The 144179-nt window shown below is 37.8% G+C and overlaps 8 protein-coding genes and 1 long non-coding RNA gene across 11 annotated transcripts; 5 read left to right on the top strand and 4 right to left on the bottom strand.

The window, feature by feature from the left end:
* The first annotated feature begins 39777 nt into the window (after nucleotides 1-39777).
* LOC130988618 (UPF0496 protein 1-like) lies at nucleotides 39778-53870 on the top strand. Of its 2 annotated transcripts, XR_009090153.1 has the most exons (3): nucleotides 39778-41106; nucleotides 42808-43041; nucleotides 53414-53870. XR_009090153.1 is itself a non-coding variant. In XM_057912507.1 (2 exons), the coding sequence occupies exons 1-2, from the start codon at nucleotides 39927-39929 to the stop codon at nucleotides 42840-42842; spliced, it is 1215 nt and encodes a 404-aa protein (XP_057768490.1). In that variant the 5' UTR covers nucleotides 39778-39926; the 3' UTR covers nucleotides 42843-43199. The 2 variants fall into 2 exon arrangements, 1 of the variants encoding a protein (XP_057768490.1); XM_057912507.1 differs by lacking the exon at nucleotides 53414-53870 and having other exon boundaries at nucleotides 42808-43199.
* Nucleotides 53871-59474: 5604 nt separating this feature from the next.
* On the top strand, nucleotides 59475-60252 carry LOC130990482 (uncharacterized). The gene is made up of 3 exons (XM_057914712.1): nucleotides 59475-59645; nucleotides 59861-60106; nucleotides 60229-60252. The coding sequence occupies exons 1-3, from the start codon at nucleotides 59475-59477 to the stop codon at nucleotides 60250-60252; spliced, it is 441 nt and encodes a 146-aa protein (XP_057770695.1).
* An 8261-nt stretch (nucleotides 60253-68513) lies between these two features.
* Nucleotides 68514-71648, bottom strand: LOC130990481 (uncharacterized). The gene has a single exon (XM_057914711.1). The coding sequence runs from the start codon at nucleotides 71478-71480 to the stop codon at nucleotides 68514-68516; it is 2967 nt and encodes a 988-aa protein (XP_057770694.1). The 5' UTR covers nucleotides 71481-71648.
* Nucleotides 71649-79843: 8195 nt separating this feature from the next.
* On the top strand, nucleotides 79844-83946 carry LOC130988617 (calcium uniporter protein 2, mitochondrial-like). The gene is made up of 2 exons (XM_057912506.1): nucleotides 79844-82434; nucleotides 83247-83946. Exons 1-2 carry the CDS (start codon nucleotides 81868-81870, stop codon nucleotides 83709-83711), a joined length of 1032 nt encoding a protein of 343 aa, XP_057768489.1. The 5' UTR covers nucleotides 79844-81867; the 3' UTR covers nucleotides 83712-83946.
* Nucleotides 83947-96455: 12509 nt separating this feature from the next.
* Nucleotides 96456-97650, bottom strand: LOC130988616 (uncharacterized). Its single transcript, XR_009090152.1, has 2 exons — nucleotides 97114-97650; nucleotides 96456-96996 (listed from the first exon to the last, which is right to left on the bottom strand). It is a non-coding gene; the product is annotated as an uncharacterized LOC130988616 (long non-coding RNA).
* Nucleotides 97651-100295: 2645 nt separating this feature from the next.
* Nucleotides 100296-107788, top strand: LOC130988615 (probable glycosyltransferase At5g25310). Its single transcript, XM_057912505.1, has 5 exons — nucleotides 100296-100436; nucleotides 100857-101875; nucleotides 101963-102096; nucleotides 103709-104057; nucleotides 106869-107788. The coding sequence occupies exons 2-5, from the start codon at nucleotides 101447-101449 to the stop codon at nucleotides 107556-107558; spliced, it is 1602 nt and encodes a 533-aa protein (XP_057768488.1). The 5' UTR covers nucleotides 100296-100436; nucleotides 100857-101446; the 3' UTR covers nucleotides 107559-107788.
* A 1969-nt stretch (nucleotides 107789-109757) lies between these two features.
* Nucleotides 109758-112157, bottom strand: LOC130988614 (tRNA (guanine-N(7)-)-methyltransferase). 2 transcript variants are annotated; one of them, XM_057912504.1, is made up of 2 exons: nucleotides 111921-112157; nucleotides 109758-110821 (listed from the first exon to the last, which is right to left on the bottom strand). In XM_057912504.1, the coding sequence occupies exon 2, from the start codon at nucleotides 110814-110816 to the stop codon at nucleotides 110049-110051; it is 768 nt and encodes a 255-aa protein (XP_057768487.1). In that variant the 5' UTR covers nucleotides 110817-110821; nucleotides 111921-112157; the 3' UTR covers nucleotides 109758-110048. The 2 variants fall into 2 exon arrangements, with proteins under 2 accessions (XP_057768487.1, XP_057768486.1); XM_057912503.1 differs by having other exon boundaries at nucleotides 109758-110825; nucleotides 111921-112146.
* A 2003-nt stretch (nucleotides 112158-114160) lies between these two features.
* LOC130988613 (elongation of fatty acids protein 3-like) lies at nucleotides 114161-116039 on the bottom strand. The gene has a single exon (XM_057912501.1). The coding sequence runs from the start codon at nucleotides 115920-115922 to the stop codon at nucleotides 115035-115037; it is 888 nt and encodes a 295-aa protein (XP_057768484.1). The 5' UTR covers nucleotides 115923-116039; the 3' UTR covers nucleotides 114161-115034.
* Nucleotides 116040-142813: 26774 nt separating this feature from the next.
* LOC130990479 (uncharacterized) lies at nucleotides 142814-143245 on the top strand. Its single transcript, XM_057914710.1, has one exon. The coding sequence runs from the start codon at nucleotides 142814-142816 to the stop codon at nucleotides 143243-143245; it is 432 nt and encodes a 143-aa protein (XP_057770693.1).
* The last annotated feature ends 934 nt before the right edge of the window (nucleotides 143246-144179 follow it).

Here is a 144179-nt window from a genome sequence, read left to right as displayed (position 1 = left end):
ACGATATAAATGCTTTTTGAACGTTGACAGAAAATTATAAATGGATGAACAATATGAAAACAAATAAAACCGAGGATCCTTCTATAAGAATCAAATAGTTAAAAAGATACTCTCCTTGTTTGTTGTGACAAACTCAACCCAAGGGAAATAGCACTATTACTATACAACCTTTGACTTATACATGCATACAGCATCACATATATATTATTAATACTTCATTTCTTTCATAAAAAAATGTGGTATTTTTGTCACTTTGATGGGTTCATAATAAATGTAGTATTTTTATTTTGGTACACATACTCATATATATTTTCAACCTTATTCAGTACACTCAATCTAGTATAAATATATATATGTTATATATATATACAAAAAGTAATCTAGTATTAAAAAATTGTCTACTCCAAACTATTTTTTAAAATCCGTTCCCTTAAATCACACCACACTTTTGATGGACAAGTGAAGCATAATTTTATAAGAAAATCCATGCAAACTCCTCTGTCTCTAAATTGTAACTGTATGCAATCCACATAATACTGCCAAAGAAAATAAACTGAAAAAATAAAAGAAACCCAAACATAAAAAAATAGCACTATAGGTAACAACGCCATTGCATAGAACAATTGTTCCCTAAACTACTAAACCAGGGAAAGTTAAAAGAAGGGGAAATGATCAAAAGAAACTCCCCAATTTCTAGCTATTTACAATTTGAATAAACAAAAATAATAAATAAAAAGTTACAAAAACGAAACTAAGAGCTAGAGAATAATATCAATCGTTCCAGCAAAGAAGCATAATTACACATCTTCTGACAATGTAGAGTCTTCCTCTCTGTTGCTTGAGAAATCTTCCCAGTTTTCTGCTTGACAAATTTTTCTTTGATTTTGTTTCCATTTTGTAAAAACGTGAAGAAAAATAGGGTTGATTTGGAGGAATGTTGGGTATGGAGAATTTGCAGTTGAAGATGATGAGGAGAAGAGTTTAAGGGGTATTTATAATGGGGAAAATGAGGCTTTGTAGTTTGGGTGTGCCACGTCATCGTTTAACATCAATATTGAATTAAGGCATCAACTTTCAAGATTAAGTGGTCGGCCCTAAAGGATAAAAAGGCATCATGTATCCAAACAAAGAAACTTGCCTTTTTCTTTTGTTTTCATTTGTCTTTAATTAATTTGTTTTTCTTATTTGTTGGGATAATTGGTTTGTGAGGTTAAATCCAATTATTCGGCTCCACAAAGTGATGCGGCTCTTAGCTAAAATTAAACTATATAAGAGAGTTTACACAGAAAAAGTATGCAATTGATTCTTGAGATTAATGAGTTATATACTTATTGCTCTTCAAAACTCGTAGTGCTTTATATATTATGAGTATTTTAGACTTTTTACTTGACATATTCCGTCAAATTTTATGTTTAAAATCGGATATCTGATTTTGGCCTTGATTCAGTTTACGAGTTTTGACCTACTATGACATGTGATTTCCAAAATATATTCATGATTCAAGTTCCCATGAAAATTGAACCATATTCCTCAAAATGTGTCACGTAATTTTACTAGGGCCCACATGTAATAGATTTCATTTTCTTTCAAATAAGCAACAATTTTGATATTAGGCGCCCTAATTTTTTTTTATTAAATGACGATTTTATATAAAGAAAAGAAAAGGAAAAACTAAAAAAAACCCTTGAAAGCACAGAAGGAGCAGACTAAGGGCCGAGCCTTATTAAAACCTTTTCACGGAAAACCCAGTGGGAAAAACCGTGAAAATGAAAAAGAGTACTCGTCTAAACATAAGACGAAAGTAAGGAAGAGCGGAAGGATCAACGAAAAAATCATCTGAATCTCCTAAAGAAAACGTCCCCGATAAACAGAGACAAAAACCAACGGAGTCCGACCAGTAGCGTCCCCGAGCCGAGCGCACCCAAACCCGGAAGGACTCTACCGACACTCCATCCCTCACCAAACCAGGGCAGCACAAGCTCAACTCCATCCACCGCCTCAAAACCCACGCCTCCATCAGCGCAAGAATCAACTGAGCATCAATAGCACCCATCTTAATCCAAACGCCTGCCAAGTGTTCGAAGAAAGACCCAAACCAAGATCTCCCCATACACACGCCAACAAAACCAAGAAAAAGCCGAACCAAACAACCACCCATCAGCCCCAACTACCGTTTCTGACGCAGATGGCTATGCGAAGCCATGTCAAGGCGAACCGCAGCCCTAATCTCCTCAATCTCATGCGGCCACCACCCTTCTGAACGTTGTTGGTTAGCCATTAAATCTGCCGCCTTGTTTCCTTCTCTAAAGATGTGAGAGACCTGCAGCGAGAAAGCATCTAACATCTTTAAAATCCTATTCCACGTCGCCTTAAAACGCCAAGGCACATTCAAAGAACGAGAATTAAGAATGGATATCACGTAGTTGGAATCGGATTCAATCCAAAGCTTGTGCCAACCACGATTGTGAGCAATTTGAATCGCCGAGATAACAGCCAGGAGTTCCGCTTCAAAGGCAAAACCCGAGCCACCTTTGAAGTGAAAACAACCACGCACCACATTCCAGTTATCTCTAAATACCCCACCTGCAGCAATAGTACCTGGAGCTCCCATCGCCGAGCCATCAGTATTCACTTTGATCCATGGCGCCACCGGTGGCCACCAATGCACCTCCACAAACTCCGGAGGAGGAGCACTCCTTGTAGTAACACCCACTGCCCTGAGAATCAGATAATCCGACCAAGAATTCCACATGTAGCCTAATTTAGCAAAGTTATCATCAATCTCTTTGAAAGCAACTTTCACCGTGTGGATGACACGGCTTGCTTCGAACTTTTGATTATCAAAGATACAATTGTTTCTCTGCATCCATATGGCCCAGATGACCGTGATGATACCCGCTTTCCAGAAATTACCGGTGAGGGGACTAAGTTTATACTGCCAAGCTGCCACCAAAAAGCTATGAATATCATTCTCTTGCAACCCTTTCGTGAAATTAAACCACCCAAGAAACGTAGCCCAAATATTCTTCACACGCTCACAGTTCCAGAAAAGGTGATCTTGAGACTCACTTCCTTTTAAGCAAATAAAACAGACATTAGGCGTGATCATACCGTAGCGGATAAGGCGATCATAAGTTGGCATTCTATTATGAAGAAGACGCCAACATATCAAAGAACGTCGAATTGGAATAAAAGATTCCCAAAGCCAAGAACCCCAAGACACCTTCGGAAAATGATGACAATGCTTGTTGAAGGCCAGCGCAGTAGTGACATTCCCTTGCAACGAGGGTTTCCAGAAACGCACATCTCCCTCAGTACCAAGAGGAGTGAGTAAGATATCACACACTATCTCAGGAAAAGCATTAACAAAGGCTTGCGTGAAATGCCAGACCCCATCGTAGAAATAATCAGCCACCGATTGAGAAAGAAACGTAAGCATGAAATGCGGGATTCCGCATTTATTCATGAGATTATACCCAAGCCAGTCGTCATACCAGAACGAAGTATAAGCGCCGTCACCAATATACGAGTACGAATCCGCAACCAAACCATCAATTTCCTCACGTAAGCTCATCCAGATAGAAGAAGCAGCCACCAGAGATTTACTACGCCCAAAGCGATCGAGATATCTATCTCTAATCAAATCATATCCGAACTCGCGCCCACCAACCACCTTCCACGCCATTTTCATGAGATAGCTCTTGTTCATGGACTCGAACGACCTTACCCCGAGACCGCCCTCCTCCTTAATCGAGCAGACCCTCTTCCAACTCACAGAACAGGATGGCGTCTGCTTGATGTTGCCAGTCCATAGGAAATTACGGCAGCACGCATCGAGCTCCTTAATAAGAGCAGTCGGCCATCTATAAACCATCATGGAGTGCGTCAGGGAGCTTTGGATAACCGACCTGATCAGGCAAATCTTCCCAGCCATCGACAAATGTAATCCCTTCCATCTCGCGAACTTGTTGATCACACGATCATGTATCGGTCGAAGATAGGAGGCATGCACACGACCCTTAAAGATAGGAACCCCAAGGTAAGTAATCGGAAAGTTGCCCTGAGAAAATCTCAAAATGCTCCGTATAGCCCTGCACGTCTGAGAAGGAACTTTGCTCGTAAAAAAAATTTGCGACTTATCCGGGCTCACAATTTGATCAGAAATTTGACCATAATATTCCAGAATTTTCTGAATGGTATGAGCGTTCGTGACCGTGGCGTGACAGAAAACCAGAATATCATCCGCATATAAAAGATGAGTGGGAAAATTAATTCCCTGTCTCATTTGCATCGGGGTAAGGGTGCCCGCGCTAACACAATTTGCAAAGAGCCTACCAAGGACATCCTCGGCGATTCCAAAAAGAATCGGAGAAAGAGGATCGCCCTGACGAACACCCCTTGAACACGCAAAATAACCTTTAAGCTGACCATTGTACAGAATAGAAATCCTAGTCGAATGAAGCAGAATTTCAATCCAACTAATGAACTTTGAATCATAGCCAGCAACACGAAGAACGTTAAGCAGGAAATCCCAGCTAAGAGTATCAAAGGCTTTTTTGATGTCAATCTTGCAAGCCATGTTTTGACCACGGCTCGTACGATGCATACAGTTCACGCCTTCCGACCCAATCAGAATACAATCGTGAATTGAACGGCCGCTAATAAAACCAAACTGATGACGGGAAACATAAACAGCAGCAACCTGGCTCAGTCTAGACGCCAACACCTTAGTAATAATCTTGTAAAGAAAGTTGGACAGAACAATCGGTCTCAGATCCGAGACCGAATTGACGACATCTTTCTTAGGTATCAACACCAAGGTATTAGAATTGCAGCCTTGAGGAAGATAAGAATTCTGGAAAAAGGCTTGAACAGCACACCAAATATCCACTTTAATAATCGACCAACAATGCTGAAAGAACTTACCCGAGAAACCATCTGGGCCCGGCGAGCTGTTCGGCTTCATCTGAAAAACCGCAGCAGAAATTTCCTCTTCATCCGGTAAACGAATGAGCAAATTATTATAACGATCTTCGACCATTTCCTCAATAACCGCCTCTACCGCCGCAATATCAGTATTAGCTTGACTGCTAGTCGAAAACAAAGAAGAGAAGAAATCCACGATATGATCCCCAATAACCTTCTGATCGTAATTCATATCTCCATTGATCTCCATGTGAGAAACGATGTGAGGTTTACGACGAAACCTAAGCATCGCATGAAAGAATTTCGTGTTCCTGTCTCCATCTTGAAGCCAAGACACCCGGCTTTTTTGCTGTAAAAGCGAGCTCTGCCTGGAAAGCACAACGTTGATCTTAGCTTGGGCTTCAACTTCTTTATCAAAGAGATCCTCCGTGTAACCATCCCTGGCAATCTGATTTTGAATCTCCAAAAGCTCTTGTTGAGTATTCATGATACAAGAATCAACATTTCCAAAAACATTCCGATTCCACGCGCGAAGAACCTGCCGAAGACGCTTTAATTTATGCATAACTTTAAAAATCGGGCAGCCAATCTCGGTATCCATCTGCCAGGACCCTTCCACTGTATGGAGAAAATCCGGATGTAAGGTCCACATGTTAAGGAACTTAAAGAAACGATGGCGAGGAGGAACATCCACCATGCAATGAAGAACAAGCGGAGAATGATCCGAGGTAATACGTGGCAGAGCTTGAACAAAAACCGAACTCCAGAGATTTGCAAAAGAATCAGCATAAATCGCTCTATCCAGACGAGACTCCACATGGGTAGGCATAAATCTACGACCAGACCACGTGTACTGCAGACCAACCGTAGGCGCCTCAATGAAACCGGTGGCTTCAATGAAATCATAGAACTCCGCACAAGCAGTAGAGTTAGGCATACAGTCACTACTTCTTTCATGGGCGCCTTTCACCGCATTAAAATCGCCAATAAAGACAACATTACCATCAATATGATCCAGAAGATCCAACCACAAGCGCCGTCTGCCAGCATACGTGTTAACGCCATGCACCATCGCGATTTTAAAATTCCACGTCGACCATCTGCAGTTCATGATAACCACCTGCTCGGAGGAGAAAATGACATCATGAGTAACAGAAGGATGAGAAAAAACCCAAATATTCGAACTCATGTTGTTTCTTGAATTTTGAAAACAAGGAATAAGATTCAGAGAACGCCAAAATCTAGAGTAAGTCTTCTTGAGATTCGTCTTAGGCTCAATAATCCCAACAATAACAGGGGAGAAGGAGTCGCAATGCTCCTTTAAAACTCGTTTGGACTCGTCCGTAAGGCCCCGGACATTCCATACGAGGACATTCATCATAAAGACTGAGAATTCGTGTTCGGGTTTTCACCCGATTCCACTTCAGCTGCCCAACTCTTGGCTGCCACATTATTCAGGGCTGTATCATTCTTCGAGCTCCCAGACGTAATAATGAAATCTCTAGGTTTATCTCCTGCTTCCCAAGCTTTGTAAAGTTTATTTTTGATGAAATCTTCAGCCTGTTGATTAGGTTGCTGGTGAGGTTGTTGCTCCACCGACTTCCGGAGACGACTCTTGATACTATCTTCCCCACGAATAATCGGATTCTTTGCCGCTAAATCTTTCGGCGGTCTCCCCCTTTTTTTCACCTGCGCCTCCGCCTCACAATTCCTGAAAGTTTCCACTATCCGCTGAGCTTTGATAGCGCTTTCCATCATCCTTTCCTGTTTCTCACAATTTTTATCCCGATTGACCGAACTTTCGTAAATGACGATCTGTTGTGAATCTGCTTCAGCCCGTGTCTTGCCATCATCCGACTGCCCATGAGACTCCTCTCCCGAATCTATCTCTTCCGTAACCGGCATAGTGATCGCCTGTAAGATATCCGGACCCGACGTCAATCTATCTCCATTGACATCCTCAAAATCAACATTCCGATCAGTTAAAGCAAACGACTGATTGTGGTTCTTTGTTTCCCACGGTGTCTGAATCTGCTCTTCTTCAACAGCAACCTGTTCCAAAACCCCCAACTGATTTAGAATCTGCTCTTCTTCGACAGCCACCTGTTCCAAAACCCCAAACTGATTTTCAGTGATAATCTGCGGTCTGTGAGGTTGGGCAGTCCTATTCTGGTCCCAAGATTTTGGCTTCCAGTTAGGTGCCCTAACCTCCTTGGCAGCTCCCTTATTAATTATTTCCTTGTCTTTACCCAGCGACATATCTTTGGCCTTCCCATTCCTGCTGTCCTCGCTGGATTTGTTCTTCATTTTATTGCAGTTATCAATAGAATGTCCAGTGATCTTACACTTAGAGCAGAAGGCCGGGAGTTGTTCGAATTCAAATTCGACGTGAAAGGAACGTTCTTCCCCGTCAACCAGCAAAGCCTCCGGAAGAGGACGCGAGAGATCAATTTCCAACAAAATTCGAGCATAATGTCCAGCAGCACCACGTGCAGAAGCTCCATCAACTTTAATAGGCGATCCCATCGCCCTTCCAATACCCGTAATAACATCCAGAGTCCAAAATTCTAAGGGCAAATAATAAATGCGCATCCAAACTTCACAAAGTGAGGAAATTTCTTTATAGGGGTCGAAGAATCTTACCCATTCGCGTAACCGCATGGTTCCGAAAGGTAACTCCCAAGAAGTGCTTTTCTGAACGAACGCCTTGTCTTCAGCGGTATTAAATTTAATAGTGTAGAAGCTCTTTCCCATGGGGATGATTTGCCAATCCTTGTCAATATTCCAAGCCACCTGAAGATCACGTTTAAGATCAGTGAGAAGACGCGGCTTCTCTCCTTTCCTCAGTAGAAGACGACCAATTAAAGCATGCTCAATTTGATTTATTTTGGGCAGCAGATGCTCTTTTGGGACCCTAAGCGTGGGTATTTCACCAGAGAAATCCGGTTGCAGTGAAGTGAATCGATGAACAAGCACATCCGGCGTACGTTCAATTTGTCGGGGTCTCCTCAGAAGTGAAGCAAAAGAAGTGGTGCTCGGCCGGTGAAACTCCGTCGCCGAGGCCTTCTTAGTATTGTCTCCCTTGATCAAATCCGAAACGTTAGTATTGGATGTAGTGATTTTATGATCCTGTGAATTTCCAGAAGTTCTACCAGCAAAAGACGTCGGCGTAGATTCCTCAGCCACACCCTTTGAAGATTCAACATCAAATTTCTCTTTGTCGTGACATTCTCCATGGCTATGACGTTGAGTAGAGAAATTATTGGAAACTTGCGGCAGATTCAGCCCTGCCTTATCAACCATTATCGGCTGTTGTTGGTTGATTTGTATCGTTGGCGTCGGTGGATTGATCGGCGACGTTGGCGGCATCGGTTGGTGGACGTTCGACGGCGTGCCGGCAATCTCAGCAAAGAACTGCATATTCCTTAAGCATAGAGAAGCTAACGCCGGGTGGCTGTGGTAACAGTCCGGTCGCCGTTGATTGGGAATCGGAGGTGAAATCCGATAGTCAACTTACACCCGCTGCAGATCACCTGATGCAGATCGGCTATGTAGCCGGAGCCGGAGGATAGTCGCCTGCTGCAGATCGGCTGATGGTGCCTGCAACCGCCGTGCAGCAGCAACAACAACTTATGGTGGAGGTTTCGACAGATCGCCGGGAGTGATGCTCTGCCGTTCCTCGCCCACTCCGGAGCAGCAGCAACGGCGGCTACTCTCTGCGATCTCAGGCAGCAGCCGCAACGTCCGTGAGGGACGGATCGCGCAGGACCTTCGCCGGTCTTCGGCGGTGACGGCAGCACGTGAAGAGATAGGTGTGAAAATACTCTCTCTTAAAGTCGTCTTTTCGCCTCAATAGCAGCGTGAAGTCAAAGTTCAAACAGTACGCATCTGCTTTTTTCGTTGGTGTTTCGTTGGTGAACAGTACGCAGCAGCGTGCTCTCCAATCTCGAAGATGCTCGGAGGTTGATGCTGCGTACTGGCCGGAGGGTGCTGCTGCTTGCTGTCCGGAGGCTGCTGGTGTGTGATGGACGGAGACTGCTGCTGCTTGCTCCGAGGCTCAAAGCTGCGGCGGCGCGAGGTCTCCGGAACAGGAAGCGAGACAGGCGGCAAAGAGAGCAGGGACGTGGTCGGCGACGGGCGGCTGGCTCGCGACGCCGGCGAGCGGCAGCCCGGTGGGAGGGATTCGAGGGAGTGATATCCGGCGTGATATCCTCCTTTTTTGACTTCTCCAGTTCGTCTTCAGCTATCTTTAAAATTGTCCCTAATCTAATCCACTTAAAATTGTGTAATTATTATGTAGACTATCTTAATTCTTATACTCCATACATCTTATTCTCAATTTCTAAGCGTCTTGTTTTTTGTTTTTTGGGAAGGAGAGGTTGTTTCACTTCTATTCTATTGTAAGAAAAAATAAAGTTGTTTGCTTGCCATGTGATTCATTTTTGTTTCAAATACATAGATTAATTAAGTGAGAATCTTTAGGGCTCATTTTTTTTTAACTTTATAGAACATCATTTAATAATCTAATTAATTAACCTCCTCCTAAATGACTATATCCAGAAAATAAAATACTTGAACTGGGACGAAGCGAGTAATTTATATATTTTTTTCTAGGATCCCATGTAGTTCAAATCATATAAGGATGGATATAACCAGTCGAACACTTATATGAAGTGCACAAATGAATACATATTCAGAAATCACTTATGAAGAAGGAAGGACAATCTAAGGGATAAGGGACAGCTTAAATGTACTAGCTTTAATTACAATATTACAAAGAAACTTTAACTTAAAGTTTTGTAGTTGGGGCTGATGGCTTAGTTAATTCTAATCAGATTAATTTGTTTATTTAATCTTGGTTTCCCAATTTAGAGGCAGTGCTTTAATTTACTGACATGTTTAGCTGTTCTGCTAACTTTACATAGTGCAACATTTTCTTTTTTGAAACCTACATAGTGTAACATTATTTATTGGTTTATTGTCTGAAGAAGAAAAATAAATAAAAATAAACTAAAATAAGAGCTTACACATGTCAACTATAATTTTCGAGTGGTCAAATCACCAATTAATATAAGGATTTTTTTCTGCAGTTCACTCGATGTCAATGATATATATACTCTTTGTGCAAATATGCCGTTGATATTTACAGCGGTGTAAAAATGTAGAAATTCCCAGGTAAATGGTGCAATATTTGACCGGGTTGTAAACGACTGTTATATGCCTCTTTCTTATCTGATGTAATTAATTAATTAGTTCAGTTCCTAGCTAGTTTAATTATTATCTTTGTAAATGAAATTTTCTGTTTCTTGTTGGTTTTCCTAATCGTGGCATGAGAAGCATATTTTATGGGCAATATATATAAGCCAGAAGAGCTGATGCTGGGAATTGTTTCGGTACTAAAATTTGGCAATCTTCTTAATTTTAGTTTTAAAAAACCGAGTTTATTTTAATTTAAGATAATTGCCGGTAAATACACTAACTTTGACCAAAATTCATTTTTATCACAAACTTAGAAAAATTCAATAAAATACACGAACTTTAATTGTTGTTCAAATTTAACTCCATTAAATTCTTGAATATTCAAAACAACCCCATTTTCAAAATAAATTGTACAAAAATCCACTTTTAAATTTGTGTGTACAAGAAAACCCACTTTTAATTTTGTGTGATTTTTTTTAATAAATTACCTTGATGAACATATTTTCTTATAATTATAAATCTCACGCTCTCGCCTAAAATGGTATCAGAGCAATTTTTTTAGGAATTATAAATTATTTAATATATTAAGTAATTAACCCCTATGTGGGAGGAGACTCCAAAAAAATTATGGATCCTAAATGCAATGCATACAGTATTCTCCAAGAGATTGTTCATCAAGGTAATTTATTAAAAATTTACACACAAATTTGCAAGAGTGTGCTTTTTTATACACACAAATTTAAAAGTGGCTTTTTGTGCAATTTATTTTGAAAAGGGGGCAGTTTTGAATATTTAAATATTTAATGGAGTTAAATTTGAACAACAATTAAAATTCGAGTATTTTATTGAATTTTTTTAAGTTTGTGTTAAAAATGGATTTTGGTCAAAGTTGATGTATTTTACCAGCAATTATCCCTTTTAATTTAGGGTCACTTTTATTCAAGAATTTGTATATTTTTGCATCAACACCTACTTCAGAGGTATTTTTGTGCTGCACTATAAACATAGAGGTCATATTTGTAGCTTATTATAGAGAGCAATTCTAATACAGTATTTATTTGGGTTAAATCATCTTCATAGAATTCCATTTTAGTACGACTACCAACCTTCGGATAAATGTTCACTGTGGTTCATGTTCTTTTATTCAGTTACACCACACCCTGCAATTATTAGTCATTTTTCCCTACAATTATTAGTCATTCATTAAATTTGCATGTAAAATGTAAATAAATTAATATATATATATATATATATATATATATATATATATATATATATATATATATATAGGGGAAGGCTAAAATAAGAACGCTTCTTAAAATATAAATTAGGAACCATTTTCAGCCCTTAGATCATCAAGATCTACGGTTGATTCATCACCTTGTTGGATAAATTCATGGTCCTAAGTATGACTCCCAAAGGTAGCAAAAAATTATTTTTCGCAATTCATGCCATTATACAGTTTATTCATGCGTGTTATACATAAAATTCATGCATTTTTGCTGGTTCGTAATTCTTAAAATAAGGGTGGTTTATTGAATAATCGCCCCCTATATATATATATGGGAGAGGTTCAAGAAAGAACCATAAATAAAAAAAGAACGGAGAACCATTTTCAGCCATTCGATCATCAAGATCTATGGTGGATGCATCATTTTGTTGGATGAATATAGAACCTGGGTTCGAATCCTGAAGGGGGCATTTTTTTATAATTTTTTTAGTGCATTAATTTTAACAGCGAATGCATTAATTTTTACAGTGAATGCATTAGATTTGATGGTTCTCTCGTTCTCACAAATAATGTAGTTCTCTCTAGAACCACACCCTATATATATATATATATATATATATATATATAGGGTGTGGTTATAATGAGAACCACACTTATCGTGAGAACATAAGAATCATTAAAATCAATGCATCTGCTATATAAATTAATGCATTCGCTATTAAATTTAATGCATCCGAAAATAATAAAAAATTTGCTCCCTTCAGGATTCGAACCCAGGATCTGCATTCATCCACCAAGATGATGCATCCACCGTAGATCTTGATGATCGAATGGCTTAAAATGGTTCTACGTTCTAATTTTATTTAGTGGTTCTTATTTGAACCTCTCCCTATATATATATATATATATATATATATATATATATATATATATATATATATATATATATATATATATAGGGTTGCATTCTACGAAAACACAATATTAGATGAAGAATGGAGTCGCAATTTGGTTCGTCAGATCAATCTTGATCAAAGGCTGAGATTAGAAGTTAATATAATTAAAATTGGTAAGATTCATAATATCCCTTAATTTACTCCTTTCTCTCTCCTCTCTCCTCTCTCTATCTCCCGTCACCCCTCACCTCTCTCCTCTCTCTCTCTCGTCCCCTCTCTCCTCTCTGTCAAGTTCAACACAAGTTCAGAAGTTCAATACCACAAATTCAAAATTTCACAGAATTATACGTATAAGTTCAATAAAATTATTTACAAAATCTGCCGCCCCCTTCCTCTTCTCCGGCGAATGTTCAATGCACGGAGAAGGGGGCGGCGGCCGGAGTTCAGAAGGCGGCGGTGGTGGCTGAACTTGGGGCCTTCGGCGGCGGTGGCTGAACTTGATGGGGTTCGAAGGCGGCAGTGGCTCTGAACTTGAGGGCGGCGGTGGATCTGAACTTGTGGGTTGAACTTGGGGCGTTCGAAGGCGGCGGTGGTGGCTGAACTTGAGGGCGGCGGTGGCTGAACTTGGGCGGCGGTGGCTAAACTTGAGGGCGTTCGAAGAGGCGGCTTCCGATTGCTGAACTTGGGCGGCGGTCGAAGAGGCGGCTTTCGATTGCTGAACTTGGGGGGGCGGTGGCTCTGAACTTGAGGGCGTTCGAAGGCGGCAGTGGTGGTGTGAAGAACATAGATCGGACGGAGGGGGGTGGCGGTCGAAGATGCGGCTTCCGATTGCTGAACTTGAGAGATGACGGAGGGAGGCGGCGGTGGTGGCGTGGATAACAGAGAGATGACGGAGGGAGGTGGCGGCCGAAGAGGCAGCGCCACGCTGAGGTCGGAACGCGTTGGAAGAGACGGCGCCGGCGGCGGTGGGCTTGCCTGCCGCTGCGTGGGTTCAGTGTGTGTGTGTTCTGTGTGAGAGACGAGAGAGACATAGAGGGAAAAAGGGACGGGTGAGAGAGAGATGAGAGATGAGAGAGGAGAGAGGAGAGAGGGAAAAAGTGACGGAAGAGAGAGAGAGGAGAGAGGGATGTGAGTAATTTAAGGGATACTAATATTAGCTTTTAATCTCAGCCCTTGATTAAAATCGATCTAACGAACGAGATTATGACTCTAGACTTTGCAAATATTTATGTTCTTGTTGAACTCTTCCCTATATATATATATATATATATATATATATATATATAGGAATGGGATCATATAGATCCCAATGCTTATAATAGATCCCGAGATCCAAATCTTGACCACACATTTATGACAAGTGGCGCATCAAGATGGTGACACGTGGCAAGGAGCTTCCAAGCATTCCAAGGCAAAATCTAGAGGGGTAAAATTGGAATATAATTTTCGGATTTAATAATTAAAAAAATATATATATATTTTTTAGATTTTCTCAAAATAAATATATTTTAGATGCATATAGTTTCACACAAAGATGCATAAAGTTTTAACATGAAATGCATAACTTTGAACAGAAAAATGCATTTAATTTTTCCAGTTTTGGTATTTTCACCACCCCACCCCATACCACCCCCAAATCCAACCCACACCACCCCCCAACCCTCCCCATTACCACCCCCCAAAAATAGGCATATTTCACATGCATATAAAATCAAACAAAAATGCATAAAGTTTTCACATAAAAATGCATTAAATTTTACAAAAACTGCATTTCATTTTAATAAATCTGGTAGTTTCGCCACCCCACCCCTGCCCCACCCACCCCCAATCCCCTCCACCCCCAATTTTTTTTTTCAAAAACTGATTTTCTGATTGCTGGCCCACCCCCACCCCCTCCCCCCCAATTTTTTTTTTATTTTTTTAAAAACTGATTTTCAAAAAAAAAATTGGGGGGGGTGGGTGGGGGGTGGGTGGGTGGTCAGAAAATCAGTTTTTGAGAAAAAAAAATTGTGGGGGGTGGGGGGTGGGGGTGGGTCAGTGGTCAGAAAATCAGTTTTTTTTAAAAAAAAAAAATTGGGAGGGGGTGGGGGTGGGTGGGGGGTAGGGGTGGGGTTCTGGGGTGGGGTGGGGTTCAGGGGTGTGGGGGGTGGGGTGAAATCTTATGCATTTTTATATGAAACTTTATGCATTTTGATATGAAAGTTCATGCATTCTCGTATGAAACTTTATGCATCTAAAATATACCTATTTTGAGAAAATCTATTTTTTTTATTTCGAAAATTACATTCCAATTTTACCCCTCTCCAGATTTTGCTTTGAAATGCCTTGCCACGTGTCACCATCTTGATGCGCCACATGTCATAAATGTGTGGTCTAGATTTGGATCTACGGATCTATTATAAGCATAGGGATCCACCGGAACCCATATATATAGGGTTGGGTTCCGGTGGATCCCTATGCTTATAATAGATCCGTAGATCCAAATCTAGACCACACATTTATGACATGTGGCGCATCAAGATGGTGACACGTGACAAGGCATTTCAAGGCAAAATCTGGAGAGGGGTAAAATTGGAATGTAATTTTCGAAATTAAAAAAAAAATTAGATTTTCTCAAAATAGGTATATTTTAGATGCATAAAGTTTCATACGAGAATGCATGAACTTTCATATCAAAATGCATAAAGTTTCATATAAAAATGCATAAGATTTCACCCCACCCCAACCCCAACCCCCACACCCCTGAACCCCACCTCACCCCAGAACCCCACCCCCTACCCCCCCACCCCCCCCCCCCAATTTTTTTTTTTTAAAAAAAAAACTGATTTTCTGACCACTGACCCACCCCTACCCCCACCCACCCCCCACAATTTTTTTTTATTTTTTATTTTCTCAAAAACTGATTTTCTGACCACTGACCCCCCCACCCACCCACCCCCCCAATTTTTTTTTCGAAAATCAGTTTTTAAAAAAATAAAAAAAATTTGGGGGGGGGGGGTGGGGGTGTGCCAGCAATCAGAAAATCAGTTTTTGAAAAAAAAAATTTGGGGGTGGGGGGGGGTGGGGGTGGGTGGGGTGGGGGTGGGGTGGCGAAACTACCAGATTTATTAAAATGAAATGCATTTTTTGTATAATTTAATGCATTTTTATGTGAAAACTTTATGCATTTTTGTTTGATTTTATATGCATGTGAAACATGCCTATTTTTGGGGGGTGGTAATGGGGAGGGTTGGGGGGTGGTGTGGGCTGGATTGGGGGGTGGTATGGGGTGGGGTGGTGAAAATACCAAAACTGGAAAAATTAAATGCATTTTTCTGTTCAAAGTTATGCATTTCATGTTAAAACTTTATGCATCTTTGTGTGAAACTATATGCATCTAAAATATATCTATTTTGAGAAAATCTAAAAAAATATATATATATTTTTATTTATTAAATCCGAAAATTACATTCCAATTTTACCCCTCCAGATTTTGCCTTGGAATGCTTGGAAGCTCCTTGCCACGTGTCACCATCTTGATGCGCCACATGTCATAAATGTGTGGTCAAGATTTGGATCTAGGGATCTATTATAAGCATTGGGATCTATATGATCTCATTCCTATATATATATATATATATATATATATATATATATATATATGGTAAGTTTCACAAAGAAATTAAATATTTTGCGAAATTTATAATCGTTCCACATATCAATAATTTTAATTAATAAGTCCATAATTTTGATGAAATTTAATAGGGGAGGACCAGGGTATAAACACTTCTTAACATATAAAATACGAATTAGATAAAATGTATGAATTTTATGTAGAACACGTATGAATTTGTTGTGTAACTGTATGAATTTCGAAAAATAAATTTTTTGTTATTTATGGGATTCGAACTCAAGATCATGAATTCATCCAATAAAGTGATGAATTAATCGTAGATTTTGATAATCGATTTAAAGACTAAAAATGATTCTTATTTTATATTTTGAGAGGTATTTTTATTTTAGCCACCCCTAAGAGGCATTTGCAAAAATGCCCTTTTCTTATAAACACTTGTAAAAATGCCCTTTTTTCTTATAAACACTTGTAAAAATGCCCTTTTTCATAAGTGAAAAAGGGCATTTTTACAAGTGTTTATAAGAAAAGGGCATTTTTGCCTATTAACACCACCGCTAATGCCAAAGACCAAATACCGCACGTGACTTTGAATGTAGGGCAGAGTTTGCGAAGTTTAGACGACAAATTTGTTATCACTTCATAACATGATAAGTAGCACTAAAAAATGCACGTGAATATGTGATTGAGAATGTGAAGGCTTTTTGGTCCAATTAATTCATTGCTGGTGAATTCTGGATTTTATAATATAGTCACTAATTAAACTAATGAAATGTTACATGGTTGCACGGTACATTGCAGACATTTATGATCACGTGACAACCTCGTGAGGGACAAACCCCAACCATCAATTACCTGGAATGTTCCTACTGTCTAATTTGCTCCTAAATCACCATAGTCACTGTTCATAATTACTTATTAATTAACGAATTAGCACTTTAATCACAACATCTTCGTTTTGATTTGATCGAAAGATTGTGATACTGATCACAGACAACCCCGGAGTTTTCAGTTCAATGTATGGAATTAACCTATTCGGATTTGTTGGTAAGATCCTCTTTGGATTTGGTGTCTCTAAATCAAGATTCTTGATTTTATTGTCTATTATATACATCCCGCTTTTCAGCTTTACTTTTTTCTTACAAATAAATTTAATTATCTTGATTATAAATTTCGATCTTTTTCTTAAGAATTCATTTAACTATAGTCGATGCACCACGTGTCTTGATTTGAACCTCATTAGTTGTGGCATTGCTCCCAAAGTTTTATTACCAAATTGCTTAGACCTATTTGGGAAGATCTTTTTATTGTGGTCAATATTATTTAATATATACTCAAGCACCAATACAATGTACGATGCGAACTTGTAGGATGTGATACAAAATGTAAAATATATGGGAAAAGACTCAGATCAATAGATCATAAACATAAACATCCGACCTTTATATAGGCGTGGATTACACTGAGAACACATCTTAAAATAAGAAATAAGAGCAATTTTTAATGTATAAATTTTATATAAAACACGTATGAATTCGCTGTATAAATGTATGAATTGTGAAAAATAAATTTTTGCTACATTTGAGATTCGAACTAAGGACCATAAATCCACCCAACAAAATTATGAATCAACCGTAGATCTTGATGATCTAAGGGCTGAAAATGATTCTTATTTTATATCTTAAGAAGTGTATATATATATATATATATAGGGAAGGGCTACCGTGAAAACACTTTTTAAAATAAAAATAAAAACAATTTTCAATATATGAATTTTATGTAGAACACGTATGAATTCGCTGTACAAATGTATGAATTTCTTCAAATTTGTTGCCTGGATATAAAAACGATAGAATTTGATTATATCTTCGTTAAATTTATGCGCTACACGAGCGCATAAAAAGAGGAAATTTGATCTCAACTCTTGGTGGATTAAATTTGATCTCGAAGATGTTAATCTCTTCATTAACATTATAAAGAATGAAGATTTTACTCAAATTCTTGGTGGATTAAATTTGATCTCGAAGATGTTACTCAACATATATAAAATAGATAGAATTTTTCTAATAAAGAATGAAGATTTTACTTCTCCTCTTCAACCACTAATCTGGCTCTGATACCACTATGCGTGGTATCTAGAATTTCTAATTAGGAATTGATATTATCAGAGTGATAGTATATAATTTGCTTAATTAAACAAACAATATTTATGCAGCACATAAATATGAACCTTGTTTTTTAAAGGCTTTAAGAGGCTTTAAGGCTTTGTTTAGCACCTTTTAATTGAGGAGTATAAATTTTGCTTTTAACGAAATCGTCAAGTTCTGGGTTTTCCGGACCACCTTTAAGATAATTTATAAGATGATTAATGCATTTTATTTTTTCTTTTAATTTTTTAAAATAATCAGCACAATTACTATATAAGATAACATAACAATATTTATACAACAGATAAATATGAACCTTGTTTTTCAAAGGCTTTAAGGCTTTGTTTAGCACCTTTTAATTGAGGAGTATAAATTTTGTTTTTAATGAAATCGTCAAGTTCTGGGTTTTTCATAACACCTTCAAGATAATTTATAAGATTATTAATGCATTTTTTTAAAATAATCAGCACAATTACTATATAAGATAACATAATCATAAGGAGCATAAAATATATAATTACGATCAGAAGGAATTAAACTCATAATATTTCATGACAAAAGAAAGCTTCATAAACTTACATTTGAAGAATTTCTTCAAAACTTCACACAAGCAGGAAATGTTTACAAAGACTAAGAGAGAGAGAATGTTTTCTGATGCCTCTAACATTTGAGGACTTAGCCTATTATATAGCCAAAACACTTTGACAAACAACCACAAAATTCAAAAGCAAAAACTACAAAGTCAAAAAGTAAATAGTAGAATTCCATTATAGGAATGACATCATTGCTTGCGTAATTACGCATTCTTCATGTTATGTTTTACTCGTGTCTGATGTATTCTAACAAAAATTTAGTCGGAGATAAAATTCTCTACTGTTGATGAAGATGGAGTTGATGACAAATTTCCTCCTTTGATCATTTCTGGATTTTTTTTCTTTCAAAGACTTCTTTCCATAAAGAATTAATTGAATCTTTATCCATTGTTTGGAAAAGATCTTTTAGCAATGAATTCTTTGAAGGGGTCTCATAATTCAGACTTCTTTCAATTACTTGAGATGGTTTAATAGAGAGAATACATCTTCTATCAAAAGTTCTTCCTTCTTCAAAAAAATCTTCTTTAAGCCACCATTTAATAAGAATTTTTTTGGCCAAGAACGGCGGAGAGAATTGTAGTTCACTTTTATAGAAGAATTATATTATATTTAATTTATTTTATAATTAACCCAAAATTGGAAGGAGACTCCATTAAAAATTATGGATCCGGACGAGTGTCCGAGATGTATTGTATACAGGAATTCTCTTCAAAATTTGGAGAGAGAGACTACTCGTCTACTAGACGACCTCAACTGGAACAATCGAGCCTTCATAACGAATATTCATCGAGGAGAAGATGGAGAAATCATTCATGATATCATCACGAATATTCATTTCTATCATGAATGCCTTATAGGAATCGCCGAGACCAGAACGGCGATTGAACGAGCAAGAAATAGCGTCCATCAATCACACGACTAATGGAGCAGAAGGACAAGGCTGGAACAACTTATCCAGCTTATCAAAAAATCGAACCAAACTCTTCCGACAACGCCAACTTGCGGGAGATTCAAAGAACGGTGGAATATTATGGCAACAAGCTATATGATCTACCGATGGAGATGAGCCAAATATCACTCAAACAAGAGGAAATCTTAAAACTCTTGCGTGATATCCAAAAAAAGGTGGAAGATATCGAAAGACGTAAACCATGTTCCAAAAAAAATTGGAATACAGGTCCAAAGACGCAACGTATCCGCTACCACTTAATGCAACACCCAAGGAACTGCAGCCGAAGGACATAATTCGAATCGTGAAAGGAAAAAATCATGAATAACCCTGATCGAATCGGATTAGAGGATCTACAAAAGTTAGCAGAATCATTTGCTAACCTAAATATGGTGGATCTAAAGATGAACCAAGGAGGTGAGATGCCCAAAGCAGAGCACCCACAAGAAGAATCGTCCAGGAGAGGCGAGGCTCGTGAAAAATCGAGTCATTATCAACGAACCAGAAGACGCCGCCCAAGATGCAGGACACTCCTGTAGGGAAGGCCACACTTGAACCAACCCACCCATACGGATTGATTCTCAACCTCGATGAAGTCAGCTTTAAAGATTGGGAAGTTCTCATTGATGATTGGGCTTCAACTATGAAAGTCGTGATTGCCACGATAGAATATGATAGAAATGAATTTATCAAAATCTTCGAGGCAAGTTTGGCTGGAATGGTGGTGGACGTCGTTTTCCACCAAATAATTCCTGCAGAATTATCAAAACAAATTAGTATGATGATAAGCAGGGTCGATCCCACAGAGAGCAGGTAAAATCATTCAATTCCCCAAAAATCTATAAAAACGGTGATGCCACCACGCCTTAAATTTAAGAGGATTTAATTAAACTAAAAACGCAGAATTAAATCAAATAAAATACTTTTGAAGATAATCAATAAAAGGGGTAATTCGGCTCAAATAAATCCACACTAATTTAATCTCTGATCCTCGACGCAATAATTAATTAATCCTTATCAACCAATTAGTTATAGGATACCGTGATACGCACTGACATACCCCAATTCCTACTTACTGTGTCGATAGACAGCTAGATACGCTAGTCTTGTCTATTTCCCTTATTAAAATATAACCTAGCTGGATACGCCAGTCTTAGATTTAATATTCTAATAGCATTAAGGTGAAGGAACCCAATTTATACCAATTATCCTAAATACGCTAGTAATAATTAATATACCAATTAATTCCTACTACGAACATGGTAGTTTTGCCACTAATCAGCCATATTCCAACAATTACGGATTGAATGTGCTAATTGACTATAATCCAATTAAACCTAAGTTGATCAGACTTAAATAAAATTGGAATTATCCTTAAACCTAGGAATTAATCGAAATTAATAGGAATCAATTTTAAAACCAATTAGGTCTCACAGATCATTAAATTAGAATTTCATTATTCTCGCCGAATTAAAAATTTAGCTACTCATGCTTAAAATAAAAAAAATCAAAGAAATAAAAGAAAACATAATAATCAAATATGATAAACGAATAATACGCAAATTAAAACTAACAAAAAGCAAGAATTTAAACTTGAAATAAATTAACCACAAATCTTCCAAGCCTTCACGATCCAGCCGCAAATTCTCTCCAAGTCAAAAGCTAAAGAAGTAACAATATATAAAAGAAACTTGCATGCATGAAACTTAATAAAAGTCGTCTGCCAAAAACTAAAACAAAAGAGAAATAAAGTGTATGATCTCAACCTAAACAAGTCAAACTCTAATTATCTCCAGTCTAAAAGTGCGGCTATGGTTATTAAAACAAAAAGATGCTAACCTAATTAAATTCTAACTCTGCGGCCTCTCTAAAGCTAATTAGAGTCCAATATGAATCAAAAACTAGCAAATTAAACCTAAGTGGCCGAACACCCATAATTAACGTGGGTTTCGGCCTTTTCGAAACTAAAGCCCAAAAAAGCTTAATTAAAAGAGTATTAGGCTTAAATAAATTACAAGATAAATATTTCCAAAGCCCAAATCTCTAAATCTCTCCAAAAATTCACCAACTTCTTCGACAATTCTCGACTTTCACAACTTCTTCCATCCATGAGCATCCATCTCCAATTCATCTAAATCCTGCGCCAAAATGTCACAAACCATGTAAAATCATATAAAATCATGGCGAAACACCCACCAAACTAAGTAGCTAAAATACACACATCAAATCCCCTCACACTTAGATCATACTTGTCCTCAAGTATGACATAAGAGAAGAAATTAATGGTGAAATTCAGCCACAAGAAGCAACTCCCTTCCTTGACACGACACTAAAACTCCAAAGCAAAGAACGAATAACGGACACAAAACCAAACGGAAAAGGAACAGAAAAAACGAGGACACTACAACGACAAACTCAACGGAAAACTGCAACCAAAGAATCATCAAACACCAGCAACAAAATCTACTGCCAAATCAAACCATGCAACTCACCATTGATCTTCAACTCTCAAATCAAGAAGAGGAAACATCAAACAGGTGTTTTTATTGTCTATCCAATCCAAATCAAGCAACAACAAATTCCTGTCAAGATTCACTCTTCTCTCAAATATGTATTTGAAAATTCACACTCAAGAAGGAAGATCCAATCGGTCGTGATATGTCGTGGTCACTTAGTAACTCAAAAAGGACTTTTCTCATTGGTTGTAATGGGGCTAAGGACTATCAATGATGTAGGCAAGATCCTAGGGGTCCTAAGCTCAAACATTGAAGATCAAATATCGTGCATATTAAAACCAAATCACATCCAAAAACACTAAGCATACGAGGAACAAACACTAACTCATCCTTGGGCAACAAGATCATCACAATCAACTGCATGCTCAACTAATTCAACTTGGTGCATTTTTTTCTTTCTTTCTTTTTCTTTTCTTCTTTTTCTTTTGTTCTCTTTTTTTTTTTTTCAGCACCTTTTATTCACATATTCAAACCACATACAGAGAATCATTTCACAATTCAGCTCGATACAAAAAAAAAAAAACTTAGCCCAACCATCAACAACAGTCCCTGTTTGGCCAAACAGATCGTCCCTCCACGGTTCAGAACAGTTTTCAGCATGGATTCTGTTTGGGCAGACAGATACAACTTCCTCCAGAATTCAAATAGGATTTAATTAAATTCAAACATGCACAATAGGGTCAAAGAGAGAGTCCAAAACAGGCCTTGGCTAATTATTTTAGTGACTAACAACAAAGAACATGGTCAAGGCTGCAATGGGCTCACTAGGGGTGAATGCATAGGTAGGAAATGAAAAGCAAGCCAAAAGGGCTACCCTAGTGCCTTCTATCATGCATTACCAATGACACACAACATATCATAACCTCATGAATAACAAACCACTCAAGAATAAAATAGTAGAGGATGCTCTACTCTAATAGGCTCAAATCTCACTTGTATGTGGCTTTTTATTCATTGTTGCTCTTATTTGTCATTCCGAATTTCATCCAACAAAACACAGAATTTTCAATCACCAATTCTTAAGTCTCAAGCATCAAATCTCAAGTTCATCACACAATCTAATTTGGCAGCATGTTCATCACTAACATTTCAACAATCCAAAGGCTAACAGTCCACAAACTCAACATAAAACTGACTCAACGAAACAAGAACTCAAAGACGCCCCCCTCACACTTAGATTTTGCTTGCCCTCAAGCAAACAAAATAAAGTATAAGGAAGGGACAACGAAAACACACAACGAAACACAAAACATAAAAAAACAACACAAGAACAAGCAAAAACAAAACAAGAAAATGAAGGAAATCACCGTGTCGAATGGTAGCGCTCATCTCCTGTCGAATGGTGGCGCTCAAGTTCGTGATGCTCTCCTCTAGGGCTGCCACATTCCTGTCGATCTTTTTTTTTTTTTTTAACTGAAACAAAACAAAAATTAAAATTAAGGAAAGGAACTAACAACTAAAAATAAAAAAAAAAACTTAACGAAAACGAGAATTAAAGGAAAGAAGAACAAAGCGAAAAATTAAAAGGGAAAGAAAGTCGGGTTGCCTCCCGATAAGCGCCATTATTTAATGTCGTCGGCTCGACTCTCGAATGCTCAAAAGATGCCCGGAACAAATAGCGAAACAGACTCCACTGGAACTAAAGAAGAGGCATCATAGTACGGTTTCAAACGTTGTCCATTCACGGTGAATGTCTTAGCCGTGTCTAAACTGCGAATCTCAAATGTCCCGTTTGGGCAAACAGACTGGATCACGAACGGACCAACCCATTTGGTCTTCAACTTGCCGGGCATTAAACGCAGCTTCGATTGGAACAAGAGTACCTTTTGCCCGACCTTCAATGTCTTCCGACGCAGATTCTTGTCATGCCACATCTTGGTGCGCTCTTTGTAGCACATGGCTGCATCATATGCTTCAAGACGAAGTTCCTCCAATTCTTGAAGTTGGAATTTTCGTTCCTCCTCACACTTAGGCAAATTCTTATTCACCTCCTTCACGGCCCAATAGGCGCGGTGCTCTAACTCAACCGGCAAGTGGCACATCTTCCCAAAGATTAAACGATATGGTGACATACCAATTGGGGTTTTATAGGCAGTTCGGTACGCCCATAGTGCGTCATCTAGCCTCAAGCTCCAATCCTTTCGAGACGGATTCACCGTTTTCTCCAAAATCTGCTTAACCTCCCGGTTTGAAACTTCAGCTTGCCCATTTGTTTGAGGATGGTAAGGAGTGGCCAATCGATGGTGAACACCATACTTCTTCATCAAGGCTTCGATGGTGCGGTTGCAAAGGTGAGTCCCCTGATCACTAATCACGGCTCGAGGTACTCCATACCTAGTAAATATGTGAGACTTAAAAAACGCAGCAACCACCTTGGCATCATTCGTCTTCGTGGCCTCTGCCTCTACCCATTTCGACACATAGTCAACGGCGAGCAAGATGTAGAGATTTCCGTATGAGCTTGGGAACGGTCCCATGAAATCCATCCCCCACACATCAAATATCTCACAAAAAATCATCGGGACTTGGGGCATCTCATCTCGCTTGGAGATATTTCCGGTCAGTTGACAACGATCACAACTTTTGCAGAATAGATAAGCATCTCTATGCAATGTGGTCCAAAAGAAACCAGAATCAAGTACCTTTCTTGCTGTACGTTTCGGACCAAAATGACCGCCACAAGCTAGAGAATGGCAGTGTACAAGAATTGCTCGTTGCTCTGCTTCAGGAACGCAACGTCGGATGATTTGATCGGCTCCAACCTTCCACAAATAAGGTTCATCCCAAAGATAATATTTGCACTCACTTCGAAGTTTCATCCGTTGTGCCTTTTTGAACAAAGGTGGGAATATTCCAGAAGTCAAGTAATTGACGATATCGGCAAACCAGGGCTCGGGATCACCCTTGACGACGACTGAACATGCTGCTGGCTCGGATAGAAGGCTCTGTTTGGGCAAACAGACAGCCGAACAGGTCTGGATAGCATAAAGATGCTCTTCTGGGAAAGCTTCGTTGATAGGAATCTCATCTTCCTCTTGCTGGACTAAACGACTTAAATGATCAGCCACATGATTCTCTGCTCCCTTCTTGTCCCGAATCTCCCAATCAAACTCCTGCAACAAAAGAATCCATCTAATCAAGCGTGGCTTTGACTCCTTCTTTGATAGTAGAAACTTCAATGCGGCATGGTCCGTGTAGACAATTATTTTCGCCCCCAAAAGATATGAACGGAACTTTTCAAAGGCAAAAATAATCGCCAACATCTCCTTTTCTGTTGTTGCATAGTTGCATTAGGCGGGATTCAATGTCTTTGAAGCATAATAAATTACGTGGCTCTCCTTCCCCATCTTTTGTCCAAGCACCGCACCGACAGCATGGTCACTAGCGTCGCACATGAGCTCAAAAGGAAGGTTCCAGTCAGGTGGTTGCATAATCGGAGCCGTGGTCAACTTGGTTTTCAACAAGTCAAACGCCTGCTTGCAGTCGTCTGTTAGGGCAAACGAAACATCATTCTGCAGCAGATGTGTCAATGGTTGCGCGATCTTTGCGAAATCCTTGATGAATCGTCTGTAGAATCCAGCGTGACCAAGAAAACCTCGAATCTCCTTCACATTTGTAGGATATGGCAGCTTCGCTATCAAATCCACCTTTGCCTTGTCCACTTGAATCCCCTTTTCTGAAACAACATGGCCTAAAACGATGCCCTCCTTGACCATAAAATGACACTTTTCAAAATTCAAGATCAGATTCTTCTCTACACAACGTGTCAAAACCTTATCCAAGTTGTCAAGGCAGCCCTCAAACGATGCTCCATAAACTGTAAAATCGTCCATAAATATCTCGATGCTCTTCTCGATCAAATCAGAAAAAATGCTCATCATACATCTTTGGAAAGTGCCAGGTGCATTGCACAATCCAAAGGGCATCCTCTTGCAAGCATATGTTCCAAACGGGCAGGTGAAGGTAGTCTTCGCTTGATCTTCTTGGTTGACATGAATTTGAAAATAGCCACTATACCCATCCAAGAAGCAAAAGAATGATTGTCCAGCCAGGCGCTCCAACATCTGATCAATGAATGGTAGAGGAAAGTGGTCCTTGCGAGTGGCTGCATTTAACTTCCGGTAATCGATGCACATCCGCCATCCAGTCACAAGACGAATCGGCACCAACTCATTCTTCTCGTTCTCAACCACTTGCAACCCCGACTTCTTTGGAACCATGTGAATCGGGCTCACCCACTTGCTGTCAGAGATAGGATAAATGATTCCTAAAGCGAGAAGCTTTAGAATCTCCTTAAGTACGATCTCCCTCATGTTCGGATTCAACTTCCTCTGTGGATCTCTAACCGGCTTAGCATTCGGCTCCATCAAGATGTAATGTTGACATACGTCAGGACTTATACCAGTGATGTCCGCCAATGTCCACCCAATAGCCTTCTTGTGCCTCTTAAGCACGGTGATCAACTGCTGCTCCTGGCTTGCGGTCAGATCGCTGCTAATGATGACTGGAAGAGTATCGGCATCCCCCAAGTAGACATACTTCAGATTCTGAGGTAGAGGCTTGAGCTCCAGTTCAGGTGGCTTCTAATCGGATCTCAGTGGTCTGTCGTATGGTGTCTGTTTGGGCAAACAGACCTTGCTTCCCGAACTGACCACCTCCGGTTGTGCATAAAGAGACATGATGGCCTCCTTGACCTCTGCATCGTTCATCCCTTGAGCATCAAAATCTGTCCAACTCTTGATCATAGTGAGCTCCAATTTATCCTGCATGAATTCGGTCTCAAGAAATTCTTGGACAAGAGGGTCAATCATATCAATAGAATAAGCATTTTCAGCATCATTAGGAGTTTTCATGGCATCATCCATACTAAAAGTGTATTTCTCCCCATGATAATCCAGACAAATCGTGCCATTACTAACATCTATGATCGACTTTGCAGTTCTTAAGAACGGACGACCTAAAAGGACTCCCGTTGAACCCTTAGATTGCACTCCACTCATCCTCACCACATAAAAATCGGCAGGATAAACAAAATTATTCACACTCACAAGAACATTCTCAAGCAAACCCTCGGGATAAACACAAGACCTATCGGCTAACTGAATGACTACTCTAGTATCTACCAATTCTACACCCGACAATCTATTGTAAACAGTGAGAGGCATAACATTGATAGACGCTCCTAAGTCACACATAGCATGCTCGATCCTAGTATCACCAATGTAAATGGGAAGAGAAAACATACCAGGATCTTTGCATTTGGCGGGCAACTCCTTCTTGAGTGCAGCTGAAACGTTCTCGCCCATCACAATCTTTCCAGTTGCCTTGGACTTTCCAGCTATGAAGTCCTTCACAAATTTCCCAAAAAGAGGAATTTTCAGTGCTTGCAAGAATGGAAGATTCACTTCAAGTTTGCCGAAGATCTTCACAAAATCGATGAGCTCCTCTTCCGGCTTCTTTCTCGCCAACCTTCCTGGAAAGGGGACTGATGTTGCAGCCTTGGGATCATGTAAGCTCAACGGTTTAGAGACCTTGGTCTGCTCCTCTTCGTTGGATTCAAGTTCTGCTCCTTTCCCCTTCTGCACAGCTGTCGGCCCCTTGCTCTGTTTGGCCAAACGGGGATGTTCTGCCTGCTGAACGACTGAATCCTTTGTGCCAACAGAACGCTCGAATTCCTCCACACGAAATTCGACTCCAGAATCTACCCGTGGTCCATCTTGAGAGTTCTGGGGTGTCGGTCCGTCCAACTCTGTACCGCTCCTCAAGGTGATCTTGTTGACATTCTCCTTGGGATTCACATGAACTTGAGATGGCAAAGCTCCATTATTTCCCTTAAGCTGATTCATGGATGTGGCGAGTTGAGACATCTGACGGGATAGTCCTTCGATTTGCACCTTTTGCTCGGCTTGAGATTGTTGAAGTTGTTGCACATTATTTTGCAGGAATTGCTGGTTGCCAATCAAATCTGCCATCATCTCCTCAAGTGACTTGCCTTGCTTCTCGGGAGGATGTTGCTGAGCTTGTGGAGCTTGATACCCCGTCCTTTGATGTGGAGGACGGTAGTTTTGCTGCTGTGGCTGCTGCATCGTTGGTGGTTGCTTCGGCTCAGGATCTCTCCATCGGAAATTGGGATGGTTTCTCCATGGAGCATTGTGATTGTTCGCGTACTGGTCCCGTTTGGGCAAATGGGGCAGTGGCGCGTCACAGCTGTAAAAATTGTGGGAAGAATTGGCATGGGCTTGATACTCTTCCTCATCCCCTGTGCATTGCAAACTCGTGTGGCCTGAATCACCGCATGCTCCACATGGCTTTTATGTCGGTTGTCCAGCAGTTGCAACCTTCTCCACCACAGTACTTAACATTCTCTCCAATTTCCCCATCCTTGCTTCGAACTTTTCCTCAAAATCTGATGAGCTTTCTTGAGCAGTTGGATGCGCGGCTCCTCATATTCCCTCATAGCTTCCACCAAGTGTTGAATTAATCTTTTGGCTTCACTCACCGTGTTTTGGGAAAATCCCCCTCCACTTGCTGAGTTCACCAAATTCTTAGTGTCAACAGTCATCCCTTGGTAGAAATACTGCAACAAGTCACCCTCGGAAAACTTGTGGTTTGGGCAACTATCCACCAATCTCCTAAATCTGGTCCAGTAGGCGCTTAACGATTCATCATACTCCTGCTTTGCACCACTGATATCCTTCTTTAGCGCGTTCGTCTTGGTGGGAGGGAAAAAATGCTCCAGGAATAGCCTTTTCATCTCCGCCCATGTAGTGATAGAATACGGTGGGAGACTCGCGAACCAAGAGTTCGCCTCTGCTGTCATGGTGAAGGGAAAAACAGCTAATCTGAAGTGTTCCTCCGTTACATCAGTGGGGCGCTTCTGTACCTTGCAGATCTTGATGAATTCGCTCAGGAAATTGTATGGATCTTCTCCTTTCTTCCCGTAGTACTTAGGAAGAACATTAAGCAATCCAAGCTTAATTTCTATAGCAGTAGCAGCCGCCGGCATCCGGATCGGAGTTGGGGGGTCATCAGCTTCGTGGCTGGAGAGATCGCACAGTCTCGGATCGTCAGCCATGTCACTCTCAGTACTTGCAACCGAAATTGAGTCGGTTTCTTCTTCAAAGTCTGATTCTGTCTCTGAATCGTGGTCTGTTTGGGCAAACAGAACCTCTTCAGCAGCGACAGAACTGGGTTTCTCCTCGACGAACTGTTCTGGTCAAATGGGAAGGCCAGCCTGCGAATCCAGCAGATCCAGTAGCTTCCTCGCCTTTGCCTCCTTCCTTAGCTTCTTTGCTGTCTTCTCAATTTCACTATCGAAGAGGAGGTTTGGCTTGGACGATCTGCTCATAAACAAAGAAAATAAAAAAAAGAAAAATAGACAAAGGGAAAAGAATTAATTAACACCGCTCCCCGGCAACGACGCCAATTTGGTGGACGTCGTTTTCCACCAAATAATTCCTGCAGAATTATCAAAACAAATTAGTATGATGATAAGCAGGGTCGATCCCACAGAGAGCAGGTAAAATCATTCAATTCCCCAAAAATCTATAAAAACGGTGATGCCACCACGCCTTAAATTTAAGAGGATTTAATTAAACTAAAAACGCAGAATTAAATCAAATAAAATACTTTTGAAGATAATCAATAAAAGGGGTAATTCGGCTCAAATAAATCCACACTAATTTAATCTCTGATCCTCGACGCAATAATTAATTAATCCCTATCAACCAATTAGTTATAGGATACCGTGATACGCACTGACATACCCCAATTCCTACTTACTGTGTCGATAGACAGCTAGATACGCTAGTCTTGTCTATTTCCCTTATTAAAATATAACCTAGCTGGATACGCCAGTCTTAGATTTAATATTCTAATAGCATTAAGGTGAAGGAACCCAATTTATACCAATTATCCTAGATACGCTAGTAATAATTAATATACCAATTAATTCCTACTACGAACATGGTAGTTTTGCCACTAATAAGCCATATTCCAACAATAACGGATTGGAGGTGCTAATTGACTATAATCCAATTAAACCTAAGTTGATCAGACTTAAATAAAATTGGAATTATCCTTAAACATAGGAATTAATCGAAATTAATAGGAATCAATTTTAAAACCAATTAGGTCTCACAGATCATTAAATTAGAATTTCATTATTCTCGCCGAATTAAAAATTTAGCTACTCATGCTTAAAATAAAAACAATCAAAGAAATAAAAGAAAACATAATAATCAAATATGATAAACGAATAATACGCAAATTAAAACTAACAAAAAGCAAGAATTTAAACTTGAAATAAATTAACCACAAATCTTCCAAGCCTTCACGATCCAGCCGCAAATTCTCTCCAAGTCAAAAGCTAAAGAAGTAACAATATATAAAAGAAACTTGCATGCATGAAACTTAATAAAAGTCGTCTGCCAAAAACTAAAACAAAAGAGAAATAAAGTGTATGATCTCAACCTAAACAAGTCAAACTCTAATTATCTCCAGTCTAAAAGTGCGGCTATGGTTATTAAAACAAAAAGATGCTAACCTAATTAAATTCTAACTCTGCGGCCTCTCTAAAGCTAATTAGAGTCCAATATGAATCAAAAACTAGCAAATTAAACCTAAGTGGCCGAACACCCATAATTAACGTGGGTTTCGGCCTTTTCAAAACTAAAGCCCAAAAAAACTTAATTAAAAGAGTATTAGGCTTAAATAAATTACAAGATAAATATTTCCAAAGCCCAAATCTCTAAATCTCTCCAAAAAATCACCAACTTCTTCGACAATTCTCGACTTTCACAACTTTTTCCATCCACGAGCATCCATCTCCAATTCATCTAAATCCTGCGCCAAAATGTCACAAACCATGTAAAATCATATAAAATCATGGCGAAACACCCACCAAACTAAGTAGCTAAAATACACACATCAAATGGCAAAACAATTATGGGATAAAGTATCAACAGAGGCTAAGAATGAGTTGTTCACCAAAGAATCAGCTCTGGAAATCCTTGAAAATGCCGCCCACCAGATTAAAATCCATTTTCTCGGAATGGATTTCTTCGAAGAATCATGAGAAAAGAAGCGCAAAAAATATCGACAAGTACTTTACAATCAAGATTGGTAGTGCTGGAACCAAAAGCTCTTGATGAATTCTTGCGCCTATATGCCCTATATGTCCATATGGGGTTAGTTGATGATCAGACAGTCAGGGACCTCTTTTTCACAAAATTTCCAAGTCCATGGAAGGAAATGCTCATCAACGAGTACGTATCACCAAGGGAATATCCACTTGATAGTGCATCAAGAAGGATGTCATATGTTCACAAGAAGCTGTCCGAATGGTGCTAGAAGGCGGCGGACCAGCGAAATCTCAATAAATCGAGAAGGCTCAATAAAGGATCTCCATTGATGTGCGACAACCTAGACCTTCTAACAGAGATTGGGGCTGGGTTGCTGTATCAACGGAGGAGAAAGAATAAACATAGGTATCAACCCTATGAAAATGAACCAAGAATAAGGCGAAGTCCTTGGAGGCCCCGAACAATGTGGACCAGACAGAAGGCACGTTCCTACAAATTAGGCGAACGGAGCGGACCATCAGGAGCCGGGTTTTATCTCAAAAGTAAACCCCGACAAGAAAAACTTTCAGGTGTACCCAAGCCAAAACAAATGAAAGTTTCAAAGATTGCAACTGCTGGACGTGTGGTGCAAAAGGGCATATTTCTACCAATTGCCCTGACAACGAGAAAAGAGGGATGAAGATATTCGAATCCACACCGGATATCGAAGATGCCATCTACAACCAGGAGCTGATACCCATATATCAGTTCGCATATATATCCTTGGATAAGAGTATGCATGAACAAGAAGAAGTCTTCAGCTCTGAAGATTCAGACATGTCTGATGGATTATCCGAAGACGAGTCAGACTGAGAAAGAGGAAGTTATCCACTTTCAAAAGAAAGATCAGGAAGGATATATCAGTCATTCCCTGATCCCACAACAGAAGATGGTGGATAAAATCAAGAATAAAACCCTCAATATACAATCATATCAGGGGTTCTCAAGAGGAAGGTTGGACCAAGTCATACAAAGCTTGGGTCCATTTAAAAGGAAGCATCATATTTATTTCGGCTCACTAATTACAGTTTAGCTTTTTTTAATGTATATTTTCGGCTCATTTACAGAATTTGTATATACATATATATATATATATATATATATATATATAGGGAAGAGCTAAAATAAGAGCATTTATTAAGATATAAAATAAGAATCATTTTCAGCCCTTAGATCATCAAAATCTACGGTTGATTCGTAATCCTATTGGATGGATTTATGGTCCTGAGTTCGAATCCCAAAGATAGCAAAAATTTATTTTTCACAATTCATACCTTTATACAACGAATTCATACCTTTATATAAAAAATCGCCTCAGGAACGCAGTGGAAATGGGCTATAAGCCGAGAGACTTTGTCATTGATCATGGCAGAAGTGCTAGTATGCAGGTTATGAATAATATTGCCAACGGTAGATGGGCAGATGAAATGGAGTTGCAAGAGCAGCACACAAATATGGATTTTCCTTTTTATTAGTTAGTTAGGTGCTTAGGGTGCTGAAGCCTTTCAGGCTTGGGAGTCGTTTTTCCTTGATCTCTTTTTGAGTCTCAATCTCATAGTCTGCGTCTTTGTGCTTTCATGAGATCCTTTTTCTTTTTCCTTTTATATAAAACCGCATTTTAATATATACAACAAATTCATACGTGTTCTACATAAAATTCATACATTAAAAATTGCTCTTATTTCTTATTTTAAGATGTGCTCTCACGGGAGCCCACCCAGGGGTTTGGTTTAATAGTATCATATCAAATGCTTATTGTTTTCAAAAAAACAAGAACGTATTTTAACGGGCCGATTTATTATTCTTTGAGCTAATACTTAAAATAGCACTGTAATTTTAAGTGTTTTAGAAAAGATGACTATATGTTATGGAATTTAAAAATGAGGACTATAGCTTTAATTTTTACATTTACACTTCTATTTCGGGCCCAAAACCAATTATTTGGACTTTAGGTGATACCTAAAGCCCGTTGCCGACTTGGTCGTGCCATGTCACCTTTTTGGCAATTTTTTTTATTTTTTTGTATTATCGATTTTTTTAGCAAATTTCAACCTAAAATAAAAATAAATAAATCAATCAAAAGAGGATGGACACTATATTGAAATACAAATATTATTTGAATTGGTTTCTTTGTATTATTGTTGACACAATTTAACATAATTGATGTGTTAATGATTAGAGTTTTATAAATTTTAAGTGTAAAAAGTATCTTTAAGAAAGGCGTAATTTCACAAAATAGAAAAAATATACTTTTTTTTTTCATTTTAGGCTGAAATGTGCTAAAAAATTCGATAATACAAAAATAAACTCTTTTTTTTTTGTCAAAAAGGTGATATGGCACAGCGCGCCACCTCAGCAACGAGTTTAGGCGTCACCAAAAGCCCAAATAATTAGTTTTGGGCCCGAAATAAGAGTGTAAATGTAAAAAATAAAAATTATAGTTCTCATTTTCAAATTTCATAACGTATACTTCTCCTTTTGAAAACACTGAAAGTTATGGTATTGTTTTAACAATTAGCTTTTATTCTTTGTATAATATTTTCTTATAAAAATTTATAATTTTAATATTAAATTAATACTATATTATAAATTATTTAAAATAAATTATGGAATGATAAATAGAATAGTTTATATATTTTCTTATATTTTTTGTTACATACTACAAAATAGTTACTATTTTTTAACTTTAAGTTATAAATATACTACAAAAAACAAAAAATAAATATAAAAATTTGGTGGTCTGAGATTTGAGAATTGAGAAAACAATAGGTTTTAGTGGGCTTATACTATTTTATGCCCAATTATATTCTTTGAGGGAATAATATATTGTATATTATTGTAGATGAATAATATTAATTGTACATTTTTGCTTATTATTACATGTTGTATATTCAATATTTTATATTAATTTTATAATTTTGAGGGAGTAATATATTATTAGTTATTATTGTCATTATTGTTATTATCATTTTAGATAAACTTTGTTGTTTTTTTATTATTGCTTATTGCTTATATATATTGATAACAAATACCATCAAATATATTTAATTAGAAATATATTTTTATTTTGTGCATTAATTAATATTTAGTGATAAGGTTGAATTTTCAAGTTAAAAATAAATCAGTGCGCCAAACTTAAATTTTATAATTTAATCCAATGTTATACATTAGTTATTGAGCATCGATTCCAATTTCCTCTTATTCTTATATACAATATACTCCATATAGATTCCTTTTAATTTATATTTTTTTTATATTTTCTTATATATCAGTTTATTGTATGTTATATAATAGTTATCTATAAAAAATTATGGCATTGTAATTTATTAGAAATGTTTTATATTTACCTGATGGGCTAATAAAGTTTTTAAAAGACATATAAAATTATTTTTGAGAATATTTTATATATTTTCTTATATATTATTATTATTATTATTACTATAAATAGTTATAGTTTAGCCTTAAATTATAAATATTTTAAAGAAAGAAAAGACAAAAAAGAAATGATGGGCCGATAAAACAAATAATAGATTTTAGTGGGCTTTTCCTATTTAAGCCCAAATATGTCTTCTTTGTGTAACCAAATATTGCTTTATTATGTGTAAGAATACTTATTGTATCGTATTATATGTTGTATAAGAGCACTCCCAGCAGATCACCTAAATGCATCACTAACTCTAAATTTAGGCTAAAACAATTGAAAATGAGATAAAACATGCATCCAGCAGATCCCCTAAATTGGATGGGGCCCACAAATTTTTTTACACCTACCTAAATTCAATCTTAAATTTACACCCACCCTAAATTTATTTTAAGCTTATAATTAGTAGGGCCCACACATAATTATTGTTTTTATGTAGAAAATAGGAGATCTGGTGTATGCATTTATAAAATCGAGATCCTAAAATTAAATAGGGAAGCTTTAGGGAGGAATATAGGAGCATAATTTTGGGATTTCTGCTGGGAGTGCTCTAATATTGTATGATAGGGTAGAATATTGTATTATAGGGTAGATTCCAATGAGATTGTTATTTTTTGTGAGATCGTGAAACTTATTCAATATATAGTGTTAAATAAGACAATATATTATGTTGAATAATAATATTTAGAAAATTAGTAAATATTTCACTACCTTCAGAATTGGAACTTAGATAAAAAAATTCCTCGTACAGACAAAAAAAAAGGCTATAAGAAAAACTAGTTGCTATATTCTGCTATGTGCTTTTGAAGTTTAATAGATGCTCTGCTGATAATTTAACTTAGATCAGGCCTCAGGGCTAATCATGGTATATTGGTATTCTTCTTTTTTTCGATTGCTTACAAAGTGTTTTTCATATTTTTTCATTTATCAGTAGCTATCTTAGTGAATCTTCCCACGCTGGTGTAGACATGCAGAATCTTATATACATACGCATAGATATATTTTCAAATCCTTTTATCCTGTATTAATTGTTATAGGGGTGAGCATTCGGTTATTCGGTCACCGAACCGAACCGAATAACAAAAACCAAATTAAAACTGAATTATATAATTAATATCCAAATCCGAACCGAACATGCTTAAAACCGAACAAAATCGAACCGAAATATTTCGGTTCGGTTTCGGTTAAAACCAAATAACCGAAATAAATACACAATATATTTTTTAAAGTTTAAATAATTAATTAACATTCAATATACAAGATTCGAAATCCTTAAAAAATAATAATCCAAAATTTCAAAACATCTTAACCAAAGATTAAGAGTATAAATTAAGAGTAATTATTGAAAAGTTTGTTTTTTTAAAATTGACCGAGATTTAGAGTAATTATTGACTATTTTATATAGTAGTAATAATAATCATTTTAATTTTTAAATAATATATATAAATTATTAAATTAATTATTAGTTCGGTTCGGTTTTCGGTTAACCAAATATTTTTTCATAAAAACCATAACCGAACCGAAAAATTGAAAATTTCTAAATTCAAAACCAAATCCGAACCGAAAACCAAATTAACCGAACCGAATTAGTATTTCGGTTAGGTTCGGTTCGAATTTTCGGATTTAACCGGATTTTGCTCACTCCTAGTTATATTGCATATCTACATGAATTTAAACTGTATCTTTATTACTGTTTTGCTGCATATCATTTGTATATTTCTGGTGATCTGTTTATGTTACTCTATATCTTTTAAGTTTTAAGTAAAATTAGAATAATAAAAATAAAATTTTAAAATTAATCGAGCGAGCTTTTTAGCCCGAAAACCACGGGCTTTTTAGCCCTGGGCCCAATCAGCCCGGCGGGCTGATTGGGCAGACTTTTTAGGCTCGGATTTTTTTGGGCCCACATTTTGTACAGCCTTGCCCAGCCCTAAACACGAGCGGGTCGGGCCGGATCAATTTTGTTAGCTCTACATATAATACATTGAATCACACTAACAAATCAATCTAAGATCTCACTACATATAAGCGATCTTATTGGAACGCTCTCATATATACTCCCTCAGTCTCACGAATTTTGACACGTTTGGTTTCGGCACGAGAATTAAGGAGTTGTAGATTAGTGTTTTAACTGTGTAGTTAATAAAGTATAAAAGTGATAAAGTAGGAGAATGTAATAAAAGTGATAAAGTAGGAGAAGGTAATAAAAGTGACAAAGTAGGAGAGAGAATGTAATAATAATTACCTTATTTAAAATATGTCAAAATTCGTAGGACGACCCAGAAGGAAAACGTGTCAAGATTGGAACGGAGGGAGTATATGATATAAAATTGTAGTATAATATATTATGTATTATTGTATAATTATAAATATATTGTATGATATTATATAATATATATTATATAGCAGTATTAGTTATTTTTTTGGGGGAAAATAGCACCAAAATCTTCGTAGTTTCGCCAAATTCGCATTTTTCCCTTGACCTTCAAATGATAGTGATAAAATCCTTAACCGCTGCTCTAATTCTCGTTTTTCCCTTAGTGACGTTTTCCGGCGATTAATTAGATGACGTGTCACCAACGTGACACACTTATACTGAGTAGATTAATTAGAAGCTAAACAACTTCGTTTTGCATCTAACCTAATAGCATCAAAATCCCTGAAGTTTGGTGTGATTCTCGTTTTTTTCTTGACCTTAAAATGACGTTTTCTCGCCGTTTTGCTGAGCTTCTTGTTGAGGATGTTTGGTTTGATTGAGGGAACAAGGCTGTCGTCGGTTGTGTGCCGTCATCTGACTTAGAGGCAGAGTTGAGAGAGATGAGGGAGGCTGGGTCAGCGGCGGCGGTGCCGCTGCTGTCCAGCCAAGGGCGGATGGGAGTGGACTGAGAAGGAGATTCAGAGGGTGTTTCAGTTTGAGGGAGTACAGATGAAGGATGAGGCCAACGCTCCTCGCCGAAGTTACAGCGGTGGCGGCCTCGTGCTTGTGTGTCCGCGGCGGCCGGAGGAGAAGAGAGGAGATGGGGATCTTTAAAGAGAGGAGATAGAGGTTAGCGGGAGAGAGGCGGCCGGCGGTCGGAGGAGAAGAGAGGAGAGAGGGGTTAGCGGGAGAGAGGCGACCAGAGGAGAAGAGAGGAGAGGGGCAGATAATCTCTGAAGAACCCTAATTTCATTTAAAACGACGATGTTTAATGTTCTCACTTAAACACAATCAACGATTCGTCGGAAATTTAATCCTACGTGGATTTCCGACAGCCATGTCAGCATAAGTTTAGGGGCCGATCAATTTTATGGGAAAAATAAGAATCGGGATTAAGTTCAAGGATTTTATCACTACCATTTGAAGGTCAAGGGAAAAGTGCGAATTTAGTGAAACTGAAACTACAAGGATTTTGGTGCTATTCCCCCCCCCCCTTTTTTACAAAAAGTGATTGTTCAATTGGATATAGCAGTATTTGTTGTTGCTGTTGTTGTTGTTGTTATTATTATTATTATTATTATTATTATTATTATTATTATTATTATTATTATTATTATTATTATTATTATTATTATTATTATTATTATTATTATTATTATTATTGTTGTTGCTGTTGTTGTTGTTGTTGTTGTTATTGTTGTTGTTGTTGCATTAATTTTTACACATGGTCAATTGTAAGTTGCGGTGTCAAGAGTACGAAATCGAGGAAAGCTTAAAATTCGATTTACGTACACACAATGTCTTATTTTTATAATTATTTATTTAAAATATTAGTATTTAAGAAGAGCGCTCATCGTGCAACTAACTAGTGGGCGTACTAATAATAAATAAATACCTAAAACTAGGGATGTCAATCGGGCCAGCCCACCGGGTTTTCGGGCTAGCCCTATCGGGTTCCGGGTTAATCGGGTGCGGGCTAATCGGGTTGGAGATTTTTTCGGGTTGTAAATCTTCAACCCTAACCCTAAACTTTCGGGTTTCGGGCTAGCCCATCGGGCTAATCAGGTTAAAGGCGTAAAAATAAAATTATCATTTGTATTTTATTATTCCTAATGATCTAATGTATAATGTATAAAATATACATAAATATTAAAGATATAAATTATATAGCAAAGCATGAAATGCAAAAATATAAGATATTCAAGATTACATAAACAAAATTATAGTAAAATGAGATAGTATAATTTAACATGTATCAATGCACTAGAATCAATCTGGATTATTACTGAATAATTCGTGGATTTGCCATGCATGTCTCATTGACATAAAAAAAAAATTGGTATCACTTTAAAATGAGATACTAATAATTAATTTCTAACTAATGAAATACTCCCTCCGTCCCAATAAAAGTGGCCACATTTTTTTTTGGGTGTCCCATTAAAAGTGGCTACTTTCTAAAAATGGCAAAAATTTACTTTAATTAAGTCAACAATTACTCACTAATTTGGTCAACAATTGTAGGACACTTTCTAAAAATGTCAAAATTACTCACTAATTTGGTCAACAATTGTAGGTCACTTTCTAAAAATTACTCACTAATTTTGGTGGGTCACACTCAATTAAAACATAACAATTCCCTTCTTAATCTCCGTGCCCAAAAAAAGTGGCCACTTTTATTGGGACGGAGGGAGTACTAATAATCAATTTCTACAAAAAATCCGTAATTAATTTCACTTTTTTTAATGAGATTGCACACACACACACACACACACACACATATTCTAACTAATTAATTTCACTTTTTTTAATGAGGCTACATATATATATTTAAGCAAATACCATATATCTAAACATAGCAGAAGTTGTAATTGGATGTATCAATCACAATTCCGTCAGCCCACCGGGCCAGCCCATCGGATTTTTGGGCTAGCCCTATCGGATTCCGGGTTAGTCGGGTGCGGGCTAATCGGGCTAGAGGTTTTTTCGGGTTGCGATTTTTCAACCCTAACCCTCTAATTTTGTCGGGTTATTCGGATCGACCCACAGATTTCGGGCTGCATTGACATCCCTGCCTAAAACATTAGTTTAGTTTAAAGTATTTTTTGTGTGAAAGAAATCGATTTTATCTGTCAAACCAAATTTTTTGAGATAAGACGATGGTTTTGACAAAAACAAGAATCCCAACACTTTTGAAAGGATTCAATAAAAAGTTTGTAGTACAATAATACCAAAATACTTGAAAAACTGATATTTTTTCAACTATACACAAAATAGGATACCAATAAACTTTCTTCTCAAAAAAAAGTAGACAAATAAAGTTCATGTCACAGTCAACTCTTACAATCATTTCCGACATATTTATGGCATTAGATCACCAACAATAAGCCGCTAATTAAAAAATGGGCGCACAAATGAGCCGAACGTTCCGCCGCGCCGGCAGCCTCCGTCCGCCGGCGGCGGCTGAGCCACCTGCTGCAAATCATGACCTCAACTCCTCCAATTCTGCTTCCGCTGACTCCGACCTGAGCTCGTACGAAGCGGCGTGCCGCTCCGACCCCGACCTCCAAAACTTCGACTCGAAGCTCCAGATCCGCACAAGCCGCGCCATCAACTCCATCTCCGTGGGCCTCGACGCCCGCTCCCTCCCCCTCGACTCCCTCCGCGAAGTCACCGAATACCTCCTCGAGATGAACCAGGAGGTCGTCACAATCATCCTCCAAAACAAGCGCGACATTTGGAAAGACGACGAATTCTCCGATCTCGTCGACGACTACTTCGAGAACAGCCTCCTCACCTTGGATTTCTGCACCTCCCTCGATTCGTGCCTCAAACGCGCCGCGCGCATCGAATCGGTCGTCAACGTCGCCCTCCGCAAATTCGACGACGAGCGAGCAAATGCGGGGAGGAATTACTCGAGAACTCTGGCGGAATTGGGGAATTTCAGCGCCGCGGAGGAGCCGTTCACGCAGGAGTTCTTCAAGGTCTTCGCTCGCGTCTACGCGAAGCAGGCGTCGATGCTGGAGAGGCTGCAGGCGAAGAAGCAAAACCTAGACAGAAAATTGGGGAAATTGCAGGCGTGGAGGAAGGTCTCGAATGTGATATTCGTGGTGACATTCGCCGCCGTTCTTGTGTGCTCGGTGGTGGCGGCGGCGGTGAGCGCTCCGCCGGTGGTGACGGCGCTGGCGGCGGCGGCGGCCGTGCCGCTGGGGTCGATGGGGAGATGGCTGAACACGCTGTGGAAGAAGTGCGAGAGGGATCTGAGAGGGCAGAGGGCGATAATCAGCTCGATGGAGATTGGGACGTACATTGTGCTTCAGGATTTGGCAAACATAAAGGCGCTTGTAGAGAGGTTCCAAGTGAGGATGGAGGAGTTGTTGGCGAACGCGGATTTCGCGACGAGGGAGGAGGAGGCGGTGGTGGCGGCGGCGGAGGAGATCAGGAAGAAGTTGGATGAGTTTATGAAAACGGTTCGTGATTTGAGTGATCATGCCAATAAGTGCACTCAAGAAACAAGGATGGCGAGAACTTTGATATTGCGTAGGATTGTCAATCATCCCAACACCTCCAATGAGGAAACCGGTATGTTTTCATGATTTTCAGTTTCATTCATTCATATAGCTTATGTTTGCCTAATTATATGTATGCACATTCATGTAATTCTCTCGTGGAGCTTAATTAATTTAACATGTTGCTTAATTTGGGTAACATTGAAGATGAAGATTACGAAACAGAATTTATGCTCTTCAACTTTTGAATCATAGAGTTAACCAATATCCTTGTTTGCAATTGCTATTGTATTAATCACAATATGCAAGTGTAACATCTTCTTTCTGCTCAAATGTTTTCTAAAGTATACTCATTTTTAAGGAAGCCCAAACACTAGACCACTGTTTCCCGGTGTAAAAGAGAGAGGTCTCGAAATCAATAATCATGCTCTCTTTCTTCAACTAAGAAAAATAAAAATTTGTGTGTGTATGTTGCCTTAATAATAATAGAGTGATAAGAAATAGTATCAAATTTGAATCCACTATAATGCTGAGCCTTAAAAAAAGTTCTCGTAACAAAATCACAAGAAGACCAACGGGAGGCCAATTTTAGGCCCAAAACCAATGTCAAAGCCTTACATTATAGACATAAAGTTGATTAGTAGACCTAATCATGTATGTAATCGAATAGCGAACTTATTAAGACTAGGACTGTCTAAACTGAACCATAATCGAAATACGAGTAAGAGAAAAATTTTGTCCGGGTAAGAGAAAATATTTTCTTGAACAGCTTATTTTCATTTATTTTCTCTTTAATACTCCCTCCGTTCCGGCCAAGACGCTACATTTGCTTTTCGGCACGGGATTTAAGGAGTTGTAGATTAATGTTTTAAGTGTGTAATAATAAAGTGATAAAGTAGGAGAGAGAAAGTAATAAAATGATAGAGTAAGAAAGAGATGGTAATAAAGTGATAAAGTAGGAGAGAGAATGTAATAAAGAAATACTTAATTAGTGTTAATTAAGTGTTTAAAATTCCTTATTTTTGCCAAATATAGAAATGTAGCATCTTCGTTAGGACGACCCAAAAAGGAATATGTAGCATCTTGGGCGGGACGGAGGGAGTATTAGATAATACTTCATCCGTCCCTAAATAACTTCCTATCTTTTTTTTTTTGAATGCTCCTCCAAATATCTTCCTATCCATTTTGGAACACTAATACTCCATGTATTCTCATTTTTCATATTTTCATCACTCTCAATACTGATTATAACATATTTTTTCATCATTTTCAATATTAATTATAACATTTTTTTCACAATTTTTAATACATTCAACAACTATGTCTTAGAACCCGTGTCCCTTCTTTCTAGGAAGATATTTGGAGACGAATTGAATATTATCTTTAGGTAGTGGTGTGAAATATTTTCCAACATTTTCTTATCTTTTCATCTTTAGCAAACATATGATAAAAAATGAGAAAAAGATAATATTTTCTCATCTTTCCTTATTCATCATTTTCCAATGAAAATTTTACAATCAAAGTAAACGCATCGTTATTGGTTCAACATTGATTATTATTTAAAAAAAACGGTTATCGATTAACCAAATTTCTAATACAATTTTATATTATATTGTATATTATATAAGTATTTGTAAAATATCTATTTTTAATAAAATATAATTAAGTATAAAATTATTAAAATAAATAAACAATTCAAATTTTAATTTACCTAAAATATAAAGATTCTAAACCCTAAATTCCTAAATTGAATTCGTGCTACTCACACACACAGGAATCCCCACCTCCCATTTGAACGGCGGCCTTTAAGCCCCGCGCAGCCCCATCTCCGATGTCGCACCCCACCGCCCTAGCTCTAGTCGACGAGAGAAAGCAAAAAGTTTGTCATCACTGCAACAGCTCATCAGCAAGCTCGGAGCAACTCCAGCCATCGCGGATGCGGACCCTGCACCACCGTCTCCGTCCCACAACAGCACCTCCAATAGCTCAACAAACAATGTCACAGTAGGTAACTTCTTGAGTTCAACTATTTAATTTTTAATCATGTTTCTTTGATTTTATGAGGTTTTTTTAATAAGGAGCAAATCACTAAGGGCGAGTTTACTTTGGATGATTGATAAAATGTATGATTGGGTATTTTTATCCTCAAAAGTAGGATTTCTCTAATCTCACCCTTTCAATAAGATAAGAATAAAACAAAATTGACAAAAAATTAACTTTACTATGTTTTAGGGGTGAGCAAAAAATCCGAAACCGAATAACCGAACCGATCCAAACCGAAATTTTAAAATATGGTTCGGTTTTTTCGGTTTTTCGGTTCGGTTCGGTTTTTTTTTTCATAAAATTTCGGTTTTTCGGTTCGGTTCGGTTCGAATTTTTAAAAACCGAACAAAACCGAAAAACCGAATTATATTTATAATATATATATAAATATATATAAATATATATATATAATATTTTAATTATAATTTTATAATATCTAACTTTTAATATTTTAATTTTATAGTTTTTTTTTGGAATTTTCGGTTTTTTTTTCGAAAATTTCGGTTTTTTCGGTTTTTTTTGAAAATTTCGGTTTTCTTCGGATTAATTCGGTTTTTCGGTTCGATTCGGTTTTAATTATAAAAATTTCGGTTAATTCGGTTCGGTTTGTTCGGTTAATTCGGTTCGGTTCGGTTTTTTTTTTTAAACCGAACTAAAATATGGTTTGGTTTGGTTTTAGCAAAAACCGAACCATATAACCGAATGCTCACCCCTACTATGTTTATTTATAAAGACTAATCTTTCAAAGTAAATGCCTCTAAAACCATAATCTATAGATAAATGCTAAAAAAGTTTTCTAATAAGGAGCAAAACAACACACACATTAATTAAGTAAGGCTGTATAAAAAAAGAATTAGAGAAAAAACCTAAAAGAAAACCCTTGAAAGCACAAAAGGAAGCTGACTAAGGACCGAACCTCGTTAAAACTCCTATAGAGAAAACCCGCAAGGGAAAACCTCTCTAGATAAATGCTAAAAAAGTTTACTAGTAAAGAGCAAAACAACAAAACACGTAAATTGTAAATAAAAGCAAAAAAGTTTTTTTTTCGTTACTGGTATAACCCAGTCTGAAACGAAATAACTGTATCAGTTATTGGATAACTGAATTTCAATTCGATACGGGTTCACTTATTAAAATTAGGCAAATTATGGATTCGTCTAATCCAAAATTTTAGTTAGAGTAACTAAACCGATCGATAGATCTACCACTACAAGAAAATGCGGCTGTAACGATCGCAAATTCGGTCGTTAAAATCCAAAAATCGGTAGTTAAATTTAACGACCGATTTTTTATTTTTAACGACCGAATTTCCGGTCGTTAAAAAGATAACAAAAAAAATTATTTATTAATATTTTTCATGGGTTAATTGCATCAAAATACCTGACCTTTTCCCAAAATTTGGTTTTTTGACAAACTTTTTAATTGTAGCAAAAATTTTAGCCACGTTTCAATTTATTGCAATGTCCGTCCCGCGTATATTTTCGGCCAAATCCATGCTGAGTTGGACCTCCGTAAAGCTTAGGTGACATGTCGTGCCGGGTAATGAAACATTGTCGTCTCAAATCCATTGCAATAAATTGAAATGTAGCTAAAATAAATTGGCCGGAAATGAATGGATTTGGCCGGAAATATACGCGGGACGGACATTGCAATAAATTGAAACGTAGCTAAAAATTTTGCTACAATTAAAAAGTTTGTCAAAAAACTAAATTTTGGAAAAATGTCAGGTATTTTGATGCAATTAACCCTTTTTTTTATTAACAACCGAATTATTTATTTTTAACGATCGATTCGATCGTTAAAAATAAATAAAAATAATACTCCCTCCGTCCCTGAAATAAGTTCCTCTTTTTCCATTTTGGGACGTCCCCCAAATAAGTTCCTCTTTCTTTTTTTCTATTTTTGGACAACTACCCCACCACTAATAATACTTTATTTATTCTTACTTTTTACTTTTTCACCACTCTCAATACTAATTATAACACTTTTTCACCTTTTCACCACTCCCAATACTAAGTATAATATATTTTTCTCCACTATCAATACACTTTACCATTTACCTTAAAACTCGTGCCGTCCCCAAAGAGGAACTTATTTTGGGGACGGAGGGAGTAATTTTCTTTTTCGAAAAAATATACTCCATCCGTCTCACAGAATCATGAACAAAGAGAAATGCACGGGTTTTAAGAAATGTTAGTTGATAGTTAAAGTAAGTGGAAAATGGGTTCCACTTTAAAAGGTGTTGTGAGGGTAATGAATTAATTAAGGAAAAATAGTGGTGGGTCATGATGTACTAAAATGGAAAGAATCATGTTTTTGTGAGACACCCCAAAATGGAAAAACGTTCATGTTTTTGTAAGACAGATGGAGTATATTTTTTTAATCTCTGTATCCCACAAATATTTTAGTATTTCTAATATATTTTGACCTTAATTGCATTTCCAGTGGGTCACCCATCTTAGTTGTGCTTTAAGTCAAGCACGTTTAACCTTGAAATTCCTTTCGAGTGGTCACCGGTACAGAACGCTCGTACTATTGATATATTTAGTACCTATTAATAAATTTAAACTCTATTTCAATATACAATATCATTATCATTCATAACCTTATAATATGTCGAGATGATATCTAAGACATGTGGTGCCGGCGAGAGATGATATCTAAGACCTGTTGTGCCGGCGAAAGATTAACGGTAATATACAATCGAAATTAAAATAATAATAAAATAATATTATTGTAATTTTTTTAAAAAAAATGAGTATGAAAAATAACAATCAAATAATAATCGTAATATACAATATTATCGTAATAACTTATTAGATTTGTTAATTTATTATAATTCAATATACAATATCATTCATTTATTAAATAAAATAAATAATTATTTTAAAATAATAAAATATTTGAAAATAAATAAAATATATGACATCAAATAATTTATTATTTTAAAATAATTAAATTATTAAAAATAATTAAATATATATATATAAGGGTTAATTACGCCAAAAACCATGAACTTTGGGCCGATTTCCAAACTTTCCATGAACTTTTTTTTTAATAAAAAATTCCCTGAATTTAAGGACTTGAACAATTTTTCTATGCTTTTTAGAAATCCCCGAATTCAAAGTTGACATGGCACATTTTAAGTTATCGAAAAAATGACGTGGAATTGCCGGACGATTAATAAAACGACGTAATTTACGTGTGATAAAACGATGTCGTTTTGTCATGTGTGTTCTCTCTCTCTCTCTCTCTCCTGGAATTGTCGCCGCCGCCGCAAATCAGAGCTACTGCTGCTTGAAGATGAGGCGCAACTATTGCCGCTGCCTACCGCGAATCGGAGCAGGGGATGAGCCAGAGTTAACCTATTAATTGCTCCGATTTCCTTCGTTTCCTTTGCGACTAAGACGTCTGCTAAAATTGGGGGCAGTGGCGGTGGTTCACCAAGCCCAAAGCCAACGGCCCCTTCACACCTCTTTTCCTTCTCGCCGGCCCCTTCACGCCCTCGTCTCTAACCACCGACGACATCTGCATAGGAATTCAATGGAATCAACAGACGTTTGGTGGCGGAGGCGGTGGTGAGGGAGGCAACGGATCTGCAGGGTTGGTTGGGGGAATAGGAAAACAGCGAATCTTGTGTGGTGGTGGGGGAAGGCAGCGTAGGGGGCGGCGGATCTGGTGTGGTGGTGGGGAAAAGCAGCGGAGAGGGCGGCAGATCTGGTCTGGTAATGCTCCTTCTCGTAAAAACATTTGCAGAGTGTTTTGCCATCGGAGGAGTGAACCGGGCTATTTGAGGATACAGTTGACGCCGTTCTCGGATCCTCCTGGCTCTGGCGGAATTTTTGTTCTGGTACAGCTTCTTCAAGCACCTCGGCGCCTTAGGCGGTGGATCTGCAGGGTGGGTGGGGGCGACTGGCTTTACTCCTCCGATTGGTGGGTAAACTGGGCGACGGATCTGGTGCGGCGGTGGGTGGAAAGAGGTGAAATTAGGGTTTGGCGGGTGGGGGAAAGGGGTTTTTTTTTGTTCTTTTTTTTCCATGTGTCAATTTTCAGTCATAATAGGGGCCATGTCGGTGCCATGTCAACTCGTAATTGCCATGTCAGCTCGGAGCTTCACCGGAGCAAAAAAGCATGGGAAAATTGTTCAATCCCTTAAATTCAGGGAATTTTTGATAAAAAAAAAGTTCATGGCAAATTTGAAAATTGGCTCAAAGTTCATGATTTTTGGCGTAATTAAAAAAAATTAAAAATTGAAAAAATAATATTAATGATCGATTTTTCGATCGATAATAAATAAAATAAATAAAAAATTTTAATAATAAAAATTAAAAAAAAAATTAACGACCGAACAATTAGGTCGTTAAAAAAATTTAATTTTTTTATTAAAAAATTATAAAAAATATTAACGATCGAAAAATCGATCGTTAAAAAATAAATAAAATACAAAAATATATAAAAAAATATTTAACGATTGAAAATTCGGTCGTTAAAAAAATATTAAAATATTAAAAAAATAATTAACGAACGAATTTTCGGTCGTTAAGGCCGCAAAATTAACGACCGAAAAATTTCGGTCGTCAGAAGCGTGTTTTCTTGTAGTGTACTGCCTAAGACCATTTTCAATTATTTACACTAACCTCAAACCCATTTTATCGTATATGTCACTTCTACTCTCAACCGAAAGAGAATATTCTTTTAAATATTATCTTTTCACTTACTTTTTATACTTCTTCAATAATAGCTATATATTTCTTCAAATTATACAATCACGTTTTACTAATTTAATTTTAAAATAAATTTTATACTAAATTATTAATAAATAAATAAATATTAAAATTATACCTATCTATAAATATGACAAGGGAAACAAGAGTCGGGGGAGATAACTATTACTCTCTGCACTCTCTTTCTCTCTATATTAAAGTTATACCTATCTATAAATATAGATAGTTATACCTATCTATAAATATTACTCTCTCTGCATTATCTCTACTACTCTTCTTTCTTCTTTCATTTATCATCTTCACTACAAAAATAGCTGCTTCCGGTTCCGGCTCTGGTCGTATTGGTGGCAAGGGAAAAATACCTGGTGACTACACTGCTACCATTGGAAATAAACCCTGCACCCCTCGTCGTCAACGTGGGGTTGTTATTCGAGATCTCGATGAAACAACCTATATTGGTAGTGAGGATCCTACTTCTCAATTCCAAAGGGTGCCCAATCGCCGTGAACGTAAAGAAATAGAGGAGGCACAAATCTGTGCCGATGCGGAAATGGCGGAGTGCCTTGCTCAACAACAATCCGATGACGAAATTCCATCCACATACCAAACTGAACAAGCCGATGCCGATGCCATCGATTTGGAGGACGAGATGGGACCGCTCCGACCTAGACGATCAACAACGAGCAAGAAGGAACGAGCTACGCGGTCCAACGTCTTCACGGTGTACTTCAAAAAAGTATAAGTGAAAGACCCCGAAACCAACGAAACTGTCACGAAGGCTGTGTGCAACCTTTGTGGCAAAACTTATGTTTTCAACGCGGGGAATGGTTATAGCACCTACAACAAGCATATAAAAAAAGTGCATCCTCCCACCAAAGGCAAAGGTTAACAAATGCAACTCACCTCTACCCTCGGCGAGTAAGGTACGCCCGAAATCTCTCTTTATAAGTTTAACGATATTGTTGTTAGGGAAGTTATGGCTAGATTTGTTAGTACCGAATCTCTTGCTTTTCGATTTGCCGATAGCATGAATTTTGAAATGTCATGAAATTAGCATATAATCCATTAGCTAAAAGAATCCCACGTACAACTATGACTGGAACTATAGTTAAATTAGCTAGAAGATATAAAATACAATTGCGTAATATTTTGACTACTTTACCACATAGAGTTTTTGTGTGCTTCGATATTTGGACATGTGCATTTCAACATAATTCTTACATGGGTATGACTGTTCATTGGGTTGATTTGCAATGGAATTTGAATAAACGTGTTATTGTTTTCAAAAAATCTAACTGTGCTCATACCACCGAAAATATTGCTCTTATTATCTTGAAAATTTTGCAACAATTCAAGATTATTGAAAAAATATTTTCAATTGGTTTTAACAATGCAAGCGCCAATACCGCTAGTGTGCCTTCTTTAATTTGTGCATGTAATCCTTCGCTACAAGGTAAGTATTGTCATGCTCGTTGCATTGCTCATATCTTAAATTTGTGTGTTCAAAATGGCCTTAAGGCTTTGGATAAATCAATAAAACCAATTAGGCAAGCTGTTGAAATGTTACGTGATAAGCAAAAATTACATAGGTTATGGCTAAAATTTTGCAAAGCTCAAACTGGACGTAGCAAGTGCTTTAACATAGACGTGTGCACTAGGTAGAATTCAACATATGAAATGTTGAATTCAACATACGAATTTAAGGATTTATTAGTAAATTTTTTTACAAGTGAAGTGAGCTCTATGATTTTATTACCATCTTATTGGGATGATTGTTATGATCTTGTGCAATTACTTAAAGTTTTTGAGGCCGCTACTAAAGATTTATCGGGTGTCTATTATCCTACTTGCTCACGTGTTCTTGTTCATTGTACAATGATTATGGCTCAATTAAGTCTTTGTAGTAGTAAACAAAAGTTACAAAGATCCGTTACTTTTCTGGTTTTGAAATGGTTAAAAAATTTTAAATATATTCCTAACGTTTTTTTAATTGCAAAATGTTTAGACCCGTCTTTCAAATACGAAGGTGTTTGTGACCTTTTAGAAATTTATTATTTTTTCAAGATATAACCTATAACGAGGGTGTTACTTATGAAGCTTTGGATATGTCAAACTTTATGAATATCAAAAGTAGTCTTTATTGTGATTTACAAATGCTATTTCATGATTTTACTTCACAATATGGTGCAAATATTTTTGGAAATAAACTGTTAGGGGTACCGAATCTTCCTCTTATGGATTTGACACTAGTACTCAAGCGGGTCAAATGCTTTAAAAAAATTTCACCAACAAAGGTCATAGTAGTAGTCAAACATAATTTTCCGAATTAGAAGAATACCTTAGGGAGCCAAGGGCAGGGGGATTGCTTAATGCAGGGCCAAATGACGTGAACGTGTTGAATTGGTGGTCAATTAAGCAAGGTCAATACCCCATCCTTGCAATCATGACGAAAGAGATCTTTTCCGTCCCAGCATCAACTGTGGCGGTCGAGCAAGCTTTTAGCGAAACAGGATATATAAAAAAAATTGAATCACGGTTGAAATCGAAACTGGAACTGCCGGTTCACGGTTCGGAACCGGAACCGTCAAGGTTGAGTCTCGGTTTGGTTTCGGTCCCCGTCTTCGGAACCATGGTTCCAAGGTTCACGGTTCGGTTCCTGGTTCGAACTGAACCGTAATCGTCGGTTCCACGGTTCCGAAGACGGGGACCGGAACCGAACCGAGACTCAACCTTGACGGTTCCGATTCTGAACCGTGAACCGGCAGTTCCGGCTTCGGTTCCAATCGTGATTCAATTTTTTTTATGTATCCCGTTTCGCTAAAAGCTTGCTCGACCGCTACAGTTGATGCTGGGATGAAAAAAATCTCTTTCGTCATGATTGCAAGGATGGGGTATTGGCCTTGCTTAATTGACCACCAATTCAACACGTCCACGTCATTTGGCCCTGCATTAAGCAATTCCCCTGCCTTTGCCTACCTAAGGTATTCTTCTAATTTGAAAAATTGTGTTTGACTACTACTATGACCTTTGTTGGCGAATTTTTTTTGAAGCATTTGACCCGCTTGAGTACTAGTGTCAAATCCATAAGAGAAAGATACGGTACTGCTAACAATTTGTTTTCGAAAAATATTTGCACCATATTTTGAAGTAAAATCTTGAAAAAGCATTTGTAAATCACAATAAAGACTACTTTTGATATTCATAAAGTTTGGCATATCCAAAGCTTCATAAATAACACCCTCGTTATAGGTTATATCTTGAAAAATTTGATAATAAATTTCCAAAAGGCCACAAACACCTTCGTATTTGAAAGACGGGTTTAAACATTTGCAATTAAAAAAACGTTAGGAATATATTTAAAATATTTTAACCATTTCAAAACCAGAAAAGTAACGGATCTTTGTAACTTTTGTTTACTACTACAAAGACTTAATTGAGCCATAATCATTGTACAATGAACAAGAACACGTGAGCAAATAGGATAATAGACACCCGATAATCTTTAGCAGCGGCCTCAAAAACTTTAAGTAATTGCACAAGATCATAACAATCATCCCAATAAGATGGCAATAAAATCATAGAAACTCACTTCACTTATAAAAAAATTTACTAACAAATCCTTAAATTCGTATGTTGAATTCAACATTTCATATGTTGAATTCCACCTAGTGCACACGTCTATGTTAAAGCACTTGCTACGTCCAACTTGAGCCTTACAAAATTTTAGCCATAACCTATGTAATTTTTGTTTATTACGTAACATTTCAACAGCTTGCCTAATTGGTTTTATTGATTTATCCAATGCCTTAAGGCCATCTTGAACACACAAATTTAAGATATGAGCAATGCAACGAGTATGAACACATTGTAGCGAATGATTACATGCACAAATTAAAGAAGGCACACTAGCGGTATTGGCGCTTGCATTGTCAAAACCAATTAAAAATATTTTTTCAGTAATCTTGAATTGTTGCAAAATTTTCAAGATAATAAGAGCAATATTTTCGATGGTATGAGCACAGTTGAATTTTTTGAAAGCAATAACACGTTTGTTCAAATTCCATTGCAAATCGACCCAATGAACAGTCATACCCATGTAAGAATTATGTTGAAATGCACATGTCCAAATATCGGAGCACACAAAAACTCTATGTGGTAAAGTAGTCAAAATATTACGCAATTGTATTTTATATCTTCTAGCTAATTTAACTATGGTTCTAGTCATAGTTGTACGTGAGATTCTTTTAGCTAAGGGATTATATGTTAATTTCATGGCATTTTCAAAATTCATGCTATCACAAAATCTAAAAGCAAGAGATTCGGTACTAACAAATCTAGCCATAACTTCCCTAGCAATAATATCGTTAAACTTATAAAGTGAGATTTCGGGCGTACCTTGCTCGCCGAGGGTAGAGGTGAGTTGCGTTTGTTTACCTTTACCTTTGGTGGGAGGATAAACATTTTTGATATGCTTGTTGTAGGTGCCATAACCATTCCCCGCGTTGAAAACATAAGTTTTGCTACAAATATTGCACACGGCTTTCGTGACGGTTTCACTGGTTTTGGGGTCTTTCACTTGTATTTTTTTTAAGTACACCGTGAAGACGTTGGACCGCGTAGCTCGTTCCTTCTTGCTCGTTGTCGATCGTCTAGGCCGGAGCGGTCCCATCTCGTCCTCCAAATTGATGGCATCGGCATTGGCTTGTTCAGTTTGGTATGTGGATGGAATTTCGTCATCGGATTGTTGTTGAGCAAGGCGCTCTGCCATTTCAGCATCGGCACGGATTTGTGTCTCCTCTATTTCTTCACGTTCACGGCGATTAGGCACCCTTTGGAACTGAGAAGTAGGATCATCACTCCTAATATAGGTTGTTTCGTCGAGATCTCGAATAACAACCCCACATTGACGACGAGGGGCGCAGGGTTAATTTTCAATGGTAGCGTCACCAGATATTTTTCCCTTGCCACCACTACGACAAGAGCCGGAACCGAAAGTAGTCATTTTTGTAGTGATGATGATAAATGAAAGAAGGAAAAAGAGTAGTAGAGAGAATGCAGAGAGAGTATTTGTAGAGAGAAAGAGAATGCAGAGAGTAATATAGAGAGAGTTTTTGTAGAGAGAATTGCAGAGAAAGATATGAAAATTGGTGTGAGGAAAAATGAAGGGAATTAAGGGTGTATTTATAGGAAGAATTTGAGGTGAATTTTGGTTTTAAATTTGAAATTCAAATTCACATATGCAATCTTGCAGACGCTCCCTTAGCCCCTACAATCAATTTGGTCAAATAAAGGCATTAAAAGGCCTGCCAAAGCCTGCAAATGGCATGCAAACAATAAAGCACGCAAAATGAGGCAATTTGTGGTGTAGACGGTTCTACGGTTCTAGGTCACGGTTCTACGGTTCCGCGCGATTCACGGTTCCACGGTTTCGGTTCCGGTTCCGGTTCGGAATCAGGAACCAGCGGTTCTCAAAAATGGAATCGTAATCGAACCGTTTTGAGCCGGTTTCGGTTCTGGTGCCAGAACCGTGCGGTTCGGTCCGGTTCACGGTTTCGGTTCATGGCATAAGCAACCCAGTAGCCTAAATTTACCCTGACTCCATCATTCATGCAGCGCAGGAAAAACAAATCTTGGCCACTCAACTTAGAGAAAGTAGTGGACCGCCCTATCAGGTTATAACACAAAAACAGATGACAAATACGCAACACTGGATCAACAATGTCGGACACAACAGGCCGGGAAGTATCAAAAGGCTTGAGTCAATTCTTTTCGGCACGGTAATTAAGAAAATTTATAATGTACAAAAAATTTATAATGTACAAAAAATAATACTCCCTGCGTCCCGTGAATCTTGAGTCAATTCTTTTCGGCACGAGAATTAAGAAAATAGTATTTAGTGTGTTAAGTGTGGTAGGTGAAAAAGTGAATAAAGGAGAATCTTTTTGCTATATAAGGAAATGACTCAAGATTCGTGAGACGGCCAAAAAAGGAAAGTGACTCAAGATTCGTGGGATGGAAGGAGTAATAAATAAACATATTATTTTAAATATATTTTCGTAATGGATACAAATCTAAAATTTAAAATTGATACGAATCTAAAATATCTTCCTTGTGTTCTTTTTTTAAATTTAAAATTGCTCGTACAAACATTTTTCTATTTTCTAGAAGTAATTTCTTTAAAGATGATTGACACATATCTATATTTATGCAGCGGTGATTTTTTTAGGGTGTATTCACTTTGATGGAAAATGAGAGAAAAAATATATTTTCATCAATTTTCTACCATTTTTAAATATATGAAAAATTTTCTCTGGGAAATATTTTCTTCAGTAACTCATTTTCTCTACAATATTGGATAATATTATTCTAAGGTATGTGTGAAAATATTTTTCGATATTTTCTCATCATTTCATTTTTTATCCATCATTTTTCAATGAAAAATTTATAATTAAAGTAAATGCAAATGCATTCTTAGAGAAAAGTAGGGAAACATATACTCAGTGGGTTTTTCTTTTTCTCCAACGCTCTAGGGTTTCTCTAGGGTTTTCGGCTCCAAAGGTGAATTTCTTCCCGGTTCAACGGGGTAGGTTGAGACTTCTCGTGCTGTTTGTGATCATGGATCAAGATGAGATTCGACGACTTGTGGATAAACTGAAGTTGGAGGAGGAGGCGGACGCGAGTATGGTGAATCTGTCACAAAATTTGTCAGAACGTTTACGGCAAAATACAAAGCTTTGTTTGGTGGGGAAGATATTTGCGGGGCATCAAATTAGTTGGGAGTTGCTGGCGAATCATTTACCAAGCATTCTCCAGGCGCAACAACGTGTGGATATTGAGATAGTGGGGGCGAATATATTCGTTGCTCTATTTGCCTCTGCGTTGGACAAGAAGCATGCGCTACTTGGAGGACCATGGAATCTGTTTCAGGATTTAATGTTGTTTAAGGAGTTGGAGGGTTTTCAGAATCCGGCAGATGTCCGTTTTGTTGAGTTTACGGGATGGGTGCAATGTCATAATCTGCCTATCGCGTGTATGCACCCGGATGTGGTCCGCCGGACAGGTGAACAGATTGGGATTGTTGAAGAGATCGATATGGGAGTGGGGGGCTTGTGCATGGGTCGTTTCGCACGTGTCCGCGTGCGATGGCGGATGGATAATCCTCTTAAAAGATGCGTGCGCATTGTGACGGCCCGACTTATCTAGGGGCCAGCCACGCTGAACTGGGTGTGATTATCAAGGTTATTTAGCGGAAGTAAGTAACTTAACTATTTTGGTAAAAAAAAAACTTGGTTAATTAGCGGAATTAATGAACCTATTCTTTAATCGTTCTGCTCAAAGGAAACCCAACTTAACACGAAGTATGAGGACTCCGGTCAAGTTTAGAGAGTTCGTTATCACGGTGTCTGAGTGCCCAAGAGCAACTCAATTGTTCAGTTGTTTAGGGAAAGCAGTAAACAAGCTCATAATCGCCACGCAGGGCATAACCAACAAAATGAAATGTTTGGTGATCGAGGTTATGGGAAATAAATATCATTGAGAAACCTTGTCGACAGCTCCAGACCACCACCACCACCTAGCCCCCGCTGCGCCCGACTCCATTAACCTGAAATGATTTAAAACTTTGGGCTGAGTACTAATGCACTCAGTGAAGTTAATGCCCCTTTTTCTTTAAACTGGTTTTTAAAGAACTGTGATACTTGGTGAGATGCATGCCTGTAAGAATATATAGCAATACTTGAAAAATAATTACTATAAATTCTGAAATACTTGTGAGCCGTAACTCCTTTAACCTTTGCGCGCCTTTCTGGTTTGGTGTTACCTTTCTTGGTGCTAGGTATGGGAGACCCGGCCGAATCAATCCCATACCTAGACTTCTTACTGGTGTACACTACCCTGGCCCCCGTCGGGGACAGAGCCGATCGTTTGGGGACGACCCCGTTTGTTCTGTGGGGACAACCCCGTTTGTTCTTTGTAACAACCAAACAAAATATTTGCATGCATTCACAATTTAAAACATATTTGCTTGTATAAAAAGAGAGGGCTTACTAACCCAATATACTTTTGCAAATATAACCCACCTGATCTTCGGTATGAAAGAGAGAGGTGATCTTAAGCTGTGGCACCGTCCTGCGGACCAATTCCTACAAGACGAGTTCTTAACTCTTAGAGCATATCATGGATAACAAAAACCATTGTCTGCTTAGGATCTCTAGGTCAACCTATTCCCGGACTTACAACGCAAAATCGAACTAGGGATTATGCATTTTACATACGTTAGCTTATCTTGATGCCTTATCTAGGTTAACTCACTCAATTTCATGAAAAATTTGCACAAAACATATCCCAAACTCGTCATGCACATATACATAATATTTCATGAAACATCCTTTAAAACCAACTTTCAAACTTAGAAAATAATTCAACAACTTGAGCTCTTAAGGGGCTGTTTTGCAACAGACACCAATTCTGCCTCGGATCTCTAAATGAGGCTCCAAAGGACATTCTGGAAACTAGACATTTCAAGGATCATTCTCCAATTTGAATCGAATGAAACGGAGTTCAAACGAGCAAGATATGCCCATTCAAAGATGGGTACTTAACAAGCAAAAATCTGGAAATTTCAGATTTCCAGATTAGAACCAAGTCAATGGGCCTTCTTTAAAAATTCATATCTCCCATTAAAAAAGGCCACTAGGAACTCCAAGGGTCAATCCGAAAACTAGGGAGAAAGTGTAACACTCTCCAGTTGAATTTACCCCAAGAAGATTCATGGTTTAGGAGATATTAACATCCAAAGTTCAGTGCACAAAAAGAGTTCAAGTTCGGTAGATTAAAAGTTTAAATCAGAAAAACCACCTTAGTCTTTACCAAAAATTCTATAAATAAACAAACAAGTTCCTAACATGTAAATGAATATTCAGTAGCAAAATGGGCTTGAGAATCAAAGATTTAGGTTGGCCTTTTCCACCTCAAATTCGTAGGTTTGTAAAAGCTACTAGATGGTACAAAGAATAAGAACTAGATTTCAAGAATTTATACCGGTTGTTTTCCTTACTCAAAAATGGTGAGGCCGATACCAAAAGAAAGATACGGGAGTCTAGAGTGACATATTCAAGTTTCAAAGGTTTTCACCAATTGAAACTTGACTTATGGCCTCCCAAAGATTGTTTACCAGAAATGCATTCCAGACAGGCAGTCATGTTCAAAAATTCATAAATAAAACATACGAGCTCCAAATATTCTGAAATTTTATCATAGTATAGAAAACATATTGAACACGATACACAATTAATTTGGGAATTTTTGGGGACCGTTTGGATGGCTGGAATCGTCTTACAAAACACTGCCGGAGCAGTGTGCTTATGGCAGATTCGCTGCCTTACCTCATGCACGGTTTTTCACCCAATAAACTCTACCAAAATGAACATCTAAAATCATAAATCATATCCTCATATAATATATCACACACATGTGTAAAAATCCATAGCCATAAAGCTTTTTCAGTTGAGAAAATCAAAGAAAAACTCACCCTCGAAGCACAACCTTCACTCTAACTTTACGCCCTAGTTTTTCCACGCTCTCCCTTGCTTTGATACTTCTCTTGGGGCTTCAAGGGCTTCTATGGAGTGTGATAATGGTGGGAGAAAAGTTGTGGGGGTGGGGAAAGGAGGAGGGACGAAAATGGAGGGGGAGTGAGGCTTTAGGCTTTGTAGAGTGAGTTAAAGAGTATAGAGGAAATTGCATCAGCCAAATGACTTAAGTGGAGGGAGGGGGAACGAAAATAAGGCCTAGGGGAGGGTAGGGTGGCTGCCACCAGTGCATGGGTGCATTGGTTGTGAGACTCTTGTACTTCCCATGCATTTTGGTAGTTCCCCATGCATGTAATGATCACCCTTGTCCCCTTTTGAATTTGAAAGGGTGGCTGATGTGTAAGTGGGCTTTGGGGGCTGAAATGGGCTGCATTTGGGCTCTAAAATAGGGCCTTAAAATCGGCCCAAGGCTCTCTAAGAATCGGCCCACCTTCGGCCCTTTATACGGGCCCGTAATCGTTCAAACCCGAACTAAAACAAACGCGTATTCGAAATAAATATGCACTTTGCTTTTCATACTTTGAAATGAAAATATATATATATATATTTATTGAAATCAACAACACACGGAAAAATAAAATAATCATCTTCTTATTTACCGTCTCTTTTTTTTTTTTATTTAGAGAAAACCTAGGCATCAAGACTCATTAAATCATTGCTAGGATAATTATTCTTTTTATCCGGGAATTAGGGATCTATCATATCTTAATAATATCAATAGGATCATGTGAAACCTAGGATCGAAAATCCGGGGTATTACACGCATACTGCCAGATGGAGAGATGGAGGGTGCTATTGTGTTACTCCTTTATGAGAAGCTTCCCAACTTTTGCTTTGCTTGTGGGAAGATCGGACACCTAGTTCATTTTTACGATGATACAAAGGTGGATAAGGGTGGTGAGTTTAAATTTGGAACATGGCTTATGGCTGCTAAACCTCAGGAGACAAGAAGGAAATCGGTTATGAAAAATTTACCACGTAAGGAAGGCCTCAATAAAACTCATTATTCGACTGAAACTAGTGGATCTACGGATCGGCGGATCATAAAACCGACGGATAGTGTTAATTCGAGGCCGATTGATGAGCCTCGACGAGTGGAGGTGAGGCGAGATAAGGAGGATGTGCAGGGGGATTCTTCCTCCGTAAAGCAGGAGTTGGGGGCTGAGAGGAGCAAAAGTGCAGGACAAGGGGAAGGTGAATAGTGATGATTCTGTGGGAGATGGTGGCAAGAGGATGCATAAGGTGGGAGCAGGAGTCTATACGTGTAAAGAGGGAGGGAGAAGTACTGAAGGGAAGTCAGGGGGCTGGAAGAGGAGAGCTAGAGGGGACAATGAGGTGTTTGGAGGGCGAGGAGGGTGTGGGAGGGGTGGAAGAGGGGGTGAGAGACAGTATAGTCGGGAGGGTTTTCAAAGGCTGGGGGTAGCTGAGGTTGAAGATGTGGATGTTAACCCGAGGGTGTTGGAGTCTCTGGGAAGCAAAAGAAAAAGGGGCCCGAGTGATGGCGCGGAGCTTGGGACCCCGTCAATGAAAATTAATCGCGTAGAGGATGGTACTGATAAAATGTTGGCCATAACGGCGGAGGCTGAGAAGCAGCCCCGCCGAGCCCAATGAATTGTCTTGTATGGAACGCACGGGGGTTGGGAAGTTCTCGTGCGGTCCACGAACTTCGGTGTCTTATCACCGAATCTTCCCCAGGTCTTGTTTTCTTGTGTGAAACAAGGCTTGTGAGTTCGAAATGCAAAAATTGGAAAGCGATGTTCGGGTTTGATGGTGTGTTTGTCGTGGATGCACAGGGTAGGAGTGGCGGTTTGATTCTTATGTGGAAGAATCCGGTGGACGTACGAATCTTATCTTATTCTGTGGGACATATAGACTGTATGATTAGCGGTGTGGGGCCAAGTTTTCGCTTCACCGGATTTTATGGGAATCTTGTCACGGAGCAACGTAGTTTTTCGTGGACTCTTCTCAAGAGGCTCAGTGATAATATTAGTTTTGACGGGCTGCCCTGGCTCGTTGCGGGGGATTTTAACGAAATTCTTTTAGACTCTGAAAAATAAGGAGGTCGGGGCAGACCACCAAGGCAGATGCAGGAGTTTCGTGATGCTCTCGTGTATAGTGGCTTGTCCGAGTTGGAACCACCTAATACAGAGTTTATCTGGTGGAATAAGCGAAGGGGTGATATGATTTATGAGAGACTGGATCGTTTTGTCGCTAATAGGGGCTGGAAAGATGTTTTTCCTTGCATGGTTACTAAGGTTTATGATTTTTTGGCTCGGATCATAGGCCAGTAGGCTGCCGGTTTGAGGTAGAAGGGGCCCCGCTTGTGTGTAAAGGGAAGGGTCGTTTTCATTGTGAAGATAAATGGTTTATGAAGCGGGAGTTTGTACCTGACTTCTTATGCGAATGGTCTTATCTCCATTTTGATTCTGATCTCCCAAGTAAACTCTGAAAGTGTGAACTGTTTTTGAAGAAGTGGTCGAAGGAGAAGTTTGGCAATCTCACTAAGCGGATTAAGAAGCTCCGGGAGGATCGAAATAAGCTAGTTCAGAATGTGAATTCAAAAATCTCGGAGGAGCAGATTTTGGAGCTTACAAAAAAGATTGAGCACGCAGTTGAAGAAGAGGCTTGTCATTGGAAGCAACGGGCGCTTGTGAATTGGCTTGCTAATGGGGATAGAAATACGAAGGCGTTTCATGTTCAAGCCTCAAAGCGAAATGTTCGCTATTTTATTTAACACGCCGCAAGTGTAGGGGTGCAATTGTGTATAGCAGTGACAAGGTCGAATCCACAGGGACTAATGGTTATCAATGCCTATTCTTAATTACTTTACTCTATCAGGAAAAACGAATCTTAAAGGTTTGATTTTGGAAAAACAAACTTAAATTAAAATAAAGAAACACTGAAAAGAAATCAAGCTGTGAAAATGAGAAGTAACAGAAGAAAGAGAGAGTTTCCCAAGGCAAAGGTTTCCACAGATTCTCCTAACTAACACGTTTGATTTAATTAATGAGATAATTCCTAAGGCAATCTCAAAGTTAATTCATACCCACTCCCGTGGCATACAAATCGTTGATTACATGCAAGGTTACCATCCCTGGATCACACTTCTAACATGTAACTCCTAAAAGTTCCTAGGATTAAAGCCTTCACAATTATTAACTCCTAGAAATAAATGTGTTCTATGTTCTTAGTTCAGGTAATAATTATCATCTCCCGATCTCAAATTAAAACCTATGATTATGCTAAATTGGTGATCAAGCAATAAAGCAAACAATTATAACAAGAACATAAAAAGGAATAGAAATCTCAATTAATTGAATCAACAGTCAGAAATTCGAATCATGTTTACTCCCTAAACCCTGGGAAAAAGAAATCTAGCCACACATAGACATATGACTAATAATCAAAATCTCAATAAAACTAATGAACATTAAACAATAAAAAACCGTAGTGAAGTCGAGAATCTTCAGTCTTGCTCTTGCTCCGTGTCTCACAGCTCTCAGGAAAAGTTAAAAATGATAAAAAGGTGTCTGGAATAAGCTATTGGGTGGTATGTATATGCCCTAGGTCGTCTAACTCAAAAATACTCCCAAAATCGCGTTTTGAAATAAAATCCGAAAACTTGGGCGAAAAACGGCACCTCGCGCGGCCTGCTCGCGCGGCCACAGGGCTGGACCGCGCGAGCTCGCGCGGCCGCGCCCCCAGACCGCGCGGTCCTCCAGGGAATTCTGCAACGTCGCGCGGCCGTGGCATGCGGCCGTATGCCTGGACCGCGCGACCTCCCGGCGCCCTCCTTGCGTATGGCCGCGTGTCCTCCGACATGCGGACTTCCCGGCGCCCGTTCTTGCTCATCCGATGCCCGATTTTAGCCCCGTTCGTGCCTATGGACTCGTCACTTCGCGTACTTCACTACGCTTCATCCAAAAGTTCACAAATCGAGTCCAAGAACCTGTAAAAACAACACGAGCACGGACGAGTAGTCTATTCCTCAAAAACTTAACAAATCAAACCAAAGGCACTCAATAACTCAATGAAAACACCCAAAAACTATGAATAAACGTGACAAAGGAGATGAAAAATGCATGTAGAACAACCCCCCAAACTTAAACCATTGTCCGTCCTCGGACAAAAACAAAGATGAACCACAGTTGAATCGACAACAGCGCAGAGAAAAGTGGATAACCTTGTGGCTTCAGATTTATCAACAAAAACAACAGCATGCATTTGTGTCTCCTATCATCAAGATATGACACTCATGACAAACTTCAAATTGTGGTCACAATGACTCGCAATCCTCACAAAAAAGATAAAGAATATACGAACTCTCAACTCTCAAGTGTATCAATCAAAAAGGACGTGTATACACTCAGTTCAAGCTAAACATGTACTCATCCATAAGCTTGTCAATCGTCTCACCTCTCCACCACTAAATGTGTGCTCCTATAACCAAGATCAAAAAGGTCTTTATTGAAGGTTGCAATGTAGGCTCTTTGGCAAGGTATGATATGTTTGGCTAAGTGACTCAAAGATGCAAATCAAAGTAACATCATCACCAACCTTATAGCATTCTTGCTCAATTCTATCTCCACCTTTCACAAAACCAAATTTTTTTTCAATATATAATCCACCACAACACAACAATTATTCCCCATGACGTTATGACCTTCTAATGCATCCTATGTACCCATTTTTTCAATTTTTTCACTTTTCTTTTCTCTTTTTTTTTTTTAGACTTGTAGGATACTAGGATTTTTTCCAATCAAAGACAAAGGTCATAAACCATGATCACACACCTCCACAAACCAACTATCCCATAACAATAAACTCCAAGCGCCCACCCACGGCTAAACCAAATAAAATGGATAATAAAAGCTCAAAGGGGCGAAACTAGGATCATATAGAGTAAAAGGACAAGTATGGAATATATGGGCTAGCAAAGATGGCCTTCTATCATATCACAGTTATTAAGCACACTATGTGACCTCGAGGGAGAAACCAAGACAAGTTCAAGTGAGAAACAAGCATGCTTGACCAATCACTCAAGAAACAGAAATAAGACTGTGGAAAATAGTGACAGTCAAGGCTCAAATCTCACAGCTTATATCATTGATTGCGAACACATAGAGACCATGCTTATCATTTATCAATCATGCTCAATCTCAACAATATCAACACAAACACATGCAGTTTCACCAGTTCAAAGCAGAAATCATCATAGGCCAGTCATCCAACTAATCCATGCACATCTCATCTTTTCACCAAGGCATCAACACAGAGTGACAAACAAAAGCAAGACTGACAACTTCTCAATAAAGCAACGACTCAAACCAAAGCAAACAAGACTCGAAACAACTAACACAAACTAAAAAGAAGCAAAGCATAAAGATAGAGTGCCCACACAGCCACATCCCCCCAAACTTATTCTCCACAAGGAAGAATAAGTTCCCAAAGTTCCTCCCATGAATGAAGTTCTCAATCAAGGAGACATTCCCGGATGAGCAGATTTTGCAAGTGAGCTCTTGGTGTGGATTTGGTTCTTATGCTATGATGTGGGGGATGATATTCTTTGGCCTTATTCCTTTGCTCTATATTATTTTAGCTTATGTTTTCACTCACATGCTACATATTTTAAGCATAAGCAACACATGACTTTGGCCTTTGAATTGTTTTGATATGTTGGGTGGTGCCTTGATGTGCCTTGGTTTTATTTTTTCTTGTGTGTAATTTAAGTTTGGGGGATCGTTTCTAATGCAGCGTGTTTGGGTTTTGCAGTATTCCCAGCATGCCACCAAAAGGGAAAGCAACCCAGGCTGCCAAAGGAAAGGGACCGGCCACTGGCTCGTCCTCAAGAAGCAGCCGTGCGGCGCAGCCGGTCTCGGAGTTCTCACCGGCTCACTTCGGTGTTGAACTCCCTGACGATGCCTCTTTCAAGAACTGGGAAAAGCTTATACACATCCCAGTGAAGCCCACTAAGTATATCTGTCCAACTACTTTGGACAAGTTGGGCATCGCGGATGATGTCTGGACCATGGTAGATCGCGTGGGACTTCGGAAGGTCTTCACAGGGAACTGGCTTACTTACAGGATTCTCACGATCGAATTCATGTCGACGTTAAAAATCACTTATGATCGTACCATTCCTACGGAGTGCTCCTTTCGCTTGCTCAACCAGGACTACACGCTTACTTGTAATAATTTCAATGACACTCTGGAAAGTCCGCAGAGCGGGGTTTATGGTGTTGCCGGTTTTCAACCACAGACGTTCTGGGCCGCCATGGTTGACTTGAATCTTGAGGACAACAAGCACTTCGTTACCGGCCGTGCAAAGGCGAAAGCTTTGAGAAATCCGGTCTTCCGCTATCTACAGCGGGTGATGGCGTACAACTACTTTGCCCGGGAAAATGTGGGCAACATGCGATCTGACGAGTTGCTCCATCTCAAGTGTATGCTCAGAGGTGACAAGATTGACCTAGCTCCTCAGCTGCTGGATTAGTTTCACAGTCAACTCACCTCCCCGGCCGCCTCTATTGGCATTGGAGGATTTGTCACCGCCCTTGCTCACGACTTGGAACTTGAGATCGCGGAGACCGCGATTTCTCAAGATATTTTGGTGGATTTCACGGTGTTGAAAGCAGCGGGACACATTGCGGGTGGCCGGAACTTATACTGGGTCTTGAAGCCGAAGCTGTACTTTCCATTGCCCAACCCGCACTTGACCACTGTGCTGAATGTGGCAGATCGCTCGAACTGGCTGCTGAACACCCCGGAGCACCTCAACCTCATAATCCAGCGCGCACCGGCATCACAGGCAGGACGGGCAGCTGCAAGAGACGAGGCTGCAGAGGAGGAAGCAGCTTATGAAGCAGGGGGCGACGTGCCCCAAGAGTCTAAGGCGGGGACTTCATCCTACTTCCCCCACCACCATGCACCTCCGCCGCCGCCCGTTGGATACGATTTCAATGCCATGGAACAGCGGCTCTACGGCCACATGGATGTCGGCTTTGCCACAATGCAGCAACACCTCTACGGCCACATGGATGCAGGTTTCCAAAACCTGCAAACCAACATGTATGGCCAAGTGGACAATCAATTCGCTGCATTTCAGAGGCAGCAACAGGGCTACTTTGATGCCCAATTTGAAGCTGAGCGCGCTGCCCGCCTACGGCAACATGAGGAGTACATGCGCCAACATGAGGCGTATATGAGGACGATGAATGATTGGCAGCGAGCCTTCCCAGGACCGCCACAGGATCCTCAGGACCCGCCGGCCCCTTGAAAAGGAAGTGTAGGGCACGGAGTCGAACTCACCGGGGCTCAAGGGGCCGGCGGGTCCTGAGGATCCTGTGGCGGTCCTGGGAAGGCTCGCTGCCAATCATTCATCGTCCTCATATACGCCTCATGTTGGCGCATGTACTCCTCATGTTGCCGTAGACGGGCAGCGCGCTCAGCTTCAAATTGGGCATCAAAGTAGCCCTGTTGCTGCCTCTGAAATGCAGCGAATTGATTGTCCACGTGGCCATACATGTTGGTTTGCAGGTTTTGGAAACCTGCATCCATGTGGCCGTAGAGGTGTTGCTGCATTGTGGCAAAGCCGGCATCCATGTGGCCGTAGAGCCGCTGCTCCATGGCATTGAAATCGTATCCAACGGGCGGCGGCGGAGGTGCATGGTGGTGGGGGAAGTAGGATGAAGACCCCGCCTCAGACTCTTGGGGCACGTCGCCCCCTGCTTCATAAGCTGCTTTCTCCTCTGCAGCCTCGTCTCTTGCAGCTGCCCGTCCTGCCTGTGATGCCGGTGCGCGCTGGACTATGAGGTTGAGGTGCTCCGGGGTGTTCAGCAGCCAATTCGAGCGATCTGCCACATCCAGCACAGTGGTCAAGTGCGGGTTGGGCAATGGAAAGTACAGCTTCGGCTTCAAGACCTAATATAAGTTCCGGCCACCCGCAATGTGTCCCGCTGCTTTCAACACCTTGAAATCCACCAAAATATCTTGAGAAATCGCGGTCTCCGTGATCTCAAGTTCCAAGTCGTGAGCAAGGGCGATGACAAATCCTCCAATGCCAATGGAGGCGGTCGGGGAGGTGAGTTGACTGTGAAACTGATCCAGCAACTGAGGAGCTAGGTCAATCTTGTCACCTCTGAGCATACACTTGAGATGGAGCAACTCGTCAGATCGCATGTTGCCCATATTTTCCCGGGCAAAGTAGTTGTACGCCATCACCCGCTGTAGATAGCGGAAGACCGGATTTCTCAAAGCTTTCGCCTTTGCACGGCCGGTAACGAAGTGCTTGTTGTCCTTAAGATTCAAGTCAACCATGGCGGCTCAGAACGTCTGCGGTTGAAAACCGGCAACACCATAAACCCCGCTCTGCGGACTTTTCAGAGTGTCATTGATATTATTACAAGTAAGCGTGTAGTCCTGGTTGAGCAAGCGGAAGGAGCACTCCGTAGGAATGGTACGATCATAAATGATTTTTAACGTCGACAGGAATTCGATCGTGAGAATCCTGTAAGTAAGCCAGTTCCCTGTGAAGACCTTCCGAAGTCCCACGCGATCTACCATGGTCCAGACATCATCCGCGATGCCCAACTTGTCCAAAGTAGTTGGACAGATATACTTAGTGGGCTTCACTGGGATGTGTATAAGCTTTTCCCAGTTCTTGAAAGAGGCATCGTCAGGGAGTTCAACACCGAAGTGAGCCGGTGAGAACTCCGAGACCGGCTGCGCCGCACGGCTGCTTCTTGAGGACGAGCATGTGGCCGGTCCCTTTCCTTTGGCAGCCCGAGTTGCTTTCCCTTTTGGTGGCATGCTGGGAATACTGCAAAACCCAAACACGCTGCATTAGAAATGATCCCTCAAACTTAAATTACACACAAGAAAAAATAAAACCAAGGCACATCAAGCCACCACCCAACATATCAAAACAATTCAAAGGCCAAACTCATGTGTTGCTTATGCTTAAAATATGTAGCATGTGAGTGAAAACATAAGCTAAAACAATATAGAGCAAAGGAATAAGGCCAAAGAATATCATCCCCCACATCATAGCATAAGAACCAAATCCACACCAAGAGCTCAAATTGACCAACAATTAAGTTTACCCATGATAAATAAGACATTCCTAAGCATGAATTCGTCCATATACAAGCATAGAATCAAGAGAAAACGAGAAATCCCCAAATTAAGCTCTAGTTTGGAACTAAGAAAATAAATCATGGAATAAAACAAAACAATCGGTCAAAAGCTAGTAAATCATGCCAAGAATTGAAAAACATAAGTAATTGGAGCAAGAATAACATACATTGGATGGATTGGATGTAAGAAATTAAGAGAAAAATATGAATTGGGGTGTTAGTGGGTGAAAAGTGGGTGTTGTGTGTGTAAAAATCGTGAAAAGAGGGAAAAATAAGGGTAAAAACCGAGCTGGGTGGGTCGAGGCGCGGGTCGCAGACGGGTCCGGGTCACGCGGGCGCGTCGCGCAGCCGCATGGATGGACCGCGCGACCTCGCGCGGCCGCGCCCCTGGACCGCGTGAGCCTCTAGAATTTTGTGTCCTCTTCGCGCGGCCGCATGCACCGCGTGAGCCTCCAGAATTTTCTGTCCTCGTCGCGCGGCCGCAAGGCTGGGCCGCACGACCTTGCGCGGGCTCCTCGCGCGGCCGCGCCCCTGGACCGCGTGAGCCTCCAGATTTTGCTGTCCTCGTCGCACGGGTTCGACGCGCGGGCGCACGCCTGGGCCGCGCGGTCTGGGCGTTCTACTCCAAAAAAAAACATGTTTTTTTTTCTCTTTTTTTTTTGTTTATACCTGCAAAAATGCAACAAGCAACACAAACGAATAAAAAGCAAAACGAAACTAAAGTACTAAAACAAAAGAAAAACTCACAAACTTTGGGTTGCCTCCCAATAAGTGCTATTTTAACGTCGATAGCTCGACGCTTCATGACTCAACAATCATGAAGATCAATGACGTCTACCGTGTGGACTTGATCCGGGCTATAGTAAGCATTCACTCGCTGCCCATTCACTCGAAACGGCTCACCTCCTTCTTTGCCTAACTCAATCGTTCCATTAGGAAAAACTTGGGAGATGGTGAACGGTCCCGACCACTTTGACTTCAATTTTCCCGAAAACAGACGAAGACGAGAATTGAATAATAGGACTTGATCTCCCGCGGCAAACTCTCGCTTGAGGATCATCTTGTCATGAAACCTCTTCGTCCTCTCCTTATAAATGCTAGAGTTTTCAAAGGCTTGATGACGAAATTCTTCCAAAGCACTCAAGTGAAGCATCCTCTCTTTTCCAGCCGAATGAAAGTCCAAATTCAACTTCTTCACCGCCCAAAAAGCTTTGTGGGCAAGTGGCACGACTTTCCAAACACCAATTGATATGGAGACATACCTAAAGGAGTTTTGTATGCCGTGCGATACGCCCAAAGAGCGTCATCTAGCAATATCGCCCAATCCTTGCGACCTCCATTCACAGTCTTTTCCAAAACTTGCTTAATCTCACGGTTGGCTAGCTCGGTTTGGCCATTCGCTTGAGGATGATAGACCGTAGTGACACGATGCTTTACTCCGTTCCTCTTCAACAAGTTATCCAACCATCGATTGCAGAAGTGTGATCCCCCATCACTTACTAAGGCTCGCGACGCTCCATACCTTGACAAGATGTATTTTTACAGAATTTCATCACCACCTTTGAATCATTCTTGGCGGTGGGAATGGCCTCGACCCATCTCGACACATACTCTACGGCCAAAAGGATGTATTGGTTCCCATAGAATGAAGGAAACGGACCCATAAAGTCGATCCCCCATACGTCGAATAACTCAACCTCCACCACGCTAGTCAAAGGCATCTCATGTCTTTTAGAAATACCACCCATACGTTGACAACGATCACAATGAGACACGAAAGCGTGGGCATCCTTAAAGATAGAGGGCCAATAAAAACCACTTTGTAGGACTTTGAAAGCGGCTCTATTGGCTCCAAAATGGCCTCCACTCGGTGATGAATGACATTGAGTGAGGATCGGTCCCCACTCCTCTTCCGGCACACAACGACGAATCACCATGTCGGCGCATCGTCGGTAAAGAAACGGTTTCTCCCACATGTAGAACTTCACATCATAAATAGAATTTCTTCTTCTTATAAGTACTCGAATCCTTGGGTGGAGGATATTTGGCGGCCAGGAAATTCACATAGTCGGCATACCATGGTGTAAGCGAGCTCACTTGCAAAATCTGCTCATCCGGGAATGTCTCCTTGATTGGAACTTGAAGTTCCTCTCCTTCCACCGAATTCTCTAGCCGAGAGAGATGATCGGTAACCACATTCTCACAACCACGACGATCCCGAATCTCTATATCGAACTCTTGCAGCAACAGGATCCACCGAATGAGTCGTGGCTTGGCATCCTTTTTATCAAAGAGAAAGCGGATGGCTACGTGATCGGTGTATACAATTGATTTCGTCCCGATCAAGTATGCACGAAACTTATCAAAAGCATACACAACTGCTAGCATCTCCTTCTCGGTCACCGTGTAGTTCGCCTGAGCTTTATCCAAAGTCCGGCTGGCATAATAAATGACACGAAAAATCTTGTCCCTCTTCTGACCCAACGCAGCTCCAATGGCAATATCACTGGCATCACACATCAACTCGAATGGTTGCGTCCAATCCGGCACAATCAAAACAGGAGCTGTGACCAAGGCTTTCTTCAAAGTCTCAAACGCAGCTGTGCACGCATCATCAAAATAGAACTTGACATCTTTCTCCAACAGCTGACTCAGCGGTTTGGCAACCTTTGAGAAGTCCTTGATGAAGCGGCGGTAGAATCCGGCATGACCCAAGAAACTGCGCACAGCTCTATCATTGGTTGGTGGCGGGAGCTTCTCTATGGCAACAATCTTGGCTCGATCAACCTCCAAACCTGCAGCTGAAACTTTGTGGCCAAGAACAATGCCTTCTCGCACCATAAAATGGCACTTCTCCCAATTAAGCACCAAGTTAGTTTCCTCACAACGAGCAAGCACAACAGATAAATTCTCTAGACAATGATCAAAGGAACTACCAAACACAGAGAAATCATCCATGAAAACTTCCATCACACTCTCAATCAGATCATGGAAAATAGTCATCATGCATCTTTGGAACGTAGCAGGAGCATTACACAAACCAAAAGACATGCGACGATAAGCAAAAATCCCATATGGGCAAGTAAAAGCAGTCTTGTCTTGGTCTTCCGGAGCAATCATAATTTGATTGTACCCAGAATAACCATCAAGAAAACAGTAAAACTCATACCCAGCCAATCTATCAAGCATCTGATCAATAAAGGGAAGGGGAAAATGATCTCTCCTAGTAGCAGCATTCAACATGCGATAATCTATGCAGACTCTCCAACCAGTAACCACACGTGTAGCAATCATCTCATCAGACTCACCCTTCACAACAGTCATCCCCCCTTTCTTAGACACCACTTGGGTAGGACTGACCCACTCACTATCAGATATAGCATATATAATCCCAGCATCAAGCAATTTCAACACTTCTTTCCTAACGACTTCTTGCATAATAGGATTCAAGCGCCTTTGAGGTTGCGCTCTAGGCCTAGCATCATCATCAAGCAAAATCCTATGCATGCATACACTTGGGCTAATCCCTTTCAAATCAGAGATCGACCAACCAATAGCAGACTTATGCTTTCTCAACACACGCAACAAAGAATCCAATTCACAAGGAGTAAGAAGAGCTGATACAATTACCGGATACGTCTTACCATCACCTAGGAAGGCGTATCTCAAGTGATCCGGCAACGGCTTCAACTCAAGCTTTGGGGCGGTCCCCTTTTCCTCCTCCATCTTTTTCTTCTCCTCCTCGGTGCGCAGCTCCAGAAATCGTCCTTTCCTATGTGCAATCTCTGCTACACTCTCCAATGCACTACAACACTCAAACAACTCATCAGAAAACAAATGCATATCAAGAGGAAAATCAAAATCAGCAGATAAAAAGAAATGAGAGATGCAAGTCTCAAGAGGGTCGCCGAGACCCTTCCATGAAGATGGTGTGTCATAGGAATCAACTAGGCTCAGCAACTTGCACTCCTCCATGTCAATGTCTTCCTTCTCATCATAAAACTTCAAAGCTCGATATATGGAGAAAGTGTGGCTCTCATCATTCTCTCTCAAAGTGAGCTCCCCATTAGCCACATCTATCAAGGCTCGTCCTGTGGCCAAGAACGGTCTCCCTAGGATCAACAGGATGGTATTGTCCTCCTCAAAATCCAACACCACAAAGTCAGCTGGGAATATGAACTCATTGACCTTCACCAGCATGTCTTCCACTATCCCCCGTGGATACGTCACCGACCTATCTGCCATCTGCAACGCGATCGACGTCGGCTTCATCTCTCCAATAGCCAACCGCTGGAAAATAGATAAGGGCATGAGATTAATGCTTGCCCCCAAATCGCAGAGCGCCTTCCCAAACTGCTGGCCTCCAATGATGCAGGAAATAGTGAAGATGCCTGGATCTTTAAGCTTGGCTGGGAGCTTCTTCTGCAAGATTGCACTGCACTCCTCGTTGAGATTCACCGTCTCAAACTCTCCCAACCTCTTCTTTCTCGAGATGATGTCCTTCAAGAATTTTGCATATTGTGGCATTTCCTGCAACGCCTCCACCAATGGAAGATTGATGTGCAACTTCTTGAAGATCTCCAAAAACTTGGAGAACTGCTGTTTCACCCTCTCTTTCTGATGACGCTGAGGGAACGGCAAAGTCACTGTTGCTGGCGAAGTAGTCTTCTGCTTTTCATTCTTCTTTTTACCAGAAACCTCAACGGTGACCTCCTCAGCTTCTTTCTCATCAACCGGTGACACGATCTCGTCCTCAGGCATCTTGGGTACCTCATAAGTAGTCCCACTCCTCAAATTGATTGCCTTGCAATGCTCCTTGGGATTAACAGTTGTATTGCTCGAAAACTGACCTTGTTGGTGTAGATTTGTAAAAGCATTGGCCAGTTGACCCAATTGGGTCTCGAACATCTTCATCTGGGTCCCCACAGCAACAGCATTGGACTCCAACTTCTCCATCCTCTCGTCGGACTTGTGTTAGTCAAAAAGAGGCAGCAACACTCCATTCAACTATTGTGGCTGCAATAGTCAAAAAGAAAAAAAAGGCTGCAAACTTTTTCCACTTTTGCTGCAATTTATTTTCAAGCTTTGCGGCTAACAGTTCATGATTTCAGCCTATAAATTGAAGGCATTCGCAGCAGCATTGAACCACCCCAAAACCCCAGAACAACACCACCAAGCAGAAGGAAAATTTTGCTAGAGAGAGAGAAAAATCTTATGAGAGAAAACTTCAGTGTGGAAGTTATACACGAGTGATAAAAGTGAGTTGAGAGATAGCCTCTGCGTAGGCAGATACAAAATACAGTGTGGTATTTTTGTTGTACTCCTCCTTTTGAGATTCTCTAATATATTGGTGTGGGTCCGTGGACGTAGGCAGTTTGACCGAACCACGTTAAAAATATCGGTGTCATTTTTCTTCTCGTTTCATATCGGTCGATATCCACAATATTGAGTCACACTTGATCCTGGGCGGAATTAGTTGTGTCTAATTTCCCAACAACAATCCTGGGCGGAATTATTGGCGTCTATAATTCACAACAACTGGTATCAGAGCCACGGTGGTGGCAGATATTTTCTGATGTTTTTTCGCTGTTACTATTCACGTGAATAGTGAAATTTGTCGGCGGTTCCGGTTTGTCGACAAAAGGTGTTCTAAACACGGTGGTTAGCTGAAAAATCAGAAACGATCCAAGGAGTCCAGATCGAGTGGGAGCAATGTCGATAGACGATAAAATTTCCAAAATTGATAAATTCAACGGTGTGAATTTTGAATTTTTGGAAAATGCAAATGGAGGATTACTTGTACCAGAAGGACCTGTATAAGCCCTTGAAGGAAAATCCAGAAGTCAAGGAAGCGGACGGAGCAAGTCAAGGAATGGCAGGCAGAGCTCCAGGATCCACAAGAATTCCAACAAATCAAAGTCTGTTGAATGTTGGAACTGTGGTCAGGTCGGGCACTACAGAACGCAGTGTAAAGTACCTTCAAAGGGAAACGAGAAAAAGACCGAAGCCAATGTTGTGGCTGAAGGAGAAGGACGTGAGACATATTCCAGAGTTGAGGAATAACTTGATCTCCGTCAAGCAATTGTCGAGAGAAGGATGTGATACACACCTCTCAGGTGATTGTTGGAAAATCACTAGGGGCGCAATGATTCTTGCACGTGGCAAGGATACTGGCAGCCTATACACAACGATGAATGCGTGTGTGACAATTGCAGTTGCTGATAGCAAGAAGAATGCAAATTTGTGGCACCAAAGACTTGGGCACATGAGCCAGAAAGGGCTCAAGTATATGCATTCGAAAGGGAAACTACCAGAAGAGGGTGAGTTTCAACACAAGTGGTAGAACTCTGAAGCAAGTAAAGCTTGAGTTAGTCCACACAGATGTTTGGGGCCCAGTAGCAGTTTCATCCGTTGGCGGAAAGTCTTACCTTTGTGACTTTCACCACTCAAAAAAGGTGTGGGTTTACTTCTTGAGACAAAAGTCAGAGGTGTTTGAGGCGTTCAAGAAGTGGAAGGCCATGGTGGAAAATGAAACTGGCTTACGGATAAAGAGATCCGATAATGGCGGAGAATACGAAGATATGGCGTTCAAGAAATTTTGTTACCAGAATGGCATCAAGTTGGAAATGCCAGAGACCCCACAACAAAATAGAGTCGCAGAACGCATGAACCGGACGTTGACAGAAAGAGCTAGGAGCATGAGGATACATGCAGGACTGCCAACACAATTTTGGGCAGAAGCTGTCAACACAACGGCATATCTCGTTAACCATGGGACATCTGTACCATTGGAGTACAGAATACCGGAGGAAGTTTTGAGTGACAAAGAAATTAAACTTTCTCACTTAAAAGTATTTGGCAGGTCATCTCGATCTCAGGTTCCTTGTATCGAAAGTCTTCCTGATAGTGTGGTCAGGCAGCGAGTCCCGTTGCGTGGTAACGGCGGTGCAAGATATACGGAGGTGTACCCCCAGTGAACTCACGATTGAATCCGGTGGTTTCCTTGTATCGAAAGTCTTCCTGATAGTGTGGTCAGGCAGCGAGTCCCGTTGAGTGGTAACGGCGGTGCAAGATGTACGGATTATCGTTCGAGGGAGGACATGATGTGGTCCTTGGTTTGAGGGGATGATTTTGGAGAAGCAAAGTGAATTCTCGGGATGAGAATTTACAGAGACAAGCAAAAAGGTGTTTTGCAGTTGTCTCAGGCCAAATACGTTGATCGAATCTTGCAAAGATTCAACATGAGCAGTGCTAAGCCGGTTAGCTCAGCGTTAGCTAACCATTTCCGCCTATGCAAAGAGCACTCTCAAAAGACAAAGGAGGAAAGAGACTTCATGGCTAAAATTCCTTACGCCTCAGCCGTTGGAAGTCTGATGTATGCCATGGTCTGTACTAGACCAGATATCGCTCATGCAGTGGGAGTTGTGAGCAGAATTATGGCAAATCCTGGAAAGCAGCATTGGGAAGCAGTAAAGTGGATATTGAGATATCTACGTGGATCTACTGATAGATGCTTGTGCTTTCGACGAGGTAATGTAGCACTACAAGGTTTTGTAGATGCAGATTTTGCCGGTGCGGTAGATCGCAGGAGAAGCACTACCGGTTATGTCTTTACAGTTAAGACAGAAAGACTGTTGCGTTGATCAGGGTGTGAAGACAGATTGAAATCAGTCTTCAAGTGGGAGATTGTTAGTCAAAAAGAGGCAGCAACACTCCATTCAACTATTGTGGCTGCAATAGTCAAAAAGAAAAAAAGGCTGCAAACTTTTTCCACTTTTGCTGCAATTTATTTTCAAGCTTTGCGGCTAACAGTTCATGATTTCAGCCTATAAATTGAAGGCATTCGCAGCAGCATTGAACCACCCCAAAACCCCATAACAACACCACCAAGCAGAAGGAAAATTTTGCTAGAGAGAGAGAAAAATCTTGTGAGAGAAAACTTCAGTGTGGAAGTTATACACGAGTGATAAAAGTGAGTTGAGAGATAGCCTCTGCGTAGGCAGATACAAAATACAGTGTGGTATTTTTGTTGTACTCCTCCTTTTGAGATTCTCTAATATATTGGTGTGGGTCCGTGGACGTAGGCAGTTTGGCCGAACCACGTTAAAAATATCGGTGTCATTTTTCTTCTCGTTTCATATCGGTCGATATCCACAATATTGAGTCACACTTGATCCTGGGCGGAATTAGTTGTGTCTAATTTCCCAACAACAATCCTGGGCGGAATTATTGGCGTCTATAATTCCCAACAACTTGGACATGAACTTCATTAGCAACTCCTCAAGATTCGGCTTCTTCTCTTCATTTATCACTCCGTTGGTAACCGAGAAGCCTGGTGGAGGTTGAATTGCATTGTTGGGATTCCCGTATGACAAATTCGGGTGTGAGCGACCTCCTTGCTGATATTGTTGTCCTCTATTGTAGCCACTCTGCTGCCCACGCTGAAAGTTCCCAAAGTTCCTCCCATGAATGAAGTTCCACGATAATCTATGCAGACTCTCCAACCAGTAACCACACATGTAGCAATCATCTCATCAGACTCATCCTCCACAACTGGTTCAGAATTTTCCTTAGACATTGCTGAAATTTTTGAGTTCAGCTCTGCCAGCTGAGTCGATATCAATGCCAAAGGATCTGAGCTGGATGCTGCAGCAACTTTCTTCAGCTGCACCCTCTCGGACGCCATTGGTAGCTGGTTGGTTGCCATACTCTCTATGATCTCCATTGCTTCCGAGCTTTCCTTCTTGAGCAAGGAGCCTCCAGCTGCTGTGTCCATAAACATCCTCGTGCGCTCTCCGCAAGCATTGTAGAACATGACGACTAAAGTCCCTTCATCAAAGCCATGGGACGGGCACTTCCTCAATTTCTCTTGATATCGTTCCCATGTTTCTGCTAATGATTCACCTTCAAATTGTTGAAACTGAACGATATCCATCTTCAGCTTCAAAGTGAGACCAGGAGGGTGAAACTTTCGCAGAAATAGATGTGCCACCTCTTCCCATGCAGGATTGGCACCTAATTGCAGAGTGTGGTACCATGACTTAGCCTTGTCCCGCAGTGAAAAGGGGAATAGGCGAAGGCGAATGATATCATCTGCTACGCCGTTCATCTTTATAGTACTGCACAACTCCAGAAACTGCCTCAAGTGCACGTTGGGATCCTCTACGGCACTACCTCCGTATTGGTTCTGTTGTACCATGGTGATCAGCCCAATCCTTAGCTCGAAATTATTTGCGTTGACTCTAGGCGGCTCCTGGTACTGGTACAATGGAGTAAATGCCTCATCAATAGGCGGCTGTCTCTGCTCAGCAATAGTTTTCTGAGCATCCATCAACGCCTGCAACTGCTCTCTCACGGCACGGACTTCTTCCGCAGTAGCCATGTGATCCAAATTGGCTTTGGTCGTCTGGCTGTTGTTATGGCGGCACGTAGCTTCAATCTCCGGATCAAAATCTACTAAAGGTAAATTTTTAGATCTTGTGTGCATATACCACCTAAACAATCCACCAGTTTCAAATTAGAACCACAAGAAAGAAGTAGATAACGTAAATAAATAACAGAAATAAAAATCCAGAGTAGTATCAAACAATTAACAGAATAGTACTAATAAAAATCAATCCCCGGCAACGGCGCCAAAAACTTGTTCGCTATTTTATTTAACACGCCGCAAGTGTAGGGGTGCAATTGTGTATAGCAGCGACAAGGTCGAATCCACAGGGACTAATGGTTATCAATGCCTATTCTTAATTACTTTACTCTATCTGGAAAAACAAATCTTAAAGGTTTGATTTTGGAGAAACAAACTTAAATTAAAATAAAGAAACACTGAAAAGAAATCAAGCTGTGAAAATGCGAAGTAACAGAAGAAAGAGAGAGTTTCCCAAGGCAAAGGTTTCAACAGATTCTCCTAACTAACACGTTTGATTTAATTAATGAGATAATTCCTAAGGCAATCTCAAAGTTAATTCATACCCACTCCCGTGGCATACAAATCGTTGATTACATGCAAGGTTACCATCCCTGGATCACACTTCTAACATGTAACTCCTAAAAGTTCCTAGGATTAAAGCCTTCACAATTATTAATTCCCTTTAGAATTGAAATAAATGTGTTCTATGGTCTTAGTTCAGGTAATAATTATCATCTCCCGATCTCAAATTGAAATCTATGATTATGCTAAATTGGTGATCAAGCAATAAAGCAAACAATTATAGCAAGAACATAAAAAGGAATAGAAATCTCAATTAATTGAATCAACAGTCAGAAATTCGAATCATGTTTACTCCCTAAACCCTGGGAAAAAAAAATCTAGCCACACATAGACATATGACTAATAATCAAAATCTCAATAAAACTAATGAACATTAAACAATAAAAAACCGTAGTGAAGTCGAGAATCTTCAGTCTTGCTCTTGCTCTGTGTCTCACAGCTCTCAGGAAAAGTTAAAAATGATAAAAAGGTGTCTGGAATAAGCTATTGGGTGGTATGTATATGCCCTAGGTCATCTAACTCAAAAATACTCCTAAAATCGCGTTTTGAAATAAAATCCGAAAACTTGGGCGAAAAACGGCACCTCGCGTGGCCGCATGGCTGGACCGCGCGAGCTCGCGCGGCCGCGCCCCAGACCGCGCGGGCCTCCAGGGAATTCTGCAACGTCGCGCGGTCGTGGCATGCGGCCGCATGCCCGGACCGCGCGACCTCCCGGCACCCTCCTTGCGTACAGCCGCGTGTCCTCCGACACGCGGACTTCCCGGCGCCCGTTCTTGCTCATCCGATGCTCGATTTTAGCCCCGTTCGTGCCTATGGACTCGTCACTTCGCGTACTTCACTACGCTTCATCCAAAACTTCACAAATCGAGTCCAAGAACCAGTAAAAACAACACGAGCACGGACGAGTAGTCTATTCCACAAAAACTTAACAAATCAAACCAAATGCACTCAAGAACTCAATGAAAACACCCAAAAACTATGAATAAACGCGACAAAGGAGATGAAAAATGCATGTAGAACACGAAAGAAGAAGGATACGATAAAGCGGTTTTGAGATGACTATGGAGAGTGGCAGGTAGAAGAAATGGATATGGCTCGAGTGGTCAATAGATATTTTGACAATCTGTTTACTTCTTGTGGACCGTCGACGGAGGATGTTATGCGTGTGGTGAGCTCCATTGAGGAAAGATTGTCAGACGACGATATTGACTTGCTAGAGAGACCGTTTACTGAGGAGGAGGTTAAGCGAGCTATCTTTGACATGCATCCATCTAAAGCGTCGGGGGCGGATGGTTTTAATGCTCGCTTCTTCCAATGGTTTTGGCCTGCTATGGGCAATTTTATAACAAAAGAAGTTCTTGAGGTGCTGAACATGGGTGCGGATTTTGGAGGCTGGAATACAACTTTGATTAGTCTTATACCCAAGAAAGCGAATCCGGAGGTGGTGGCCGACTTCCGGCCAATTAGTATGTGTAACACAGGGTACAAGATTGTTTCTAAAGCTATTGTTAATCGTTTGCGTGGAATTTTGGGTCGGTTGGTGGATCAAAATCAAAGTGCTTTCATTAAGGGTCGGCAAATCACAGACAATATCCTTATTAGTTTTGAATGTCAGCATTGGATTCGTAATCGGAGACAAGGGCGGAATGGTACGGTGGCTCTTAAGCTTGACATGAGCAAAGCTTATGATCGAGTGGAGTGGGATTACTTGGAGGCGGTTCTTCGACAACTGGGTTTTCCTGACAGAATGCAAAGGCTCATTATGCAATGTGTTCGATCAGTCTCCTTTAGCTTCTTGCTTAATAGAAGTGTTTATGGAGAGGTGAAGCCGACGAGAGGTCTTCGACAAGGTGATCCCCTTTCACCTTTTCTTTTTGTTTTTTGTGCGCAGGGTCTCCCTTCCTTATTCCATTTGGCGTCACATAGAGGGCATATTCATGGAGTTCCGATTATTCCAAGGGAGTTGTCCATCACGCATTTGTTCTTTGCAGATGACTCCTTGATATTTTTTAAGGCAGACCGCACAGAGGCTGCTGTTGTGAAGCGGATCCTCCGAGAGTATGAGTTGGCTTCGGGGCAGAGGGTGAATTTTGAGAAGTCTTCGGCATCTTTCAGCCCTAATACGCAGCGCTGGCAACAGGAATCGGTGCTTGAGAGTCTTGGTGTTTAGGAAGGTAACGGTATTCAGAAGTATTTGGGGTTGCCTGTTTTTTCTCTCCGACAAAAAAGACTTCAATTTAGCTACTTGATTGAAAAAAGTGCAAAAAAAAGCTTCTCAGCTGGGGTCAGCGGGAGTTCTCGGGAGGAGGAAGAGAAGTGTTGATCAAAGCGGTCATTCAGGCTATTCTTACTTATGCGATGTAGTGTTTTAAGTTGCCCGATTATATTTGTGATGATATTAATCGTTTGTGTGCGGGATTTTGGTGGGGAGATAAAGATGATAAGCGGAGAATACATTGGAAGCGATGGGATAACTTGTGTCGGCCCAAGGAGTGGGGAGGGATGGGTTTCCGGGATCTGCAGAATTTTAACATAGCTCTTCTTGCTAAACAATTATGGCGTATGATTCGGAACCCAGAATCCCTGGTGTCTAGAGTCTTTAAAGCTCGGTACTATAGAAACATGGATATTATGGATGCGCCGGTTCGGGCGGGGGCATCCTATATTTGGCGGTCTCTTGCTTGGAGTCGGGATCTTGTGGACCGGGGTAAATATTGAAAGGTCGATGATGGCGAAAGGATACAAATTTTTCAAGATTCATGGGTGAAGAATGGTTCTGACAGCAGGCTGATTGGAAAAGAAAGAAGTGATCGGGTGGGGGATCTGAGAGTAGCAAACTTTATAGATGATGATGGAAAGTGGAATAAAGCTCGGCTCGATCAGTTTCTTTGGCCGCTGGATGTTGATCGAGTGCTTATTACGCCTATTGTCGAGCATGGCGAAAGTGATGAGATTGCTTGGCGATTTGAGCCTAAAAGTCAGTTTTCAGTGAAGTCTGCTTATTTACTTGCAATTGGCTTTTATGATCAGCGTTCTTCGACAAGTGTGCGAGAGATGAAATGGTGGAGTAAGCTTGTTTGGCATCTCTCTATTCCGCCAAAGGCGCGAGTCTTCATGTGGCGAGCTCTCTCGAACCTGATTCCGACAGAGCTTAACCTTAAAAGACAGCACGTCCTGGTTGAAGGCAGCTGCGTTAGCTGCAGGCGTGGCTGGGATTCTACTGAGCATAGTTTGCTCTATTGTTCAGCTGTCCGGCAGTCTTGGAATGAGAGTATTTTCTGGTCTCTGTTGCAGAAAGCACGAGGGCTGGAGTTGATGCATGTGGCTTGGGCTATTCGTGACATATTTTCTAAAGAGGAGTATGAGGTGTGGGTGATAATGGTGTGGTAGATATGGGTTGCTAAGTGTAAGTTTAAACATGGGGATGGAGAGGTTCTTAGGGTACCATCGGAACATGAGTGTATGGCTATTTGGGAGGGTTTTCAACGTGCAAAACCAGCCTTTGCGATGAGCACTGTCATGGGGTTGTCCTTGGGTGAGAAGAAGTGGAAGAGACCAAAGCGAGGAGAATACCGAGTGGATGTTGATGTTCTTTTCAATGAAGGGGCTCGAGCTTTCGGAGTTGGGGTGATTGTCAGGAATGAGTTGGGGACGATTTGTGCTGCAATGTCCAAGAGAACTCAACCCACGACGAACTCGATGATAACGGAAGTTATGGCGGTGGTAGCTGGTATAGTGTTTTGCGTGGAGTGTGAATTCAGGCCGATTCGTATTTACACGAATTCGATGTTGGCCGCGAGAGTAATGGCAGATCCAGTAGAGGAGGCGGATTTCTTACCGTTAGATATACGCGAGATCCTTGAGGCTGCTCGTGATAGTATTCTTATTGGTGTGTTCCACACGTATAGATCGGCGAATAAGGCCGCACATTGTTTAGCGCAGTATGCGCGGAAAATAGATAGTTGTTGTCAATGGACGCAGGATTTTCCGCGTTGGCTTAGGGATATTGTACGTCTTGACGTTGAGAAATAAAATCGTACTATTTCCCTTTCAAAAAAAAAATGCATTCTTAGAAAACAAAACAATAATTTGTTTATAAAATTATTTCAATAAAAAAAAAACAGCCTAGGAAGTTCCACGAATTTAGATTAAGAGCAGTTTAATCATGACTATAATATTACAATTTAGGGCCCGTTTGGTTTTCAGTATTGGATTAATCAGGATATAAATTATCCTGATAATTTAGTGTGGATTAATCATGATTTCTAATATCATATGTGTGTTTGATATCATTGGTAATTAATCCCAAAAAGTGTTTGATATCCATTGGAATAAGTTGGATTAACATATCAAATACCTAAATTATCCTCACATATTTTACCAAAAGACATTCGTGTCCTCAAATCTGAAAATAAGATGGAGGCATTGGTATCCTCACAGCATCGTTTAGCGTGAAAAGGGTATCAATTTTCAATTTTAACATCTCGGTATTAAATTTATCCCATGGGGAGGGTGGTATAATTAGTGTGGGTTAATCTCACAAAATAAGCTAGGGTCTTGGGATAAACCTGGAGTTGACCATATTAATAGCACATAATACCAAACACTGCATAAATCCATATTAATTTAACTTATCCTGTTTTTAAACTCATATCAAACGGGCCCTTAGGAATCGAAAGGAACTGAACTGATTTGATTCAAATTTAAGGGCATTATATGAGAAAAATGTAAGAGATGAAAGGAACGGCTCCTAACATTTGGCTGCTAAAAGTTGCTGAAAAATACATTAAATTCAAAACAAACCAAAATAAATTCCAGATTGAAACAGGCTGGAACTGGTGTAGGCTATTTTTCTTGATTTGATAATTATTTGGTGTAGGTTTGAATCCTTCCCTTCCGCCTGCCCGCGAAGTTTGGGCTTTCTTCCTCATACATATATTATGCGGCGACACGTTGCGTCATTTTTTTTTTTTTCATACTAATTATAGTTATCTAACCACGTCAACTCCTAAACTCCACTATTCAACGGACTTTTTTACTTATAATATAATTGTAATTTATTTAGAGAATATTCGTGTTTTCTCATTGTATTGTGTCTTGGGATAAAATTAAATAGTATATTAATTCTGTTATTGTGGTAATTTTTAGTAATTATTTCCCCTCAAGAAAAGAAAAGAAAATATAAATACTAGTAGTATTTTCGTGTTTGGTTGGCGTATTAGTTGGGGCTATAAATAGCGGCGGTCCAACGAGGCCAAGATATCTCCATACCAAACGCATCTACATTCAAACCTAATTGATTTCTCTCTCTCTCTCTCGAATTATTGCTGTTGCATTAGAATTCATTCATCAATGGCGTTCAACAGAATGATGCCTCAGCGCCTCCTCAGTATGTCGAGGATGACGAACCCGGCGATCACAAATTGCCGTACTTCCTTACCGCGCACCGCCGTCAAATCGGCCGCGCTGAGTCATCAGACGTCGCCCACTAATATCGCCCCTGATCCCGGAGATGATGGTATATTCCGGCGATATCTCCACCGCCAATCGGCGGCGACGCCATCGCCCGTCCGGTTCCTTCCGACCGGCGAGAAGCTGCTGGAGAAGCTCCGCGAGATGGACATTACCAGAGACAGGATCAGGCTCGACGGCTTGCGGCGGCCGGAGGCGGCGGAGGAGTCGCGGGAGGAGAGTATGACGGTGATGGACGCGAGGAAGATTCTTAGACTGTCGCAGCTTGAAATGGTGAAGTCGAAATTAAGGCAGATGGAGAAGGATTGTGTATCGTATCCGGAATTTTTGGAGATTTGTGCCAAGGAATGCTTGAGTCCGGAATTAGGGCACGAATTCGCGAAAATACTCGATGAATCTGGGAGTGTGATTGTCCTCGGAAACGTCGTCTTCCTCAGGCCTGAGCAGGTTGGCGCTCTCTCTCTCTCTCCCAATCTCTCTCTAAATTATCAATTTGTGTATATTAATCGAGAAAGGATTATGGTAAATTGTGAATTTATCATAGATCAGCAGTACGGTTATGTCAGAAGTCGAAATATGTTGGTAATTGGATCTGATTTACTCTTTTCATTCTTTACCCTAAGTTTTGATCTGGAGACTACCGAGAACTAATTAGCTCTTTTCGTTGTGTGCTGGTTTTCCATGTCTTCTTCCACAGGAAATCGAAACAATGTTTTCGCACCAAACAAGGTGGTGACTTTTATTAGAGAGTGGATCTCTGATCATGGAAGAAAAAATTCAAAGAGCATCACCCCTCTTGACAAAATAAAATCCCTTGGCTTTCGCCATAACTAAAAAAAATAAAAGAAAAATGGAAAAGAAAAAGGAAAAAATCTTTCGATTGATAAGTTTGGGTGACAGATAATTGAGGGATTGGTTTTTTCATTGCGTGAGAAGTCTTGATTTAAAAAATTTGGTGGAGTGAAGGAAGGGGAATGAAAAGGACTTCCCATTATTGTGGAGGAGTCTTGGTTTTCTATTCTTGAATTATTATTAGTCCTTTTCAAGAAATGAAAACTCTAGAAGACTAAGAGAGGTGAATTGGGTGATGTATATTCCTCAACGTATTTTACAAACAACTTGAAAATTCTTGACAAAAAATAGGGGAGGGAGATATAATGGAGTCTAAGGGACATTATGTTAAATCTTGTGACAAAGCTAAAGTTAAAGAATCATAGTAGTAAAACAAATGTTGTTTGTACAATTGTGTTTTGACACAGGTGGTGAAAGCAATCCAAGGACTAATGCCTCTTCCCCCAAGACCAGACGATCCAAGGATGAAGGAGCTGGAAGAACTGGAGAAACAGAAGGCGGCCATAGACCGGAAAGCAGAGTTCTATGCTCGTCGCGAGCTCTGGGTCGGGTTAGGGTACCTTGTTGTTCAGACAGCGGCCTTCATGAGGCTAACCTTCTGGGAGCTGTCGTGGGATGTGATGGAGCCAATCTGCTTCTATGTGACATCAATTTATTTCATGGGAGGCTATGCTTTCTTCCTGAGAACGTCGAAAGAGCCGTCATTCGAGGGGTTCTTCCAGAGCAGGTTCGAGGCCAAGCAGAAGCGCCTCTTCAAGGCGCTGCGTTTCGATGTGGAGAGGTATGAGGAGCTGAAGAAAGCTTGTCATCCGCAGGCGAGGGAAACCGCTGCTGCTGTTTCGTTTGCCTCTCCAACCACTCATAGAGCTTGATCATCATCTTGTTTCAAATGCAAGAAAAATTAGATCGGATACAGATGTTTAAAATCTAAAATGTGAAAAAGCATAAGAAATTTTGTTCTTTTGTTACTCACCTAGGCCTTTTAACAGATTGTTAAGACGTGTTTTACTGCCGGCGTATGTAACCATGGAGTAGTAGATTACGTTCATTATATTTGTAGGAAATGAACAATTGAAATCAACGATTAACAGAAATATTCTTCTAGCAGAATGTGATTTCAATCTCTAGAGGGACACGATTAGCATTATCTAATTAAGTGGTGTTTTATTTATCAAAAAAAAAAAAATTAAGTGGTGTTTTGAATTGATCTAAAATTATCCGATATTAATTTGTTATAGGGGAGACAAGATTCCTAATTTTGTTATAGGGCAGTTACTGCAAAAAGAAGCTTTAATAATTTATAAGCTCTCCAACAAATCTGTTTACAAAAGTAATCCTCTTATGGTTTATTATTTTTAAAGGGTTAATAACATCAAAATATACGAACTTTAGTCACTTTTCTATTCTGCATATGAACTTTGAAATTTACAATTTTAATCATGAACATTGCAAGTGTTTCAATTTTTCCTTAAAATTGAATTTCAGCATCCGAAAAGCTAACGTGTTATTGTAGATGCCACGCGTATGTAACATGTGTCATTGTAGCTAACGTGGCAATACAAAACGACGTCGTTTGAGAGTGATTGTCTGAAAAAAGTCCTAATTCTTATTCCAAACATCATCTTCCTTTCGGAGGCCAAATTGACCACCACCAGCGCAGCCTGGGCGTTGCAAGTTATCACCATTGATGAGAAATCATTAATCAAGAAGTACCGATACGAAAATTTGCAATTTGAAGGAAGAACTGGAACATTGAAAAGAGGCATAATTCATTTCCAGTCAAGATTGGAACAAGTGCGGTTGCAGTCAAGATTGGAACGAGAAGCTACGATCAGAACCGAAATCAACACCAGCAGCGATGCAACTGATTCCACTCATTTCAATCGTGTGAATCTTTAAAGCACTCACACATAAGGATAATCATCAAAACTATTGCGTAAAAATTTCTGAAATCTTTTATGGAATTTTCCTGCGTAATGGTTCTCGATTAAGGTCATGCGGCGAGTCTAGGCTTCAACGTAGTTGCAAAACTATACATTTTCGAGCATGGACTCCACGAAGAATAAGCTAATTTTGGAAGAAGAAGAAAAAGAAGAAGATAACTTCGGAAAAGGTGAGAGATTGGGGCTTTTGAAATTTAAACCTAATTTCGTCAATTGAGACAAAATGACGACGTTTATCCTTAAAAAAATGACGCCGTTTTATGTGTCGGACGGTAAAATAAGTGGCACACTTCCGGCTGCCACATAGGATCCACATCAGCATCAAATTCAGGGAAATTCAATTTTAAGGAAAAATTGAAACACTTGCAAAGTTCATGATTAAAATTTTAAATTTCAAAGTTCGTGTGCAGAATGGAAAAGTGACTAAAGTTCGTGTATTTTGATGCAATTAACTCATTTTCAAAATATATTCTTCCAATTTTATCCCTTTTAGATTTTTTTTCTCTCTCTAATAATATTCTCTTTCTAGCTTAATAGGTTCATTATTATTCAAACTGCAACTTCTCCTCAATTTCTGGAGTCGGATTCAGGTAACTCTTCTGTCAATCCTAAATATCTCATGTGGTTATGTATAGATCAATTTCTCTTCAGCCGGATCCTTGTGTCGATCACACCACAAATGATGGGGTACATTGGCCGATGCACCACAACTTCGCATATCTGGAAAGCATTTGAGACTTTGTTCCATTCTCAGTCCAAAGCTCTTGCTTTGCAGCTTCGTAATCAACTTCAAGTCATGAAGAAATGTGATTCCACCATTAATGACTACATTTCGATATTCAGAGAAATTTTAGATCAATTGTTCAACATTGGGAAATCGATCTCTGAATTGGATCTTGTATCATATATATTTCAAAGCTTGGGAACAGAGTTTGAGAGTATCAGTGTGCTTCTCTCATCTCGTTGCTATGACCTTGCATGAAGTGCAATTCGCACTTCAAACTCATGAGCTCCATCTTCAAAATCAAGCTGATGTGTCATCTTCTACTGCAAATCTGACCTTTCAATTTCAAGCGAATGCTGCTTACCAGCCATATAGTGGTCAGAATAATCATGGAAATGGTCAAAATCGTGGGCATGGCAGGTATGACAAAGGATCTAGCAACTGTAACATATGAGAATAAAGGTATCCAAATGGCAAGATCATGTGGCATTAAAATGCTACAAACATTTGATGTGAGCTTTGCTGGGGATGGATCCAACAATTACGGATAAGGACGTCGGGGTCGTCCGGTACGATGGGCACTAGCAACCTGAAACACGAACGACGTTAGAGCCCTTTTTGGAGCACCGGTGGGGGTGTCGATGGAAGGGCCTCCGACGCTCAAGTCAATAACAATATTAATAAAAATCGTATTGAATGCAATTGAAAGTAAAGGAAAGAGTAAATCGGGTCGATCTGGTCGACGGAGTTGAAGAGTAATTGAGCAATGAACGAGGGCCGTTGGGTCGTCTCGGTTGATTTGATCACCGGAAAATCTAAGGCTGAGAGCGTGGAGGCAGAATAGTGCGAGCGGGGAGAGAACGTGTTGGAGTGCGAATGACTGTGTGGGTCGAATGACTTAGTTGGTTATTATTTATACCGTGATGGCCTAACGGCTAGGATTTTGCTGCCACGTCTCCTTAAACCCTAGTCGTCCTGATATTCGTGGGATCGTATCACTGACCTTATTTCCTTCCTTCTTCCCCAAGTTGCTGCCCTCTCTAGGGTTTGGGTCGATGGGCCTTAATGACCTAAAGTACCGGGTTGGGCTGAATTAATTGAAATTAATTCAGTTTTTCGGATTGGGCTAGGCGTTTGGGCCGTGAATATTTATTCAAATGGACTATACGAAATTTATCCACTACAAGCTTCACTGGTCCAGAACCTCCATCACATCCCTTTGCTCAACCTCAAGCTCACCTGACCAACATTGAATCTATTCATCATTCTTCCATGAACTATAAATCATTTTCTTAGTGTTCTAACTCATGACTTTCACCATGTTTTTCATGGCCTCGAGAGCTCGAATTTGCTCGCCGGATGTCTCCGCATTTTTCTTGTCTTTTCCTTTGTATTTCTTTGTCGCCTTTGGCCTTGGGGCCTCGTTGAGATACTTGACTCGCTAGCAGTCGTTGTGAAGCGACCATCCGAGCCCTTGGAACGTTTGGCAAAGTGGACATCCTCGCAAATAGACGCGAATTTTTGACATCCGCGAAGCACATTCCACGCATGTGGATATTTGAATACACCAAGCTCGGCAGCATACAATTATTGTGCTTGAAAGGTGATTTGATCATCGCTCATGTCGAAGGCCCGATTCGCCCGGCACTTCTCATAGATGGCCTCTCCTACACCTTCACATCATTTTGGACACGTTGAAAGTACGACTTGATTTGCTTCACGTTGCGTGGAATGGTGTTGGGAGGTCATTTTCTATTGTATTTGGTGATAATAGAGCCCTATTATATGGCACCCTTTTGGTCGGTGCCTTTGACGGAGTCGAGTGTAGTTTCCGCATACGAACAACAAATGAGCGCCGTCTTAGTCGGAGTATAGCCAACTCTTTGTTTGGTGGTCACCGGCATGGTCGCTATCTCCTTCACCTTGTGCTTGGTCGCCGCCGAAAATTGGCGGTTCAAATTAATTCCCTCAAGACCCGCTGTTGGAGCGGCGTTTGATTCTTCAAAAAATAGCAAAAATACTTGGTCGGATGAATTTGCGTTGCGGAGAGGGATTTTGGGGGTGGTTGCTCCACCAATTTTTTCAATTATCATCCATTTTTATTTTTGTTGCACAAAATATATGATAAGAAGAAAAATAAATCTGCAAGAAATAAGATGAAGAAGAAATTCTAGAAAAAAAAGGATGAAGAAGAATGAGAGTTGTGTGTAAAATTGTATGGAAAAAGGGAGGATTTTATAGAAGGGAAAAGTGGGGGGGGGAGGGAATAAAAAGAGTCGGTTCTCTGTCGAAATCCAAAAAAAATGATCGTTTTTCAAAATTTTAAAAGGAGCGGAGCTGGGCACTTGGCGCGGGCTAGGTGGGTGTGGCATTTGAGGGGGGCTCGCGGGCCCGATAGGTACCAGCGTCTGAATCCACCTGATGCTCTTAAAAGTTAAAAACCTAATCACCAACACGTTTATTTTAAATCAGTGACCAAAGAGTACAATTAGAAACGTGTCATGCTTCGCGGGACAGACCGAAAAGGAAACTGTATCATGATTCGTGGGACGGAGGGAGTAGTTTATTAAAATATTCTCTTTAACAAATCATTCTTTGAATATTTCCTCTAGATAAAGGAAAAAAGAAAAAGAAGGCAAAATCCTTATATGAATATTGTTTGTTAAACATGTATAGGTGTTTCCACGAAATTTGTACTTTTATGGTTTTTCTTAATACAATAGCCACTCATTCAAAAAATTATTCTAGGCTATGTGGCATGTCACAACACCTATATCATGGGAGAAAAAAAAATATAAATCAAACGCTATCATAATTATAATTTGGCATGTGAAAAAAAAAAAAACTAAACAAAAAATTGTTAGGTTTGTAATTGTACTAGGGATATCCCCATCTACTCGAAGATGCATGTTTCTTTGATGTTTCCACCTTTTATTTATGTAATTTAAAAAAAAATTGGAATCTGCTCTCGCACCCTATTGGACCGCACCATTATCAATGACCGTACGTGCAATTATTTTATCTGTTTTTGAGATTTAATAAGTAAAGAGAAACGTGAACAATGAACAATTGAACATGACGTAAATCAGACAACACAAAGAAGGGTTCCAAAAATTCTCAAAAAAAAAGAAGGGCTACAAATGTCTTCCACAGTTAATTGCAAGACAAAACAATGTCGTAAATTAGTCACAATTGCAAGAAGAATTCTGAGCTATATATAAACTGGGTCCAAAAAATAAATTGAAGCTATTAACAATCGCAACAAGAGAAGTAGAGATAATTATATGCTTTAATATATAGAAAGAATATGCAGCATGACTAAGCATTTTCTAAATTATTTTAATAAATATATATATATATATATATATATATATATATATATATATTATTCTTAGCAAATGTTTGGTTTGAACAATAAAAAATAATTGATAAAATAATTTAATTTAGTTACATATTTAATTTACATGATTTAATTTGTGATGAATAACTCACACTCTAATCATCTAATTAGATTATTCTAAAATTAGATTAATTATTTAATCATCCTTTAATCTATAATGCAAAATCCAAATATATCATCACAAAAATTATTATTGATTTTGTTTGTCTAATGCTTTTGCATTTTTTTGTAGTTTTTAAAAATAGAACCATGGTTTTTCAATTGTAGCTCTCTCTCTAACCCTTCAATTTATCCTACATCGCAACCACTTAATCCAAATACAAAACTTAATAATTTAAATAATTAAATTTTACTCTATTTTATCTATCTTATCCACCAAACCAAACATAGTCCATCTTTTAGCAACAAAGTGTCAGTCTAGAAGTTTTAATTATAATTCCCGTATGTACTTATTTCAACATAAGCGTCACTTTAGCGTTTATGTAGATGAATTTTTAATTTTGTGCCAAATTTATCCTTCATCTAATCATCTCAATTAGTATATATAAGTTATAACTAATAAATGTGCTCAGTCCTTTTATCGGCAGTTGGTTTGATAATGTAATTGATAAAATTGGAGAAAAAGTAAATATTTCACTTACCTTTGAAATAATAAATAATATTAATTAATTAAATAATTGAAGTGCAAATTAAATTATTCATCACGGATCAAATCATATACAAACAAAACTCTTAATTAATTTAGGGAAAATATCGATGATAGAAAAAATTAATATCGACCTATTGGTGAAGCGACGATAGAAAAAATATCAAATTTCACTCTCATAGCATACATTTTTCTTAATTTAATTGAGGGAGAAGTAGCAATTTAGCCCCTATCAGAGTCACTCATATTGCCTCTGGCACCCTATACTCAAGATTCGATCAATCAGATACCTAATGTTCTAATTTTTGTGCAATTAAGCCCCTCTGTCTGATGGCCAACTAAAGTTGTCAGTATTTTTTTTAACTATTGCACAACAGATCATCACTTGATTTCTGACGTCGCCGACAAAGCCGTTTGGCTCGCCTGAACCCATTCGGTGACCTTCCACATCATACCTATTGTAAACTCCTTGAGTAGTAAGCCAAGGCCCAAAGTTAGGATGTGGGGATGGGGAAAGGTTTTTGGTTTTCTCAACACCGAATCGAGTTTTGAGAGTTGGATAACAGGCGGTTCTTCTCCTGTGAGTTTGTAACTCTTTCGCGGTACTTCTGGTACCACAGATTGCTTCTCAATAAAATTGCTTTTCTTATCAAAAAAAAAAAGTAAGCCAAGGCCCAAAGTCCCGAGTCATCAATTTCCTCGCAATTTTTTAGATCCAATTAAGCTAATCCCCGACAACCAGAAGCAAGCTTTGTCAAGCCGGTGACAATGATTTTTCGAAGAGCTTGCATCTCAAGGTTAGGAGTTCCTCTAGTGAGCTTAATTACTCCATCCCTCGTGATAGATCGACGGCAGCAGCAATAGACCTGTTGCTTTTCATCGATCGACCGAGAGAGAGAGAGAAAGTTGATTGGCAGCGACGGTGGTCTTAAGGGGGCTATTGCTCGTCAATCAAGAAGATGAGTGAAGGCGGTGATGGTGGCGGGCCGATTGGCCGATGTTGTAGGTCAGAGAAAGGCAGCTATGTTGTTGCTATCCCAGAGGCGGTGGTGTTATCACTGTTGTTGTAGTAGTTCTGTGACAGGTAGTGGTTCGGACGAAAATTGAAGGAGGTTAGGATTTTAGGGCTCTTAAAATGTGGGGATTTTGGTGTTTCGCGGGTCAGAGGAGAAAGGAATAGACTGGAGGAAGCGTCGCCAGACTAGAGAAGGTGCCGACGGCGGCGGCCACCGTGCGCGGGGCAAAGAGAGAGAGATGGGGGGAGGGGAGAGAGAGAGAGAGAGAACATCAGACGACAGTGAAGTAATAAAAAATAAATGGCGTTAGTTGACCGTTAGATGGAGGGATTTAATTGCACTCAAACATTAGGAATCTGATTGATCAAATTTTAAGTATATGATACCATAGATTATATAAGCGTTTATAATAGGGGTTAAATTGCTACTTTTTTCCATTAATTTATCTCTTGTGTGCAATTTGCGTCTTATATAGTTATATTACATAGGGAGAAGTAGCAAATAACATCATATCATACAACCCCCTAACACATTTACCTCCCTATCTCTTAATTGTGGGCGGTTAGCCCCTCAACATCTCATAAAGAGTGCAAAGTCCCCCGTGTTCCTAACGGACACTTAACACCGTTAAATATGTATTTTTTTTTCTTATTTCTTATTTCACTATAATGTTTGTTAAGAAAAATACACTCGTACAAATATTTCTACGCAAACCTCAACCCTAATTAATAATTAACAACTATCATTAAATATAAATTTGTATTTTTTGAAACAATCAACGAATACCCAAAGATTAAAATATGCTCACGCAATTGCTTCTATTTATTTCTCCAAGAAGCAAGATCCATTGACCATGATATTCAAGTGGTATAACAGAGAAAAATACGTGAAAGCTTACGAGCACTCAATTTTACATATTTTAATCTTTGCGTACTTGTCGATTGTTCCCAAAAAATGCGAATTTATATTTCAGTGATAGTTATTAATTATTAATTAAGGTTGAAGTTTGCGTAGAAATATTTGTAGCAATGTATTTTGCTTAATAAATATTATACTAAAATAAGAAATAAAAAAATAAAAAATACATATTTAACGGTGTTAAGTGTCCATTAGAAATAGGGGGATTTTTGCACTTTTTATGAGATGTTGTGGGGCTAACAGCCCACAATTAAGAGATAGAGGGGTAAATATGTTAGGGGATTGTATGATAGGGGCTATTTGCTACTTCTCCCTATTACATAACTAGTATTTGCACTCGTGCAATGCATGGAAAATATTTTTATATGTTATTATATGTAAAATTGATTATCATTTGATTATTATATTAAAATTCTAAATATAATTAAAAATACTATAATTAAGACAAATACTATATTTTAGTTTAATATAAAAATAATAAAGAATAATTCATATTAATAAAAAATAATATTGTGAAAAAAGAAAACAATATATAAGTTAAAAGATAATTGAAAAAATAGATTTATTCAAAAAAAGAAAGAGGATAGAGGAGAGATAATTTTCTTAAGTTTTAATCTTTAAATAAATATAATTTTTATATTTTAAATCCAATATTTGCATAACATATATCAAATTAAGCTCTTGTCATGATCTTTAATTTGATATGCATATAAAATATTTTATAATTAATCGAATTTCATAATTTTAAAAAAGAAATAAATTGAAAAATAAGAAGTTAAAGAAAAAGAAAAAAAAATGTATAACTTATAAATAAACCTTCAATTTTATTTTAACTATAAAATTGTCACTCAATTTTAAAATTGATTTGAAATTGAAAACTTCATTTTTAATATAGTATAGATAATGGAGTTTACGTTAATATGATCTTCCTTCCCTAGTTGGAAAAAAAAATCATGTCTACAATATGCATGTGGTCACTCTCCTTAGTGCTCGTTTGGTTCAAGTAGAGAAATGAAAAGGGAATGGAATCAAATAAATGAGTGGAATGATAACAATAATCATTACTTTTATGAGTAAGTGTTTGATTTACCAATGGAAATGAATCATTAGTAAGAGATTCCCTTTCTTTTGTTTCTCCTCTATTTTGAGGGGTAATAAATTGGGTGATTGGGTTATCCACATGTAAGGGTAATAGTTATCTCATTATTCAAACCAAACAACAAGCAATGGATTCAATTAATTGAATCCATTTTCAACCTCTAAAAACAACCAATCAAACGTGGGATAAGTATGATTGAAACATTAATCATCCTTTACCTTTTCGAAATAGTGAATCTTCATTTACAATTAGCAGAGATTGCTCACACATGGCAAATTAGTTTCGCATTGCACAAATTATTTTAATAGATCATATGTAGAGTTGGCAAGCCGATAGAATTCCCAACTCCCTTCAATTTAGGTCTACATGTCATCATTGTGGCTTTCTTTTTTTTATTTTTCTGAGTGACAGATCAACTAGAATAGTAGTGGCTCAAATTCATTGACCCTCAATTTAATTTCACGAACTTATATCTTTCTCTTTTCTTTGTTAAACAAATTTGAATGAGTTTTAATATCTATAGACTCGAAAAGACGGAAGAAAGGAGAAAGGAGAAAGGAGAAAAGAAAGAAAAGAAAGTAGATGACGGTGTTAATAGAAAAATATTTATTTTCCTATTCAACTTCCTCCCCAGGAAAATAAATATTTGCAAAGAAAAGAGAAACAATCTCAGCCATTGATCATGATCCATCAAACGGTCAATAATTAAGATTAATTTTTTGCATTCAAATTTTTGATGAACGTATCGGTAATTGTGTTGAACATATCCAGGTTTTGAACTCCAAAAACCCCAAACGTTCAATAAATTTATTGGTATGTTCAACCGCATTACTGACATGTTCAATGTTTCTCATTTTCTTGTAGAATCCAACCCTATATATATATATATATATATATATATATATATAGGGAGAGGTTCAAATAAGAACCACTAAATAAAATTAGAACAGAGAACCATTTTAAGCCATTCAATCATCAAGATCTACGGTCGATGCATCTTGGTGGATGAATGCAGATCCTGGGTTCGAATCCTGAAGGGAGCAAAATTTTTATTATTTTCGGATGCATTAAATTTAATAGCGAATGCATTAATTTATATAGTAGATGCATTGATTTTAATGGTTCTTATGTTCTCACGATAAGTGTGGTTCTCACTATAACCGCACCCTATATATATATATATATATATATATATATATATACACACTATTTTTTTTCTTTTTCTTTTTTCTTTTTTTTGTTAGCGTGAGTTGATCCAAGAACGAGAATCCTATGATATGTTGGGAATCTCTTATGATAATCATGCGCGCTTGAAACCTATTTTAATGCCTGAAAGTTGGATAGGATGGCCTTTGCGTAAGGATTATATTTCCCCCCAATTTTTATGAAATACAAGATGCTCTCGATACGTAATAATAAAAAAATCATATCGAATTCAAAGTAGTATTAGTTGGGAAGGTTGTGAAAGATTATTGGGAAAAGTTTCATTCACGCCCCATTCATCCAATTGCTTCGATTTGAATTATCCGAAGAATGCCTTATGTATATATTAAAAAGATGGCCAATCAAACCTATTTTATTTCTCAAAGCATATGTTTCATGCTTGTTTGAGTAATAGCAATTCTATTTCCCAATATCATGCTAAGAATAGCTAGGATTTTCAGAAGGAGATATCATTCGTTTGATGATAAATAAAAAGAAATATCGAAAATTCGAGTGGCAGAAGCTGAAGTAGGTACTTTCGAAGATAGAATACTTAATGCTTAAAATCAAATGTAGAACATTCTTTAAATTTATTTATTTAATTATTCATTTATATAAAAAAAATATTATCTTCTTCTCTTAAATGTTTATTTATATTTTTTCTTATTTGTGTCCAAAATATACATTTATTTCTTTTCTATGTATACCCTTCACAAACATAGAATTTTTATTTTATTTATACACATTCAACCAATTTTTTAAAATTGATGTAATTTTAAAATGAATATATATTTGGGGACTGAAGGAATACTGCTTATACAATAATAATGGGTGAAATAATTTTATGCCGAAAGTTGCTTTTAGAGACAGTGTTTGTTGTTATACAATAGGATTTCATAATTTGTATGTCTATATGTAAGTGCAAATTCGACTGTTCATATTTTTATTAGAGATGGTGCTGCTGTTATACTTATAGACAGGGGCGGAGCCAGACTTTCGCTTTAGGGGGTCCAATTTTTTTTAGTAAAAATAATAATTAAATTTAAAAAATAATGAATAAATTAAAAATAAATAATAATCATTAATTAAAACAATTATAAATATCTTTTAAATTACAAAAATATATTTTGTTCATACAAAACAACTTCAAGAAATCAAGATGGATAAAACTTAGGATTTTGGCAAATAAAATCATGAACTATTTTGAATTAACAATTTTAACGCGACTTTTGAAATGTGGCGAATTAAATCATCATCTTTTCAATTTTTACAATTTCGTCCCTCGTAATTTTTTCTGATCGTCGGATTGTTGACTTGGAATTTTTGTGGATTAATTCTCCACGTAATATTCATGTTACAAAAATAGTTTGCAATAAAATTAATAAATATTGAAAATTATGGTACAAATACAGGATACACCCCTTGCTTATTTAAAGAATTTTTTAATTAAGACTGTACGAAACAACATCGTTTAGACCTCACAAAAACTATAAGAAGATAAAATCATATTGTTTTTATTTTTAATACTAAAATTACAAAAATATACCTACTATTTTTTAAAATCCCAGGGGGCCCAGTGACCCCCTGCCCCACCCCTAGCTCCGCCCATGCTTATAGATGTAGTGTGACTTGGATCTCTGATTACCCCACATAGGTTATAGCCATTGTTTGGTTAGATTTATAAAGTTTTAATTAATATAGATGTTTTTTATTTGAAGAAAAAAAAATATTATCCTCATTTCTTTTTTATTTTGAGGAAATCATACTCATTTTCTTATTGGAATGTGTTGTGGCATATTTTAAATATTCATGATTACTCATCGCGCACCGACAGACGAGGATTAATTAATTAATTAATTATAATCAATTATTAGCCATAAAAGTCATAGAAAGTGGGCCACCGATATTCCAATTTGTTGGGCTCACCTCCGAAGTCTCAGAGCAACAGCTGTCCGTATTAAAGGCTCTTCAAAATGTGTGCACATTACGCTAAAGAAAAATGAGTCATACCAATAATATATATTTTTCATTCTCAATTGGAGGATAAGAAGAGCATAAATTTTTCATACCAATACGCATAGGATCACTAATTCATAAAGTTTCAGCTTATATATGAACAAAATAAAACAAAGGCACAAAACTTATCTGCTTCTATAAAGCTTGAGACAACATTTTCATAATTATATCAAATAAAATAAAAATACATTAAAAATACCAAATAAAGGAAGTTCATTCTTCCTAATACATTGACAAACAATAATGAGTTCCTCAAAAAATAAGAAAGTTATATCTTCCTAAACTACAGATAAATGATCAAACATTAAGCTCCACAAAAAAAAAAGAAAAAAAAGATCTTTCTTCCTAAAATCAACAAAAATTTGCTATGTTGAAGAAGAAAATTTTCATTTTTTTTCTTTAAATTATTTCTACGTACATTTGATTAATATGGATGCTAATAATTAGAGCAGTTGATATTTCCAAAATTCATGTGTATTATTTCATAGATTCAACATGGATTATAAAATGTTTTGCTTATATAATGGCTGCCAATAAGAATATAATCCCTCAATTGAAATTTTAAGAATGAAGGATGTTGTGTGTATTTTGCTCTTCTTATCCATCAATTGACAATTTATATATTTGTAGACTTGAGAAATAAAACTTAAATTAAAAAAATGAAATATTAGACGGACATAGGTATTCGTAATGAATAGGAGGGATTTTACACTCCTTGTGAGATGTTGATGGGCTAACAACCCAAAATCAAAAGATGGAGAGGTAAATATATTAGAGGGTTATATGATAGGGGGCTATTTGCTACTTCTCCCTTGTATATTTAGGCTATGTTTGGTGTTTGGTAATGGATTAGCCAATATAGTTTATTTTCGGCTACCTAATCTTGATTACAATGATATTAGTATGCTTTATTGTTGTTTGATTATTTAAATAGTTACATAACAATCTATTTTGGTTAGTTTGGTGAGCAGTAGTAATAGCACGATTAAAGCTGATTAGATGATAAAATGACTAATATACCCACTCATTTTTTTTGTCTTGGACCAGCGTATCCTTTGGGGGGAGGAGGGGGGACTTACGAATATTTGAGGAAGAAGCAGCTACCATATTTTTACACAATCGAGTATCGAAGCAAATCGATGGCTGAAAAATATTATTGAACAAAACTCAACCCAACAGTCGATTCTTATAGCTGCACGGATCAAAATAAAACCCTAGAATTAGCCACCCTTTGATCTGAGATAAAAAAACATATCTGCGTAAGAAAGAAAACCAGTAATGAAGAGAAATGGCCTGAGAGAAATCTTACCCCAAAATTGATTCTTCGTCGAACACCGCAGGTAGACGGACGAAAAATGGAGATTTCGAAGCGGGAGAAATTTTGATGAAAGAGAATGACAAAATAGAGGGCAAATATGGCAAGGGGAAATCACGATAAAGTGATGGCTTCCGTAACCGAAGGGGGGCGAGGGATTCACAGTCGGGACAAATCTGTATTATTTCGGCTGGGCCCTTGCGTTTTCCAGGGCCGCCCATGAAGCGCACAAAAACACCAAACACACACATAAAGCCCGATTAGTAAGCTAATACTGCGTATACTAAGACACCAAACATAGCCTTAATGAATAGAGAATGAATTCTACAAAAGTGAAGATTGTTAGTAGAATTGTTTCCAAAAATATGTGACAAAAATATTAAGGGCACAAACCAAAATAAAAAGAAAGAAAGATGCTTGAAAGACAGAGGAAGTATCATATATTACTAATAGGGGGTGGTTTTGCAAAACTACACAAATTTGAAAGAAAAAATGTATACCAGATATACTCAGTTTTTATATCTTTTATATTTCATATTCATTTCTTATATTTATTAATTCCTCTGTCCCAACGGAGGTGAGGTGTTTCTTTTGGCCACGTGGTGTATGGAGCTAGTGTTTAGTGAAAAAGTGAATAAAAAAGTAAAATAAAAGAGAGAGTGAAAGAAAAAGTAATTTTAATTTATTCCAAAACAGAAAATAACTCTACTTCGTTGGAACGGCCCAAGAAAGAAATACGACTCAACTTCGTCGAGATAGAAGAATATTTATTCGATAGAGATGACAAAGATGTGGGTAAAAAGTACAATACTTAAAACAATGATTGTTCTATATTGGGAATATTCTAACATAAATGCTTTATGCCTTTATCTATTAAAATTCACGGTAATTACTTTCATTTGGTGAGATTATATCTTCATAATATTAGGCAAGTGCATGTTTAAGGAAATGTTGGATCTAGGGGTACAAAGTTTTGTAGTTGATTTCTTCCACATGCAGATGCAGTGTTCAGTTAATGTGATACCTCATTTTTTTTTTTAACTTCTTTTCCTAAAAATTGCGATGTTGAACAGTCCTCATTTATTAACGTTCATTCTTTGAGTGAAAAAATCTTTTTTTGAATTACATGAGTTACACATAAATATCATCAAAAAAGTCATTACAATTTACATCGTATATCAGAATCTCTATATTATACAAAAGTGAAAAATATAATACACATTAAATTGCAAGTAGACGAGACCACTTGAATGAAGAATGTTAAATTTACTTTCGAGTAATTTTTTTTAAGGAGTAAATCGAGCAATTGTATTAAATTACGGTAAGCAATATCTGTAAGTTAGGATAGAAACCTTACTTCCAGATCATTATACCATCAGACCAAGCAGCTACATTAGATAAACAATGAGCGGCCCTATTCACCTCACGACGAACATGTCGAAAATCCAAAACGATACGTTCTTTGGCGTATACAAAAGCCTCAAACAAATTGTCACAAAGCGAATTCATTCCTTTACAATCATCATAAACGACGTGCACTGCCAAAAGCGATCCGAGTAAACCAGGATTGGACCAATCTCATTCTCCAAACATAAGCCAATACCCAAGAGCATAGTGTGTAATTTTTTAATATTAATATTAATATTATGTGTTTTCAGCGTATAAAAAAATATTAACAAACAAAAATAAAAATGTTATGTATTCTTTAATGGGTTAATAGCCGGAAAATACACGAACTTTCACGAAATTTGCAAATTGCACATGACCTTCAAAAATAGCCTCAGAATACACCACCTTTTAATTTTATTGTAAATTGCACACGCGTTGACCACCACTTTGATCGGTGTTGACGTGACACTGGAATTTTCAGACGTGGACTCATCGGCATTCAAAACGACGTCGTTTTGAGTGAGTATAAATAAAAAAAAAAGGAAAAAAAAGGGAAAAATCAGCCAAAATCTCCAACGCCTCCCTTATCACTCCCAGCCGCACCCTGCACACCATCGCCGGATAGCAAATGTCGCCGCCCTTTTCGAGCTTCAATTTCGCCGCCCAGACTAGTGCCGCCTCGATCTCCGGCGAGGACAACAAATGGGTCACCGCCACTTTTTTCACAAAACTCTAGATCCCCAAATTAGGGCTGCTACTTCGCAAGGCAAGGACGTCGCGCCGATCAGGTCCGCTACTTTCGAGCTTCTCGCCGCCGCCATTCCTCGTCATCACGTTTCTGTTTTCTTCTTGTTTTCTCTTTCATTATCTTACTTTTCTATTTTCTGGGTTTTCTCTTTCCCAATCGTTGGAAAGGAGATGATTTAGGGTTGGGAGATTCTTGATTTTTGAACTGTGGAGTGTGATTGGGTTAGCAAGGGTGGGAGGCGGATTTTGTTGACTTGTTCAATCCATGATTTTTTGTGCTTATTGTTGTTGCTTGAGGCAGTGGTGGTGTAAACAAGGTGCAAATGGCTGAACCTTTGGTGGGGAATGTGAACCAGCCGCCGAAGACTGAGGCGGGTGGGCCGAGCCAGCCGGTTCCTGAGGCTGTGAGATGTGGGCTAAATGGAAAGAAGCATGAAATGGTGGGTTTCCTCATCATCAATGGTAGAAGATAACCAAGTGGTGGTGACAGTTGAGAATGCACCACTGATAGGGATGGGGGAGTGCCGAATTTGCCAGGAGGAGGGCGGTCATGTAACGGTGGTTGTGGTTGTGTTTCGAAGGGGCAGAGTCATGTTGCTCAGCCTTTGAATCGGAATGGGAGGCCGATGATGGCTCGCCGGATTCTGGAAATGGTGATGGCGGCGCGGCGGACCGCCTAGAACAGGAAGAAGGCAGTGGAATGGCTACCGAATTTTAGGATTTCTTTTTTTTTGTTTAGAAAATTTTCAAAATATCAAAACGACGTCGTTTTGCACACGTGGCTTGCCAGTGTGTAAAAAAACCACGTGGTTATCCATGTCATCGCCGGTCAAACTTAAGAGTTGCCGGAATTTTCGCCGTGTGCAATTTGTAACAAAATTAAAAGGTGATGTATGCTGAAGCTATTTTTAAAGGTTATGTGCAATTTGCAAATTTCGTAAAAATTCATGTATTTTCGGACTATTAACCCTTCTTTAATTACTCACAAATGCAAATATACTATTTCGAGATAAAAGTGAAAAGTTGAAGCCGTTATCTACGTGTCATTAGTGTCGCTATTTTCTCTCCACCTTTTCTTCTTTCCTTTTCCATTTCTTTCGCTTTTCCCTATTTTCTGTCCTTCAAATTTTCTTGCCCTTTATTTTCAATCTAGTGTCGTCCCACCTGCTTCTGATCTCTAGGTAGTGATGATACGTTCAGCTGAATACTCATATTTTTCCCCAATTATGCATAATTTTCAATCTCCTTCGACATCGAGATGAACTTAACCATCTCGCTTTAAATCTCTGTAGTTTTTCTAATTAATTTTGTCTCTTACTGTTGCATGAATATTTGCGTGCTCATTTGAGATGACGGATGCGTAATTGCTCATAGTTTGTTGTTATAAGATATTATTGCTGATTTTAGAGAAAAAACAAATTACTTTTCTTATTGTTGTTCTTGATTTCTCTCTCTCTCTCTCTCTCTATTCGTGTGAATTTCTGTTGTTAGCTCGCACACTCACACACATCCAAAGTTATGATGTTCGGATCTTTTTGGAAGGAAGATTATGATGGGCATTACTTAGAAACTTACTCGGTTTGTTGTGTTTCCGATTTCAGTGTCTTAATTATCAGCTTAGGAGTTGAGGGGGCCTAGAAGAGTTTCGAATCTTAAGTCGTCGCTTCTGCAATGATTCACTGATAATATTGAAGGAAATGCTAAGAAGCTTTTGCATCTCGTTGTTGGATTTGATGATTTATCAATTTTGAGTCTTGAGTGGTTTCTGCTGCGATGTTTTACTTTGACTGAGGTTCTAAATGCTATTGCATTTATGTATTGGATTGCATACACTGTTTTGACTTTCAAAAGGCTGGACTTGGAAGGCTGTTCAGTTATGTCTTTGCAGTAGTTACTTTAAAATAGCCATAACATGCCAGCAGTTATCATAGTTCAGTTTTTGCTAGTGATGTCTGGTCTGTGAATGAGAAATGTTGTTGAGGTTCATATGGACAGAGTGCACAGCATGTGCGGATTTCTCTCAGCTCTGGATGAAAGAAGGAATATTGCTGTAAGTTCATGACAGAATTGAGCGTTTTTTTGGCTACAAGAGGTGCTGGAGGTGTGGAATTGAGGAGTTTTACATGTATAGAATGTCAAAGATAGGCCTTTGGTCCTTCATATAGTGGCTTCCAGAAAAGCTACGATAGATATGACTAAACTTCTACGTGTGTGCATAGTCTTTCTGCTGTTCAGAATTGACTGGAGAAAATTGATTGTTTTCTGTTCAGTTCTTACCGTAGTTAGTGTTTTGATGCAGATTTCTAAACTTCCATATCCACTAACTGAAAAAATATCCCCTCCAAACTCTGAAATTGCATCATATAATCGCAATCCCATGAATACAACAGTAAATTTGGATAAAAGTTGGTCATTGGCAGTGGATGTGCAGCTCAAATCTGTTCGAGATGCACCAGCAATTGTTCCACTTAATTCTTCTTCCAAACTGGATAGATTATTGGTAATTCCTAACAAAACAGTTAGAGCATCTCAAAGGAGAAGAAATAATAGTGTAAATTTGTTCACGCTCTCCCCACCATCTCCGACTCAGACGGTTAAAAAACTCCCCCGCCAGTTGGAGGTAATTTGGTTATTGTTGGTAATATTAAATTGTACAGCTTGCTTATGTCACATTTCTTATTTGAATAATTTTTCTTACTGTTTATAGAGATACTTATCTTCGTTGACACCAGATGAAACACTTGCATTTGTTAAAAGAGATATTGAGAACTCCTCGCTCGCTAGTGATGATGATCCTGAATTATATGCCCCTCTGTTCCGCAATATTTCAACTTTCAAGAGGTACATCTAGAGAGCATGCCCCTCTGTTTACTTCATTCCAACCATTTTTGTCGACAACATGCAGTCATTTAGTTTAGTAGGGAACTGCAAGAGAGGTTCTTATGTGGATGGGGAAGCAACATAGAAACATTATTTAGTATGTTATCATTAATAATGAAAAATGGATATATCAAAGCAAATGTACTTGGAACCTTACTTGCCAATCTTTCTTCTTCTTCTTCTTGCCAATCTTTTTTCTTCTTCTTTGTATTTTTTTTTTTTTTTAATTTTTGTTTTCTAACTTAGGTTCGAGATTCAAAGGAATTTCCGAAATGTTGGGACATTGAAAACCTTCGGGAGCTAAGACTCAGGTTTGAGTCCTTATTAACACACATAAAATAGATATGTGAATTTGATGAGAGAATGAGTAAGATAAGGGGAAATTTTAGTAATGGCAACTCTTGTTGGAACCCTCTGTCATCATTTAGTTACCTGTCACTTTGATTATGTACAATAGATATTCTGATATGCAATTCTTACTCCGTTACAAGATAAAAGCCTTATCGCAGAACAAATGTGTTAATCTTAGGTCACATTTAGAAGGGTTAGAGTGCTAGATAGAAAGATCAGATCTAGAGTGGTATGTACTTTAAGTCAAATACTTCTTGCTTTATTTACAGTATTAGTTTCTGTATGAGGTTCTCATTTATCGGTCATTTTCTAAACTCATATTGTACTACAATAAATAAATAACACACACAAACAAGAGAAAACAATATATTAGAGAATGGAGTAATATCGAAACTTAGTTCTAAATCAATCTACTACAAAATATTTAGACCTAGAGCTGCAGGATTCAATTTCTAACCATAATTGAGACAATGAACAACTCCTAGTTGAATTTGGTGTTTAAACATGTTTATTATATAGGCCCATACTATTATATATTACTATGCCAATTAAAGTCGCTTTGTACTTGATTATACGAGATTCTTATTTTGTACTCCGTCCGTCCCATTACTTTTGGCCACGGAGATTAAGAAAAAGTGTAGCTAGTGTATAAAGTGAGTTGGTGGAACATATTTAAGGATTATTTTAAGTGAGTTGGGCCTACCATTAATAATATTTTAAATAGTTAATATTTTACTGAAAAAGGGAATGGGACATTATTAGTGGGACATCCCAATATAGTAACTGGGACGTTACTAATGGGACGGAGGGAGTACTATACTGATCTCACTCTCATGTTTCATTTTATTATAACCTGTATAATGATATATCTCGCTGTGTACATGTAAACTATACAACTGAAGCTCTTATGTGGATTCACTAATTTGTGGAAATCAAGAGAGTAAGTGATTATTGATCTGTAAACTTGGTTATTAGATACCCAAGGTTTTGTTCTAAAATCGTATGATGATTATGTCTCACTGTGTACATGTAATAATAACTTTTCCTAAGACCTGTGTCACGATGAAGGCCAGGAACTGCATAGATGTACATGATATGTTTCAAGAATTCCCATGATATGCAATCCTGCTTATCAAAGTTACTTCCTTTTTGTGTGTCTTCCGGTTTCCCAGTACTCCCATATGATATTATAGCTTTTGTTATGATAAAATTCAAATTCCAGGAGCTATGAGTGGATGGAGCAATTGCTAAAAGTTTACATTTATCGAGATGGAAAACCACCTATTTTTCATCACCCTAAACTTTCTGGAATTTACTCATCTGAAGGATGGTTCATGAAGTTGATGGAAGCAAGCAGGCAATTCGTAACAAAGGACCCAGAAAAGGCTCACTTGTTCTATCTTCCATATAGTGCACGTCAGTTACAATTGGCTCTTTATGTTCCAAATTCACATAATCTGCAGCCATTGTCTATCTTTCTGCGTGACTATGTGAACATGCTTGCTGCAAAGTATCCATTCTGGAACCGGACCCATGGATCAGATCATTTCCTTGTTGCTTGCCATGATTGGGTACGGTAATTTAATTGCATGCAGAGATATCTTGTGCTAAATTTGCTATCCTATAAACCACTGGTATGGATTGCTTGCTTCATCTGAGAGCAATAATGAAAATCTCAACCTTACTAATCTAGCTAGGTAATTACTTATTGCCTATTGGAGATTAGTCTCCAAGTAAATTTTCCATAGGCTTAATCTTCTTAGAGACATCACGCATCATTTGTTCTAATTTCAGCTATGCAGGTAATATAGGGTCACTAACTTAATGTTGCGATTTCCCTCTAATGGAGTATCTTGGAAGTGATTTAAGGTTCTTTTAATTTGTTTTTTGAGGGCTTTGTAGTCATGATAACGCAAGATAGGTGCTGGTCTAAGGAGATTGCCTTCCTTTTTTCAACCTACAAACTATGCTGGATTTAAATTTAATAACAAGACCAAGTAGGTTAGGGATTGTGATTCTGTCTGACATTTGTCGTAAGTAAATTGCTGCAAAAATAGCCAAAAAGAGTGATGAAAATGGAAATATTTTTCCAGAAACTCGTCTTTAGCCTAGAAACCAAGTGCTTGAATGATATTTTGGTCAAAGGCTTTCTGGTGTCCATTCGGTTCCCCTAAAAAATCTCAATCTAAAAGATATTTGAATAGTGATAGTTGCTGGTTCTGGTAGCATATAGAAACAATCGTTAGATGTATAGTTCTTTTATTTGTTAAATTTGATGCTGTAACTCTCATTTTGTTGAACTATGTTCATGTCTAAAACTTGGGTCCCTATACTTTTTATTTATGTTAAAATTAGGTTGTTTTGCTACATCAGAATTAAGGACCTGAATTTTAACATAAACGAGAGAACGAGGATTTAATTTTACAATCTATCAAGGACCCAATTAAAAAAGAACTAATAAAAGTGAAAGTATCAGGTCCTAATGTTCACAAATAAAAGCATACAAATTCGATTCATAGAAACTTAAAAGCACAAGGGGACCTAAATATACTTCATCTCTATTTTTGTCATAACTTAAAATTTGCGATGTATATACTATAGGAAGTTTTGCACCTAGCAATAAACAATTCCATGTATACATTTCTTCGTCAAATTCATTTTAAGTAGTTTACTATGATTCATACATTTGTTATGGCCTATCCTTTTTCAAACTGGCATATCAATTAGGATTTCCAATACAGTTAAATCAAAATGAGGCTTCACAGCTCATTCTTGTCAAACTTCTACAGATTAGCCATGGACAGCTCCAATCAACTCAACAAATCCTACAAATTTATGCTTGCTTGTCTTGCTATTACTATGCTCAAGTCAACTCTCTCTCTCTCTTGGGTGAAAGATGTGCTTAGCCTTCATGGATTTAGGATTGTACCGTGTTCATTGAATTAAGAGGCAATTTGTATTGGCTGAGATTTAATTAGATTCCCTAGTTGCAGATACCAACATACTTCTTCCTTTTAGCCTACTGCACTAGCCTTCTTCTTAGTGCAACAAGAAATAAAAAAAAATCCAAATATTGGCTTTAGAGCCAAGTTCTTTCAAGTCTCCAAACCATGTAAATAATGAATAACTATGTGTGAGGTTTTCCACTGTGAAGTGATCTTATGTCAACACTTGTACATAACATTGGTAAATGTTCTATACAGATTGGACTCAGGTCACCATAGAAATGCAGAAAGAATTTTTGTGTGATATGGTCGAAACATCAGAGATTGATCTGCACAAGTAAATGAATAGGTGATCTCTATGTAGTTTTCAACAGAGAAACTGCCTCTTTGGCTCAAGTTGGAATTGGCAACTGAATATTGTTACTGATTTCAATGAAAATGCTCTGGCATTTCAGTATTTTGGATTGAGTCTATTTCAATTGAGTTCATTCCCGCTCACACTTGTCTTGCATTTAGATAAAAATCCATACACTGGCTCAAACTAGGCTGTTCAGTCTCTTTTGTCCAAATAATATTGAGCCAAGTAAGTTTGGGGCTGATTTGTGATTGTTAAAAGTTCACTTCTATGCCTAAGGCTTCTTCTATTTCTCTGACAGTGGAAACTGAAATCAAGTTGATAGAGTTAAGGTGGAGATAACGCGAAGAACCGAATGAACGCAATGGAACAGAACAAGAACACAAAGATAGAATGTAATACTGAAAATAAACTAGAACAGAACGATAATATGGAAAAATAAACTCCTCCGCTGAGGCCTACAGCAACATGCTGTAACACTCAATCTGACCTCGACGTGATCGATTCCTACCCAAAGATGAACTATAAATAGACCCAAAAAAAACTCTAATCCTAATAAGCCCATGCATAACGTGTGCTATCACAAGTACTCTCCCTCCAAAAGTTGCAATATGTATGCTGATTGGGATAATTACTTGCAAACTATGCTCTTGCAAGCATATATTCTGTTAAGTTAATTCTTTCAGAGTTGAATTCTGATGCTGGGAAGGAATGCGCTTCTGCTAGAAGTAATGAATCACATGGCATCTCCCTGTTAAAATTTCTTGTTGTATTTACCTGATTGAAGCTTGTAATTAGTGTTGCAAACATAGCTCCATAAATCAATTAGGCCTCTTTTAGAAAGCCTTTTACATTCATACAGTGCCAGGAGATGTAAACTTAGCATAGTTAGTAACTATTGAGAAATGAGAAACAGGTTCTTGTGTGTTAATTTTGGGAGTTCATTGGTGATTTTCTGGTTGATAAAATTCAGGACATTGTTAGTTTTAGTGTCTCATCTTCTGTTGTCATATCTCTCTAGCCGACTTTTGTTGATCTCATACTTCTTTTCTCTCACCCCCAGGATCTTCCTTCACTTACAGGGACCGTATACTCTAAAGGAGCATGACGAGCTTATAAGAAATACCATTAAAGTTCTGTGCAACGCAGATGCATCTGAGGGGATATTTAAAGCTGGAAAGGATGTTTCCCTGCCAGAAACGACCATAAGCAATCCTAGAAGGCCTCTTAGAAATGTTGGTGGAAGAAGAGTGTCACAGCGGCCAATTCTTGCCTTCTTAGCTGGGTTCGATCATGGTAGGGTTCGTCCTGTACTTCTGAAGCACTGGCGTGACAAAGACGAGGACATGAAGATTTATGGGCCTCTACCTAAAACGGTAGCAAGAATAATGTCATATCCTCGTCACATGAAATCGAGCAAATATTGCATTTGTCCCATGGGCTATGAGGTCAACAGCCCGAGAATTGTTGAAGCAATATACTATGAGTGTGTCCCGGTGATTATTGCTGACAATCTTGTTCCTCCGCTCAACGATGTTCTCAATTGGGACGCCTTCTCAGTCACTGTTGCTGAAAAGGACATTCCCAAGCTCAAACATATCCTCTTAGCAATCCCTTTGAAGAAGTACCTTACCATGCAAACCAATGTCAAAATGCTGCAGAAGCATTTCCTCTGGAATGCAAAACCTGTTCGCTACGATCTCTTCCACATGATTCTGCATTCGATATGGTCCAGCAGGCTAAAACAGATCCACTTACCACAGCCATCGTAATGAGATATAACCCTACTTCAGTATCACAGGTACACTCTGATTTTGCGTTGCTTCATTCATTTGATCAACCAATTGTGCATGTGCATTAAATCGATCATAGAAGAAAAGAAAACTGCATTCAGCATATTTATCAACCGATTCAGGCATAAAATTCATTGTAAAGTTGTTGTGATATTCTTTTTGTACAAGGAATGGAACATATTTTTGTAAATGGTCCCATTTAAACTTTATTTCTGGGCTCGTCCATTAATCTTCAGTAAATAACAACTTGATTAAAGGTCTGTTACAAAATCTGTGCGGGTATCAGTTTATAAAAGCTTGTTTAGTTAAAAACGTTAATGTAGACAAATCCAAGCTTGAGTTCTACAGTAATTGACTTATTAGCTTGTGAGCAAGCATGCTAATAATTGATGAGTTCGATCAGATGTATAAAAATATTAATTTGACATTTAATTAGTGAGCCAAAAATATTCAGCTTCAACTCGAATTGTCCCAATATGGTTTTAAAAATATAGTAGTATAAGTATCAACTACTGAGAGCATCTCCAGTGGCAGGCGCTTAGGGGAGGCGTTATAAGGTGGTCTCCACCTTAGCTTCTCTCCTCTCCGGTGCATTTTCTATAAGAGGTGTTATAATCTCTATTTTTACTCTTTTATTTTAAAATTCAACATTTCATTAAAGTTAAAATTCAACATTACATTAATTAAAATAAAATAAAATACTTAAAATAAAATATAATAATTAAATTTAAATTACAATAATCTTTTTATTGCTCAATCGGACCAAAGCGAGACCAAATAGTGCTCTTTCAAATCTGAAGTGTGAATGTTGCGATCTCACATGGAGGATTGTCGAGCGACATACGCTCAAAATTCTGGCGGAGCTCCGGTGCGAGGATGAGATGCGGCTGAGCTACTTGAAACTTCGTTGGTGATCTATTCTTCCCATTCCGATGCGTGGTCGCCTTCGTCTAGGATGATTATATTGTGCAAAATAATGCACGTGAATATGATGTTGCTCAACTCTTCCTTCTTCCAAAAACAAGCTGGTCCTTTGATGATTGGCCAACGAGCTTGAAGCACGCTGAAAGCTCGTTCAATGTCCTTCGCAAGCCGCTTCTTGCATTAACTTGAATCTTTTACTCTTGTCGTTAAACGAAAATTGAGGACTCTTCGCGAAAGTGGGCCAATCAGGGTAGGTGAACGAAAAATATTTTTTTTAAGAAAAAAAATAAAAAAAAAAAAAACAAAAATAGGTGCAACAGTCGCATTTTTATAAGTTTTTTTCCTATTTTTTTAATTCGCTCGTGAATATCATGTTGATCACATTTCTCCCCTTTGTGTCTGGCACCATCGGCCGCGTCCAGAACGAGCCTCCCCAGCAGGTGCTGGAGATGCTCTAAGAGTGCGTTTATCTTGATTGTAAATTTTTCATTGGAAAATGATTGATTAGAAAAGATGAGAAAATATTATCTTTTCCTCCATTTTTATCATGTGTTTACTAGAAATGAAAATATTAAAAAATATTGGAGAATATTTTCACATCACTATCTAAAGATAATATTATTCAATATTGGAGGGAAAATAAGTGAAAAGGAGCTGCCCGACAAAATTATCCATCCTATTCGAATAAATTTGTTATCATAATAAACATGTGAAAATAGTGTAAAAAATGGTGAAAATATATATTTTTTCCTTATTTTTCATCAAAGTTAACGCACCATAAGAAATCATTGTCTTGATAAAATTGAGATGTCACTGAACGCCAATAATCATTCCAAGAATAGTTTCAACTCGAATCTTCCGAACTTGTTTTCGCATTTAACATTCGTTGTGTTCATCAATCCATTTAACTTCTAAATTCATATGTTGTTCCAATTTAATATACACGTCGTTAAACGTAGAAGATTTCAACACATATTCAAACAACCAACCAAATAATGAAAAAAAAAAAAAAAAAAAACGGTTGAATCCAAATCTAATCGAATGTTCTGTTAGATTTGGCATGCTAATTTAGAGTGGTTTGATATCAATCAATTTCAATTTGGTATTACTCAGATTAAGTTTAACGGATAGGAAAGAAAAGAACAAAAAAAGAAGACGCCTTCCATTTTATTTTAATTAGAAGGCGAAATCTTACAAACAATTATGATATCAACTCAACTAAGGGATCCTAGAAGGGAAAATTGAATGGAGAGAATGGCAGCATAAAATAAATCTGCTTTTTTCTTCTATCCTTTTAGATTCAATCATCAACAATAATCGTTTCTACAAAACTGTTTCATCACTGGCCAACAGAAAAAGGCAGAATACATAATAAACAAAAAATGGTGATAACTCAAGGCTTATCCTCAGATTCAGCTAGAGCATTCAAATCTACATAAGCAATAACATAAACGCTGCTCACCATCAAAATTTGTCAAAAATACTTCTTACTTCGACTATACTACTTATATCAGTAGAAGCTTCCCCAACAAATTTGCACATACATCAACAAGGATGGGACGATGCAATGCGTCTATAAACAGCTTGATACGTCTGCCCTTCATTCCTTGCTACTTTCTGCCCTTCCTCAGTGGCAGTGCTCAAGAGCTTCACAACGGGATCAGCTGCCAGCTCTTCCTCTGAAAGAGGCTCAAACAATGTATGATCATCCAAACAACCTTTCATCCACACCCCAAGCTCCTCTACATCAGTGATTGTGTATATAATCCCACCAACTTTAAGCACGTAGGCATACTCATCCAACAAATGAGGACTAATTACCCTACGTCGATGATTCTTCTCTTTGAAATGAGGATCTGGAAACAGAAAGAACATCTTGGAGAGCTGCGCTTTCTCAAAGTAATTGGGAATGTACTTCATGGAATTTGTCCGAACAACAGACACGTTCTCATATCTGCCAGGATTAGAGGCCCTCAAGGCTAGGATTCTTTCCTTCACATACTCTGTTACTTTGTCCCTCAGTTCCATCCCGATCATAAGTGTCTCGGGGAAAAGTGTTGCAAGACTAATTAGAAGCCCACCAAATCCACATCCAATATCGGCAAACTCAATCTTTTTGGAGCCACTAGATTCATAGGGAGGGAAGAACTTAGGGAAATGGGAAATGCAGTCAAACTGAGCTGGGGAGATAGGAACTGGGAAATGTGAATCACTCAAGGGGTTGCTGTGAGCCCGAGCTCGATAGAACCGCTTACGAGGAAGGCCGGTTGTCTTGCTGTGAGTAGGATTTGAAATGGAGTCATGCTCCAACATCTCCCCTTTCTTGCACAAACAAATTAAACAGAAGCTAGTTAATGTGACTGTAAACAAATTTCAATAATTTGTTATACATGGTGCGCAGATCAGAATATTCCACTTCAACAATGCAAGAAACAAGAATTTTCAGCATACGGCCAATTTTCATTTTTTATACTACCTCCGTCTACCAAGAGTATACAACAATTACCCGATTTGGCGTCCACAAAGAGTATACTACTTCCTTTTTTTAACATTACCCCATTTTCTCTTTTTAACCACAACCACTCATTTATACATGACCTCACACTCAATTCAACCACAATCACTCATTTCTACAAGATTGAGACCCTTACATCTACCAACCATTTTATTAAAACTCGTGTCGAACCCAAAGTAATATACTCTTGGTGGACGGAGGTAGTATATCATAACAGACATTGAAGAATATACATCCAACAAAAAATGCCACTAAAGGATTCACTTTAACGAAATAGACAAAGAACGTTTTGCAAATAAGTTCAATTTCTCCCTGTTCCAGATTATTAACCATATAACATCATTTTCAGTCAATCAAACATGAGTTTTGCACTAATGTATCAATCTCAGACAGCACTTTTCCCAGAAAGGCAAAATAAAGAAGAAAAGGAGTGCACAGCCGCCGTAGATTAGGGAAATTACGTTTGAAATTTTTTTTGCAAAAAATGATGTGCAGATTTTGCAAACAATGACGTTTAAATAATCTTTTTTGTCTTTGTTTCTTAGTGTGTGTGTAAAGAATTGACAGAGAATATGGACGCCGGTAGGGCAGAGCATTTGGGTGGTTACCAAATTACTTTTTCCGCCAAACCCAACTGCCCCAAATCAAGAGGGATTACAAAGACATGCTACTCAATATTTGGAAATCGAATAGAAAGCCATAGCAGTTATCTGAAGCTCAGCATGCGCTTCTTCGTCTAAACGTTGCACGAGCAATTTCAAGCAGCTAAGAATACAGTGATTCACATATCCAATGAATGAAATTACTAGTTCAATTGTCAAGAACGCTTGGCATTTTCAATTAGTTCATAACTCTCTTCACAAGATTTCATAGAATGTTCGGCAGAATTTAACACATTTTACCTTTTATGTGGCGGCGGATAAGGGATCTGTCGAGAGCGAGAGCCGGAGTAAGAAGGCGAGCGAGAATCTGATCCCCACAATACAATTGAGATGGCAGAGCAGGGCGGGAGTGGAGGCGGCGTGGAAGATTGGTGAAACCCTTTGCGGATAAATTTTCTTCTGGGCTGACCCGCCAACTCGTACGGGTTAACCCGATTAATTAGATTTACACTCGGCCGGGCTACCATTTTTTAGCTGTAATCCTCTAATTTTATGGGCTCATTTGGATCGGCATCGGCCCACAAGTGTAAGGATTGAAAAAGAGTTTCGGCATTTTTATTTCTTTTGTGCTGAATTTTTCAAAACCTTTTTATTTTTGGACTTTTAGAGATGTGGGCTGTTAATGTTTTTCTAGGAACATCTACCATGCAAGAGCCCTAACGGTGGGGCCATCTTTACATCACATCACAGTTTATACAATAGATTTTTTATTCTATTTTTAAAAATAAATTTTTAAATAAAATAAATATCAAAATTGCATGCATTTTGGGTGACGTCGGTTTTTTTTTAAAAAAAGGTGGTCTTGGCCTCTTGGGTACACTCGGGTGTACCGTACACCCGGGTTGACCCGTACTCAGATCCTGACTCTCATTCTGATCTAAACTCGCATCCTAACTCAAATCGTGTAAATGACACTATTCAATTATACAAATGACACTGCATGTAATTGACACTATTCTGTTATACAAATAATACTGCGTATAAATGACACAATAACATTATAAATGACACTGTGTATAATTGACACTATTCAAAAATATAAATGACACTTCTTGTAATTGACACTATAAGATTGTAAATGACACTATAATATTTTAAATAACACTATAAGATTGAAAATGACACTATAATATTTAAAAATGTTACAGTGTCATTTATATAATTGAATAGTGTAAATTATAAGCAGTGTTATTTGTATAACTGAATAGTGTCATTTACACGATTTGGATCAGAATACGGATTTGGATTAGCATGCAGGTCAGGATCTGGATACGGATCAACCCGAATGTATGGTACACCCGGATGTACAAGAGATTTTGTGTTAAAAAAATTGACTAGGGAGTGGGAGTGGGGGTGGAGTCAATGCCATGAAATACATGATTTGTTGTAAAATTTAATGTATTTTTTTATAATATTATGTACTTGTGTGTTGAATATTATATATTTTTGTATGTAAATTTATGCTTAAAAAATACTCTCTCCGTCCCAACGAAGATGCTACATTTCTAAATATGAAAAAAAAATAATAAGGGATTTTAATTGCAGAATTACAACTAATTAATCATTCCCTTATTACCTTCTATCTCCTACTTTATCACTTTATTACCTTCTCTCTCCTACTTTATCACTTTTATACTACACACTTAAAACACTTATCTACAACTCCTTAAATCTTGTGTCGAAAAGAAATGTATCATCTTGGCTGAGACAGAGGGAGTATATTAGTTTCAAAATTTTCATAATATATCAGTTTCAAAAATTTCATTGAGAAATTAAGTATTTTGTGAAATTACGAAAAGTTAAACATATCAATAATTTTAATGAACATGTCAATAATTTTATTAAACAAATATTTTAATTTGGAGTTCGAATTCTAGAGTGACGAGATTTTCAACAAATATATTTATTTATTATAATTATTGACATATTCATCAAAATTATTAATTTATTTAATAATTCACAATTTCATAAAATATTTATTTTTTCCAATGAAACTTCTCTATATATATATATATATACTCCAATATAGTTCGAGCGGCATGGCAATACTGATTTCTTTTTCTCACTATATATTTCGGCAATGCTATTGTTAGATGGATGATTGCGTGTTTAATTTATGAGGTGGTCTTGGGTATATTTAGGTGTATCGTACAATCCGATTATACTTTCACTTAAACTTTGACCTATACCCTGATTTAACCTCATATTCTGATCTAACCCATATAAATAATATTATTTTAGGTACGAGTCAATTCGATTGTACGGTACACCTAGGAGTAATAAATAAAATTATCAGCTTGGTTTCGTTCGTCATATACATGTCAAGTCATCCATTCACTTGCTATTGAATGTAGATACATACATATATAAATTTTTTGGTGGGTTTAAATTATACACCATTCATATGACGTAACATTCATAAGTTTTACACATTACTGCATTACTGAGAATGAAAGAAAATATGAAATATTAAAATGTAATGTATAAAAGTAAAACGGAATATCCCATAATGCAAATTCGGTTCCAATATTTCGCACCTACACCCATCAACTGTCATATTCGTCACCTAACTAATACAGTATTTATAGCATACAAGACCTCCAACTGCTTCGCCTAAAAAAATCGTTAATAGGCCAAAATAATAAATCTATATTTTGGTATCCAGTTAGCAAGTGATATTTGAAATTAATTGAAAATTTCGTACAAACTTTTAAATCTATACTATTGTTTTCCAGCAAAACGTCATTTCTATTTCGGTGATAACAGGACCTAGTTTTAAAATTTTAAAAATGTGAGATTGTAATTGCCAAAAAATAAAGATTGAATTAGTAAAATTAGGTAAGTTAACCTTTTATTTTAAATCGAAAATTTTAAATAGAATTGAGTTTTTCTTATTAGATTGCTTTATGGGCAGCCACAGCATGGCTGCATATTGCTTCTGAAAAGCCCAATTGAAGACAACTGCACCAAATTCTGAAACTGAGCAAATGAATGAATGAATGAATTGCTTCTTTCTCTGACCCTTTTCTATATATAGCAAAGTCGACAATTACTCACTCTCATCTAACTACTCACTCTCACGTTCTAAATTTTCGGTAATACTCCCATTAATATTGTTTCCCATCATCAAATGACGAACATAACATGATTGAGGCGATGTAATTTTTACAAGTTATATCCACATTATTTATACTAAAAACAGGTGAAAATGGGGATTCTTCTATAACACTGATCCCATTAAACAATTTACAAATATATATATATCTGTTTTGTTTTCCTAATTTCATCTAAACAGACTACGCCGTATCGCTAACCTAATAGCTACCGAAGAAAAAAAAGGGGGGAAATCAGACCTCAAATTTTTTTGGATTTGAGAAGCGGATGATGATCGGCGCCGCCGCCGGAGAAGGAAGGGTTTCTTTTACGGAGATGCATTCTGACGTAGAAATTGAGACAGAGGAAGAGAATGGCGCCGTTGAGAACGGAGTTGAGAAGCCAGGCTCCAATCCCGTTGCAGCCTCCCTTGATGTAGTGGAGGAGGAGGACGCCGACGTGGCACACGAGATTACAGCTGAGCAGCGCCAGCTGGCAGCTGACGACGAAGGGGAAACACGCCGCCGGCAGCCCGATCGCCGTCCAGAAGCGGTAGCCGTAGACGACGGAGTAGACGAGCGTGGTCAAGAGGATCGCCACCACCTGGAACGACTGCGAGAATTCCAGCCACAGGAAGGACATGAAGATGAGGATCGAGTGGTTGAAGAGCTTGAAGAAGGAGAGGCGGCGGTATCGGAAGATGGTGATGAAGGTGCGGAGCGCGTGGAGGAAACGCGAGAGGTAGTAGATGTAGGACCAGAAGAAGACGCGGCCGGAGGGGCGGGTGCCCAGGGGGAAGCAGAGCAGCCACTCCAAGGGGGTGGTGCGGGACCGGGACCGCCGCCACAGCCACCGCGTGTCGCGGATCTCCGCCGCGGCCGAGAGGAGGATCCCGGCGAAGATGGTGGCCGACAGGAGCGCCATCGAGAGCGAGTGGACGGCGGGGAGGGGCCCCAGGGGGACGGGGCGCCGGTGGCGGGAGAGGAGCAGGGCGGCGGCGTGGAGGACGACGGCGGCGGCCAGGTAGATGGCGATGGAGGAGAAAAGGAACGACCACGTGGAGCCCAGCGTTTGGGCGTGGCTCCACCGGAACCCAACGATGGAGGGGTGCTCCGATAGGTAATAAGTCAGGCTGTTAGCGGGCGCCATCCTGTGCGACGCCGGAACGGTGGTTCTCGTCGTCGGCCGGCGAGAAACTAGGGGACCCCTGAATTGGTTTTCGCCTCCGCGAAAATTGATATTGAAAATTGGAATTCTCTTTTTCGGATTTGACTTATATAATGGGTGATTGTGAAAAAACTTGTCTACGTGTCGGCTTTTTATTCGACAAAATGCTTTGCCGGTGCTGCTATTTTTCGATCAATATCCTTTTCTTGTCACGTTAAACAAGTGAAAATTGAAACAGCGTCAAAACCTTTACATTATATGCCTTTTATTTTATTATTTGTGTTACTATTGTAATAGGATTTCCGCACTCTATGAAAATAATATAATAATACTAATAGAGTACATACAAATCATATTAAACACATTTTTAAATGTACAACACTAGAGATGATGGTACTTGGTTGTTGTTTTTTTAGTGGGGGGAGAAGATTGAGCAAATTATATCTCAGTGAAAATAAATAATTTAATCCCTCAAAAAAAAATTGAGTGAAATTTTTTGGTTAGATGTCGGATCGTGCTTTAATTTTTAATTTTTTATTGTTTTTTTGGAGGGGGGATTTGATTTATTTTAGGAATTAGGAACATAGGGGATAATTCTAATGTATACATGTCAAAGACATTGTTTCGCCATTAAATAAGTTTCCATATTTTTCGGAACAAACAACTTTTAGAATTGTCAGTTTTCAATTTGTTTTTAAAGCACCCCTACAAACAAACTCCAAATAAGAAATTTATAAACAAAAATAGAACACACGTACATAAATGAAACGGTATGATTCATCACCCAATTCTCACATCTGGATGCATCAATCGTATTCGATCCAGGCTCATCATTTAATTACGTGAACGGATGGATCGGCTGCTTCACTTTTAATATCTCTATTTTATAATTATCTAATACAAAAGTAAAAAATACTCAATTCGTCTTGTAAAAATAGTCCTAATTTTTTTTTTTTTGAAATGTCCACAAAATAATCATAATCTATTTATGGACACTGCTTCACAATAAATTACCCTCCATATATTAACTTATTTACCTATTCTACCACATGATGGGACCATCTCTTCACTCACAATACAATTAATTATAATCATTAACACTACCTTTATAGTGAGACCTTTTTTTTCCATTTATATATAACATACGTAACCACTTTTATTAAAACTCGTGTCACTCCCTCCTAGGACTATTTTTACAAGACGGATGGAGTATTATTAGGGGTGAGCAGACGGTCCGGACCGGAGCGAACCGGACCGAACCAACAAAACCGAGGACCGAATTTCTAAAAATTTTAGGACCGAACCGGACCGACGTAAACACTGGGACCGAACCGGAACCAAACTGAAACCGCTGCCGATTCTCGGTCCGGTTCGGTCCAAAACCGAAATTTTGGGCAGTTTGCGAAATAAACCAAAAAAACACATTTTTTGAGTTTTTTCCCAATAGGAATTAGGGTACAGGGGTGAACCGAGAGGGAGGGAGGCTGGGAGATACAATTTTTCATTTTTCCCCAATAGGAATTAGGGTTTCTGAGTTTTAGAATATTAGAAATAATTAATAATATTAATAAAAATAATAAATATATATTAAATACATATATATTCGGTTCGGTCTGGTTTTCATCGGTTTTGCCCTCCTCCGGACCGAAACTGAACCGACTATAATTCGGTCCAGAAAATTTGGATCGGACCGGACCAATCACTGGACCAAAACCGACCTGGACCGAAAAAACCGACCGGTTCGTCGGTTTTGGTCCGATTTTGCTCACCCCTAAGTATTATTATTATATAATGAACTTTAATTTAATATTTATCCCTAAAAATTAAAATTTTAAAAAAATTATATATCCTAACATTGAATTAATTAACCAAAATAATTCATTATTAATTCAAATAAATATTAAAAACAATAGGATGAGTGAATTCTTGTTAGTTATCTTTTTATTATATTAAAATATAGTAATACATTAATATTAAAGAAAAATTAATTAAAAATTATAACAAATTAAGAGTATGACATGGCGATACACACTAAATTGTGAAATAGAAGATCCCATATGGAACATAAAACCATCAAATATTATAAAATTCGACACCATCTAAAATACACCAATAATAAAGATTTTTATGATATATGTATGTGTGTTCTTTGTAACAATAGTTTCATTGTCCTCGGAACAATATTATCAAAAATAGTACGATGAGTTTTGATCATAAGTTATTACTATGAAAGAATAGTTTGCCAACACGTATGTGGCAGGAGCATTGTGAAGAACGATCGTCCCATAGTTTTTACTTAATCTTGACATGAAAAGGTTAAATATTATTTTTTGATCCATCGTTTAAGTGTTTTTTTTTAAATGTTCCATCTAACTAATTACAAAATAATACTCCCTCCGTCCCACGAATCTTGACACGTTTTGATTCGGCACGAGAATTAAGGAGTTGCAGATTAGTGTTTTAAGCGTGGAGTTAATAAAATATAAAAGTGATAAAGTATGAGAAAGAATGTAATAAAAGTGATAACGTAGGAGAGAGAAAGTAATAAAAGTGATAAAGTATGAGAGATAATATAATAATTATTACCCAAAATGGAAACGTATCAAGATTCGTGGGACGGCCCAAAAAGAAAAACGTGTCAAGATTCGTGGGACGGATGGAGTACTCATTGTTGTTATTTATTCTTGTGTGTGGATCGTAAAACAATTCCGACAATAGAAAATTGACGTGTTCCGACAAGTATCCAACTTGTCATTACACGTGGCATGTTTTAGATGAGGTGGTCATTATGTTGGAAAAAAAAAATCCACCTAATATTTGCACGACGCCGTTCCTTACTTAAATACGAAGGAGGAGGTGAAGATAGTACAAGCAGAAGCAAAACAAGAAGAAGAAAAAGAAAAGGAAAAACAAGAGCCAAAAACCAAAGAAAAGCCAAAATTCGAATCTTGCAAGGCCCCACCTGCTGAAATTCCACCGCCTCCGACAACGATGGAGGAGTTGGTGATGAAGGGGAAGGTGGAAGAAGCAACCTCACCTCCATGTGAGGCGAAATCGAATAACGCGGAGGAGATCAAAGAGACCATAGTCCATGAAGTGACTGCCCCCACCCACCTCACCTGCGATGAGCCCATCTCGAGCGTCAGAGAATGTCTCCATTTGGGGCGGCCGTCGATTTTGAGACGACGACCACTATGTCTCTAGGGAAGGGGTTGGGTTGCGACCCTGTTCTAACAAGCCAGGGAGATATCTACTTGGGGCCTTACAACAAAACAGAGACAACGATAACGTCAAACCCGTACAACGTCAATTGGCTTCCATGTTCTATCGAGTAGTGTGAGAAGTCGATGGTGGGCTGAGGGATAAAAATGACTTATTGTTAAAATTTAGAGGTACGGCAACACTACTGCTATCATGTTCGTCGAGGCAGAGACAGATGTCGTCGACGATGGCATAGGGGTGGCGACGTTTTTTAGAGAAGAAGGCGAGGTGTTGAATGGTGGCCCTCGCCGATTTTTAAAGAAGCAACGACGGTGGACGGACCCCAGGACTCAACGACAGCGAATAGCAGACGAATTACAGGCATGCAACAGCGCGACGCACCGACGACAGTACAACATTCTCCAGGCGATAGTGGCGTAGCGGTCTCCAAGCGGTGAGATCGAGAGAGAATGGAGCTAAGGTTCAGTTCTTAATTTTGTGAAGAAGGTATACGCTTGTGTGAATTTTCTATTTATCTATTTATTTAAAATAGACTGATCATCTCATCTAACACATGCGACGTGTATTACAAGTTGGATACTTAATTGTCGGAACACATCAATTTTCTATCATCAAATTTTTTTTTGCGGGTCACAAATAAGAAAAAATTGCAACAATGAGTATTATTTTACAATTAGCCTTAAAGTGGGATATTTTTGAAAAAATGCATAAACCATAGACTCAAAAGTGATATTTACCCACATGGAAATACTAAAACCTACAACTCTTATCAAACTTCGTTGAAATCTTGTATATTTAGGTGACGTTTACATTGGGGGATTAGCCTTGATAAATAAAAATAATAAGGTTAATCTCTTGTTTACTTTTATGGATTGCAATTTTGGGATATAACTGAATGCCCCTTATTATTTTTATCATTTAAGCTAATTTTGCTTTATTCTTATTCCATGAAAATGGTGAAATTTGAGATATCCTACTCTTAAAGATAAAAATACTCAATCATACATATAATTATTCAAGTAAACGCCCCCTTATAGTTTTGTTTTTGTTTTTGTTATTTTAATGGGACCCGCAACGATAATCTTTTTATTTTTAATTCATGGAAACCCTTGAATTTCAATTAGGAAATTATGAAAAAATCAAACCTATAAAAAAAATAGTGAAGTTTGAATGTATATATGATCTTTGATTTTTGGAAACTAATTCTACCATTAAACCATCCCAATAATACATTCTTTCAAATATCATCCTATTTGAAAAGTGTTTTGTAAATTTCCAAAAGGCAATTTTCTTATAATACTCCAACAAGTCTGATTCGTGCGATATTCTAATCCTTCTAGAATTCAAAATTTCCACTGTCCCGTTGGGATGTCTATATTATAAAATATTCCAATGATATTTGCCTTAACACCGATTTGGATATATGGTGTGAGTTTTAGTTTTTGTGTACTTATTCAACTATTATACCTCATGCGGCATGCATGAAGTATGTTTTATACTATATGTTTTGATTTTTTTTTTTTTTTTGAGAAATTGTTTTAAAATTTTAAATTATGAGAAAATGTGAACAATATTAATATATTAAATTGACTATTTATAAGAAATACTATCTTCGTCCATAAAATATAGTTTATTTTAATTATTTTGGGACGTCCACAATATTTAGTCAATTTTCATTATAGATGGTGGATCCCCTTTCTCCACTCACAATACAATTAATCATCGTTATTAACAATACTTTTTTTAATGAGGTGGCCAAAATGTCTTTGGTGTGGGCGTCATTGTCTGAAACTACACAGCCAAAGTGTTGGTGATTGTTACGAAGAGAACCACACCGTCATTGAACGTGATGATTGCAGAGGTGATAGAAATCATCTACCATATGTTGTGCGGCTCTTAGGCTCACTCGATTTGCTACACATTGTGCGCAACCCATGTGTTGGAGTTGATGAATATGGTAAGAGATGATTTTACTTAATAATACAACATCTTTTTTTCCCTTAAAAAAAGTAATACTTTGATAGGTGAGATCCTTTCTTCACTCATAATACATTCAATTATTTTAATTAAAATTTGTATCGTTTCCTTTTAGGACTATTTTTTGTAGACGGATAGAATATTATTTTTATATCAAAATAATCATTAATTATACCTTATTTTAGCTAAGTATTATTTATATCATTTCATGATATAAGTGATGCATCTTGGTGACCATATTCATTGTACATTACTTCCATGCGTCGATTGCATCCGATACAAATATAAAGACAACACAAATTAAATGACGATGATCACATGTCTACTAAAAATAACGAAGATTAATTAACGATATGAATAATTTGATACTTAAAAGAAGCAATATTTTACATCGAAAATCATGGCATTCATCAGTTTGCCTTGTACCAAATCAAAGAGTAATTATGATTTATAAATGAAATACACAAACTTTCATTTTATAGAAATAAAAACAAATTTTTAATAAGAGTATAGAAGAGAAAACTATATACATACATATACAACTATACATTGGAATATGCTGCTTGTAAAGCCCTCATCTAGAGAATTAATTGATTGACTTTTCAATGATATCTGGCTGGGACTTGTGAGAAGGAAAACATTAAATTCACTAATATAACATCAAATTTTGAAGCTAGTTACGATAGACGATAGACGTTTTTTTCCCACCATTTAATTCTCATTGTACATATTTTTTTTGTTATAATTACATATTATGTATATATTGATAATATCAAAATTTGATAAATTAAAATGAACTTTATTGAGTCAGTCATTAATTTGAAAAAAAAAAAGAATTACTGACTTGTTTGATAATCTGTTCGTGATTATTTCTCGTGAAGCAAGTAAGTACTCCCTCCGTCCCATATTCATAGTCCATTTTACTTTTTCACACATGTGAAGAAAACACAATTAACATTGCTTGGAAAATATCTATATGTAATTATTCAATTTTGCCCTTATATATTTATTATATGTTTGACTATATTTAAATAAGGCTATTTTAGTAAATTTAAATTAGAAAGTAGACTATATATTGGGACATCTCAAAAAGGAATTACCTTTAAAATGAAATTTATTTTCACATGCTTCTCTTTTTATTTATATAAAGATTTCGCTATATTATATTCTATATATCATCCTATGAACAAAATCCTCAACAACTAATATTATTCTATATATCATCCTATGAACAGAATCCTCAACAACTAATATTATTATATGACAAAAAATAATGAAACAATATACTCGAATGACCATTTTGAAGAAGAAAATACAATATTTGACCACTAATAGTGCTATATGTGCCTAACCCGCGCAAATCCGAATTCGACCCAAATCCAGTCCGCCATAATTAAGGGCAAAACAGCCTTTACACGTAATAAATGGCCAGATTTTGTATTTTTTCAATTAGTGGCCAAATATTGCATGTATTTCCTTTTTCAAAATGGCTATTTCAAAAGCACTCTAAAAAATAATTATACTTTAATAAAAATATTGACGTTTTTATGATAATGTTTCAATCTAATTTAATTTAGAAAGTAGACTATATATTTGGACATCTCAAAAAGAAATAATGGACTATGAAGATGGGACAAAGAGAGTAGAATATAAATAATAACTTTGTATCAAAGAAAAAGACATCTAATTCAGAATTTTGAGCTAAATTTATATGATAATAATTACTAGACTATCATAATTGAGGATGCAATAATAAATTATTACATTGCTGGTCTTTAATCAATAACTAAAGAGCAAGTTATTACATCTGTGCATAAAATGAGGGGGAAAAGAACAATGTATTAGTTTAAAAGATGTGTACACTTAATGTTTAGAAAATAAATGCTCAAAAACAGTTCATGGGTTTTAACTCCTAGTTATCTATTGATTGAATAATATAATTATAATTTATATTTAACCTTATTTTTATTTCAAATGTATAATTTTAAATATTATATTTTTTCAATTTCGATTTTACCTTTGAAATTAAATTTATTTTCACACGCTTCTCTTTTTATTTATATAAAGATTCTGCTATATTATATTCTATATATCATCCTATGAACAAAATCCTCAACAACTAATATTATTCTATATATCATCCTATGAACCGAATCCTCAACAGCTAATATTATTATATGACAAAAAATAATGAAACAATATACTCGAATGACCATTTTGAATAAAGAAACACAATATTTGGCCACTAATGGTGCCATATGTGCCTAACCCGCACACAAAACCGAATTCGATCCGAATCCAGTCCGTCATAATTAAAGGCAAAACATTCTTTACACATAATAAATGGCCAAATTTTGTATTTTTTCAATTAGTGGCCAAATATTGTGTTTCATTTTTCAAAATGACTATTTCAAAAGCGCTCTAAAAAATAATTATACTTTAATAAAAATATTGACGTTTTTATAACAATGTTTCAATCTAAAGAAAGTAATAATTTAATGGAGTATCAAATTATCAAAAATTTGGCAATTACAATATGAAATTCGATTTTCAATAACGAAAATTCTACGTGGCACATCAGAAGATGAGCTGGAATTTAACAAATAAACTATGCATCAAAATTGTCTTTCAATGGATGATGCATGTAGACACAAATTTATGTATTTATAGGGGTGATGTTAGTATAAAAAAAATAGAATAAAGGTATACTATTAGATAAAAATTAAAATAAAAGTATAGTAATTATACAACTTATAAATAAATATAAAAAATAATAGTTTAAAAAAATGTGATAGTTTAAAAAGTAAAATGAAACTTTTTTTATAGACGAATATAAATAGATAAGTAGAACTATTTATGATAGACGAAGTATTAAATCAATGACCTCTTACATAAAAACGCGCACGAGGAACAAATATCTACCACTACCAGCATATCACATAACGCGGGAAGTAATACTTGACCAAGAAATTGTCGGTACCTGCAATCGTTGCCGACCAAAAATAAAATGGTGTGGGTATAAAATATTGAACTGCTTAATTAATAAAGGTGGATATCAACTACATTAGCTTATTTAAAAATAAAATAATCCATAAAGTTAATGTAAGAATTGCGAAATGGAGATAATAAAAATTGAATTTTAGACCTCACTTTTTACAGTGAGGAGTCATATTATTTGGATGTCCAAATGAACAATATAAATAAAAAACAATAAAGTCGCAAGGCATTTCTCTGATGGTTTAGTAGTTAGTACGCTCGTTCATGCGATGCACGATCAATAAAATAAATGAGCATCAATAGTAAACAAAATTTAAATATAAGTAAATATAAATATGAATCTCAATAAAAACAAAGGTTAATTGTATATAATATCATGAACTTTGCTCGAAATCTATTTTTCCCATGAACTTTAAAAATTCCATCTTTTATCAAATACTTTGACATTTGTTCAATTTCCCCATGATTTTTTTTCTGATGATCGGAAAAATGACATAGCAGTGACGTGAATTTAATTTTACACGTAACACTGACGTGGAATATGTATTAATTTTAAATTACACATATAATATTAAATCATAATAAAAACCCTAATTTCTTTTAATTTCTCACTTTTATCGGACAAAAGGAAATCAAAGACTGCTTTTGGCGCTAGAAAAAAAAACGATTGCTTTCCTTTCCACCACCTCTGTCGAAGGGTTCATCTCCAGACCACTGTGGAAGTCTTTGTGTCGAGGTCTTCCAAACCAGTGGCGCCGATTGCTGGCGCTGATTGCTTCGTGTTTCCAGTCTTCCAAACCAGTGCGCCGATTGTTGGCGCCGATGCTTCGCCCATTGGTGGCGCTAACTGCTGAAACAAGGGTTTTGATGTTTAAACTGAAACGTATCGTTTAATTTATCGGAATGGCGTGTGCCGGCGAGCCACATCAGCGCCACGTCGATTCCAATTTGAGGGTAAAAAAATCGTGAGGAAATTGGACAAATGTCAAAGTATTTGATAAAAAAATGAAATTTTTAAAAATCGTGAGGAAAATGGATTTCAGGCAAAGTTCGTGATATTATATGCAATTAACCCTAAAAAAATTGAAATTATCCACGGCATAATCTCAATTAAAAAAAAAAACATGAATCTAAAAACATTTGAATTTTCATTTTTGTATTTTCAATTTTTGAAATATCAATCAATTATTTTTAATTGATAATATGTGTAAATATATAAGAATCATCAAATATCAAAAGCCAGTATAAATAATAATTACTATTATTATGTATCATGTAATATTCTAAGATGTACAAGACTATTTATTTGCATATAGTTCAATATATCTTTTGAATTTATGTGGTCATTTTGTTTAAATACAAATTTTAAAATAAAATTCCTAAATTTGATGTTGCGGAAAAGACATGATTTGTTTTCATAAATAAAATTGACCAATTTAATAAGTTTAATTTTTATAATATTGAACAATGACGTGCATTATTTTAGTTGAGTTTCGGTTTTAATAAAAAAAAATTGTATGAGAAATAGTTATATCGGTGAGTCGTAAGTGCATAAATGCCATGCAATCTAAATAAACATGAGAAAAAATATTTTTATGAGCTTCAAAATTTTTATTTGTGTTATTTTTACCAACAAATAATTTTTGTCAATGGGTATGTGCAAAATAAAGGGTTAAACATGAGATATGTGTCATTCATTTTCAAAAACAAGCTCTTCAATTTACTATTATTCTTTTTAAAGAGAGTCAACACTGGTTCTCCAATTAATGATTTTCCAATTAGTCATTTTGATGCTTAAAGAATAAAGATATGTAATTGTCAATCCAATATTATATTTTAATTAAAAAAACAATAATAACAAAAATATAAATAATTATAAAAATTCATACAAAATATACTAAAAATTAATAAATCTAAATCATATTTGAAATTCTATTTTTAAGATATATATATATATATATACACACACACACATACAATTAATTATTAATCTACAAATTATACTAATTTCATTTTAAATATTTATTTTTAAGCTAAAGAGAAAAAGAAAAATTATAACTTGTTCGTTTTAAATTTATCTTTTATAATTTTTACATCAAATTAAAGTTCTTGTCATTATCTTTAATTTAGTATCCAAATTGAATATTCTTTTATGAATTAAAGTTAATATTATTAAATAAGAATCAAAACAAAAAAAGAAAAGTGAAGAAAAAAAAATTGGTGGGAAAATGTTTATGTTAAACTCCTCTTTTATATATTATATAAATGTGAGAATTTATTGTAAGGTTTATGTTGTGCGATCAACTAAGAATTCAAACAAAAAACTCAAGAACACAGCAGTTTACGTGGTTCGGGAGAAATCCCTACGTCCACGGGCCAAGAAATCGAGCTCGACTTTATTCACTAACAATGGAGAAATTTCAGTACACCAAAGTAATCAACACTCAATAAAACCTCTCACAAACTTTGAAGAGAGAACCCAGAGATCTAGACTACAACCCCGTACAGAAATCTCACACCCAAAGCAACAGAAAGAAAAACCTCTCAGCTGCGCTCACAAAACTGCAACTCTGATTCGAACTCTGCTGAAAAATGAAGACGATGAAGTTAGTTAAAACTAACTTCAATCTGATCTAATCAGAGCCGTTCATCACAACCAACGGATGAGATTAAAACCCAGGCAACTAATAAGTATTGCAGACAAGTCCTTCCGTGTTTCTGAACTTTGCAAATCAATCCTCCCGCAGCAACGCGTTTCCATCGAATGAAAGAAAACACGACTTTGAGAATAATCAAATAACAATTCTCCACCTTATTCTCAAAGCCTGCACTCCACACTAATGAATAACCAAGCTCAAAGACATACCTCCGAAAACAAACTTTGATCACCAACACAAACAACTCTGAGAAATCCCAGAACAACCATCAAGCTTGTGAAACCAGCTTGATAAGACTCATGCAGTAAACAAACTTAGAAACAGAAATAGCCTTAGTGAGCATATCAGCAGCATTGTTTTCTGTAGACACTTTCTTCATTCGAACAACCCCCTTTTCAATGATATCCCTCACAAAGTGCAATTTGACATCAATATGTTTGGATCTTTCATGGAATGTCTGGTGTTTCACCAAACATAGAGCACTCTGACTATCACATTTGATATCTACACAATCTTGATGTATATCAAAATCTGACAGCAAACCTTTAAGCCAAATGGCCTCCTTCACTGCCTCAGTAATGGCCATGTACTCAGCTTCGGTTGTAGAGAGAGCTACAACATGTTGAAGAGATGACTTCCAGCTAATAGCTGAACCAAATAGAGTGAATACATACCCAGACTGAGATCTTCTATTATCTGAATTTCCAGCATAATCAGAGTCACAAAATCCTTCCAAACAAGAATCTGAACTGCATGACCTCCTTTGAAATAGAATTCCTCTATTTGCACTGCCCTTGAGATACCTTAACACCTTCTTAAGTGCTTCCCAGTGATCTCTTCCAGGCTTTGACATATATCTACTAGTAACACTAATAGCATGTGCTATATCAGGCCGAGTACACACCATTGTGTACATCAAACTCCCAACTAAACTTGAATATGGGACATCCATCATATCTCTCTGCTCATTCAAACTTTTAGGGCATTGTTTATCAGACAACTTCTCATCTTGAGCTAAAGGAACAGACAAAGCATTAGCTTCATGTAGGTTGAACTTCCTTAAGACCTTATGAATATAATCTTCCTGTCCAAGCCAAATAACCCCAGCAGCTCTGTTTCTCCTTATATCCATACCAAGAATCCTCTTGGCTGCACCCAGATCTTTCATGTCAAAACATTTACTAAGATCAGACTTGACCTTATTAATTTCAGATTTATCTTTTCCAGCAATGAGCATATCATCAACATATAACAAAAGGTATACTACTGAAACTCCATCCTTCCTTTTCACATACACACAATTGTCATATTCAGATTTAACAAATCCTATTCTTTTCATATGCTCATCAAACTTTAGATGCCATTGTCTAGGACTTTGCTTTAACCCATACAATGACTTCTGAAGTAGACAAACCTTTCCTTCTTTGTTTGGCTGAACAAAACCTTCAGGTTGACTCATGAGAATCTTCTCTTCCAATTCTCCATGCAAGAAGGCTGTTTTTACATCCATTTGTTCCAACTCCAGATCAAAATAGGCAGTGATAGCTAACATAACTCGAATTGAAGTGTGTTTCACAACAGGTGAGAACACCTCATTGTAGTCAATTCCTTCCTTTTGGGTGAACCCTCTGGCTACAAGTCTTGCCTTGTACCTCACCTGCTCCTTCTCAAGACACTCAACCTTCCTTTTATAAATCCATTTGCAAGTAACTAATTTTCTGCCAGTTGGCTTAGTTACTAAGATCCATGTTCCATTTCTTTCCAGTGATTCCATTTCTTCCTTCATAGCTAACAGCCACTTATCTCTTTCTGGACTCTTCATAGCCTCAGTGTAGTTCCTGGGTTCTTGATATTCAATCTCCTCAGCTACACTGAGAGCATAATAAACCATCTCTGCATGAGCATATCTTGCAGGTGGATTTATAGTTCTCCTTTCCCTGTCCCTTGCTAACATGTAGTCCCTTAAAGGACTTTCTGGACTAACATGTTCCTCAGTTTCTTGCTCAACTACAGCATCTTCGACAAACTGATCTTCCCATACATCTGTAGGTTGCTCCACCTGAACAGTATCTACCTCTTTTCCTTTCTTTGAAACCTGACTATCAAGATATGGCATGTTGGTTTCATCAAAAGTAACATCTCTACTGATGATCACCTTATTGTTTGTATCCTCAGTACACCAGAGTTTGTATCCTTTTACTCCTTTAGGATATCCCAACAAAATGCACTTTAGAGCCCTGGGTTCTAGTTTATCTTGTTTAACATGAGCATATGCTCTGCATCCAAACACCCTTAAGGCAGAATAACTAGGGGCCCTTTTATACCAGACTTCATCTGGAATTTTAAACTCTATTGCAGATGAAGGAGAGCAGTTTATTAAGTGACTAGCTGTAACCACTGCCTCTGCCCAAAACCTTTTAGGTAAACCAGACTCTAGCAGCATGCATCTAACTTTCTCCAATATTGATCTATTCATTCTCTCAATTACACCATTTTGTTGAGGATTCGCAGGCACTGTCCTATGCCTCTTAATTCCTTTACTAGCACAGAAACTATTAAACTCAGATGATACAAACTCCAATCCATTATCAGTTCTCAGGCATTTTAGTTTAGTTCCTTTCTCATTTTCAACTTCATCACACCAGATCTTAAACTTATCTAGAGCTTCTGTTTTATCCTTTAAGATATAAACCCAAAGCTTTCTAGAAAAGTCATCCATTATTGACATGAAGTATTTGCCTTTTCCCAAACTTTCAGTTCTAGAAGGTCCCCATAAATCTGAATAAACATAATCTAAAGGAGTTGTAGATAGATGTTTACCAGTTTGATAGGGCAGCTTTTTGCTCTTTCCAAGAATGCACTGCTCACAGGTTTTCAGTTTGGCTGAGCTTGAACCACTGATCAGAGACTTCTTCATCAGCTCATTGATACCCCTTTCACCAATATGCCCGAGTCTTTTATGCCAGAGAGCTGTCTTATCTTCTTTGATACTCCCTGCTTCTCCAGCCACAGTATCAGCAAGAAGATAATATAAACCATTGTTTCTGACACCTTTCATAACTACTGAAGAATTCTTTGAGATTTCCATTCCAGCCTTTGATGACTTCCACTCATAGCCCTTCTTCTCTAGTGATCCAAGAGAAATGAGGTTTCTCCTGAGTGATGGGATATATCTGACTTCTTGCAGTAATCTTAGGGAGCCATCATGTAATTTGAGTTTTATACTGCCAACTCCCTTTACTGCACAGGCTTGATCATTGCCTAACAGTACAGTTCCTCCTTCTTGATGCTCCAGTTCCTCAAACCAGGATTCATGAGGGCACATATGAAAGGAACAGCCTGAATCTAGTACCCATTTTTCTTCAATAGGCTGCTCCACCACATTCAAGGCCTCTGCAACATCACACTGTTCAGAAGCTTCTTTGGTTTGAGGTTTTACTTGTCCTTGAGCATGCTTCTTCTTCCATGCTGGGCAGTCCCTCTTCCAGTGACCACTTTTCTTACAATGATAGCATTTTTGTGCATCATCATCCTCAGATTTCTTATCATCTTTCTGCCATGGTTTCTTGGCATCTTTCTTGGCTTTCTTATTCTTCTGCTTTTGAGAATCTTGCCAGGGTTTCTTTTGCTTTGCAGTCAGTCCTTCCCCTACATTTTCTTGTTTAGATGTAGAGGCCTTCTGTAGCTCTTTGGCCTTCAGAGCAGATTGGACTTCTTCCACAGAAATATCCTTCTCTCTTCCATACAGCATAGCATCCTTTAAATGATCAAAGGACTTTGGTAGGGCATTCAGCAATATTATGGCTTGATCTTCATCACTGACTTTCACTTCAACATTTTCCAAATCATCAATGATTTTGTTGAAGTGCTCCAATTGATCTTCAATTGACTTATCCTCCACCACCTTGAAGGAATAAAGTCTCTGCTTCATATACAGTCGATTGGCAAGAGATTTTGCCATATATAGTGACTCCAATTTTGCCCATACTGCTGCAGCTGATGGCTCCTTTGACACCTCCCTTAAGACCTTATCACCAAGGCACAGGATGATAAGACTATGTGCCTTTTCTTGGATCTCAATTCTTTTGAGAGCAGCTTCTGCAGCCTTTACATCTGGTTTCTTGTCATCTGTATCAAGAGAAATAGATGAGGATCCAGAATCTCCATCCTTGAGTGCAGATGCAAGCCCTTGTTGAGTCAAGAGAGCTTTCATCTTGATTCTCCAAAGTCCAAAATCATTCTTCCCTGTGAACTTCTCAGTTTCCAGCTTAGTTGATCCCATGGCTTTAAATCACCTTCAAACCCTGAAATTGAAAACTCCAATCGTGGGTTCGGTTCCCACAGACGGCGCCACTTGTTGTGCGATCAACTAAGAATTCAAACAAAAAACTCAAGAACACAGCAGTTTACGTGGTTCGGGAGAAATCCCTACGTCCACGGGCCAAGAAATCGAGCTCGACTTTATTCACTAACAATGGAGAAATTTCAGTACACCAAAGTAATCAACACTCAATAAAACCTCTCACAAACTTTGAAGAGAGAACCCAGAGATCTAGACTACAACCCCGTACAGAAATCTCACACCCAAAGCAACAGAAAGAAAAACCTCTCAGCTGCGCTCACAAAACTGCAACTCTGATTCGAACTCTACTGAAAAATGAAGACGATGAAGTTAGTTAAAACTAACTTCAGTCTGATCTAATCAGAGCCGTTCATCACAACCAACGGATGAGATTAAAACCCAGGCAACTAATAAGTATTGCAGACAAGTCCCTCCGTGTTTCTGAACTTTGCAAATCAATCCTCCCGCAGCAACGCGTTTCCATCGAATGAAAGAAAACACGACTTTGAGAATAATCAAATAACAGTTTATATATTGCAAATTATGCTTTAAAACTGTTTAGTATTGTGAAATTTTATTTTTGTTATTTATGAGTTTTTTTTGTCTCATATCGTGCATAATTAATTTATTGTTAATTATACTGAAAATTGTGACTACTATTCTATATTGCTGATGTATGGTGGATTCATGATTGTAAAAGATCACATCGTCATTTTTTGTAGAATAAATTAGTTCACCGTTCAAATAAATTTAGGTAATCTATAAAGGTTGCAGTATCTATCTGAACTCTGAAGTTAGATTGTCTTAACTAATTAATACTCCATTAATGCAATTGTACCATTGATAGTGAGATAAGTTATTTATGAGTGGCAACATTAAGAACGAGATCCCGAAAAATTATTATTTCTTAATTTATATTAATAATATTGTATATATATGACTTATTATTCACTGCTTTGGTTTATCAATAAGTGATGATTTTTTGCAATCCAATATTCTCGATATCGTGAGTAATGGCAATTTAGTTTTGAAAAGTGTTGTTATATAATTTCATAAAATCATGTTTCGAGTGAGCTCGAGTTCCTTTGATGTGCTCGTAAGGTTTATCATACTAAAACCTGTCCAATTGGATTTACTTCCAAGTGAAATAGCTATCACTACAACAAAACTACCGATCACCGATGGAAACTTCCGTCGGTATAGAGAAGATTTCCATTGGTAAACAGATGCAATGACGGCTAAATAACGACCAATATCTGATAGCGTCGCCAGTGCCGATAAACAATCCATTGTCGGTATTTACCGACGGAAACAACGATGGGCCGACGGTAACTCTTTTGCCGATGTCGTCGTCGGGCTTCTTTGCCGGCTGAAGTAGCGACGGAATATCCGTCGGTGTCACCGATGGACCTTGTTTGTCGGTGATCTCTCACCAGACAGTAACCGGAACTTGACCGGTAACGTTATCGACAGAATGAGTTCGTCGATTTTTATCAAGAAAAAAACTATGTTTTTTAGGCAGTTTTCTATATCCCTAGTTATCGTCTATCTGTACAATTATAACCAAACATTCACGCACTCAAAATTCAACATAAATAAATCATTCAAATTAGACCAAGATTCCATAAATAAACACAAGTAGTTTTCAAAGTTCTAACCAACAAGTATCCTACAAAGTTCCAACACACAAATAAAATACAATCTACTCAAATCAAACAGGCGGTGGTGGTGGGGGGAGGGGGGGTGTCCAGACTGTGCACAAAGGTGCACAAGAAACTCATGCTGAGCAAGTACGTGATCTTTCATTCGCTCATGCTCCTGCTTGCGCTCCTCTCGCTCTTGGTGTAGCTCATCCTTCAGACCATCGAAACGCTAATCATAAGCTGATGAGTGAAACTGAGATGATTCACTCGAACCATCGGTGATTATCGTCGGATTTTATTCCATCGGTAATTTCGGTATGTTTCCTTGTAGTGTATGTTTGAACAATTATACTCTTAGATAATAAATTAATTAATAAAATTGTCAGCAAAGTTAAGTTGATTAATGAGCATGCAATATCTGAAACACGAGAACAATTAAATGAAAAACAGTCATACTCATAATATAGACCAGAGCGCTTAAAGCAATATTTTTTTTAATAAAATAAATTAATATTAAATAATATATTTAATTAAGTTGAGCCCAACTTAACTGAATTAAGCCTAGTAGGAGACTTAGTCACGATCCTCCTACAAATATCTAGCTTAGCCCCCAAAACCCCTGTAAATAGGGGATAAGGGACTGCACTTTCACACACAAGAGAAAAGTGAGAGGATTTTCGCCACCTCTATGGAGAGCAATTGAAAATTTCCCTCAAATATAGTGAGTGTTCGGCGCTTTCCCTTTATCCTTATATTATTAGACTCGTCAATCCGTTGTCCATCTAATATTCGTGAAAATAAGCTAAAAAATTTGTAAGTTGAATAATTCAAGCAATCAAAATCATTACAATTAAAAATTAGTAGTCAAATTTAGGAGCATGCAAGGACTTTAATTTTGCATGATATTTAGGTGCATTGTATATGTTCTATGTAAGTTATTTTAATTTTAATTTTTCTTTGTTGCACAATATTTGGACCCGTTTCGACGATGAATAATTATTTATTACTTAAATTATAAGTTTATATTGTGTGTTGCATTTCAATTTCTTAAACTTAAGATGTCTTTTATGTTGTATGGTTTTCTTTAAATAAAAAGAATTTTATTATTTGCTAATTTTATTATATAATATTTATAGGATAATTAATTCACTACAAGAAAGTTAGTAGGACTCCAATGAATTTAACGACGGAACTCCGTTCATCATTGAATTCCGACAACATCGTCTACGGATTAGGGACGAAAAGTACATTTTTGATCTATCGTCAACTTTAGCGACGAAAATTGCGATGGATGCCGACACGTATTTTTCCCACCAAGTTTCCGACGGCGATATCGACGGCACGTCGACAGACAGAGTTATTGTGACACCCGGGGACGAAGTGCGGAGTGATCGCCGGTGCAAAAAGAGGCATGGACAAGGAGCAGCTCCGATTAAGACTTCCAAGCGGAGGGGTGTAGGGATGAACCGAAACACACCCGAACGAGAGGGATTATGAGAATATGCAGGTATGAGAATGCATATTCAAGGAGAGCTTAAATGATTTGATAGGTACTACTCATATCAACAAGATGCATCTTCTTTTCTGGTGCTCACGTGGAAGAAACTCCAAGGTTAAGCGTGCTTGGATTGGAACAATTTCAGGATGGGTGACCTTCTGAGAAGTTTCTCGAGGAGCGTGCGAGTGAGGACAAAATACGCTAGAAAAGATTCGTGTTGGTCTGTAGGGTCAACCGTCAAGTCTGGAGCCGGATTGTTACAGTTATAGACGAATGCCTTCATCGTCGGTGTTTTAATATTAAAATTTCAATATTTAATTATTTAATATTTTTACCGACGGCACCTACGGACACCGCCATCGGTGTTACCGTTGATAAACCTTAATTTGGTAAGTCAAACTAGCGAGTCTCCCCCAAATTCATTCACACTTTGAAACATCTACTTCCCTCCGAAATTGAAATCCCGCCCCCAATCCATCAAAACTATCTCACCGCCACCACGCTTCCCCTTCGTCGCTCCGTTCGCTGCCTTGCTCCCACCTTCGCCGCTCCGGCCATCTGCCCCTGTGCTCCGCCACCTTGCTCTGGTGAGCAATTTTGTTTTTTAATTTTAGTGTATTAATTATGTTAATTAAATCAAAGTAATATCTGACATTTTTTTTTATTTCAATGTATTAATTAGTTAATTAAATAAAATTAATATATGTTTATTAATTTTATTTTAAAATTTCACTTTATTAAACATGTTAATTTATTTATTCTAAATTCAGTTTATTAAATATGGTAATTAATACCGACAGATAAGACCGTCGGCGACTCTGTCGGTAACAAGGAAACAACACTGGCATCGTCATTGGATCATTGGCATCCTTGTTGTTGCCGATTCCATCGGTATTATAGCGACGAACACCGACTAGGCTAACAACAATCGGCGTCGGTGATTGAAAATGTCGACAAAAAATGTAGACAAAGTGGCGAAAAATTCCGTTGGTGTTCAGTTTTGTTGTAGTGATTTATTTTTATATCAATAGAAAATAATTATCCCATAAATTTATATTAAGTCAATAAATATTGGATGAGTTGAAAATGTAAAGAAAGTAAGATTTATAATGATCCAACAAGAATTTGATAAATATATTGTTACGATGAAAATAGGCCGAGGTAGATAATAATATGATGACGTACATGTCTATAATAATATCAGTAAAACCCTACCATAGAAATTAGAAATAGGGAGTTTGGCTAAGCTTATTTTAAAGAGCTTATAAGATGTAATTTCTTAAGATCTTATAAGTTGTCAAAGTGTTTGAATAATTGAGCTTATAAGCTAAAAAGAGAATTTTTAGTTAGAGAGAAAAGTTTTGTTAGAGAGAGAAAACCGAAAAAATATGAAATTAGAATGACATATAATGAAAATAAAAAATTATAGTTGAGTCATTTTTGTAAAATGAGTGTTGCTTATAAGAAAATGAGAAAATAAGTTGAGATAGAAGAATTTATTTTTTGAAGAGCTTATAAAGTTTTAAAACTTAATTTTACAACTTATAAGCTCTTTTTGCCAAACATTTTAAAAAAAATTATAAACTCCTAAATAGCTTATAAGCTATTTTAAAGAGCTTATAAGCTAAACCAAACAACACCCTCAAAGTTGTTGGTCGAGAAGAGGCTTTTATTGAGTTGTGACGATTACAAATTTCTCCTAATGTCAATTTTCTTTTCTTCTTTTAATTGCCTAGCAGTCTATAAGTATACAAAAGAATGCGACATATCGCGTTGGTCTTGCAAATTATTTGAACACCGATGGAGTTAATAAAAGATATTTGGAGCTCGTACTCAATAATAGGGGTGAGCATCGGTTCGGTTCGGTTCAGTTCGTTGCAAAATCGAACCAAAAATTCAAAACCGAATCGCACCAATTGGGGGTACCAAATCGAACCGATAAAACCATCGGTTTATCGGTTCGCTTTACCGAACCAATGCAAAAAAAATCTTTTTTTTTTTGAAAAAAAAAACAATTAAAAACCTGTAAAATAATGTAAAAATATAAATATATAATTTATGAAAAAACCAATTAATATATTATAAAATATATAAAATATAAATATATAATAAAATATTATAAAATAGAAATATATAAACCAATAAAAAATTAGAAAATTGAATATATATATATATATATATATATATTATAAAATATAAATATATAATAAAATATTAATATTTATCGGTTCGGTTCGGTTTAAAACCGAGCCAAAAACTGAAAACCGAAACCGAACCGAAACTTATCGGTTTTTAATTTTTGGAACCGAACCGAAAATCGAACCAATAGATTCGGGACCGAACTACACCAAAAAGGTTCGGTTCGGTTTGATTTTGCATTTCGGTTCGATTTTTGCTCACCCCTACTCAATAACCGAAAATGACACTTATAAGTTTGACAATGTTACTTTTTAGCTTGCAACAGTGTTGTTACAGCACTCCCAGTAGAAATCCCAATATTATGCTCCTATATTCCTCCATAAAGTTTCCCTATTTAATTTTAGGATCTCGATTTTATAAATGCATACACCAAATCTCCTATTTTCTACATAAAAACAATAATGAAACAATAGGGCCGGATGGCCCTATTGGTGATTGAAACTTAAATTTTGTCCACAAAATTGAAAACATCAATATTTAGCCATCTTTTATGTGCTCTACCTAATTTACCCTTTAACCCAATAGATCCAACAACTTCATTTGACCCGGATCCAGATTTAGGGATTAACCCATGCCTTGTCTACCCCCCAGACCCCCGACCCCACCCACCCCCCCACCCACCCCTCCCCCCACCACCCACCCCAAGCCAAAAAAAAAAAAAAAAAATTTTTTTACTTCCCCTGCTTGTCTACCCCCCAGACCCCCGACCCCACCCACCCCCCCACCTACCCACCCACCCCCCAAGCCAAAAAAAAAAATTTTTTTTTACTTTCCCTGCCTTGTCTACCCCCAGACCCCCGACCCCACCCACCCCCCACCTACCCACCCACCCCCAAGCCAAAAAAAAAAAATTTTTTTTTTTACTTCCCCTGCCTTGTCTACCCCCAGACCCCCGACCCCACCCACCCCCCACCTACCCATCGACCCCCCCCATCACCCACCCCCAAGCCAAAAAAAAAAAATTTTTTTTTTTACTTCCCCTGCCTTGTCTACCCCCCAGACCCCTGACCCCACCCACCCCCCACCCACCCACCCCCCCCACCACCCACCCCCAAGCCAAAAAAATTTTTTTTTTTTACTTTCCCCGCCTTGTCTACCCCCCAGACCCCCGACCCCACCCACCCACCCACCCACCCACTCCCAAGCCAAATTTTTTTTTTTACTTCCCCTGCCTTGTCTACCCCCCCGACCCCCGACCCCACCCACCCCCCCACCACCCACCCCCCATAAGTGCTAAAAAGATCATTTTACTTTATTTTATTTTGGATTTTCGTTGGCACTTATGGCACTATTAGTGCCATAAGTGCCATAAAATAAAATAATAAAGTAAAATTTTTTGGCTTGGGGGTGGGTGGGGTCGGGGGTCTGGGGGGTAGACAGGGCAGGGGGAGTAAAAAAAAAATTCCGTTGGCACTTATGGCACTAATAGTGCCATAAGTGCCATAAAATAAAATAATAAAGTAAAATTTTTTGGCTTGGGGGTGGGTGGGGTGGGTGGGGTCGGGGGTCTGGGGGGTAGACAGGGCAGGGGGAGTAAAAAAAAAAATTTCGTTGGCACTTATGGCACTATTAGTGCCATAAGTGCCATAAAATAAAATAATAAAGTAAAATTTTTTGGCTTGGGGGTGGGTGGGGTGGGTGGGGTCGGGGGTCTGGGGGGTAGACAGGGCAAGGGGAGTAAAAAAAAAATTTCGTTGGCACTTATGGCATTAATAGTGCCATAAGTGCCTAACCCGACCCGCGTGCCTGATCCTACCCGGCACGCGACCCGCGCTCCTGACCCTACCCAGTCCGCCCAATTAAGGGCAAAAACGTCCCAAAGCTATAAAAATGGCCAAAATTTGTGTTTTTTCAATGTGTGGCCATAAATTGTGTTTTATGCTTCATTTTGGCTACTTCAAAATTTTACTCAACAATAATTATGTGTGGGCCCTACTAATTATAAGCTTAAAATAAATTTAGGGTGAGTGTAAATTTAAGATTGAATTTAGGTAGGTGTAAAAATTTTTGTGGGCCCCATCCAATTTAGGGGATCTGCTGGATGCATTTTTTATCTAATTTTTAATTGTTTTAACCTAAATTTAGAGTTAATGATGCATTTAAGTGATATGCTTGGAGTGGTCTCAGTGACAGCTAGCTTGTGAATTATATATATAGATATACATAGTTCTTATGCAATTATATCTATATATATGTAGACACACACATACATCCACTAGTTTGACATGTAACACATAATATCTATATACTATAATAATTGAAATTGATACTCAATATTGTATCTACTTTTAAAAAGTAGGAGTAATATATAGTTTAATATATACCAAATGTTTCAATATTATCTCAAAACTGTAATAAAAAAATTACGTATAATATCGGAGATTTATCACCTCGCTTTGATGCAATTTCCCATCTTTCCCGATTAGGAAAATTAAGTTACAAGAAAATCAACATTTGATACTAATAATTGAAATTATCCCCTGAAAGAAATTACAGCAAAAATATTTTAAATAAGTAAGTAGGGGTGTAAATTAAGGTGTCGAATATCGGTTCTATCTGACTTGATCTGATATTCGATTAAATTTTTTATTTTTAAAATCCTAATCTTATGAATGGTACGAGCTTAAGAATGGGAATAGTCATTTCTCATGGAATGTATATTCACATGAACATAGCATTAATCATTCCTCATTTCTCCCTCCCCATAGTATTGTGTATTTCTACGAATATGAAATTACTCAAAAATAAAATTGTACTCCCTTCATCCCTCATGATATTTATGCATATATTTTCTTTTTGGTACACCCCCAAATTTATGCACACTTTATTTTTGGACACTACCTAACACATAATTTTTACATTTTTACCCTTAGGGGCCATTTGAAATTAGGATTAAAATTATCTTGAGAAATTAGTGTGGATTTATAATTTAAACTATTTCTCCACTATCAATATTTTAAACAAATTTTCATTAAAACATGTGTGGAAAACATCTATGCATATTTATGGGGACGAAGAGAGTATTTCTTTTTATATGAAACTATATATAATTATTTATTTCTTATTTTGAGAAATTTAATCTCATATAATAATAATAATAATAATAATAATAATAATAATAATAATAATAATAATAATAATAATAATAATACTCATTCCATATATGAAAGAACCTTCTACTTTTCCTTTTAGGCACGTCCAAAAAAAATCTTCCTATCAAATTTTGTAATATACCCCACCACTTATAACACTCAATTTACTCTTGCTTTTCATATTTTCACCACTCTCGATATTAATTAAAATACATTTTATCACTCCCAATACACTCAACAATTTTTATTTTCTCTCAACACACCTTAATGCCTTATAATACTTCATTTACCCTTATAATTTTGTACTTCATACCTTTTACCTTCTTCGACACTTTTAGTCAGGTATTAGAGGCTAGAGCACCCACACGGACGCCGGGCGAGCCCTCCCCCCCCAATGCCGCGCCAACCCATTCCCCCGGCCGGTAGGGTTGGTAAATTGGTTCCGGTTATTCGGTTAAAAACTGGTTAATCGGCTAACCGATAATCGATTTTTACCGGTTTGGTTCGGTTATCGATTATAATATTTATCATTAACCGGTTAATCGGTTTAACTGGTCGATTAACCGGTTTAACCGAATTAACCGATTTATACTATTAATTAATTAATTTATATTTTATTATATTAGAAATTAAATTAAAAAACACTCAAAAATCCCAAATTAGTCTAGGGCATTCTGAATCAGCAGGTTTCGCATCCATCTGCCTTCCTTGCGCGCCGCCTCTCTCCCACACCCCAGCCATCAGCGCCGCTTCCCACCGGCGCCACTGCCCTCGGTGCTCAGCCTGCAGGCCTTTTCGGCCGATTTAAAAATAAATAAATAAATTTTTTTACCGTTGGAATCAGCCGTTGAAGGCCTTTTCGGCCTTTTTTGTTATTTTTTTTCTTACTCTTTTAATTTATCTCTTTTTCTATCCTTTTTCTACAGTCTCTTCTCTATTCACAAATCATGTCATCCTCAAACAATTCCTCCATCAATTCTTCTTCATTCGACGAAGAAGTTCCTAACCAAGTATCTTCAATTTTCCGATTCGAATGTTAATTCCGAATTATTCTTCATGCAACTTGCTTCCAATTTCATGCAAGTGGCAAGTACTAAAACCCACAATTGAGGGGACCACTTTAAGAGCCAAGGGGGTTGGCTCTCCAATGTGGGGTATTGGCTCACAATTGGAGGGACCACTTTTAAGAGTCAAGATTGGCTCACCACTGTGCATACCCTTAGAATATCCAATTTAGATATCGGGTTCGAGATCGGGTGTCCAAGATGCCATACTTTTGGGTACGGATACGAGAACTCGATCTGAGTTACACTCATACACGAAATAAAAGTCGATCGCTATTATCATTGTGCTGCTTCTCCATTTACATTTAATTGAGCAATAAAGCTAGAAAAATTAGCTCAATAGGGGCCCGAAACTAGAGCTGGGCTAACAAAATAGATGGTAAAATTTGGGCCAAAAGCCCGCCCAATTGGGCTACCGGGTCGATCTGGAGTAGTTATTTTTGAGTGGTTCTATAATAATTAAATATAAAATATAAAATATAAAATATAATTAAAATATGTAAGTGAGCTAAATAAATTTGCATGTTTCAGCCTCAAATGTTAATCGTAGAAGACTTATATAATGATATTTTTTATTTGTAAAAATATAGATTCATCAGTTTTCATATTTTGGTACAAGGTGGATGCGAAGAATTGTGACGCTCATAAATTGTACTTCATTCGTTCACAAAAATATATGACACTTTCGCTATTATTAGTGACCATAAAAAATATGTCATTTTTCTTTTTAAATATGACTCTATATCTTTTTTTTTATGTTTACAAATACTATTTATTTACGAAAAAATAACCCTTAATTAAATCTCAACCACTCATTTCATATAACGGTGATACTCTTTCTTCACTATATAAAAATTACCACCAATTTTATCAAAATCTGTGGCCGCCAAAAATGCCATACTTTTGGTGCAAGAAGGTAGGTTGTAAATAAACAGAGCTACTCGCAAGCTATTTGAGATTCGGCTTGAAAAAAGTTTGTTCAGAGCTCGATTCTATAGTAAACGAGCCGAGCTTGAGCCTAATTTCGAGTTTGATAATTTTATCGAGCTGAGCTTGAGCTTGACAACACTCGACTCGTTGAGTTCGCGAACATGTTCAGATTAAATTCTTCACAAACATGTTTGCGATCCTATTCTCGAACCTTCAATCGAATAAAAATGGTATTATTAGATAGTTTAGTTATAAGGACAGTTTAGGAGTTAAAATTTTTATATATAATCTTAATAAATTATACCAAACAACATATTATATCTTATAGATATTTTAATATATTCTATTAAATATGATATTCATATGACATATACTAAAAAACATTTTAGCTAGTCAAACATATTACACCTTATCCATACCACGTATCTAATTGTCCTAAGTATAATTTACTTTATATTAAATGTACAACCTTTTATTTTAAGGGTGTGTTCATTTTTATTGATAAATTTATCATGAGAAAAGAAAGGATAACAAAAGAAATTTCATTTAAAACCCTCATTTCTTTTTTCCTAATTCCCTATAAAATAGAATTTTACGTTTTCTCATTCATCATTTTTACTTTATGAAAGGATAATATTATCATATTAAAAATGGAGGGATAATTTTATCCCTTCTTGGAGTGCAAAGAATGAATGAGAAATGATGAAATTTTCTTTTTGTATAGGGGGGATGAGATATTTAAAGGAGAAATTTTGTATTACTTCTTATTTTTTCATGATAAATTGAAGCCCGATAAATATATATTGTGAAAAATATATGTAAACAGACGAAAATCAAAGTAAAAAACAAAATAAGAGGGGGACACATATCTAAAAAAAAAAACAAAAAGAATGGTCGCAATAATATATATTGACATGGAAATTATAAGTAGCGCAACTAACCCTTTTTAAAACGGCCAAAGTGTTAAAAAAAATAATGGCTGGCCAAACAATAAGCTTGATAGATTTGACTGCGGGAACCAAAAATCAAAGTAATACTGCTAAACGCAATAATTAATATACGGAGTAATACATTTCACATGTAGCCATGGAATATTTATGCACAATCAAAGTCAAATTTCGAGAGTAATCTAATCTCGCATAAACCCATTCAACTTTTTCGCTCTTCATTTCGCATCCGCGACTCAGTTTTCCAATCCCCCAAATTCCTATAACGAACAAATTAAGGGAAAGGGGGATAGATTTGATTTGATATGGCAGCGGCGGACGAGGACGGCGAAACCGCCGGTTTCGAGTGCAATATCTGCTTCGGTTTAGCTCAAGATCCGGTGATTACCCGGTGCGGCCATCTCCATTGCTGGCCGTGCCTCTACGAGTGGCTGCGATTCCACTCGCAATGCCACGAATGCCCCGTTTGCAAGGCCGTGATCCGAGATGAGGAGCTCATTCCGCTCAATGGAAGGGGCGAAACGGCATTTCATCGGAGATTGATTCCTCGTCGGCGAATCAGCAGATTTGCTCCGGCGGCGAGGGTTCGGTTTCGTGAGTTTTCTGGTTTGAATGGATATGGCTCGTTTGGTGGGGGGAATGGGGAGGTTGAAGAGGGGAATATTAATGGTGATAATATGAAGAAGATTATGTTTTTCATTCTTCTATTTGTAGTTTTTGATTTCTTAATAATTTGATCCAACTTCTATAACTATTTGTGTTGATATGAGAGTGGTTAGATTTGGATATGAAGATTGAGAATCATAGAATGTTAGTCTTCTACGACTATCTTATGTGTTATGAGATGTATTTAATTGCCTGTAAATTTAAAATAGGTAGTTAATTTGATTGTGTATCATGGCTAATTGAATTTGCGTTCAATGACTATGATGTGATTGTGCATTTGGAAAATAGACTTGTTAATTATTAGTTGGTAAACAGATTTCGTATAACCACTTGGTTTCATATCATCACAATTCACATGCATCATTCATTCCCTAAAAAGAATAAAAAAATCACATGCATCATTCATTAAGTGTGTGTGTGCATTTGTTAAGTGCACATCTATCGAAAATTGCATCTTTCCAACCCTAACTTGACGACTTTATTTTAATTTTTCTCACATAGCTGTTTCGTGGTTTTGTGTAATTATATTGAGTTTGTATGTTCTTTGTTAATTATCGGATCTATCCATTGGGTTTTAGATAACAATAATGCTATTTGGACAAAATTTGTCCGGATAAAATATGATTAAATACTTTATAAAATAAATTTATTTATGAAATTTAATTCAAAATAAAATAGGATTTAACTAGTTTTATTGTTTTCTTTATATTGTAATTTTTTTGTAATTTTTTAATAACCTTTTTAATTATTATTATTTTTTTGCTCTAGCCTTATTTATTATCTAGTATATCAGATATTTGAACCAACCAAATTGATTTCAGACTTTATTAATATCTCTATATATAATCTCTATTGATAAAATAAAATAGTACTACTATATCCAAACAAGATCGATAGACAACGGAACACTTGTCAAAATAAAATTCAATTTTTTATTCTTATTATTCGGATCTGTTTATGTTATATCGGTATCAAAGTATATATTATCAATTGCGTCATCCATCT

Source organism: Salvia miltiorrhiza, chromosome 6 (genome assembly GCF_028751815.1).
Source record: "Salvia miltiorrhiza cultivar Shanhuang (shh) chromosome 6, IMPLAD_Smil_shh, whole genome shotgun sequence".
NCBI lineage: Eukaryota > Viridiplantae > Streptophyta > Magnoliopsida > Lamiales > Lamiaceae > Salvia > Salvia miltiorrhiza.
Note: the sequence above shows the minus strand (reverse complement) of the source record. Positions and strands in the feature narration are given on the sequence as shown.

What these genes read in the sequence shown, in the direction of transcription:
- LOC130988614 (XM_057912504.1), bottom strand. Translation starts at nt 110,816, where the DNA reads ATGTTGGAGCATGACTCCATTTCAAATCCTACTCACAGCAAGACAACC.
- LOC130988613 (XM_057912501.1), bottom strand. Translation starts at nt 115,922, where the DNA reads ATGGCGCCCGCTAACAGCCTGACTTATTACCTATCGGAGCACCCCTCC.
- LOC130988618 (XM_057912507.1), top strand. Translation starts at nt 39,927, where the DNA reads ATGGGCGCACAAATGAGCCGAACGTTCCGCCGCGCCGGCAGCCTCCGT. An exon ending in CACCTCCAATGAGGAAACCG is followed by an intron (nt 41,107 to 42,807) that starts GTATGTTTTCAT and finishes TCACACACACAG; the next exon opens with GAATCCCCACCTCCCATTTG.
- LOC130990481 (XM_057914711.1), bottom strand. Translation starts at nt 71,480, where the DNA reads ATGGAGAAGTTGGAGTCCAATGCTGTTGCTGTGGGGACCCAGATGAAG.
- LOC130988615 (XM_057912505.1), top strand. Translation starts at nt 101,447, where the DNA reads ATGACTAAACTTCTACGTGTGTGCATAGTCTTTCTGCTGTTCAGAATT. An exon ending in AATATTTCAACTTTCAAGAG is followed by an intron (nt 102,097 to 103,708) that starts GTACATCTAGAG and finishes TTCAAATTCCAG; the next exon opens with GAGCTATGAGTGGATGGAGC. An exon ending in TTGTTGCTTGCCATGATTGG is followed by an intron (nt 104,058 to 106,868) that starts GTACGGTAATTT and finishes CTTCACTTACAG; the next exon opens with GGACCGTATACTCTAAAGGA.
- LOC130988617 (XM_057912506.1), top strand. Translation starts at nt 81,868, where the DNA reads ATGGCGTTCAACAGAATGATGCCTCAGCGCCTCCTCAGTATGTCGAGG. An exon ending in TCTTCCTCAGGCCTGAGCAG is followed by an intron (nt 82,435 to 83,246) that starts GTTGGCGCTCTC and finishes GTTTTGACACAG; the next exon opens with GTGGTGAAAGCAATCCAAGG.
- LOC130990479 (XM_057914710.1), top strand. Translation starts at nt 142,814, where the DNA reads ATGGCAGCGGCGGACGAGGACGGCGAAACCGCCGGTTTCGAGTGCAAT.
- LOC130990482 (XM_057914712.1), top strand. Translation starts at nt 59,475, where the DNA reads ATGCAGGAGTTTCGTGATGCTCTCGTGTATAGTGGCTTGTCCGAGTTG. An exon ending in TTCCTTGCATGGTTACTAAG is followed by an intron (nt 59,646 to 59,860) that starts GTTTATGATTTT and finishes CTGTTTTTGAAG; the next exon opens with AAGTGGTCGAAGGAGAAGTT. An exon ending in TTCAAGCCTCAAAGCGAAAT is followed by an intron (nt 60,107 to 60,228) that starts GTTCGCTATTTT and finishes TTACTCTATCAG; the next exon opens with GAAAAACGAATCTTAAAGGT.